General features: G+C 39.4%; 1 protein-coding gene, 1 non-coding gene and 1 pseudogene across 3 annotated transcripts; all 3 read right to left on the bottom strand.

Moving 5' to 3' along the window:
- Positions 1-44,993: 44,993 nt before the first annotated feature.
- On the bottom strand, positions 44,994-134,044 carry Usp12 (ubiquitin specific peptidase 12). 2 transcript variants are annotated; one of them, XM_020176835.2, is made up of 9 exons: positions 133,815-134,044; positions 84,611-84,691; positions 71,036-71,249; positions 62,007-62,236; positions 57,756-57,832; positions 57,557-57,640; positions 49,763-49,960; positions 49,094-49,172; positions 44,994-48,120 (listed from the first exon to the last, which is right to left on the bottom strand). In XM_020176835.2, the coding sequence occupies exons 1-9, from the start codon at positions 133,860-133,862 to the stop codon at positions 48,019-48,021; spliced, it is 1,113 nt and encodes a 370-aa protein (XP_020032424.1). In that variant the 5' UTR covers positions 133,863-134,044; the 3' UTR covers positions 44,994-48,018. The 2 variants fall into 2 exon arrangements, with proteins under 2 accessions (XP_020032424.1, XP_073899749.1); XM_074043648.1 differs by lacking the exon at positions 71,036-71,249 and having other exon boundaries at positions 133,815-133,873.
- Positions 73,303-84,595, bottom strand: LOC141411489 (small ubiquitin-related modifier 3 pseudogene; annotated as a pseudogene).
- Positions 119,080-119,182, bottom strand: LOC141413140 (U6 spliceosomal RNA). Its single transcript, XR_012437961.1, has one exon. It is a non-coding gene; the product is annotated as a U6 spliceosomal RNA (small nuclear RNA).
- Positions 134,045-144,179: the final 10,135 nt, after the last annotated feature.

Genomic DNA, 144,179 nt, shown 5'->3' with positions numbered 1-144,179 from the left:
TTGGGTCGGATAATGGGCCAGCCTTTGTAGCTATGGTAGTGCAGCTGGTAGCTAAGGGCTTAGGAATCACCTGGAAGTTGCATACAGCCTACCACCCTCAAAGTTCAGGAAAAGTGGAACGTATGAATAGGATCCTAAAAGTACAGCTGAGAAAACTACGTCAAGAAACCCATCTGCACTGGAATCAGTTACTACCTATACCATTACTAAGGATCAGGTCAAGTCCCATGAAGAGGACAGGGCTTTTACCCTTTGAAGTCCTTTATGGATGTCCGCACCACACCCCCCCAATCAAGGGTATATGAGGAGAACTCAAAGAGACAGGTGACCTCACCTTGAGACAACAGATGTAGGCTCTCGGGTCAACGCTCTCAAAAATCAATGACTGGGTCCGGGAGAGACTTCCCATTAGCCTGACAACCCACACACACCCTTACAAACCAGGTGATGCCATCTGGGTGAAAGAGTGGAATGTCCACCATTAAAATCCCATTGGAGGGGGTTTGTTATTTTGTCTACCCCCAATGCATTTAAGGTAGCATAAAATCTTCCCAGATCCACCACAGCCAAGTAAAGTCAGCCTCTCTCAAGTGGGAGTGTACCCCTGTCCCAACCTCACTGTGCAAAATCACCCTCCAGAACATCTGCACCATTCCTTAGCAGGACCCTCCAGAATCTCTGGCTACCTCCAGGCAGTAGGACGACAGCCTTGCTTTAGTCACTCCAGAAGCTGACTAATCTACACACAGCAGAAGATTGAGAAATCGCCTGCCTCTCTTAAAGAATGGGTCCTTTCTATATTTTCCTCTTGTTAAACTGAATTAGTTCTCTACTCAGGATCCCCAAACCTCAAACTGTGATTTATGCATACATACTACCCGGCAGGAAATGCTGTCTCTAGGACTTTATTTTTTCATACTTACTACTCCTGTGTAGGCACTGTCATTGGGCCATGCACCCACAACCATACTATCTATTTGGTGTGGTCTCATGGTAATCAGCATATCTGCTTCAACCCCACCTACCCCCACCAGGAATACCGGTTAGATGTTCAAAGCTTTCATAGCACTGGGAATCTCATTAACCAGGTGTTCAAGCCTAATAAGCCAGTGTCAGTGTTCTTTGATGTATGTGTGGCCATAGGCCAAGCTTTATGTGGAGGCCTAGACTGGGAGAGAACCTGTAGACTTAATGACAAGTATATGTGTCAGGAACCCAACCCTATAATGCCAGAATGTAATCTCCACAGGTAGTATTGCTTTTACTGGAGTTGTGTTTCATGGGTTGCCTGGCAAAGGGCAAAAACACTTGGCCCTCCTTCCTAAGAGGACCACTTCGCCTGACTGCACCCCATAAATTTTTCCATACTAAAGCCCTCAGATTGGAAACAGGGATGTGAGATTAGTATTAATGATAGATGGAAGGGGATCTGATCCTGGGACTCTGCTACACCTCAAATTAGTAACCCAACCATAAAGTGTCTTCTTATCAAACTTTTCACTCCTTTTATGAGGAAATGCAGAGTGAGTTTTCTACCTCTATCAAGACCAAAAACCTGTTCCTCTCACTAGCTGAGTCCATAGCCCAGACACTAAATGTCACTTCATGTTATATTTGTGGGGGGAACCAACCTGGGGGGCATGGGAAGTTAAGGATCTATACCCACGGGAGCCCTTCAATGAGACTACCTTCCCTAATCATGGAAAAAGCACATGGCTCCTAAAACTTCTATCATTGGGAATTACTGGACCTCCCTTTCAAAAGGTCAGTTCTCCACCCCCGTGGGGGATTTAACTTGCTTAGGACAATGGCACCACTCAGAAGACCCAATGGTGAGGAATTCCAAACCACATGAAACCCTAGCCTGGTCCACTGGCCAACTTCTCTGATCTCTGGGGCAGCTTGGGATAATCTCACCTCAGACATAGACTGGCAGGAACCCAGGGGGCTATATTGAATCTGTGGGAAACAAGCGTATACAGTGCTACCCAGCAGTTGGTTTGGGTCCTGCATACTGGGCACTATCCAGCCATCCTGTTTCTTGCTCCCCTTTTGCACAAGGGGAGAAGTTGGGAGTTTCCATATATGAGAAAAAAGTAAGTAGAAAAAGACAGGGTGCCTTATGAATCGGCAAGTGGAAAGATAATGGCCTCCTGAGCGAATCATTCAGTACTATGGTCCTGCCAATTGGGCGGAAGATGGGTCCTACATCTTTCACACCCCAATTTATATGCTCAACCACATTATTTGGCTCCAGGTGGTGGTTGAGATTATAACTAATGAAATTACAAGAGCCCTTGACAGACCGACCAAACAGCATACCAAGATATGCAGTGCAACATACCCAAACCACCTAGCCTTGGACTATTTACTTGCCTCTGAGGGAGGTGTATGTGGAGAATCTAAGTAACTGCTGTTTACAAATCAATGATGAAGGAAAGGTCGTAGAAGAAATCACAGACAGAATGAGGAAGATTGGTCATGTCCCTGTCCAGGCTTGGGGAGGATAGAATCCCAATGACCTGTTTGGAGGTTGGTTCTCTGCCTTGGGTGGATTCAAGGCCATGATGGAGTGATAGCTCTTATCTTGGGAACAAGTTTAATATTACCCTGCCTGGTTCCCTTGGTATTGCAGTCTATCAGACCATTATGGAGGCCACTACAGAAAGGAAAACAGCCACCCATGTAACGATGCTATAAAAATACAAACCCCTAAATCAGGATGATGCTCTTTGACCCTAGATGGGTCCAAACATCAAAGGGGGAAATAATGTAGTAGGGAAGAGGACACGGTATGCCAGGAAATTTAAACTTAAAGAAACTGAACCTGAAAACAGTCACGTAGCACTGAGGATGAAGTAGCCAGTAAAATTGCAAGTCACCACATACAGGTTAAACTTTGCTTCTTGCTTCTGCAACCTGCTTGCAAGGGTGTATAAGGCAAGGCCCCTTCGTTCCCAGGGCTCAGCCATTGGATGTGAATCTGCTGAGCCACTGCCAACACAGTAACAAATATGGCTTCCCAAAAAGCCTTGGTGTCCTATTTCCCTGCTGGAATGTCCCACAACACTATTAGCGTCAAGACAGACAAACAGAACAATGAGGCAGACTAGAAAGTCAAGAAATAACGACCGCACATATACACACAAATGATTTTTGACAAAGGTTCCAAGGCAACTTCGTGAAAAATGAGAGTATTCAATAAATGGTGTTGAAAAAATTGGATATCCACATGTAAAAAAATTATTTAATAACTTTGATCCAATCCTCATACTATATGCAAAAATAAATTCAAAATAAACCATAAGCCTAAGTGTAAAGCCTAACACTTACCTTCTGGAAGAAAACATAGGCGGGATTATTTTTATCTTGTGTTAGGCAAAGCTGTCTTAGATAATAACACTGAGAGCACAGCCCATAAAAGGTACAAAAAAGGATAAATTACATTTTGTCAAAATTAAAACTTCTGCTTTTTGAAAAACATTAAGAAAACAAAAGGACAAATCACAGCTTGGGAGAAAATATTTGAAAATAATATATCTGATAAAGAATTTGTATCTAATCACAAAATTTGTTAATAATGAAAACAAACAACATACTTTTTAAAAATGGGCAAAAGATTTGAACACACTCTTCACCAAAGAAGATGCACAGATGGCTAATAAGCATGAGAACGTGCTCAGCACCATGATTCATTAGGAGAAACGCAAATCAAACCACAAATGTCACTATGCATCTGTTAGAATGGCTGAAATTAAGCAAACTTACTACAACAAGTATGGGAAGCATATGGAGTGACTGGAATTCTCATTTGCTGCTGATGGGACAGCACACTTCTATCCCTTTTTTTTTTTTGATGGGGGAGTACTATGGTTTGAACTCAGGGCCTCACACTTGCTAGAGGCACTCTACCACTTGAGCTACTCCACCAACCCTTGGACCATTCTGAAATGGTACAACCACCTTAGCAGTTTCATAAAAAGTTAAACATAAACTTGTCCTATGATTCAACAATTCTACTAGATAGTTAGTTAAGACAAACAAAAGGATATGGCTGACACAGACTTGAATTTGAATGTCCACAGGAACTCTCTTTGTAACAGCTCCAAACTAGAAACAACCAAATGTCCATCAACATATAAACAGAAAATGAAATTGCAGTAACTCCATACACTGGAATACTACTCAGTAATGAAAGGGAATTCACTATTGATACATACAACAACATGGCTGAATATCAAAAGAATTATGTTGAGTGAAAGAAGCTAGATCAAAAAAAGACTACATGTTGTATGATTCCATTCTGTCTTAGGCTGTTGTAATAGAATACCATAGATTAAGTGGATTAAACAGCAGCAATTTATTTCTCACAATTCTAGAGGCTGAGAATTCTAAGATCAGGGTACCAGCATGGTTGGCTTCTGGTAAGCGCTCTGCTCTTGATTGGCAGTTGGCTGGGAACAGAGAGAGAAAGCAAACTTTTCATAAGGGCAAGTGGCCTCCTCCCTTATGACCTAATTACCCTTCATAGGCCCATCTCCTGATGCCATCACACTGGGTAGCATTTTCAACAAATGAATTTGAGGAGACGTAATACATTTATTTAAAATCTATGAAACATAAACTAGCCTATCATGACAGAAAGTAGATTGATGTGACGAGAAAGGAGGGAGAAATGGAGGGACTAAAAAAAGGTTACAGTGAAACATTTGGGGATGAGAGGTATGTTTGTTTTCCCATTGTGGTGATATATCACAGGTATATTATATATGAAGCTATTTAAAATTCTCAGACATGTGCAACCAGAACACGTGAGGTTGATGCAAGGACTTCATGGTGCCTTGTGTCAGGTCAACTCTGTATTAGTGATGCTAAGTTTCAGTAATTGGTAAAGCAGTGACTGCCAGTTGCTTTCCATTGTAAGAATGCATTTTCTGTTTCTGTAATTAGCAATTTATAGGATGAAGCATTGGCACCGAGCAAATATTCCCTCTCCCACCTTCCTTTCACAAAATGGTTTATGGCAAAGATTGGCAAAGTATTTTTGTAAAGTTCTAAATACCAAATAATTCAGGCTTTGAGGACCATATTGCCTCTAGATCAGTCACTCAAATCTGCCATTGCAACACAAATGAAGTCATAGACAGTTGTGTGACTGTGTTCCAGTAAGACCTCACTTACAGACACTGAAATCTGAATTTTAAATAAATTTCACATCATGGAATACTGTTCTCCTTCTGATTTTTTTCAATCATGTAAAAATTTAGTAAGAAAACATTTTAGCTCATGGCTACACAAGATCAGTGGCTGCATTGCGGCCAGATAACTGCAGCTTGTTGACACCTGGATTTTAGAATGCATTTATGATACTTGCCTAAATCACTTATTTCATTGAGGTTTTCAAAATGGTAATTTTCTAATTCAATTATTCTTTCCATGTTCTATATAGTCCATAGTCTTTCCACATAGTGCATGCAGTAGCTGACATTTTTCTATAAAGAGCTGCTTCTTGTCAATTAGGGATGAACTGACTTTCTCCTCAAAAGGCAAGATAAGTGCTTAATTATTTCCCTTTAATCACAATTTTCCAGATGAAAGCAAATTAATATAATTATTATATCCTGTATGGTAAATGGAGTCTCTCTCTCTGCCCACCCCCATCTCTCTATAAAACTATGGACCCAGGATTTATATTTGTTTCCTTTTTTTTTTTTTTTTTGGTTTAAGATAGAGTCTTGCTGGCCTCTATCTTTGGTTTAAGATAGAGTCTTGCTGATCTGATTTAGCAGAATCAGATCCTTCCTGATTCTGCTAAAGATCCTTCTGCCTTTGCCTTCCAAACACTAGAATTGCAGTCACATTACTTCATGCCAGACCGGTTGTTTGCACTTTCTGATGCTTAAAAACATGGCCAGCTGGATACCCGTTTTTGATAGAACCCATTAGTCACTAGTCACTGGAAGCTTCCTTGCTTTTTGGCACACAACATAGTGGGCTCGCCTTATAGTTTCTCCATCCAGATTGGGAAGCAGCCATTTCTCCAAAAGCCCCAAGTTCTTTAGTGAAGAGCAATATTAGAATTAACACAAAATTGCTGATATCCCATCATCTTTGCTGTAGGCAAATGGCAATTTCCCACATGTCAACCTAACATACGAAATAAGATCTGACACTAAGTGTGCTCATTACTACTGAGGTGTCACTGTCTCTGTGTCTTTCACATCAGTATTACCAATTCAAAACCAACTTCTTCACTTTTATACTTGTCTGTCTTCCTCTCTCTCACCTTGAAAATCTTAGCTCCTATTCCATCAAAATTTTACCTATTTTACCCTACAATATACATTAGTTTCAAAATTGCTACACCAACATTACTACAGATTATGAAATGGAATCATTCGGTCCTCCAGTTACTATTATTGTGTAAAAATTCCCCAGTGGCTTTTCTATGTGAAAGCTGAGACACGAAATGTTCAACTTTGCTCATTAATAGCTTATAATGAAGACACATCTGATATCCAAAAAAGCTATCATCTTTTTTTTTTTGATATTGGGGTTTGAACTCAGGGCCTTCACGCTTGCTAGGCAGGTGCTCTACCAATTGAGCCATTCTGCCAGCCCTGTTTTGTGATGGGTATTTTTGAGATAGGGTCTTGCAAACTATTTGCCCGTGGCTGGCTTCTAACAATGATCCTCCTGATTCTGCTTCTCAAGTAGCTAGGACTGCAGGCATGAATCACTGGCTCCTGGCTCAAAGAAGCCATCTTACTGGAGGGGAAGCAGAAGACATGGCAAGTTGACTGTCATCACACTTAATTTTCCTACAATTTTATGAGCTACATATATTTATCTGTAGTTTACACAAGGACAAACTGGGAGAGATTAAGGATCCTTTCACCCAACTCAGACCCTTGCCTGGGTGTTCCAAAGCCAAAGAGCAAATGTTTTACCCCAAACCAGGCAGCCTGCATTCTTATGCTGACCTTAAACCAGCCTCTCTCTGCTGTCACGTTGAACAAGTGGGCAAGAGTGTGACCTGGCCATGCACTGGGCCAGTCACCTCAGAGACTGAGCTGTCACTCCTCAGAGCTTCTGCCTCTCTCTGATGGCCCTGGGGTGCCCAGGCCACTAGTCTGGTAAGCACCAAGATGACCACACCAATGAGTAAACTCACACTGGACTCCCTGTAAGCAAGGGACCCAGAAACCAAGGGAGGAAGGGAGGGAAGTTGAGGGGAGAGGAAGAAGGGAGGGAGGAGAGAGAGAGAAAGAGAAGAAGAAAGAAGAAAAAGGAAGAGGAAGAGGAGGAAGAGGAAGAGGAAGAAGAAGGAGGAGGAAGAGGAGGAGGAGGAGGAGGAGGAGGAGGAGAAGAAGAAGAAGAAGAAGAAGAAGAAGAAGAAGAAGAAGAAGAAGAAGAAGAAGAAGAAGAAGAAGAAGAAGAAGAAGAAGAGGAAGAAGAAGAAGAAGAAGAAGAGGAAGAAGAAGAAGAAGAAGAAGAAGAAGAAGAAGAAGAAAAGAGGAGGAGGAGGAGGAGAAAGAAGGAGGAGGAGGAGGAGAAAGAAGGAGGAGGAGGAGGAGAAGGTAGGAACAAAATAGAATTTTTAAGAGCATGTCCCCAATAATCTACTTCCTCCAAATAGGCCCAACCTCCTAAAGTTTTCATCACCTCCCAATAGCCAATCAGGTTATGAATCTATCAATGGATCAATCCATTCATGAGATCAGAGCCCTCATTATCTGACTACCTCCCAAAGGAACTACCTCTAAAACAATGCTGCATTGGGGACCAAGCCTTCAACACATGAGCCTTTGGGAGACATTTAAGATCCAAACCATGGACGGGGGCTGCAGTTTAGTGGTAGAGCACTTGCCTAACAAGGCCCTGGTTCAATCCCCAGCACCACACACACACGCACACACACATGCACACACAAATAGGTAAGTTTGGTGGTGCACACCTTTAATCCCAACTACATGGGAGGTAGAGGGCCAGTGTGGACAAAGCCGGTAAAACCCTATCTCAGAAACAAAATAAAAACACAAGAAGGCTGAGGGTGTGTGGCTCAAGTGGCAGTGTTTGCAAGAGCTGGGTTCAATCCCCTGAACTTCAAGAAAAAAAATCCAAACCATAACATCTGCTTCCCAGAGCCTGGTGGCTTCTTCGTGGTCAGACTTCCTACTAGGTGGCAGAGCTCCAAGTTTGCAGGTTCCAGCTAATGTGGTAGAAGTGGCACTGCTTTGTTACTCTATTAACCAAAGCTATTTCAAGAAAGTCAAGACAAGACTAACTCAGGGCTGGGATGTGACTCAGTGGTGGGTTCCATCCTCAGCACCACAAAACAAAAGGAACAAGATTTAGGGAGCTCCAGACAAGAACCATCCACCTCAGAGAGAAAACACCATTGAGGAAAGGTGCTGGCATAAGGAAGGCACTGGGGGGGGTCTCTCATGCCCACACACCCCCATCAGAGGCTGAGCCCACGAGGTGGCCTTACTCGCCTCTTCCTTCCCACACTTGAAAATGATTCATTTTAACCTCACCATCCCTGGAAAAGGTAAGAGCTGTTCAGATACCCATTTCACGAGGAACCAAAGGTATAGAAAAGCAAGGTAACTTGCCCAGTGTCCCCAGACTAATAAATTGCTGAGTATATTCTTAAGATATAAAAATAAAACTTTGCTACAAGCTGTGAGGTGGGGGACTGGGCCTAGGAATTAGCTGTGACAGTCAATCTGAGCCCACCAGGCTGCTTCTATCCACCACGCCTGGATGTGTGGCCCGGGGCAAGTCACTTAACTTCTCCAAAATCCATTGCATAATCTGTGAAAGTAACCTCTCCTTCAGGTTGCTGAGAAGATGAAGCGAAACAAACAAAGCTCTTCTCACAGTGCCTGTTCCAGAGCCAATGCCCAGCAAGCAGCAGTTCCCAGTACGATGGTCCTTGTCACCAGGACCCTGTCACAGGGACAGGCTTCAGGGAGGGCCAGCTTTTGCCAGGTGAATTGGATTTCCATCCTGGACTGTGGCTCATTTTGTAAATAATATTTTCCCAGAACCCAGCCAGGCCTGGGTGTTTCTGGGTGACCTGTGGCTGGTTTTTTGCCTTGCCCAGCAAGGTCTAATGGTTGTGACAGAGACTGTGTAGCCCACAGAACCTGAAATATAATGTGGCCCTTTACAGAAAACATCTGCCAACCTTGCAAGCAGAGAGCAGGCAGAACAGCTTCAGCTGTTCAAAGAAGGCCTCATATCCCACATCGGGGAGCCTCTCTGCAAATGATCCCTCCTTGGCCTCCTCCCAACAGATGAGCTCAGGATTCTCCTCCTCACTAAAGTGTTCCAAACACCCCTAAATCACACTGTCCCACTCCCCAAATTCCTGAGGTAACCCTCCCATCCACTTTTCCATCCCACACACCCAGTATCTCGCAATAGTCACAAACCACAGCGAGCAACAGTGACACCATTGTGTGCTCCTCTGCACCTGTACAGCCCTGAAGGCTGAGGTTGGTTTGAGGACGTAGGAGCAGGAATGCTAATTTTGACTGATCCAGGCCATGGTTTTCTGGCACGGTAGTGAACAAGCACAGTGCTAAGAAAAAAGGTGGGGAGCAAAGAGCACTATTCAGAGCAAGTCAGAATGAGAGGATTGAGCGAGGCTAGGACCAGGGCAACAGAAGCTCCGGTGCCAAGGAAGGCTGGGAGGAGAGGCGACGCAAGGGAAAGCGAAGGTGGACCAGTGGGGAAGGAGGTGGCCAGCAGCCAGCACAAGCAGCCCATCCAGAGGCCCGAAGGGATTCACAGAAAAGAAAAGAAGCTATAGTCAGTACTCTCTTGAATAACTGAAGGAAATCTGACATTGTTTCAGAAAGGCATTAGTAAAAGGGTTTGATGCCTTTGAAGTGAATCCAGAACATGCATTTCCCCCCCGCTCAGGAATGAGCTTTTCCGTTCCAGGGTCAGTTGGAAGATGTTTGGTTTAAGATTCATATAGAAGTCAGGCGCCAGTGGCTGAAGCCTGTAATCCTAGGTATTAGGGAGGTAGAGAGATCAGGAGGATCAAGGCCAGCCTGCACAAATAGTTTGCAAGAATATCTCAAAAACACTCAACACAATAAAAGGCTGGAGGAGTGGCTCAAGTGGTAGAGAGCCTGCCTGGGAAGAATGAGGTCCTGAGTTCAAACCTCAGTACTACCAAAAAAAAAAAAAAGATTCATATAGAATTTCTTTGATCTTCCTTCCAAGTGGAATGGGACTCCATCCCAGCATGCGCACTTGCTATGATGATTTGCTTTTGTGCTTTTTCTTCTTATTTAGATTAGCAGCTCCCTGAGATGTGAGAGACTATACCCCAGTTCTCATGGCTTCTCCATGTGAGACTGTATGATAGCAGCTTGACTGATGTCTTAGTCTATTTTCTGTTGCTATAACAAAATACCTGAAGCTGGGAACTTTATAAAGAAAAGAGATTTATTTAACTCACATGTTTAGAGGCTGAAAGTTCAAGATTGGGCCATGAGGGCCTCATGGTGAATGGTATCACAATGTGGGTGTGTACAGAAGACATCACATGGTGAGACAAGAAGCAAGAGCAATTCAGGGGTCAGTCTCACTCTTTTTATAATAACCTGCTGTTGTAGGAACTAGCCACAGTCCCTCGAGAACTATATTAATCCCTTCTGAGAGTGACATCCCAGTGACTTAAGCACCTTCCATTAGGCCAATCATCTCAAAGGTTTCACCACTTCCCAACACCACCATGTTGATGAACAGGCTTCCAATACAGGAACCTTTGGGGACAGACTCAAACCTCATTCACAGCATGGCAATTGTGACAAAGCTGAAGCTCAGAGAGGTATCTTGTGTACACAGATCCTCCAGCTGGGGGCTGAAATGGTCTGCATTTGAACCCAGCTCTGCAGTGATTCTATGACTTGAGCTCAGACCATTCACGTATGCTGCTGTAAAACTATGTTTAATGAAGGTGCTTCATAAACACTGGTGAGGAAATGAATGAATGATGGGTACATGGATGACGGGTGGCACCGATCATTGTAAAGCTCCTTTTTCTCAGTACCAGAAGTCTGTGTGGTCTAGTGGAGGGAATCTAGCCATTGCACGTCACCACCGATGACCCAAATAGACCTGTCAATACACTGTATGAGCCTCAGTTGTTTCATCTGCAAGAAGAGAAATAACACCTACCTCAGGGGTGAAGGTCAGGTGTCACAGTTTAATCAGAAGTGTTCTGTGAACACTGCAAAATTTATACATAGTCATATTAAGTCTCATTACTGTTGTGGATTCGTTCCTTCTTTCTTTCTTTCTTTCTTTTGGTGGACTGGGGCTTGAACTCAAGGGTTCGTGCTCACTTGAGCCACACCTTCAGTCTGTTTTGCTCTGGTTATTTTGGAGATGAGGTCTGGTGAACTATTTGACCTTGAACCACAATCCTCCTAATCTCAGCCTCCCAAGCTAGTATTACAGGCGTGAGCCACTGGTGCCTGTCCTGTTGTGGATTCTTTTCATAACATGGAGTCATTCATTCATTCATTCTTAAGGATCTGTTAGGTTCTCAGCACTGGAAATGCAAGAAAACAGATTTTGCTCTTGAGCTCCCGTTCTGATCAAGAGCCAGGGAAGGAGAAGGCAATTGTAATACAGGTGTTAGATAAGAATGTGTTCTTAAAGTTTAGATTTACAGAAACACTCACATCTCTTCCCACCATGTGGTTCAGCTCTCCCCCCACCTGCTGTAAGGAGGGGGGTTAGCTTGCTCCAATAGCCACAGCCACATTCACACTTGCCAGCAGAAACAAGCCTTGTACTCTGCCCAAGTTGCATGTGTTGGCAGTGGCAACCACACAAATGTTGCTTTCCTAAGTTTACTACTCCTCGTCATTATAATCACCAGTCATGTGTCGTTCAATGATAGAGCTGCATTCTGAAAAGCGCATCGTTATGCCAACACCACAACACACATGGCAGCAGAGTAGTGACATGGTGCGTGACTGTGACAGCCATCTTGGTTTGCACACATCTGTGTGTTACAGTCAGATAAGGATTGTGTGGATATGATAGCATTTTATACTTACCACAACCCCATGAAACACATGTTTCTATTCTACATAGTCAACAGATAAACCGCCTGGCACGGGTGCCTCATGTCTGTAATCTTAGCTTATCAGGAGGCAGAGATCAGGAGGATACTGGCTGGAAGTCAGCTCTGGCAAATAGTTCTCCAGACCCTAGCTTGAAAAATATCTGACACCAAAAATGGCTGGAGAAGTGGCTCAAGTGGTAGAGCGCCTACCTAGCAAGCATGAGGCTCTGAGTTCAAACTCCAGTGTGGCCAAACAACAGCAAAAATAGATAAACCAACATGGACTTGGAAAGATTAGTAAATCACTTGTTCAAACACACAGTTACTAGGTGATAGAGCTGAGTTTTGAACTTGGGTTTGATTCCATGACTGGCAGGTTTAATCACCTCTATATCAATGCCAGACCCAGGCCATTATCAGATAAATAGTCACAAGGACACTCTTATTACTTGCTCCTTTGCCAAAAATGCTCTCCCTTCAATATTTGCATGGTTTCCTCTGGCACCTCTCCTTCTATCTTCCTTGTCCCTTTCCCTGCTTTATCTTTGCTCCCAAACCTTACCCTTACCTGACATCATAGTGTGGTACTGTAACCCCCTCCACGAGACTGCAGAGCCCTTGGGGGCGGTCATTGTTTACTTCACTACTGGGTCTCCAGCCCCTAGAACAGAGTCTGGTCCCTGGAAGATGCTGCAAAGATGCGGGATGACTGAATGACTGGCTCATGGTAATGTGGACTAGCAAAGTTGAAATGGTGTCATGTAGTCTTAAGAAAACCTTACTTGGCTTGCAGGGTTTGCTGTGATTCAAAATGGTCCCAAACTGTAACAATTCATCAAGAATCACACCATTTCAAAGCAAGTGGGACAGGGCAATTATAGCTGTGCTGATGCTGTTATTCAGGGTGGCCCCATTTTTGCCCAAAAACCCTGGGCTCATTACCCTCTGAGCTAGGCTATTCTGGTAACTCAGAAATCCTATGGGCAATTTGGATGACTAGCACACTGTTATTTTATTACTCACTAATATTATAATTTCAAGCATTTTTGGAGCCTATAAAAATGTCATCCAAGTATTCACTATGTGCAGGTGGTACAAACTTTTTCTGGCAATCATTAATTTTGGAGCAGAAGCTAGATGTGACCAACACACTATAAAGAAAACTAAATTAAGCTGGGCATGGTGGTGCATGTCTGTCATCCCACCTACTTGGGAGGTGAAGACAGGATGCTCTGGAGTTTGAGACCAACCCAGGCAAAGTTAGTGAGACACTATCTAAAAAAAGAAACACACGAGTAGGACTGGGGAGATAGCTCAGTGATATAGCACTCGCCTAGCAAGCACAAGACCCTGGGTTCAATCACCACTATGGCAAAAAAAAAAAAAAAAAAGAAAAGAAGGAAGGAAGACAGGAAGAAAGAAAGTGAGAGCCAAACTGTACCTGAGACATCCCCCACCTTGTTAATTTATGGAAGAAAATCCTGCAAAATATTAGAGCTACAGCTGAGAAAATTTAAAGCAACTCCAAGACAAAAATCTATTGCCATGCTACTTTGTCTTTATTTCTGTGGAAAAGCAGGTCTTGAATTATGAGTCAAAAATCACATCTTGCCAGGTGCTGGTGGTTCACGCCTATAATCCTAGCTACTCAGGAGGCAGAGACCAGGAGGATCTCGGTTCGAAGCCAGCCCAGGCAAATAGTTCACGAGACCCTATCTTGAAAATATCCATCACAAAAAGTACTGGTGGAGTGGCTCAAGGTGTAGGCCCTGAGTTCAAACCCCAGTACTACAAAAAGAAAATCACCTCTTGCCTAGAACGTGACCACTTTGTACACAGTTCAGATACTTCCTTTGTGTGCGGCTTCAGACTTTCCCAAAAGAGCCTGGAACCCCACCTGTTGGTCCTGGGTTTGCAGGAGAGGAGAGTCTGCAGAGGGGTTGGAAGGAAGGTTCTGCAGCTGCTCAGCCCATTGGGCAGTTCTCCAACCACCCACAGTCAGTCCCTCAGCTGTGTTTTTGCTCACTGTGATTGTAGCACTCCCATCGGCCACCCACACTAAGCTGAGTGACCTTCACTTCTGCAGTAAATTTCCATCCTATGCAACCGCACCATACCTCAGGCCCAAGCTGACCCATAGGCCGTCTCCTCCTCCCTGTTCTGACTGTCTCTCCTTGACTCATGCTGAACTTTCTCTACCTCTTTAAAATGTAGAACAAACTGTCAACCAATTTGTGTAAGAAACTAACACAAATGCCAAACTCCCCTTACCGCCTGGGGCCTCTGCAGAGGTCTGTGTTGAAGACGCCACATTGGAAACCTTGAGACAGGTCTGTTCTGCATTCCTAGAAGGCCATGGTGGCCAGCCGTCCTGCTGTGAGTCCTGCTGGAGTCTGGGAAGATTCTACCCGCTAGTTGGCTGTCCTTCCAGCAGCTGGCTTGGAGCTCCTCATCTCCTCTCTCTCATCTGTGACCTGGGTCATCATCACAGGCAATGGCAATTCTGGAACTTCAAACTCACTCTCCGAACAGCAGCCAACATACCTGCTATTTGACAAAACTGAGATACTCAGACCCTTCCCCAGTCCATGTTCCTCCCATATTCTTCCTTTACCCTGTAGTCTAGACTCACAGGGCCATTATTTAAACTACTTTCAACCACACAGTCAGCCCCTGTACCCTCCAGCACTGTATCCATGGGTCTGCGTCTAGGGGTTCAGCCAACATTGTAACAAAAATATTCTCAAAAAAATTTTTTTCTGTACTAAACACATACAGACCCTTTTTGCTCACTGTTATCATCTAAACAACACAAATAACAATTTACATAGCATTTGCATTGTATTAGGTGTTATAAGTCGTCTAGAGATGATTTAAACTCTACAGGAGGACGTGTAAGTTATATCCAAAGACCACTCTATTTTAAATAAGGAACTTGAGCACGTGGAGATTTTGGTATTCAAGAGAGGTCCTGGACCTGGTCCTCCATGGATATGGAGGAAGGATGTCCCTAATCTCTGTTCTTCTGAGTCCTCCTTGTAAACACGCCTGCTAAACTTTCGGGATGGAATCAGTTCTCTGTCTTACTCACACACACACACACACACACACACACACACACACACACACTGTCAAAACTATCTGACAATGTCCCCTAGCATGGCTTTGGTGCCACTATATACCTATGACCTCCAGTCATAAGTGGCTCCCTCACTACCTGGCAGTTTTCAATCTTCTTGTGAGTCTTTTGCTACCAACAGCCCCCCACCTTTCCACTCCTTGCCCTAACTCCTTTCCTGAACCTGTCTGAAGCCCCATTCCTTCTTGCCTCTTGCTTCTCCAGCAGTGGCCTGCCACACTCAATGTGCCCACTGCACTCTGGACCCATCTCTTCCTTCCCATCTCCACACACTGTAGTCGGCAGAATAATGGCCCCCACAGATGCCAAGTCCTAATTGCTGGAAACTATAAATGGTACCTTGTTTAGAAAGAAAAAAGTCTTTTCAGGTAAGGACTTTGCAACAGATTACCCTGGGTGATCCAGGTGGGCCCTCGATTCCATCCCAAGCTTCCTTATCAGAGGGAAGTAGAGGGAGGTTTAACACAAAAGAGGAGAAAATGATGGGACCATGGCCGTAAAGACTGGAGTAACACAGCCCCAAGCCAAGGAGCACCTGAAGTCACCAGGGACTGGAAGAGGCAAGGAGCAAATCCTCCTCTAAAAAGTCTTCCGAGGGAACGCAGCCCCATTGACACCTTGATTTCAGACTGTGAGCCTCCAGAACTGTGAGAGAATAAACGTCTGTTGTTTGGGGCTCAACTGTCACAGCAGCCACAGGACACTAACACAGCAACTTCATTCCAGCAACCGTTCCCTCTCTCCTGTCATGTCTTTTCTCTGCCATCTTCTAAATGTGGTCAGATCTCCATTCGCCACCACAAACAATAAAAGCAGTAATGACTTCTAATAGATCACTGCTCTTACTTTTTCTTCTAGCTCCCCAAACTCTTCCCTTCTCAGTACCAAGCTTGCTGGTCATGTGCCCACTTTCCCTGCCTTCACGTCACAGCTGTGCTCCACCTGCCTCTTGATCCTTGTCACTTACAGCCCAGCTCCTCACTCAGCATCCAGGTACCAGTGACCTCTGTGCTGCTGAAGTCAATGGGCACTTTCCATCCTCTTCTATTACTATCTGTCTTGGCAACAAAAGACCAACATTTTAAGCAACTCTAGTCCCATACCTGTGAGTTCTGCAAGGCCAGGAGGTATTTCTCATTCACCTTTGCCCCACATTGGGGTTGTGAGCACCCAGGGTTCACAACCCAGTCATGTGGAAGGAAGGTCAGGGGAGGTTTCTATGGAGGAGGGAGAGCTACCTTCACAGACCTGGCAGCTGGAGAGAATGCAGGGTGTTGGCTCCTTGGCTATGGCTACAGTCAGGAGCTTGGAGGTGCAAGGGCTGGCAGGGATAGTGAGGAAGGAGGGAAGCTCTGACTGTACCAAGCACCTGTGGTATCCCTGCACCTGACCCTGTGATGCAAAGATGAATGGTACATAGGCTCTGCCCAGCAGCAGGGCACAGCCCAGATTATGCACAGAAAGAAGATGGAGGAGGGATTGAAGATACTCCCACATGGGACCAAAAACAGGGACATTGACAGGTGTCCCAAGACTTCCAGGAAAGCAACCCTCTGGGCAAATGACAGTGTACTCTTGATAATTCCTCAGGAGAGCATGAAAGAGAATGGAAAAGATAAAAGAGTCATGAGACCGATGCTGGGGGTGTTAGGAGGAGATTATCAGCCTGCAGCAACATGGGGTTCAGCTCTCAGTGCTACCAGGAGTAGCTGGGGGCTTGTAGGATTCTCTTTTTTCTCTCCCTCTCCCTCTTTCTGCATTTTTACTTAATTTTGCATATTGGCAGAATTCTAGGATTTCCATAGCAACAAAAAGGATCTGGCTTGGTTAGGTGTGAGCCTCCCATGCAAAGGGCCTGACCTTAAGAGATGGACCTTGAGAGGGAGCTGTTTAGAGAGTCATGGGAATTCTAGGGTCCTGCTGTGTGTGGCTTGAGAATCCATTAACTTCAGATATAAGGGTAACTGATTTCAGTGCTACCTAGAATTCATTCACAACGAAGACATGCTAGACATGCTAAGCCATGTAAGAAAGAACTCAGGAGTGATAGGTATGGTCACACATTGCTGTAATTCCAACACTCAGAAGGCAGAGTAGAAACTTCCAGGTCAGCCTGTGCTAAATAGCAAGACCCTGTCCCCAAAACAATCAAACAAAGCAAGAGAGAGAGAAACAGAAAGCAAGAGAGAGAGAAATGAAGGAAGGAAAGAAGGAAGGAAGGGAGGGAGGAAGGGAGGGAGGGAGGAAGGAGGGAGGGAGGAAGAGTCAGATACTTTGTAATCTCAGCTATTCAGGAGGTGACAATCAGGAGGATTGTGGTTCAAGGCCAGCCCGGACCATACCCCATCTCAACTAATAGCTGGGCATGGTGCCGTGTGCCAGTCATCCCAAGCTACACAGGAAGTTGTGATCAAGAGGACTAGGGTTCCAGGCTAGCTCAGGCAAAACAGTTTGTGAGACCCCCATCTCAATGGAAAAAAGCTGGGTGTGGTGGTGAGTGCCTTCTAGCAATGGCAGGAAGCATAAAATAGAAGAATCCTGGTTCATGCTGGCCTAGGCAAAAAGCAAGCCTCTATCTCCAAAATAATCAGAGCAAAAGGGCTGGAGGTATGGCCCAAGTGGAGAGCACCTGCCTCCCCCGCAAAAAACCCTGAGTTCAAACACCAATACAGTCAAAAAGAAGGAAAAAAAAGAAGGAAAAATGTTAGTATTATACAAGCCCCATGAATTATGTCACTCTGACCAGCACTAATAGTCACAGTTTTCAATTCAAGCGTTGAGCTGTGGGCGGTGCCTTGCACATAACGATGTTTAATAGATGCTTTGAGGGACAGGAGAGTATTTCCACACACTAACCATGCTCAGAAAATGTGTGATCTTTGCAGCCAGTGCTTCTTTCTTAAAAAGAAGAATTTGCTGCTGTTGGGCCAGGGTTATGCCACAAGGAGACCATCCCGAAGCCCCCAGCAGTCTATCTGCTCTCCGTCACTTCAACCCCGCCTGTGTTCCCAGGGAACACAGGATCTGTGGAGGAGAAACTAGTTCTATTTCCCAGGGAAAACCACACAGAGAATGAGCAGGAATGTTCCACTTAATTGGCCTATGAACTCTCACAACCTGTTTTTCTGCTCTTCACTGTTTTATAAGCGTCTGTCGAAACTGTCTCCTGCTGTCACCATCAGCAACCCTCAGGCCTGGACATGCTCTCTGACATGTGTGCTGTCTGATTTGTATAGGCCCCTGCAGACTGGTCTCCACTCACCAGAAAACACGAAAACAGGCTGTATGTCAGTCAAGGGGTCTGGAGTTTACAGAGAATAAGGCCTAGGGCTTGACTGTTAACCTGCAAGTCATTTCTAGTGCTAGAAAAGGGGTGTGCAGGTTGATTCTTTCCCAATGATTCTGCCCGTTGAACATCACTGTGACAGGAAGGCCAGTGAGGGAGAGAAAGACGACACAGTGGGCACACTGCAAGGAAGTCCAGATCTGTGAGTGGAGACATGGTTTTGAAATTATGTTTGTAAGCTCAGGAGGGATGTTTACTGCTTTCTTCCCCAAAGATAGTTTACTGAGCACAAGAATTTGTATTGAATACAAGATATTTGAGTCCTAAACACAGAAGGTAGTAGGTTTGGTGGTTTCAGGCCCCATATAAGATTTTTATATGATGATTTAAAAAAGCCAATAATAGTAAGATGGAATTACTGATCTCATAGTAAACAAACTAATTACCTAAAGAGGAACAATGATTCAACAGTGTGGATTTCTCATTTTAAAAAATCACGTAGGAACAAAATGGGACATGTAGTTTTTCAACAGGCTGAAAGAAAAGAACTGTCAAACTAGAATTCTATATTCAGAGAAAATATTCTTCAGTAAGAAGGCAAAATAAAGACATTCTCATATGAAGAAAAATTAAGAGAATTAATTGCCAGAAGACATGCTGGAGAAGAATTGCTAAAGGAAAGGCCGGAAGTAGTGGTTCACTCCTGTAATTCTAGCAACTCAGGAGGCAGAGATTAGAAGACAGACCAGGCTGGCCCAGGAATAAAGTGAGACCCTAGCTCAAAAATAACCAATGCAAAAAGGACTGGTGGCATGACTCAAGTGGTAGCGTGCCCATCTAGCAACCATGAGGCCCTGACTTCAAACCCTAATACTGCCAAAAAACAAATGCTAAAGAAATTGATTAAACAGAAAAGAAATGATACCAGAAAGAAATCTGGGACATTGGGAATGCAGGAAGAACAACAGAAATGGTGTATGTCTGGGTAAACATAAGAGACTATTCCTTTTCAGTTACTTTAACCATGTTTGACATCTGAAAGCCAAAACTGTAACAGTCTTTGAAGGGGTGTTGTTCAATGTATATACATATATTAGAAAAAAGAGTGCGGGGTGTGTGGGAAATAACGCCAATATGGCGGCAAGTTTCCATGTCCCACTAAAGTGGTAAACTGCTGATTTTAAGTACACTTTTAAAGTTAGGTGATGTCTAGATTGTGATACCCAGAGCAAAAAGTAAAAACTGCACAAAGAAATATACTGAAATAATAAAGTGACTAAAAATAATCTGATAAGCTAAAAGAAAGCAGGAAAGGGGAAACAGAAAAGGAAAAACAGGAAAGAAACAGAAAACAAATAATAAAATAGCATGTCTAAATCTAAAAATACCACTAATTACACTTAATATAAGTGGTCCGTCCATCACACCAATTAAAGACTAAGATTGGCAAAATGAATTTTAAATAGCATACTGTCATTTAGGTAAAATAAAAGAATTGAAAGAGATATGTCACATGAACAGGAATCAAAGAAAGCTAAGTGTCCATACTAATATCAGATAAAGTCGACTTCAGAACAAAGGCAATTATCAGAGATAAAGATGGACAGTCTATAATGATAAAAGAGTCCATTAAACAAGAAGACACAACAATCCTGACTGTGTTGCACCTAAAACCAGAGCTTCAAAGTACAAGGAGAAAAAAATGGACAAACTAAGCAGATACAAAAACAAATCCACGAATACAGTTGGCCTGTTTAACACTCCTCTCACTAATAAAATCAGAAAACCAAAAAGGATGCAGATGAAGTACATGATACATTCACCAACTGTGTCCAGCTGGCACTTAGAAAATACTGCATAAAAGAATAGCAGATTAAACACACTTCTGAGTGCACACCAAACATCTGGATAGCCTACGTAAAATCAAAAATTGAAATCATACAAAGCATAAACTATAATGGGATTAAATTATGAATAAATTACAGAAAGAAACAGGATAACCTTCAAACACTTGGAAATTAATTACCACCTTTCTAAATAAAGGGTCAAAAAAGAAGTCTCAAGGGAAATTATAAAAGATTCTTAATTGCACCAGCATAAACATACAGCATATCAAAATTCACAGAATGCAGCTAAAGCAGTGCTAAGAAAGAAATTCATAGCCTTAAGTATGTATATTAGAAAAGAAGAAAGTTCTCAAGTAAATAATCTAAGCTTGACCCTTACGAAACTAGAAAAGGAAGAGCAAAATAAACCAAAGCAAGAAGGAAAAAAAAATACAGTTAAAAAAAATTAAGTAGATTAAAAACAGAAAAACAATGGAGGAAATAAAAATCTAGTTATTTGAAAGTAAAATAAACTTGATAAACTTCTATCAAAGCTGACCAAAAAAAAAAAAAACCAAGAAGACTCAGATTACTTACATCAGGACTGAAAAAAAGAATCTCACTACAGTAGCTAGAAAAGGAAAATTAAGAGAAGGTGGTTGCTGAAAACTGTGGTGTGCACCTGTAGTTCCAGCTATTTAGAAGGCTAAGGCAGGAGGATAGTTTCTGAACCCAAGAGTTTGAGGCCAGCCTAAGCAACATAGCAAGACCTTGCCAGAAAGAAAGAGAGAAAGAGAAGGTGAAAGGGACAAAGCAGTTTGCCAAGGAAGAGTGGCTAGCAGTGACCAAGTGTGCAGTAAGGTAATGAAGACAAGAACAGAGCTGGGCACTGGGTTCAGGTATAAGACAGCTGGCGAGCTCAGAGCAGAGCTGTGGACAGAATGCTGGTTGTAGGTACTGAGGTGGACAAAGAAAACTAAGGCAAACTCCCACCAGTTGTGGAGAAAGGAAACAAAGAGGGGGGCGCTCCATGCAGAAGGTTTTGTCCCTGCTTCTTTCTCATGGCAATACAAGCACAATTAAGTTCTGGCGGGAAAGACCATGGAGGGAAAGGCCAGAGCAGAGAGGCGTCACCTAAACTCTTCCTTCTTCCCTGGTCGAGAAGGGAAGGATAAGAAATGCAAGGAAGGTTGTAGGGACCAGTGGTGGGAGCCCAGGAACCTATTCCACTGACCAATTGCCCTTGTCCTTGTGTCCTGTATGAACCATGAGGCTGCCAGTCCTAACTGGTGCCACTTCAGGAACGGGATCACAGGCGCGGTGGGGAGGGGGTAGGCCTCTCTGTGCCTGTTTCTTCTCTGAAATACGAGACTAGTGAGTATGACTTCAGAGTGCTATTGTGAAATTAATGGAAATACTACACTTAAGATGTTCAGTAAATGTTTGTTCCTGCATCCGGTAATATTAGTAAGTGTATTATTATAGGCCTTTCCTTGTAAGAATCAATTAGGAAGCCTATTCTTTCTCTCTTCCTGGGTTTTCATTTTTGTTTTTTAGAACCACAAAGGGCACATAAAGTCTTTCCCTGTTGCCATGGCCTCGGCCTGGAGAACTCCACAGAGCCTGCCCTTCCCCACAGACTCTCTCTGTCCTCCAGGGCAGCTCTTTCACTGGAGTAGAACGCCAGATTGTGTTGGCTACAGGGGCCAAGGTGGCGAGGGCATTCACCGGTTGAGCAGAGCTGGAGGCATGCTCTGTCCAGTGCCTGACACATGGCATCTCTCCAGTGCAGCCTTAAGGGGCCCCACAGGATAAGCAGGGGTGAGTCAGACTCCTGTGTGTGCTTTGGTGCTCTCTGACAGGCATGAAGATGGAGGCTATGACACAGCAAGCTGTGCCAGTTCCAGTCCAGCCCTGTGATCAAATCCAAACTGCACGCTCTTTCTTCTTCTCTCTGGTCCAGGTAAGGACTTGCATCTCAGTTGAAGGGCTGAGTTCCTGTCCACTTCAAAAAGACAGACCGTGTCCCTCTGAGGTCCACACATCCTGCAGTATGTCTTTTGCAGCACACACCAGCCCCCAGGGAGCCAGCACAGAGGCACAGTCTATGAATCACTTCCCTGTCATAAAGGCCTTCTCGTTTCTAAGATCCTCATCTAGAAGTACTGCCAATATCTACACAATGGTATGGAAACAAACGCCAATGGACTTGGAGACCCAGTCTCTGGGCTTAGAACTTTCCCTAAGTCACATTTCAACAAAACATCTACAAAGACCAAATGCATTCTTGACCTTCAAGAAAAATGTCAGTCTGGAGCAAAGGCCTGTGTCCTGATCCCACCAAACCACAAGAACTTCCTCCCACGGCCCTCCAAAGGACCCCCCAGATCAGTCTTGCTGCTGCTTCTCCATGGGGCATTGTATACCTCTCTCCATGTGCTTTGGGGTATAGAATGGCTTTATAAACTGTCCCTAACCCAGTAGCCCTAGGGGAAGTTCTCCAGCTGTCTGCTCTTGGGGAAATGAAAGGAGAGGGCAGACTGTCTTGAAAAACTCCTTGCCAGTGAGGAGTTCTGGGTCACAACAGGAGAAGATGTGGGGGACTATGCTTTTTTGTTGCAGATTATTTCTGAAAAATTCCATTCTAGAAAGGGCGACCATATGTCTCAGCTTGCCCAAGACAGCCTTGCATACAGTTGCATTCATTTTAACAGCACACCTGTTACTCCCAAAAACAACCTACTTTGGAACTAAAATTACATCATCTCCCGGCTATGCTAGGTCTAGATGGAGGCTGTTAAACCTTTGCTCCTAGCAGGTGGCAATTGGTTGATCCTTGCATTGTCAGTCTAAGTGAAGCCCAGTCAAGAGCTTGTTAGCAGGGATTGGGGATGCAGTTCAGTGGTAGAGCACTAGCCTAGCAAGTGCAAAGTCTTGAATTCAAGCCCCAGTAATGAAATAACCTAACTTCCTTCTGCTAGGCACCAACTTCCAATAGCACCACAGACTGGTGGCAAGGCAACCGTGACGCAAGAAGAAAGATAAAAGAAACCCATAGTAAAACTCCATTCTTAACAATTTTAAAAACAATCAAAGTACCTTTTTTAAGGACATGTACCTAAGTGATCATGTGATGATATTATAAAGAAGAGGAAAAAGGGCTTGGTGTGGTGACACAGCTATTTGGGAGGAAAAATCAGGAGGATCTAGGTTCAAGGCCAGACCCAGGCAAAAAGATCAGACCCTACCTAAAAAATAACTAAAGCAGAAAAGGGACGTGGTTCAAGGGGTACAGCATCTGCTTAGACAGCGTAAGACTCCGAATTCAAACCCCAGTGTACTCCACCAAACCCCCAAAAGAAAAGAGATGGTGGTCTCCCAAGTCAAGAGGACAGGTACATGAAGGGGCAAGGAGACCACCCAGGGCTTCCAAAGTATAAAATCTAGTCTTTTTCATCTAAGCAGTGCTATCCAAGTATTCATTTTAGAATTCTTCATTAAACTCTGCACACACATTTATGCAAGTGGTATTTACTGATAAAAATAATAGGGGGAGGGGAGATAAAGGGGAATGATGGAGGGGATGAATTCAACATGATATATTTGAAATACTGAAAGAACTTTTGTAAATGCTACAATGTGCCCCCAGCACAACAATAAAAAAAAAAGAATACTTATTAAAAAAAAACAATGTTTTCAATTTTTTTGGAAAGCCTGGGGCTAAGTGCCACCTGGGTGGGAACCATCTCCCAGGGAAGCTTGGCCCTTGTTCCCTTTCTCTCTGCCTCCTTCACTCGCCTATTCTTGCCTCTCACCTGCTGGGAAGCCAAGGGAGCCTCAGACCCCTCCAACAGGAGACTCTCCTCCACCCCCAGACAGCCCAGACTTGCCATGTCTCAATCCTCCCTCCCCCCAACCCCTCACTCCATCTTTCCCCTTCCTTCTTCAGCAGCAGGCCCTTCCTAAATAGACAAATTCTCTGTGGGCTTGGAGGGGAGACCACTTGGCATGGTTTTTCTTTTTTATATTTATGGCTGTTTTATTTTATTTGGTTTGAACTCAGGGCCTCATGCTTTCTAGGCAGGTGCTCTACCACTTGAGCCACTCCACCATCCCTCTTGGCCTGTTTTGACTCTGGGCCGTGGGCCTGCTTCCAGCCCAGTAAAGAAGCATTCTCACCATCCACATTGCTTAACTAGGACCCAGCTTGGGCAAGCAGGTAATTGCTTTGACCTTGTCTTGGGAGGACATTCAGGGGAGGGAGGGCTGTGGAAGGCAGAATTCAACTGGTTTCAACCGGTCAACCCTTTTGCTGCTTCTGGTTCCAAAGCACAGTATGGAAGGGTGGAGGCCAAAATGACAGAACACTAAAGCCAGGCCTTTGGGGTCAAATCCCTGTATCATGTTTTTTCCACTCCCCAGTCAGATATATCTGGTGCCCAAAGTGACCTGGACATTTCCTGTCCATGCTGAAGTCGTAGCCAAGTCCCTAGGCTTCTGGGAACCACGTTTTGTCCAGAAAGACTACCAACACCTATGCATAAAATAGACTCCCATAAACAGACATTTCTCAAAAGCTTTTAAACCTCAGAGTCCACCTAAAGCCTGAGAAATGTAAGCTTTGGCTCATCTTCCTGACAGGGAGCTTGGCAGATGCATCCCCAACCATGACTGCCAAAAATGGGCAAGAGCAGCCTGGGCACCTCCTAACCCACCCCTCGCTGGCATCAACTCTTCTGCAACAACAACCCCAACATGGGCTCTGTCCTCTTCCTTACCCTACCCCTTACTAGGGGGAAAAGAAGACAGCAAGGAAATGGCTCCCAAGTTTTCCCAAGTCCAGAAAATGCCTTCCAAGAATGAGGTCAACTGCCTTGTCTTGCAGAAGTAGTCTCCCATACACAGACATTTCTCAAAAGCTCCAACTTCTGGATGGGAGACACAACCTGCCCCCGAAGGCCAGGGTCAGCTGAGCTCCCAACAGTGGTGGCCCTTACTGCCACTCAGCCCTTCCCCAGCCAGCACTAGGAGCTGCATCCATCATCCCACCCAGGGTCCTTCCCAGCTCTTTCATCCTGTTCCTCCAGTTTTTTCATCAAGTTCACGTGGTCTCTGTTTCTTGTCCTCAGGAGCAGCCACCAACCCTGCATCCTGGCTCCAGTCTCTACTTCCCTCACAGCACCTCACTAAGGCTCCTCCAGGATGGCAGAGGCTTCTGGCTGCAATTGCAGTGGCAGTGTCTCCTGCTTTGCTTTCTGATGCTCACTGGCCATTGATCCTAAGACATCTCTGACTTTTCCTTTTGATGTTACCCACCGTATAGTTTGCTAGATACCTAAACAATGAATTTTGCAAAGTCTACTCACAACTCTGTCAAGCGTGGAGGTGGGAGGTAAGATTTGGGTGTCTCAAATCTCCAAGAGCAGGGTTTAGGAGTAGTTATGGGATTAGGAAGCCTAGCGAATTAAGGCACAGGGAAAGATGAGTGGAGGGAGCGCATCAGTGGTCTGCACCTGTGCATCGCTGCTCATGGCTCTTCAGAAGATGGCAGCGTTAGCAAGAGAAGGGTAAAGTCTTCAGCCTTCTGAGGCCAAAATCAGATCGGCAGAGACCAAAGTGAAGGGTCACTTGGTGGTTCCAACAAAAGTGGCTTTCACGTTCCCGAAAAGTAAACAGTCATCATTATAAGCCATAGGTCAGAGGTGGACCAACAAACCTAGCCAGAGACTAATAAAACATAGCTCAGCTGGGAGACCTCCAGAATTAGTGGTTTTTAAAGGCTACTTAGAACAAGTAACTAAGGGGGAAGAAGGGGTTGAGTGTCAAAGAAGTTAAAAGTGAGAAAGTTCACGGAAATGAGACTAAGCCAGCTATGTTTGCTGACTGGTAATTATAAGTTAGGACTCTGTCCTCCCATGAAGTCTCAGAGCCTGAGGTCGTAGCTTTTGAAGGCGATATTGCTGAGAATCACTCTCAGGTCTTCAGATGCTCCTGAGCCACAGAAGACACGTGTTCACAACTTTAAGTCCTTCTTTTGGTAAGCACCCAGTAGATGGTGTGGCGTGAGGGGGAAGGGCGTGGTTTTACTCTTCAGTCCAGGTTGTGATTTTTTTTGCTTCCATTCTAGTCCCCGACAGTCCGTTCTTCAAACAGCAACCAGGTTGACCTTTCAAAATATAAATCAGAGTAACCAGTGTCCTGCTGAAAGCCCCCCTTCCAGGGGTTTTCATTGTTTTAGGATGGGATCCAAAGTCTTCACTGGGGACCCCAAGTCCTTGTTAGCAACCTGATGTTCCCCTCAGCTCTCCCTTTCCCACAGTCTCTTCCTCCTTGTTTAAATGCATCCTGCTGAGGCCTGTCTCAGAGACTTTGCCTCAGTGGTCCCCAAATTCTCTCTCCCCAATCTTGACATGGCTCCTTACTCCCTCCCTGGATTCTTATCTCTATGCTCATGTTTCCTCATTAGAGAAGTCTTCACTCCAGCAGCTTCTGTAAGTACCCAGCCTCCTTCTGTGTACTTGCCCTGAGAGCTGATATACATGCCTGGTGTCATGTATGTCTTCGAAGTATTATATACTTTTTTGTTATGTTCTCCTTCACTAGCATGTAAATTTAAGAGGGCAGAGACTATTGATCTTACTCATTTCTGCTTTCTCACACCCGAAAATGCAGGTGATTTATGATTGTTCCACTTATGATTTTTTTACTTTACCATGATGCAAAAGCTATGTACAGTCAGAATGTTGACTTTGAATTGGATTTTGAATTCAGATTTTGAGTTTGGACCTCTCCTGAACTAGTGATATGTGGTCCAGTCTTCTCTCATGATACTGGGCAGTGGCAGTGACCATAACTCCCAGTCAGCACCAGTCAAGAGGGGGACAAACACCAATGTGCAATGTTGCTAAACTAAGATGCTCCATAGGTTAGATGTATTGAGTGCATTAGTGTGCGTGTGTGTGTCTATGTGTGTTTGAAGTCAGGACCTTGTGCTTACTAGGTAGGCACTCTACCACTTGAATCACAACCCCAGCCCTTAAATGCATATTCACCTTGTGATGTTTTCCATTTATGATTGGTTTATCAGGATGCACCCCCACTGTAAGCCAAGAAGCACCTGTACTGACACCTAGTAGGCCCTCAATAAATTTGTTAAATGAATGAATCAATGATTACAAATATTATATAAATACTTAAACATTTTAACTTGAAACACATACATGATAATTCATTTGACAACACAGGGCAAAGCCTTTCCTTTAAGCGTGATGCTGTCATGATTAAGTACTCCTCTGGCACAGATCATACCTAAAAGTGTCATCCACAATTCCAAATGTTAATTTTTCAAGTATCGTGAAATCTTAAAGACTCTGAAAAGCGATTTTCAATACACAGCCTTTCCATGTTTTCATTATTATCCCTGAATCTCCCCTACACTTAAAGCAAGTTAAGTCAATTTGCCTTTATTGAGTCTTTCCAAATCATTCAACTTAGCTGTCAAGAAACAACTCTTTTTATGCTCATTAGGTTGGCTTACATAATACTCAATTGGTTTACATGGTATGTAATTAAATTGCTTAATTACAATAACATGTACTAGTCTGGCATTAATTGGCTTAGGAACAAACACCCTTCAAACTCAAAGATGGGCTGGTGGGCAGAGAGTCACACACTGTGTCATTGGACTGAGGGGCCAAAGAGACCAGAATACAGAACTTCTTCTGTAGTCAGGAAATCCCCTATACAGCACACAGCCATTCTGATGGAAAACAGGTATAGAACCCAGGGAAGAGAACAAGAAAAGCAAAACTAGGTCGGTGCTATGGTTTGGAAGAGGCTCATGTGTTAAGGGCTTGTACCCCAGTCCATGTGCTACTGGGGGCCACAGGAAACTTTAAGAGGTGGGACCTAATGGGAAGCCTTAGGTCATGGGTGGCATCCTCATAAAGAGTTCTCTCTCTGTCTTTCTCTCTCTCCCTCCCTCTCTTTTTCTTGTATCCATCTATAAGTTAAACAGGCCTCCTCTGCCATGTGCTCCTACCTCAATGTACTGGGCCACCACAGGCCCAAAGCAATGGAGCCAATCAGTCATAGTCTGAAACCACTAAAACTATGAGCTACAGTGAAACTTTCCTCTTTTTAAATTGATTTATCTCAGATATTTGTTACAGTAGCAAAAAGCTAACTGACACAGCTAAATGTAACAAAGATCCATCCAAAGAGAACCTAAGCAAGAAATTTCCCTCTGCCCTTGAGACCAAGGAAATTTCCTCCACAAGAAGGAACTCAAGTAAACATAAGAGCCACATGAATGTCTTTTTTTTTTTTTTTGGTGGTACAGGGTTTGAACTCAGGGCTTCAGTTTACTAGGCAGGCACTCTACCACTTGAGCCACTGCACCAGCCTCAGGTTTCTAAATATAGAATTAGCCTCTATCATTAGTTAGTAAACTAGTTCCTTACTGAGGATGACTGAATGATTGAAAAGTCATTCTCAGTTCTCCTTTGGTCCTTTAAATACTGAATAATTAATCCCTTCAGGTAGTTTTTAAAAATAAGCTTCCACCCAGGGGAAAAACCTCACTTTTAACTCTTGCTTTCCTAACTTGGTAACATTTTATAGGGCCCAGGCATCCCCATCACCATGTTCTTCTGTTCATTCATCAGCTAAGCCCTATCTTGTTCTGTTCTCTGTTGCTACAGCACACTAGCTGAGATCAGGTAACTTATGAAGATTAGAGGTTTATTTACCTCATGGTTCTGGAGGCTGGAAAGCCCAAAAGTATGGTGCCAGCATTTGTTCAGCATCTGGTGAAGGTCTTCTTGCTGGATGGTGGAGGGCTACACATGGTAAGGCAGCAAGCCAGAGAGTTCACTTTTACAATCCATTCACCAGGATTCTGCCATCCTAAATCACCTTTCAAAGGCCCTACCTCCAAATACAATTAATGTGTGATTTTGGAGGTTATTTCCAACACCTAACATTTGGAGGGCACAGCAGATCCTTGATGGAAAACTCTGGCCCCATCTTTAGCACTCATCCCGACAACAGTTCTCTGTCTCTAACTGAGAATTTCTTACTGTCCCTCGGCTGGAGTCCTGACCCTTGCACACACATTGGTCCCTGGGTATTGTATTATCATTATCATACTCCTCTGATACTTGGAAAACCTGGTGACCCCTCTCTGCCAGACTGATTCACCACGCAGCACCTCAGTCCAGATGGACAATCGTGGGAGCCCCTAATAGTCTCCAAAAGTAAAGTCAAGTGTTTATGATCTTGCAGGCATTTTAGCAACACCTTTCAGAACTGAGAAGGTTGAAGGTCAAAGCCAAGATCTTTTCCTTCTGAGTATTCACAGTATGTTGATGACACTGGCTTTTCATTAGCCCCTGGCTAAGGTTCAGACCTCCCCCATTTCCTGACACTCTGGCAAGTCGTCCTGTTGTATATAGACATGGTCTGTGGGACTCACATCACGGGGCCATTTCTAAATGACCTGACAAAGATGGCTGCAGGACTCACATCACAAAACCAAGAGTCAATGGACTTCAAGAGAGAGTCAATCACTCTAACGGGAAAAGGGTCTCTGGACCTGGGAGATGTGGCTGTGACCTGAATGAAGCTATGACATGACATGTGCTGGGCAGAAAGGGGAATAGAGGGCAAGACCCAAAAGCACACGGACAGGGTGGTCTTAGCAACAGGCCATGGATGTGCCAATGTAGGCTCTGGCCAAGGGTAAGAAGCCACCCCCAAGGGTGTCCTGCCTACCTGAAGGGCAAACACACTTTATGCACTATCAAACCAGACACCAGGCAACACACGCCACACCACCTCTTCCTCTGATGTGTCACCCTGTGTGGCTTCCTTTGGAGTTTGCTTACAGGGAGCATATGCTGTTCAGGCCAATGCAAATACTTTTCTGTGTGACAACTACACTTGTCATCATAAATTAACCAGATGACATTCCCTCTCAGCAGGTGGCAGTTTCTTTGAGACACATCACCTTAAGGGCTCTGCTGAGAGGGTTTCTGGACCTGGACCTTTGTAAATCCACAGTGTAAACACCGCTTTAAGGTATAGCAATGTGGGCTGGCCAGTTCTTACTGAGGAGGACCTGGCCCAGTGCTCCTCAGCCCAGCTGCACGTGACTTTCATGCTTAAGAGGCTGTAAACCCATCCCAGATCACTTAAAATCAGAATCTTTAGAGGAGAGGACATAGGAGTGGCTATTTTCAAAAGCTTGTCAGAAGATTCTAAAGAGCAAAAGGAATTGATTACCATTGACTTAATGTGTCTCTCTGTCCAAGATGAAGAAAGAGCAATCTGATTCTGGAACCAATTTGAAGTCTTCTGATCTGTGTCATATCAAGCACTTGCAATGTTAGTTACCATATATCGAGGGAAAATACAGGATTGAGCATTGTTGTGTACTTTTACAAATAGTAATTGAAAACCTAAAAACAACCCTGTAAGGTAGCTGTTGTTATCTCCATTCTTAAAAGTTTGATTTGATTTGATTTTGTTAGAAACAGACCCAGAAAGGTTATGTAACTATTATAATTTGCACAGTTGGTTAGGTACAGAAACCAGTACTAAATTTAGTATCTGATTCCAAAAGTTCAACCTTTTCTCATTAAGCCACAGCCCTTAATGGCTGTAGGAACTACAATTCAAATGCTGGGATTGTTAATAGTTTTTTCCTAATATTTCATCCTTAGGAAATCCAGATTGGAAGGCTGTTCCCCTATGATACCAGGGTATCTGCCTGCATTCAAGAGGCTCAACTCATTTATTGTTGTAATTTAATTTTGGAGAACAGCAAACTAGAGGATAATTTTGAGCTAAATTGCATTTGGGTTCATAATCAAGGAACCAATGTAATTGATTATGTAATAATCCATTCTCTCTGCTGATTTTGATCCTTAGGAACACAATAACTTCCCCCATTCACTCTAATCCTGACTTTGAAGACTGCTTGCAATGCCAGAATCTGACAAGAATCACACATAGAATATTGGGATCAGGTGCACAAAACATGTAAATGAAGACAGTTCCTTTAATTTCAGGACTAACTCCTGGCTCCTGAGGTACAAAGAATCTGTGGCACACCCTAGAAATGCTAGAGAGGAGAGGCTTCCTTCTCTTTACACCCTTAGACTCACCACCCTGTGACTAAGTCATCAGAAGATGGCCCATAAGAACTGAAAGGAATCCAGACACCATGTCTCATGGAACTGACAACGTCACACATTGCTTAGGAAGCTAATATCCTGCGGAAGAAATCAGCCTTCTGCAGTCAAGGCCGAAGTCACCCACAGTATAGGTGCAGTCTTCATAAAAACATGCTCAGACCTTTTGCTCAGCTTTCCAAGTCTATAATGAACTCCCCATTTCTTGCTCTTGGGGAGAACTTGCAGCAAGAGGTGGGAAGTGTTCCAGATGGGGAACAGCAAATCCCTATTCTCACCCTTCTGGTTCTCCTTAAATGCTGCATCCTCAGAGAGGTCATTCTAGCACACGGTCATTCTCTCTTTGTTACTTGCTTCATACAGATCCCAGAAGCTGATAAATTTTGCCCTCATGAGAATATCAATTTCACGAGGGCAGTTGGTCACATTCATTTCTTCAGTACCTGCTATATAGCACAGAATAGGTGCTCAATAAATACTTCTTGAATGAATCAATGAATGAATTACCCCCCTCAGTTTATGTGCCCCTTAATACGACACTTTTTCAAGGAAGTGACATGGTTTTTCTTTAAACCATAATAGAAACCTCACTAGTAATCCTGTTTCCAATGTCTACCGATGTGTGTGTGGTTTCTGTCACTTGTATCTTAAAGACATTTTACTAACTGGAGTGCTATGCTTAAATGTCTTTGATAAGGCCCTGACTTGGAACTTGTTGGCTGGTTATATTGACACCAAAAGATGACAGATACTGCTTCTGACTCTGATGCTTCCCTACCCTGCTAGTCCCACATTCAAGAGTTCATGGTGGCTGGCAAAAGGCAAAGGAGACCCAATGATGACTGTTTCGTCAGAAAAGGCTGTGTGTGTGTGTGTGTGTGTGTGTGTGTGTGTGTGTGTGTGTGTGTTGCTTTCTGTGTGAAAGGCAACACGCCTCTTCCTGCTTCTATTTTCTGTGTCTATAGCAACATCAGACCCAGAGACACTCACCCACAGGGAAATAATGACATATGACTGCAAATCTTCCTTATACGATGTGATCCAAATACCAACATCTGTGACTTGTGGCACTCGAGGGCCTGGAATTCCTTCCCTGGTCTTATGTCTTTCCTCTGTGCCTTATGACCTGCCCCTTAACTTTCTGCAGAAAGTTTTACTAAGTAAATATGGGCATAGGCCCTCTAGATGACAGGTCTCCTCTACTAGGTCATCAGAGAATATGGTACCGACTATGGCAGATTGGTTTTTTTGCAAGTATGGCCAGAGCAGTATCTTCCCCAAGCCACCTGTCCCTCTTGCACTAACCCTGGCCTCCCTCCTACTATGTGATACCAAATATGCCCACTTCTCTTTAATCTGGAGAAGCCTCTGGGGCTGTCTCAACCAGCATTTATAGCAGGCTGATGCCACCTGAGTTTGGAGGGGAGACCATAAGAATGCCAATGTCAAACTTCCACCTTGTTCTCTGGTGATGCTTCTTCTTGGACACCCCAGTTGGCTCACATGGAGACACCCATTGAAGAGGTCTGTGTGAGAGCACAGGTGGAGCTGTCCAGCAAGCAGTTCAGCTAGACCATCCACATGGACCATCAGCTGATCCTCACCCTAGTTGCCAGGTCACTCCCAGCATTCCAGTCTCCTTACCTGGGGTCCTGATATCAGGGAACAGACAAGCTATTCCTACTGTGTCCTGGTCCAGAAAACAGATGAATAAACTTGTTATCAAACATAATTAAATTTTAGTTTGTTAGGCAGCCATATTATGTGGAAAACTGATTTAGATCCAGTCACATTTCCTAATTTCAAGATTCGATCTAGATGTCTTAGGAAATACCATGCTTATTTAGAGTCTGTAAGATTTGGAACAACCAAGTCCATTAAATAAATATCTAGTGTATGGAAAATTCTGTGTGCATTAAAAAGAAATCTAATGATGTGGAATGTGTTTGTGTACTTACTTAACATATTTTCCTTGAGATCTTGCCACGTATCAAAGAAGCAGCACAGCAGCTGTGGAGTGGGGAATCTTCTCGGGGGTGATGGAGGAATGGCTCACTAGCAAGTGGCTGGAACACACAGGATGAATAGAGGGAATCCAAGTAAGAAACCTAACACAAAGTGACTTTTTTACAAAAAGTAGCAAATTAAGGAAATTTGAACAAAAGGAGTTGGGAAGAAATCTTGCCACTACCAAGAGTCAAGAGAGAAGAGGTGCTGGTGCCTGAGTTCCTGCCAAAGTAGGACAGATGTGAGCCATTCCTATGCAAGTGTCACAGGACATGGTAGGTACTTTTATCAGGCCAGATGGCGGGGCATCCGGAAGACCGAGTATAGAAGTATCATACACACATAAGGGAAATTGAGCAAAAGGTTAATTCTGTCTGTCTCTTGGTTGTGTTAATTATGGATTCATTTGTGTCTTCTTTATGTACGTTCTAAATTCTGGTGCAAAGATTCTGTGACCACAGCCAGTGGTTATGTACTAATAAACATAACCCATGCCCTTCTACTCATTTCACTAACTTCACTCGACACATACTCCTTCTGGAAAAAGGCAGCCCTGGATTCCTCAACTTTCTCTTGCCCACTCACATTTCTGACTTCCACTCCCATCCCAAGGTCAACAGTAGCCTCCACATTGTCACAACCGAGGGACATGTGTTTTGGACTTTTTGGCAGCACTGGGATTTGACTCAAGGCTTCATGCTTCCTAGGCAGGCACTCTCACTGCTTGAGCCACTCTGCCAGTCCCCAAAGGACATGTTTTCATCCTCATTCTACTTGACAGCACTGCATGACAGTCGACCACACTCCCTTCTCCCTTGTCTCTGTTGGTATACTGCCTTTTCTGTCTGCTTCTTGAGTTTTTCTCTTACCTCTTCAGTGTTCCCAGGACACCATCAGGGGCCACTATACATCTTACTCTATACATGCTACCTGGGTGGTTTCCTCTAAATGAATGGCTTCAAATAGCAACTATCCACTAATGATTCCCATGCCTATCTCTAGTTCAACGCTCCCCTGAGCTCTTGCTCCAAATATCACATAGCTTGTTGGGTGTCTCCATGTGGTCATATCACAGGTACCTCAAGTTCAACAGGTTTAAAATCAACATCATCCCGAAAGGTGAATTCCTCCTCCTGTGTCCTCTAAGCATTAAGGGCCATTAGCCATCCAGTTAGTGAGTCCACTCTCCTATTTGTTCACTATTGCTCAGGCACATGTGGACAAGATGGATGTGTCGCTTACAGTCTTGAGCTTACAATTTAGGATCTGAAGCAGAGGAGGTGGTGGCTTGCGGGTGGTGGCGTTGGTGGGCTGTGAGCTAGTGGATGAGGAAACAAGCAGTCAGGCTACAGTGGAGAAGTGCTGGGATGGAGGAAGTGGAAGCTGCAGAACCAGTGAGGGGCCATCACCACTTGACCTGGAAGACTTCACATAAGCTCAAATCTGGAGGATGACTATGAGTTGCCAAGGTAAAGAACCCAAGTTGTTGGACTGAGAGCATTCCAGGCAGGAGAACGAACATATGAAAATGCTTCATATAGAGAGAGAAAATGCTCATTATATTCCAAGAACTACATCAGGTACCAGAAGGCTGGACTGTGGAAATGCGTACTTCCGGCAGGGAGGGATGGCAGGAGTGATGTAAAGGGGTGTCCAGGAGTCAAACAGGGCCTTTGTTAAAGAACATGGTGTCACTGAGGTCTTTTAAGCAAGTTTTTGGTTTTGGGTGTTAGTGGGGTTTGAACTCAGGGCCTTGTGCTTGCTAGGTGAGCACTCTACTCACTTGAGCCTTGCTCCCAGTTCCCTCTTGCCCTTTTTGTTTTAGGTTGTTTCAGATAGTCTCACTTTTTGCCCTGGATGGCTGGCCTGGGACTGTAATCCTCCTACCAATGACTCCTGCATAGCTGGGATTACAGGAATGGAACCACCACACCCAGCTTTTTTGTTGACATAAGGTCTCTTCTGGGTTGGTCTTGAACTGCCATCCTCCTGATCTCCACCTCCAAACTAGCTGGGATTAAAGGCTTGAGCCAATGTGCCAAGCCTTTGTCTACTTATTCAACAAATGAGTGCAGTTTAAGAGGAGATTCAAATCCCCATGTGTGGAGTGGGCTTGTGTTGTCTGATTAAAAACAAATGGTGATGGTAGCCTCACCAGGGCGCTGGACTAGAGATATTAAAAAGTAGACAGACACAGGGGAAATTTTAGGAGCTTGTTCTGATAGGACTTGAAGGTACAGGGCTGGGGTGTTTCCAACTTTTGACTTGAAAGCATGTGTGACAAGGTGGCACAAAGGGGTTGGGGCCAGGTGACTGAGGTGTCTGTGCAAAACCTGGTGGAGCTGTTCAAGAGACAAAATTAGACATAAAGCCTGGAACTTGCAGGATCTGGGCTAGAGCCAAAGATTTGGTAGTCACCAGCTTCCAAGTGGAGGATGCTCCCCAGAAGAGTAAACAGAACCCTAAAGAATGGCGACCCAAGAGGAAAAAGTAGACTCTCTCTTCATGCTTTCTTCCACATGGAATGCTTCAACAGATTATGCTTCAGTATCTTGTGTCCCAGTCCCCCCCACCATTTCCAGAGGTGCCAGCCCTGGTCAGGGTCTCTTCTGTCAGTGGGGTCACCACCATCATCTCAGTAGTCTTTCTCTTCTGGCTGGGCTCTTTCCTACACTCTGCTAATCTCATCTTCCCAAAGTACTCTGAGCAAGCAGTCATCTGCTTTCAATCCTTTGAAAGTTCCCTGTGTCCATTCTAGAAAATCCAAAGTGCTCAGCTGATAAAGTCAGCCTTCCCTTCTTGCCTCAGGCTGCAACACTGTTGTTGCAATTCATTACTGATTTGTATGTTTCTGTCACTGAACTGTGCATGTATCTTATTCAACTTTGTGTTTCAGCAAATGGCAAACATCAGACAATGTGTTGAGTCAGTGTCTAATTGCTGTTACTAAGCACTTTCAACTTGCTCTCCGCTTCCTGGGTCTTCATGGTGACATGTCAAGCAGATGCCCACAATGACCTTTTCACAGATGGAACACTAGAGCACAGCAGTTTGCCCAAAGGAGCAGGAGTAGGGCTGGCATGTGCTCTCAATCACATTAGGATTCCTTGAGTAAATCCTTCCTCTGAACCCAACAAGCACCTCACTCCTACCTTATCTTGCCTTTGCTTTAAGATGAACGTTTCTACATAAGCCCCATGAGAACAGAAATTGTTAGTCTGCTCTACATTCATTGCAACAACCGACAGGACTCTTCGCATCCTATGCATTCAATAAAATCTGAGAAATCAGTGTTGGGTCTTACATACGTTTCTACACAACACTGCTTAAATCTGTTTGTGTGAACTGTAGAGATGAGGCAGGTCTGCTGCGTACTCTGCCGGCCTCACAGCCTTCTTACAAGATGGCACTGCTTGTGCCATACCATAAACGAAGGTGGGTTCAGGAGGACTATGCAACTTGCCTGAGGTCACAAGATGAGGAAGGGTTGGCTCGCCGTCTTTTTAACTGTGATACTTAGCTCCAGTTCAGCTGCAGATTGGTGTTGGGTCAGACACCAAGTAGTCTGTGTCACAGCAGCTTGGCATACTGTCATGGAGAACTCCAACAGAATTCCTCCCTTGGAGAGGCTGCAGCAAACTTGACACTAATGCGCCACCACACGCAGGTGACCGAAAGGCTGCTTGAGTTCAGCTTCCTGTTGAGACTGCAGGCTCCTACTAGGCTGCCTTTAATCTCACCAACCTTCTCGTGTGCAAGTTGCCCAGCAATTCCATTTTTTTTCCTTATCCTAAAACTTCTAAAGGGTCCTTAAAATTGTCATCTTTCCATAGGTAGAGGGAAACTTTGTACATAAAGGAAATTTTGTGGTTTACCAGAGCAGATAGAGACAGAGTAAGTTTCCAGCAGAGGTTTTCAAAAGCTACCCAACTGTCCATACTGAGGCTGATGGTTTTACCAATCTGTCCTTAGTGATTAACAGTCTCAAGTCACTGCAGACTTTGTAACAGTCTACAAACCCACAAAACCAAAGAGCAATTAAAGTGCATGCTGACCATTTCAACCCTACCTGCCCTCAAGTTCCAATGAGCAAGCCCCACGGGCGTGCCTTGGTATGTGAGTTGCAATTACTCATATGCCATCATGGCAAGACCTGCAAAACTGCTAGGCAAGGTCAGTTTATTGGATGTTTGCAACCAAACTGTGGCAAATCATTCCACAGCATACTCAAGACCCAACCCCCAAGTCTGGTCTTTCTAGTCTCAGAAAAGCCTTTTCTACCACCTAGTTGCACAGACAGACCTAGAAATCATCCCTGGCACCCTGCTTCCTCAGCTCCAGCTGGCCAGTGCATGGCCAAGTCTTGTCACCCTAAGGTGTCGTCACAGTCACTATGGTCCATCCACGCCCCTCTCCATGCTATCACACAGAGTATCACAAACCTCCCCACCCTGCCCAATTTGGTACAGGATTATAAACCTTACCTCAGTTTGCAACTTTATACCCAGCAAGGAAAGTTAATGCAATTTCACATCAGTTCTAATTAAGTTTAACATGTAGCAAAACAGTATATATAATACGTAGAAATCCAGACACTAAGCTGGAAGTGTGGTTCAAGTGGTAGTGTGCCTGCCTCAAACAAGCATGAAGCCCGGAATACAAACCCCACCTACTACCACCAAGTAAAAACAAACAAACAAAAAAAACCCAAAGAAAAAGAAATCCAGACACTACAACACTTTCTGATCATGATAGGGTTTGGGGGGGGATAGTTAACTATAAAATACATCTTTTCAATAAGTTTAATCAAAGTACAACAGCTGCTGATTTAAGGAATGATACATACATGCGATACTGGGAAAAGAGATCTGTTGCTTACCTGTAGCTGTACTTTCTGAGGCTTCCATGATTATATCTAATAACCTATTCCATTGACAACGCAATTTTGTGAGTCTATTTTCCTCATCATTCGATTGTCAATTTTCCCCCCTAAAAGGTGTGTAAAATTTTGGCAGGTTATGAAAAGCCAATGGCCAGTAAATGTCCAGTCACAAAAACATTTATTTTTACAGCCTAAAATAAAGCACCATTTAGAAAATTACTGTTTTTTTGTGTGTGTGGGACTAGAGTTTGAACTCAGGGCTTCATGCTTACAAAGCAGGCGCTCTACTACTTGAGCCACACCTCCAATCCCTGGAAAATGGTTTCTAAGTGCATGGAAAAGTAACCAGGAAAGTTTCAGTAAACAGGTTAAAAAAAAAACCACTATCATTGTATTTATCATCCCAAAATGTGTGCACTACCTCATTTCTGGGCTTTGCAGTGAATGGAGACGTTGTAACAATAAGGTCAAACATAGTAAAACCAAAATTTTATTTTTCCACAATCTTGTTTGCAAATGACCAAGTGTGCACTTTCAGGAATTTGAGAATATTACAGCTAATCATGCAAGGAAAGTAGGTCACTCTCAGGTACTTTTTAACCTTTCTTTCACCAAGTTGGCCACAAGGCAGAGGCTCAACTTAAAAGAATCTGAATATTCTTTAAAGGAGGGATGGTGAAAAGTGTTTTATTTAGGCAGGGGATTTACCATAGACCATGAATTTCACTGATACCATCTGGCCTGCTGAAGGCAATAAACTCTTCCACTTTGAAATACTTTCCCACCCTCCCCACAATACTGGGATTTGAACTCAGGGCCTACACCTTGAACCACTCTGCCCAGTGCGCCCCCTCCCCCTCTTGATGTTTTTTTTTTTGAGATAGGGTCTCATGAACTATTTGCCCCAGCTGACTTCAAACTGAGTAGTTAAGAATATAGGTGGGAGCCACTGGCACCCAGCCCACTTTGAATCTTGAGACTGGTGTGTTGTGTTCTACTCATTTTTATTTTTTCTAGTCAGAGTCTGGAGATGGGATACTTCCCACACTAATGACCAGTGACAACTTAAATTCTTCCTAAAATCAATATAGCACTCTGTGCTCAACTACTGCAAAGGATAGAGGGTAGCATGATGTAGAAATAAATCTGAATCTTGGAATAGAAAATGTGAGTTCAATTTCCACATTTTCACTTGAACATGAGTTCAGCTCTGCCATTTACCAGTGTAAACACACTGGATATGTTCTCCAGTTAGCTGCCAAATCTAGGAAGAACCTTAAAAAGTTTTCTAGCACAAACTTGTTATGACCCCAACAGCATCGGCTTGACGCTTTGTTTCTTAGTGTCAGTTCCTCTTACTGCTAAACGACCAGAAGCTCTTCCAGGAATGTGGTATGTGACTCTGACCTCTCCTGTGTGAGCCCAATACAACTTCAGAAGCAAAATATCCCCACATGGCAACACTTCCAGTGTTCCAAGTAAAAACAAGAGGCATACCTCCTACCCCAAGCTGCCTTTGACCATTCCTCAAAGTGGTTTGGTTGACAACCCTCCCCTGCCAAACTAACTCTAGATTGGCAGTGAGTTTACAGAACAAGCTGGAGAGCTCCAGATATTTTTGTCCCAGGAAACTTGACCTTGCTGACTAAAATCACCTGGGAATTTTTGAAACCAAGATTCCTCAACACCAGGGAATCAAAAATCTTTGGGGATTTATCTCAGGAACCAGAACACTCTACCATCTATTTTTCTTCATCTAAAGACAGTTCTGTTTATTGAACGCAAGCAAAAGGTGGTAACTTTTCTCCACTAAGTGTCACATCACATTTTAACCATGAGGGAAATTCACTGGCAACAGGTGAGGAGATTTTTAAAAGGAATCAATTATTAAGGTGAATTATAATAAACATGTATGATGTAGAATAGTGTTAAGGTTGTCTTCTCAGGAGCCAGGGCTCCTAAAAGGGATTTATACCTTTTTCTTAAGCGTTTAAAAAAAGGTTAAATCTGAAGAAGACGTAGAGAAATTCTACTACCAAATAGCATCATAAGTTAGTATTCTTAAATTCCCACCATATTTAGTATTCCCAGTCCCTTTGACTATTTTTGATTTCCAGATTACCCATGGGTCCAGCCACCTGGCTGTACCTGTGTGGATATCAACGCCATCATCCCACACCGCATTCTCCCACCTAGCATATAGAGTCATGTATATGTCCATTTATACAGCTGACTTTCCCACCAACCCATGCTCTCTTGACTTCCTCTCAGATGATAACTCTTTAAGGGCAAAGACTATGCCCTCAACTATCTTAATAATGACTCACTAAGCGTATAAATATTAAGTTATTTGGGGAAAAAGTCTTGATATTCTCAAACTCTTCCAAAAAGTTAAAGAGAGGGGGAACATTTCCTAACTCACTTCATGAAGCCAGCATTACTCTGGTATCAAAGCTAGACAAAAGACACACTCTATAACTACACACCAATACCCCCATCAATATTGATAGGAAAATCACAAATACTAGCAACCCAAATTCAGCAGCATAATAAAGACTATATACCTTAGTCAAGTGGGATTTATTCCCAGAATGCAAAAATGGTTCAATATATGGCCATCACTGTAATATAGCACATTCATGTAACCATGGAATAACAACAAAAAGTGATCACCTCAATTGATACAAAGGAGACACTGACAAAATGCAACACCCTTTCTTGTCAAAAACACCCAACAGGGACAGGAGGAAACATCCTCACTATGATAAAGGCCAAATATGAAAACCCGAAGCTGACATAATACTCAGTAGTAAAAGCTTCTCTCCTAAGACAGGAATAAGACAAGGGTGCCAACTTCACCATTATTATTCAGTATAGTACCAGAAGTTCTAGACAGAGCAATTAGGAAAGAAAAATAAAAGGCACCCAAATCAGAAAACAAGAAGAAAAATCATCTGTTTGCAAATGACATGATCTGATCTGCAGAAAATTCTAAAGTTTAAATAACAAAAGAAAAAAAAATCCCACCAAAAGTTATTAGCCCCCAGAATTAAGGGCTAATAAACAAATTCCCCAAAATTTTAGGTTACAAAAATCAGTTAATTACCATGGGCTTAAAAATGATCAAAAAGAAAGAAAGCAAGCAGTCCCACTCATAGTAGGGTCAAAAAATAATACTTAGTAATACTTCTAACCAAGGAGATAAAAGATGTACACTGAAAACTACAAAACACTACTAGAAGAACTTAAAGAAAGCCTAAATATGTGGAAAGACATTCAGTGTTCTTGATTGGAGAACAATATTGTTGGTACTCAACCTCAAGATTCTATGTCTAGAAATTCAATGCAATCCCTATGAAAATCTGTTGCCGGTGGGTGGAGTCTGCGGTCAGAAGACTTCCAAATTCTTTGTGTCCTGTAAGAGTCCATGGTAGGACACATGAGTGCAAATGAAGTTTATTAAAAGTTAGGGAAGGGAAATACAAAAGGGAGCATGGTGGATGCAGGTGGAATCTGCAGGTAGACCAAGTGCTTCTCTTCTCCAGATGCTTTTAAAACTCAAGCTAATCAGTAGGAAGGGAGGAACCAGGTGATGTTCATCCAACAGTCAGTAAGTGAAGAGGGGCATGGGTGGTTCCTCGCCAGGTGAGGGCAGTCCCTGAGCCAGAGCATGGTCAATTTGAAATGCAATATTAAGTTTCTATGAGTTTCGAACTTTCTCTAATTTTAGCCTGCCTTAAATCCAGATGGCAATTTTTGCATAAATAAACGTTAACCTAAAATTCAAATGAAATCTCAAAGGGCCAATATAATCTTGAAAAAGAACAAAGTTGGAAGACTCAGCACTTCCTTATTTCAAAACTTACTACAAAGCTATAATAATCAAAACAATGTAGTACTAGCAAAAGGAAATACAGAACAATGAGATAAAAGTGAAAGCCCAGAAATAAGTCCAAGTATATGTGGCCAGTTTAATTTTAGCAAAGACATCAAGACTATTTGTTCAGTGGGAAAGGACAGTTTTTTTCAACAAGTGGTGCCAGGAAAACTGGGTATCCACATGTAAAAGAACAAAATCATCCCTTACCTTATACTATATATAAAGGCTAACTCAAAATGGACCAATGGCCTAAAAATAAAACTTTCAAGTCCTTAGAAAAAGCATAAGGTAAAATCTTCATGACACTGGATTTGGAGATGATTTCTTGTATGTAACATCAAAAACATAGGCAACAAAAGAAAAACTAGGGCTGGAGACATGGCTCAAATGGTAGAACTTCTGTCTAGCAAAAGGAAGATCCCTAGTTCAAACCCCAGTGTCACACACACAAAAAAAGAAAAGCTAAATTGGACTGCATCAAAACTAAAAAGCTTTTGTACATCAAATGATACTACCTATAAGACAGTGAAAAGACAATCCATGGAATAGGAGAAAATATTTGTGAATTGTATTATCTGATAAAGGGTTAACATCCAGAATTTAAACTCTACAGTTTTATAACACCCAAATTCCTCAATTAAAAGAAGGACTTAGGAGCCTATTCCCATTTCCTGCATGGGGGCAGGAAATGTTTCTCTCTTTTTTCTCATTTCTCCCTACTTTTATCCTGTTATATTACATTTCTTTACTAATAAACTTTACTATCATTTTTACTGCGGAAAAAAAGGACCTGAAGAGCTATTTCTTCAAAGACATAGAATGGTCAACATGCACATGAAAAGATGCCTAACATCGCAACACCACCAGTCATTAGGGAAATGTAAATCAAATCACAATGAGGAATTCACACTTAGTAGGATGGTAAAGTTAATCAAACAAAAAACACAAAATGAGTCATCAAGGAGGCAGAGAAACTGGAAAACCGGTACATAGCTGATAGGAATATAAAATGATGCTATCTCTGTGGAAAGCAGTACTGGTTGCTCCTTAAAAAGTTAAATATAAAATCCCATATGACCCAGTGATTTCTAGGTATAGAAGAACTGAAATCAGGGACTGAAATTGCAACCAAAGCTCACTCATAGCAGTATTAGTCACAGTTGCCAGAAGGTAGAAACAACCCAGGTATTTCATCAAAGGATAGATAAAATATGGTATGGAGAAAATGAAGTATCATTTAAGCTTAAAAAGAAAGGAAATTCAATTAGGGATGAGAAGGCAGGAAGATTACAAGTTCTAGCCTGGGCTTAGTGATGGGGGAGGGAGATGGATCGATTCTAGCACAGCTATAACAAGAACGAACCTTGAAAACATTGTGCTAGGTGAAATAAGCCAGTCACAGGACAAATACCTCATAATAATTCCACCTGTAATGAGTGACTGGGAAAACTATTTGACTTCTGAAAAGCTAAAGATTCTTCTTTTTATCAAATGAAGACATCACTACTTCATAGATAATGCTACTGAGATCAACATCGAAAGAAGTTAATAAAACACCAAGTATAGGGCCACATGGCAAATGATCACTCAAAGTGAATGACAGCAACTCTGGAGATGATGAGTGGAGATAGAGGTGGAAAAACTAACATGGACAGGAAGTGGTAACAAAAGAATTTGAAAAAGATGGTGGTGGGGCAGTCTTGGCTTTTCAACATTTCATGAAAAACTCTTGGATATGTCATTTCACTTACTTCAGTGAGGCTTAGAAAAAGAGAATGCCATCGTAGGTCCTCACCAACATCAGGCTCACTTGCTGTGTTACTCACTTGCTGAGCACTCTTTTCAGAGATCTGAGTAAGCAGTGCTTCCAGAATGGGGCTCTCAAGAGTGAAGTCTCTGAAGCCATGTAAAACAAAGGTCAGGAGAATGAAGGGCGGGCTACAGATAATGGCAACATAAATAACAATTCAAGTTATACTCAAAACTAGAACTTGCCCCTCAAGGGCAGGCTAAGCACAAAGGACACAGATTTTACTGAAATAATCACCACCCTGTGTTAGGGAAGAGAGGCAGTGCAGAGTGACCTTTAAGATATTTACCCTCTAAGACTATGATGAACTTGGAATTTTTCAAAAGACATGCTACTGCTACATAAATACAAGTTTGGATCTGGAATGTCCTCCAAAGACCCCGGTATTGAAGCTTTTTGTGCCAATGAAAGGCGGTAGAACCTACACAAGGTGGGTCCTAGTGGAGGAAGTTGTCACTGGGTACATGGGAACCCAGCTTCTTCTCTTTTTTGGCTCCTGGCTGCCATTTAGTGAGCTGCTTCTCTGCCAAGCACTCTCACCTTGATGTGCTTGCCTTACCACAGGTCCAAAAGCAATGGAGCCAACTGACCATAGACCAAACTGTGAGCCAAAATAAATCTTACTTCTTTTAAGCTGATTATCTCAGGTATTCTGTCATTGCAAGAGAAAGCTAACATAGCAAATAATATGCTAATTAAATGCAGGCACATTGTTTTACACACATGCACTACTGCTCTACAGAAAATCTCTTGGGATAACAAAAGTAGTAACTTGTACAATAGTAACACAATTTCCAAAGTGTGTATTTCTAATTTCCAAATACATTTTAGGCAAAAAAGAAAAAAACACACTTAAAAACACAAGCACAAATAAACCAACTTTAATAGATATTATTTTGTATTTATATAGCGCCTTCTTCAAGAACCTTAAATGCTTTACAGACAATATCTCTAATTAATCCCCACAACAACCCTGTGAGGTAGGTATTACTCCCATTTTACAAGACAGGGAGACTGAAGCACAGAGAGGTTAAGTGACGTGCCCAAGGTCACACGGTTAAGTTCACTGACGAGACAGCACTCAAGCCCCTTAGCCTCCCAGCTCCCAGCCAAATACCTCATGAGAGACTCTTTTATGAAAAGTATTTTTAAAGAAAGTATCAAGAGTAGTATGTTATGAAAATGAGGTCTTTTTAATTGGCATCAAAGAAAGAAAAAACCCTACACTGATGGCTGAGGCCACAAGACCCACACAGTATACTTCCTTCCCTTTTCTAAAGCCTCTTGGCTCCTGTCTTCATCTTCCAAAGGTAACATTTCCAAGACAGAAAAGCCATGTGACTTAGAAGTGGGATTTGACTTAGAATATTTACTTTTAGTTATGATAATTCATAGAAACTTTTATTCCAATATACAAAATATGGGACAACTATCCCAACAAACATGTACATGTTTATACAGCAAGCAGCCCCATTTATGACTGAACCTGCCTCTCACTGCAATCCCAGCCAGCCCCTAAACAGCCTCACAATGCTTCCTAGATGAGTCACTTTTCTTACTGTACCTTATTTTTCTCCCAACCCTAACCTTGTGTGTTTTAAAAGTGTATTGAGATTCTGATAAAATTCAAAATGTTTCACTTAGATCCAGATGCACAAAGAGTAAAAAGTGAATTTTGAACCATCACCCCATAGTCCCTCCCCTGACAAGTCATACTATGAAATACATGTGAATGTGCACAGTGTGCAACTATGTGAACTCAAAAACAATACTAGACCTTGCTCTAATATGAAATTTCATGTGGCTTTTCTGCATATTTAAAAAAAAATGTAAAACCATAATATTTCAATGCTGTACCTTTATGCAAATGACTTCATCTTTCTTACACATTCTATAGCCAAGCTGATATTAAAACTGACTCTGCTTCACATTACCCTTTTTTTCTGTACACGAAGCTGTACAACTATAGCTTGAAATTCCAAGACATTTGGTTTAAGCCCTCAAAATGCAAGCACTTCCACTACTCTGACTTTCCCCACATTCTCTGTTGTGATTCTCTGCAGGGCTGGGAAGATCAGGCAGGCTACCCATGATTTGTACAATACAACTCCAACCCAGGGCAAGGCTCTAGAACTGTTATCTTAAAAATGAATTTGCCAAAATACCACAATTTTGCCCCAGCACATCTGTCTAAGCAGCCCAATTAGCTAGTAACCCTGTTAAAAACCTGCTTACGGGATGAATAGGTGAAGTCATTTCCTGAGCTGAAAGATACAGATAGTAAATGTTACTAATAGCAGCACAAAACCATTCTTTCTTGTTGCTTGTTTTCCACAGTCAACAGTTTTAGTAAAATAACTAGAAAATTAGAGAATTAACAAAAAAATCACTGTGTGAAGAGTTTGGATAATGATATCCAATGCCTGATTGCTACTATTTTTAATATAATTTTCAATAACTTTTTATAAGTTACATTTGGCCACCATCAGACCACTTACTGGTGCATGGGAAAATGTCAGATGCAATACTTTATATATATTATATGTATTACTTCTTAAAACCCCTAACAGAATGAAGTTCTGAACATAAATTTTAATTTCTGAACATTCTTCCCATTGGATTTGTAAAGTCAGAGGGGGGTACAAGTAACTCTGTTTTAGATTACTTGGTCTACTTCATTAAATGTAATCTTCAAAAAGTTTTCAGCTACCATCCAGGCCATTAGGGTTATTATGAATATATTATTTCTTTACAAGGTAAAAAAAAAAAGACATTTGAAAATAACATAATTGAATTTTCCAAGCATGGCTCAACTTGAACATTAGAATATTTAAGAATTATAAAGATTGGTATACCACCACTGCACCAGAATTTCTTTCATCATTCCAACAACTCAAGGTAATTTTTGAATTTTTATTTTATTGAAATTAAAGTTGAATAAAATAACTGACTTACAAAATATTACAAAAGAACAAATATTTAGCCAGAGATATCAGTTCCTCGTGAAAAAGAGTATTTACCTCCTCTTGTAGCAATTTTTCTCATGGTTATCTTAGTGATTTCAGATAGAATTTAAAATTCATCTTAAAAATAGAAACAAACAAAAGGACTACTTAAAACTAGCAAAACTAATGAAAACAAAATGCTAAAATTTGCTGACAGAATCATGGGCACTTCATACAATACTTAGACTCTACCAGTTTTCAGTAAAATAAATAAGGAAAAATTATAATTACAAAGCCAGTCTTTCCCCTTGGGGAAACAAAAAGCCACCTTTGACCAATTGTTTCCGACATATACATATACTGTATATTATTATAAGCTTCTTCAGAGAAGCAAAACATATTTGTCTTCCTGACACTGAATTCTAGTATTTGTTAGTTTTTGACATCAGGAAGGCAACCGCAAGTGTTGGGCCCAAAAGTCCTTCTGGTTTATACTTGAAAAAGACCACTGAATATGCTGCTATGTATGCTGAACACAGGCAATGTATGCAGTGCGTTCAGGGTCATCTCCTTAAATAAACACTCAATCCAGCAGAGATTCCAATTCTTTCTACTGTCCTCCCAAGGAATTCAAATCATTATTGGTGCAATTACTAAAGAGAAAACACGTGCCAGTAACTGGAAGGCTGTTTACAAGAGGAGCTGGTATCTCTGATTTCATTTCCTTGTTGTATGGAACATACAGCATGATACCTGAGCAAATAAATCGACTAGCATGATAGGAAGGGCTCATGAATCCATAGTCTTTGCTCTACTGTGTGCAAAGTGTGCTACTGCCCCCTGAGCTTCCTGCATTTCTCTTTTCATGAAAAATCAGTGCTTGATCCTTCCAAAGTAACCAGAGAAGAAATGAGGCAGAAAGTATCTCTTCATCACAGTTCCCCCTCAGTCCCGAGACTGATAGAAAAGGATGTAACCAGACTCAGAGTTCTTTGAGATATCTGATGTCAACCCGTAGAATTCTTCAATAGCTTGTGCATCTATTTTCTGCAAGGCAAAATTAAACATTAGTACAATATTGAGCTCTGAACACTAGAAAAGACTGACAATAAAGTTTTGGTGAACAGAACTCCCTACACGACTAGTAGGGACATAAATGGTATAGCCACTTTGGAAAAATGTTGAGTGAGCATGTTTCTAAAGCTGAGCATATGACTATCCTTGATCCAGCAATTCTACTTCAAGGTGTAGGTTGAGCCATAAGAAACATACTAATTATCAATCATTTTGGACCTGCAAAAATAGTAAGTTCCAATGGTCCAACCTAATGTAAACCCAAGAAAAGTGAGTATGTCCAACAAAAGACCTGTACGAGGATGAGCAAGGCACTTGTATTCATCATAGTAAAAATACTATCAAAAAGCCAAATTTCTGACTTGCTAATTCAGACAAACAATGAAAAAGAACTATTATTATAGGCAACAAAGGGAATAAATCTCACAATATGCTAGTGGGGGAAAATCCAGACACAAAAGTAATCACTGTATGAATCCATTTATATTCAAGCACAGGCAAAATTTCTAAGTCCAAATAGCAGAGGATGAAGGGCACATGTTGGGGAAGAGCTGAGAGCGTTGACTGAGGAGGAGGAATGAAGGAGCCAGTTGGGATATTGGAAACATCTTGCTCTGGCTGGTGGTTTCAAGTATGTGTATAAGTATGTGTGCCCCATGCAAATAAAATTTCATCAAGTTGTCTAGCATGCTTTCTGTAATTTACTGTATATATGTTACACAGCTCAGTAACTTTTTAAATGATAAAAATTTCTTAGAAATGGTTTTATTGAAAGCTTTCCCTTGATACTCAAGGATGTGTAAAGACTGGTTGGCCACTCATACACTGGGCTTGGATGGACATTAGGGAGTAAAAATTAGGAATTAGATTGCAGTTCAGTCATATATGAATGAGAAACTGTTAAGGGAAAAAAATAATTTCTTAAAGAAATTAAGAAACTACTTACTTCTACGATGTCATCATCAAACAGCAACCAAAAATCATGACTCTTAACTATTGCAATATAATGGCCTCGATTGGGACCACTAAAACAAAAAGACAAAAAAGGTTAATTCTGTATGATGTTTATATTATTTTCATGCCCTAAATTTCATCTTCTATTGAGAAACTGATAGATAAAAATATCCCTTACCTATTCCTCCCCTACCCAAAAGATAACAGCAACCAATTTTAATATCAAATAATTAGTATGAAGCTTCCCAAAAGTAAGGAGAAGGAATGACTAACCTATTTTTAAATTATTAAAAGGAATTCCAGGCTGTCAATGAAGATTGTATATTCCAAATACCAAGTTTTCATTACATGACAGTGTTGTGATCTGGGAAAATTTGAGTTATTTTACAAATTAAGATATATAAGCCAGTTGTGGTGACAAAGGCCTATAATCCTAGCAATTCAAGAGGCCAAGGAAGAAGGATCATGAGGTCAAGGTCAGCCTGGGCTACAGAGTGAGTTCCAGGACAGTCTAAACTACATGGCGAGAGCCCGTCTCAAAAACCCAAAAGAAAATATATTCAGAAAAAAAAGCCTATAAAAGCTCTCCATCTGAATCACTAGTGAACATCCTGAATGTGCTCTGCTCTATTCACTGTTACGTCCCCAGAGCCACAGTTACCTTCCACAGTGAACCACAACAGCAACAAGATCATACATTCTGTCAGGATTGGTTGCATCTCCCGAAGTGTTAAAGAGACGAAGTTCTAAAGGAAAAACTACCCGGTAAGAAAGTTTTGTATATCGATGAAGTTGATCCATGTATTTAAATCTCTTCAAGTGTAGAGCTAGAATCATGGGCAGTTTCTTAACTTTCATCCTATTGAAAATAAGATGAAAATAAAATTTATGAAAGGCATCTGTCATGTCATTAAAAGAATTACCGAACTTTATGACAGTCCATTAAGAGATAATTAATGGTCAGTTCTAATAGCCACCACTGCCCAGTTTTGCACAGTTCAATCAATTAATCTTATATTGGCAAAGCAACATTCTGACCATTTTAAGATCAACCACCCCACCCCAACCTATCATCACCAAGCCACATAATTTGAAACACCACTCAATGTGGCTCCAAAACAGAAGGAATGGCACCAGTTCTTTGCCAAGAAACCTGTTTCTTGAACACAGATCTCTTCCTCATAATAAAACCAAACACGTGATACCCAAGAATAGTGGGAGAAAAACGGGTCCAATCCAGAATCTAATTCCTTTGGAAATGCGTGTGGATTGAAATCCATTTGTTCTATCTGTATAATGAGGAACAGATTAACAACGGGAGACTTAACCAAGAAAAGTATTAAAGACCATTCAGCTAAGGGTTTTTGCCAGAGGAAAGAAATATTATGAATGACAACTAGAAAGGTAACAAAATAATCTGGAAATTTAAGAGTTTGGTTTTTAACTGTGTAATACAGACTACCCTTCATATTCTAATACTCTCTTTTAAGCTACTTCTTCCAGAGACTGCCTCATACTTCTACTACAGTCTGTTCTTTTAAAGGCCAAACTCAAGCATTATACCCTCTGGCACAAATGACTACTCTCTTCAATCCTCCCTCAGTACTTTTCAGGTTCACTTTATGTGTCAAGACTCCATGTGTTAAAAAAAACATTACGAGATTATGAGTCTTTCTCTCCTTCTAGGAGCTGAACTCTTGATACGCAGAAACCATTTTCTTTGTTTTTATTTCTCTACTGTTTAACAACATGCCTGGTATATGACAGATACTTGCCAAATGTTGCAGAACTGAATTTGATATGGGTTCAATGGAGCAAAAGACTTTCCATAATTAAAAAAGAAATTTACTAAGCCATCTTATATAATGAAGGGAAAAGCATCATTTTATAGCACTGTATTACATCTCATTCATTCTACTAATCTTAAACGTAGTAGGCAGCATATAACTCCTAAAATATTCAATTAACCTTGACTTTGAAAAACATTAACCAAAAACAAAATACCTAGTCATTCTTTGGAAGCAATCTGGCAATATGAATTAAGAGCCTTTATAAACTCTGTCTTAGTAATTCCATTTCTTTAATACAAATTAAATACATCTCAAACACAGCACTCACAAGAAAAATCTGCTTCTAGTTACTATAAACTGTGAAAAATCCTAACTATTCCAACAACAGGAAATGTTGAAATAAGTTATGAGCCAAACCTTAAATAATATTGGTGAAAGCTTCTAATTAACATGAGAAAAAACTTTAAGTAAAAAAAAATCCTGATACAAAATTTGGATACCACAATCCATTGTATCTGTGACTAAAACTGACAGTTGCTAAAACAGAACATTTATAAAAAAACAAAGTATCCCATGAAAAATTCCAAGGGAGTACAGAACTTCTCACCATAAAATGAATGTGAATCATAAAATGAGATGGCAGTCAAGACTAGGAAGAGGAGAGGGAACGACATGGCCTGAGAGCTATCACATCAAGTAGAAGCGGAGCTAGGTAAACAAGCTATACTGCAAGCACGCATGTAAATACCACATATGCACTCTGTGTAACTACCATAGGTTAATGAAAAATAAAAACTAAAAAAGAGCAGACAGGTGGTTGGGGGGATCTAAATGAAAAAAAAGAAAGAAGTCTAAATGATAATATTAAATATGCCTGATCAGGCAATATATGAAGACGAAGAATACTATTTTGTAAAATTCCCCCAGAGGAAAACCAACTAATACAAAGAAATTAAACACCTATGGGGATAAACATGAGATTTCAAAAATATTTGTGAAGCCATATTTTAAAGATGATGAGAAACTAGTTTTCAAAATTTCCCTCATATTAAAAACTGCTTGGATGAGTCTATAAAATTACACATAAAAAAGGAGAAATTCATTATTCTGCATCAGCAAAAAAAACCCAAACAAACAAACAAACAAACAGCTATTACCTGCTCGAAAGACCAATTCTACCAATACACCAAAGAATTCATAGGATTTTGATTTTTCTTCCATTCAAAACTGTGTGGAGAGAAGTTACAAGAGGGCGCTCCTGAGGGCTGTCACTCTTTAAAAAGCTGTCTCAAAATGCAATGTTTTTGAGAACTGTGAGTGTAGCTCAGTGGGAGAGCACGAGACTAGCATGCACCAGGCCCTTGGTTCCATACTCAATGCCAAAAAAACACCCATTTTCTTCTTCTTTTAAATTATTTATACTTTGAATTAAACAGATTTTTTTAATCTTCTGCAACCTGACTTATAAATCAACTTTGTATTTGAATTTGTTACTATTTCAAAAACAGCATTCATCCATCACATAATCAATCATTTAAAATTTGGATGATTTTTATGAAATTACACATTTTCTTGCCTTTACATTTTTAAAATGTTGTGTCCTTCCTTTTGTACTCTAACAGGTGGTGTTTATCTTTCTTGATAATATTAAGACTATAAAAAAAAGCAGAAAGACAGGATAAGATACACCATGTAAATAACGACTAAAAAGTATATTTCTAGTCAATATTGTATATCTAATGTTAGACTAGAAACCAGATTTCAAGACAAGGAACATTACCAGAGATAAAAGGGGGTATTTCATAAAAGTGAAGGACAAAACAGTCTTTAAAAACACACGATTCTAATCCCAAAGCCTCCAAATTTCACAAAATTAACCAATAAATAAACCAATAATCAGAGCTGGACCAGTAGGCTGCTCAAAAATCAGCAAAGATAGGGAAGATATAAATCGCTTAATTGTGGACTTAACTGACACTTCTGTATAACGCTATCCCAAACTGCAGAGCATACTTCTTTTCAAGTACAATTAGGACATTCACTAGGTATGAATTGAGACTAAACAGTAAGTCTCAATGAATTTCAAAAGACTGAGATCAGTATGCCCTCTAATAAAAACAGGAAAAATTTAGATAATCCCCCAAATCTGACAATTAAACAATCTAAATAATAAAAAGGACAAAAAGAAAAATCACAAGAGAAATGATAATATAACCTCCTCTCTATTGTAGGCTGTGTTCCCCCCATAGCAGACCCAGAGACAAAGACATATGCCTGTGATTTATTATGGTGGTGCTTTGTGGGGTAGGGGAGACACACAGGAAGGGAGGAAGGTAGTAAGGGTTCAGTTTCAGGCAGGATCCCAGAGAGGGTAGCTTCAGCCTTGCCTGACAGAGAAGCCCAAGAAGTGTTAATTCACTCCAGATTTCTCTTGACTGTGGCAAGGTACCTTGATTTTTACATCCTCTTCAGCACCTGCCAGCCATTTGATCAAGGTCTCTAAAAGCTAAAAGAAATTCTCAGAAACTCCCAAAGAGGAATCATTAGAAGAGCAAGTATTAGCAGGGAAAGCACTTCAAAGGATAGGGGAGGAAGCAGAAGGGGTAACTGAAACAATATGCACTGTACACTACCCAGAACAACACCTGCCACCAGTTGATGGCACAAAGGAATTAAATGAGATGAAAGGAAGGCCTAGGATGCCACTGGTATCTGATTTGGGGATATTTTTTTCCCAAGAATGGCCAGAAAACATTTTTAAAGTAAAATTTTCCATTTTTATAAACTGTGTGAGCCAAGCAAAGAGGTCAATAGATGGAATTTGACCCAGAGCACACTAATTTTCATGCTCTGCCACAGATGAATAGAACATCCCAGCCATAAGTGCATAAGAACCAATTAACATTCTGTTAGAGAAGTCTTAACCACACAGAAAAGCTTAATAATTATAAAGACATACAATTCCAAAGACTGAGTCCCATGGTTTTTTGAACTGTAACATCCACTGTCACATATTTACAATGAGCTTGCTAGGACTGTGTAAGGAAAACATGAAGGTGTCAAAGTGGAATGTAAATAATTAGAGAACAGAACCTAATCTCCAACATGAATCAGAAATGAAGGACAGGACATAGGTATGAATGAGGTCCATGGAAGATCCCATGAGGTATCTGGAGATCCAAGCAGAAGTCTGTTGAAAGGGAAGGGTCTCACCAACTGGAAATACATGTCACACTTGGATGCTGACTATAAGACAAATACTTATTGGTGACAAGATTTTGACATGAAACCACACAGGTTACCACCATCAGGACTTGGCTCCAGGGAATAAAATGTGGATCTAGTTATGAAAATGGAGCAAAAGAAGGATCTCAGTACACTGTGATGAGAGCTGGATCTTGGTGAGAAATACATAATTTATGTATAGTTGTCTTTCCAGGAACTTACGTTATGATTTGCCTAACAGAAATACTCTCCAAAGGGCCTAAAAATAAATGGAGCACATGTATATTTGCATACAAGTGTTCATCAAAGCACTGTTTCTAACAGTGAAAAAAATCTAAGTTGCTAGATTTAAAAGATAGAGGTCTATTCAAAAATATTAAATATTACCTCTTAAGGATAATATAAAAGCATATTTTTCCTGACATGGCCCCAACTTATTAAGTGAAAATGCTATAAAACTATATATAAGGTTTGACAGTACAGAACGTACATATATATGCACTTATAAAATCTAGCATATAAAAATGTTAGTTTTATAGTGATTCATACACCTATATTTCCTAATTTCTTTATAAAATATTTTCGTATAATAAAAGATTTCATATTAAATAATGTATTAAAAATCTCAAGGATGGCTTCAAAATAAACAGTTCAACTTCATAGACAATCCTGAATTACTCACATACGATTACTTATCCAACCATTATTAGACGTGAAGGGCAGCTTATGTTCACAGATGGGCCTTGTTCTGTGCAATCAATAAAGTTTGCAAGTTGTATTCCTCTTAGATACATTTAGTTCTTGACTATCTTTTTTAATAGTCTTAGATATTTTCTATGACATGTGTAGGATAAATCTAATCCATTAGTCCCCAGGTCTCTGACCAAACTTACGTGAGGTACTCCTCATCACCTGCACTAAGGGAAGGGACCAATGAGTCATCTGTTTTGACTTACCTAACAAAAACACCTCTCCCTGTTCCCAAGCAATACATTTGTCTATGTACAAAACAAAAATATAATCATTTAAAATCCAAGCTCAGGTTGGGGGTGTGGCTCAGTGGAACAGCATTTGCCTAGCATACTCAAGGTCCTGCGTGTGATCCCTAGCACTGTCCCTCCTCCCCCCAAAAAAGAGTCTCAGTTCTTCGCTTTCCCTTTATGTTTAATTCAGTTGGACCAGTATAGATGGAGTCAAATAAGACAGATACCTGTATAAGCAGGAGAGGAAGGAAACCCAAGCATACTGAGGGTAGGGAGAGGGAGGGGGAGGAGAGAGAACACAAGAACAATAAGTAAATACAGTAAAGATAATTAAGAGCTACTTTTTACTGCCACAGAAGGGAATTACAAACATTAAAAAGGAGACACTGGAATGAAACCTATGATGTTGGTTGTAACTAGAGATCTCACTGTGAATTTATGCATTTTAATATAGATAGATCTTGGGATAAGAAAAGCGAGTACAGATTTAGATATATACTATGTATATTCATAGATCCTCTAGCTCTGTTCACTAAGAGGGTTCAGGAATAGTGATATCTCAGAACAATGAGCACACCAACTATATAATGTCCTAGTTTCTAAACATCATTTTCCTCTAAAAGGAACCAGAGTTCCTTGGAGAAACGGTTGGTTCCAGGTTAGGGGCAAGGAAAGTACAAAATGAGTCTAGAATACCTAGTGCCAGAAAGTAAAGAAGTGTTTTAAGTGTTTTAAGAATGATGTGGCCTATCAAAAAGACACAGGAGCTAGCCTGAAGGGGCTCCCAACTAGCCAGTCGCTGACCTGGGGATAACTGGAGCATGAAAATATAAATGGTAGTGGATTATAACTCACTGAACTAAACAGAAATCTTTTGAGTCCACACTGTAATTTTAAAAATGAACTAGAAGTTTACTGAAGATATTTACAATCTCAAAATACCTCTACCCCAAATACTTGTAAATTATAATAGGGAAAGTAGCTTAAGAGTAGCAAACTCTGGGAAGCATCACCTTAATCAAGTGTTCAACAACAGCAGCATAGGAGGGAGTTGAGCAAAGAAGAGTTAACAAGGCCTCAGACTATACTTGGAAAGGCTTGCTTCCAAATATGCCTTGAGTGGGCACTTGGGAACTTGGATTTGAGTATTCCCACTATTCCTTAAATGACAAAGAAACCTCCTTGTGCTCAAACTGTTTGAACAATATGATGTTATGCTAACCAGAACATGCTGTTTTCTTTCTGGAAGTCTGGAATTTGGTGCTAGGCTAGGCAGAGGGTGTCTATGTGATTGGCTCAAAATAAAAATCTTGGGCACTGAGTCTGAAAACAGCTCCTCATGATGTCACTATGCTAGAGAAATTAAGTGTCCTGTGTGGTGCCACTGGAACAGTGACTCTTAGAAGCTTGCCTGGTTTTGCCCTTTACTGACTATGCTCTGTGTCCTTTCCCTGTGATAAACTTAGCTTTGAGCATGACTACATGCTGAGTACTATCCCCACTAGGAATCACCAAACATGGGGACTCCCAAACATGTAAGATACATCACAATAGTGTGCTGTTTAATAGGATACCACAAGGGAGCACAGCATCACTTCTGTAAGACTCCTCCCCAAGATGTACACACTGAGTGTAGTCATAAGAAAACATGAGACAAACTCAAAGAAAGGACATTCTACAGCAAAATTAATGTGTTATTTTTACCTAATTATGATCAGGAAAGTCAAGACTAGAGACATGAATACTAGTATAATGTGTGATTTCTGGCCTGGGCCCTGCTCCTACAAAGGAATTAATGGAGCATTTTCTAATATCAGAATCAGATCTGAGGTAACAGTAGCATGTCACTGTCATTTTCCTTATCTGAATGGATACAGGCATACAGGAAAATTTCCTTGATGGCAAGAAACATCTACTAACATGTCCAGAATTGGTATAGACAAAGAAGCATTCCTGGTATCATGCATGCTATTTTTCTCTGAGTTTGAGATTGAAAACAAAAAATAAAGTGGTGATCATGATAAAGATGGTTCCAGTTCTTGACACAAAAATCAGTCTTTGTAACATGGCACAGTAGGAGGATGTACAATAACATCCTACATAGGAACAACAGAAATTGGGATGGAGGATATACTTTCTCTCTCACCCCTTCTCACTAAGGAAAACAAAAAAGTCTGTAAACAACTGGGAAAAACTTCAAAGTCAAATACTTTGCACTGGTTTATAATTATTACACAATCACTAACTGTACTAAGTCACCTGAGGGTATAGATATTTTATAAAAGCAGTGAATAGAGTATCATTTAGCTAGTAATCCTTAATTAGCCTTAACTGCTAATGATAAAATTAAGAATTCTTGATCAGTATAAATTTTCACAGATCACTTTCAGCTAGAAAAGTCCATCTCCAACCCATGGCCAAAGAAATCACTAAAAACTTCAAAAGGCTCTAACTTACCGTTTGTGTGCTTCCTGCTTGCTGCGACACTCTTCACAGTAATATTTATATTCACTGCATAGAGTTTCTGTGTTGCTAAAACCCCTGTGTGACAATCAAAATAAATTTATTTTATATATACCAGAAAAGCATATATTCATTTAAAAGTATTCGGAACCAAAAATAATCATTAAATTTTAAGATAAGTCATTTTACATACCTTAAGCAGTGAGTAATTGATGTGTTTTGTTCCACATCAACAGAAAGATCTAAAAAATCTTCATCTTTGCTGCTTATCTGTAAAAACAGGGAATGATTTTTTATTTCTTCAAAATATTAGGAAACCACAAGTTTCCAATTGACACAATTAAATGCATTCTATCAGTAGCATGTAAATAATTCTTCCTCAAATTCAAAAAACAATTACTTGATTTGAATTACTCAAAAGGACACTGAATAAATGTCCACATTTCATGTGTAAGTAAAACACCAAAGTAAACATATGACTGATTGCCTCACCTATAAAGGACAGTATGATGTGAAAATTTATTACTTTCCAAAATCTCAGTGTTATTTAAAAGAACGAAAGAATTTGCACCATACACACTGACTTTTAAAAAATGTAGGCCAAGACTGAATGAGAATGCTTGACAAAGGACGTGATATCTATATTTATTTTTCTAAACACATAAGAAAATAATTTAGGACTAGTCATGGTGGCTCACGCCTATAATCCTTGCTCCTCAGGAGGCGGAGATCAGGAGGATCAGCCCAGATTAACAATGGCTGGGCTACAATGGTGGGCCTGGGTATAAAGCCTGGGTATTAAACTAACCAATGCAAAAAGGGCTGGCTTCGTGGCTCAAGTGGTAGAGTACCTGTCCAGCAAGCTCAAGGACCAGAGTTCAACCCTCCCAGTACTGCCAAAAAGAAAAATAATTTAGCCCAAAATGCTAAATTAAACATTCTTCATTTATGACCTACCTTTGTTTCTCCCAAAGTATCAAACACAAAGTTTTAAGAGTAAATCACCTTATAAAAAATTATTTGCTTATTTGAATTCCAATAGGAGAGAACTATTCCCAACATCAGCGTGTGATAGGAGACATGAATAAAGAGGGGTGGTGTATATACTATATTTTATAGAAAGCTTAAGAGAGTTTCAAGAGTGATTTTGACTCTGCTTAATTTCTACATTAAACTAACCTTAGAACAAAACCCTCACATAATATGCCATTCTACTGAACAAGACAAGGTAGAATAATACTACAAAATAACTGACCTGGGTCTCAAACATTGCAATGAAAAAGAAGAGGAAAGACAATTCAGGAATAGCATAGAGAATTTGATGTGTTTAAGGAAAAATAATTAGCCGAAGTTAGTAGGAAATTTGATAGATTGACAGGGGACAGTACAGCAGAGGTGGCTAAAGCAAGATCAGACAGTAGTTTATGTGTAGGTTAAGCAGAAGAAAAGAATAAATGGCCTGGTATAGGTGAGCTGTGGGAGCACGTACCAATAATCCCAGTTCTTGGGGGGCAGGTGCAAGAGGATTATAAATTCAAGGCAGTCTGGGCTACATAAAAACCTTGTCTTACAAAGATAAAAATAAATAGCTGGGTATTTCTCAAGATGAGGTTCTCAGCTACTGCTTCAGGGGTCTCCATTTTAAATATTTACCTTGAGGATAATATAAAAACCCTGACAAGGCTATCTGGGTTATCTGGTTGTACCTGAGTTACTATGCTTGTATTTGTACTTGTGTTGTATCAGGTGATCACCGAGTGGAACACTATTTCTCTTTTAAAAGAGGGTGTAAACATGCCTACTTGGTGTTGGGCTAATGTCCTCTTCATGTCATGTCATACCTGCATCAGGAGATGCGGGTCCAAAACTAATGGAAGACCTCCAGGCTGGAGACCTGGACTCGGACTCATCAGTACATGTGATAACAGAAATGGAACACGATCCTCCTGATGCAGAATGAGGAGCAACACACAATGAAACCTCAGGGAACACCCATATTTAAAGACTAAATGGAAAAAGGAAAAGCAAGGAATGAGACTGAGAAGGAATATTCATACAACAGAGAACACCAGAACAGAGGATTATAAGAATCAACTTCCTCTCACTAAGACACGAACAACTGCATTAGTAAAATACATGCTATAGCTTCTCCAGGAAGCCTCCTCCTGACTTTCCAAGCACTCCTTTTCCCACCTGGGCTAGGTCTGTCATTCTGATTTGAGTAGCATATTGAGCTCACTTCTACAGGAACATGCTGTGTGAAGACATTTTGTTGCTGTTCTTCACTGCCCTATGAGCATGTTGAGGTCAGATTTCCATCTTAATCATCTACCACCATCCACTCATCTTCTTCTCAGCATAACTGGTTCTTAACTATCTTGAGAAGCCCAGAATTTCATCCCTCTAGTTTAGTACCATGTCAAGAGACATGGTACTATGACCACTTACTGAATCTGCATGATGATCACTTAGATTCTGAGGAAATAGTCTCAAATCATGCTTAATTCTTGGAAAATTATCTACAAATACATACTGCAGTTCACAGATGGACTTAGTAAAGAATAAACAGAAAGAGTAATATCACTATCCATCCCTTAATAAGTTCAAGTACTCTGAACAAGGACGGCTCATACCAGTTTCTCCTTCAAAAAAGTTACATCTCTATGCGCTCTTATCCACAGGTTAGAAAACACACTTCAAAGGCCTTGGCAGAGCATCCAAGAGGGTCTCAAAGTTTACCTTACCAATCTCATCTACTGCATTTCTCAATGTGTTAAGCAAATTCAACTATTTTGTTACATTGAAAAAGGTTAACATATACATATTCTGACATTTTCTAACAAATTTAATTCCATTATAATAAACACCAAGAAACTGACAAATCCCCTGGTTTCACCTATTATTCCAATAGAATTAGTTGGAATTCAGTTATAACATTTTCCTTATATGCTAAAAACTCTTGTTAAAATAATAATTGGAGGGCTGCTGGAGTGGCAAGTGGTACAGCACCTGCCTAGCAAGCATGAGGACATGAGTTCAAACCCCAATACTCCTAAATATATGTAATACACACACACACACACACAATTGGAGTTGATTTATTTGAATAAAGACAGGTTCAACCCAATTTCTGACATCAAACATTGTTAAGAAGAGACATTACTCCAATAACTGGTGGTTGTGACAATGAAAAGAAGCTCACATCAAAGATGTCCTTACTCTAATTCCAAAACATCTTCACAGACTATTTAACACACATTCAATGCATTCAAGCACTCAGTTGTAGCTCTTTCATTTGACCTGAATGAGGTTTACCACTAAGATTTTATTTAGGGACAGGAATTTTATTTACCAATACTGTGTCCTTCATTAACTAAAATCAGTTATTGACAGTGAACATTAATTGGATGATAGATGCTTTGATTTAAAAAGATCTGATATTTCATTCCACAGTAAGAAACTGAATAAAAAGGAAGACTGAAAGAGTGCTAGGTTATCTGATCCTAGGCATAACTTTGCAAAAACTTCATTTTTACAAAGTGTTCTTAAGTATACATAAAATACTCTTATCCCAACAGACACTACATACAAATGTAGGAAAAGGAAAAACAAATTAATATATAATCATGTGCCACATTACATCTTAGTCAACCACAGGCCACATATAGGATGGTGGTCTTGTAAGGTTATAATGGAACTCACAAGTTCCTATCATATAGTGACATCACAGTCATCTTATTGTCATAGCACAATGCTATGTATTTGTGGTGATGCTGGTGTCAACAAATCTATGTCCAGTCCTATAAAAGTATAGCACACAAATTATGTATAGTACATAATGTTTAGAAAACAATAAAGTTAGTGTTTTATGTATGCAACGTACTACATACTTTTGTTACTATTTAATGTATTCCTTCTACAGGAAAAGTTTACTATGTAAGTATATGGTGTTCCACTGGCAAGGGCTCACGCACCTAGTGTTTACCACATGGCTTGACTGCATCCAGAGGCCACAGTGAGTGATAGACCTAGACTATCTAGGTATGTCTAAGTGCATTCTAGAATATTCCACAATGGCAAAATCATTCAACAACACTTTTCTCAGAATATATCCTCATCCTTAGACACGTATGACTGCACCTAACTTGTAAGATTCCTATGAGCTTACCTAAGACACAATTCCTACAACATGATTTGATGCATTCTGAACTGAAACAAAATCAGAGAGTTCAAACAGCAGGAAGTATCTTTATTTCAGCAAAAGTATTCACTGTCAATAAGCAGCAGTGCATAAAAATATAGATAGACTTCTTTCAATTGAAAAGTACATCTATAACATTTATGCTGTATCTAACATTTTTAATTTTCAAGTTCATCTCCCATACTCTTAACCTCAAAGAACAACTTTTAACTTTTTCTATACAAGATTTTACAATATACTTACGGTTTCACAAGTAAGACATCTGGTTTCATTTGTTAATGTTCCCTGAAAAATCTCATGAACCCACGTTGGGTCTGGTGTGCTGTTGTTATTTTCACTATCAATATTACCATTAGGTAAGCGACCATTTTGTTTTTCTTGCTTTCTCTCTTCTTGTAAAATATCAGCAATTGTATTTAATAGGTAATTTAAGAATTCATGAGCATCTTGTTGCATGTAGTTGTCAAAAAGCTCTAAAAATGAAGAAATGTTAGAATTATTTCAGAATAGTATCATAAAAACAAATTTGCAAAATGTGTATGTAGTTTTTTATTACAATGAAAAATACAAATGCTTATTATTATTTATAATATATAAGAAATAGGTAACTTTCATATCTAAAACTAATGACTAAATTGGAGGAAATAAAGTTAAGATGAATGAAAATATTCTTTAAAAACACAACACAAACTGATCCACAAGAAAAAGGTAAAAACCTAGCCCCACAAACTTGCACAATAGATATTGGGAAGACAAGAAGTAAATTATTTTTATCATCTCATTGAATATTTATTCCACAAATATTTCAACACAGCAAGCTTCAAAGCAGAAGCTGGACAACAACTTGCCAAGGCCAATCCAACTGCTTACCCACCACAATTTACTAAAAGTAAACTACAGGGACACGTTCCAGAGTCTACTCCTCCAGATAACTCGGCCATGTAGTCAAGTCAGGTTCTGATGTGGCATTAGGAATTATCACCTAAACCATGTAATCTCTAAAAGTCCACTCTAACTGTGAGATTTTAAAACCCCATGAATGTTTCCTGCAGTCATACAAATGAGGAGATATATTAGGAAAGCAGTGGCAGTGCTAACATCAAGCACTAGCTGGGCTTGGCCTAACACAACCCTGTCACAGAACTGTAAGGAATTCAGAGACAGTATCACATTTGATCTTCTTAACAATGAGGAAGTAGGATCAAGAAGCATAAAGGCATACTGCCAGGAAAAGCAGAGCCCAAAAATCATACCAGGCAGCAAGGCTCCACCAGGCAGTTACACAAAGTAATGTCTAGTATGAGCACACTAGCTAAAAAAGTACACTATACATTAACATTTAATGAGCTGCAAGGAGAAAATTACCCATCTAGGAATTTCATTTTTAGATTCTCAATACACAAAAAAAGACTACGATTCCCCTCTTTTAAAATGGAAGCATACCAAAAAAAGGTAGGGGGATTTAGGTTAAAGTCTTAAGACAAAAGGAATGAAAACTTACAGGTTAGATGAGGTACAGGTGGACTGTACTAAGTTCTATGTGTTAGAAATCATTTCAAGAGTTAAAAAAAACAGTAACAGTGAAACCTGAAAATTATTAATATCTTCAATAATTCAAAAGAAAATATCTTCTAAAAAAAGAACACCAAAGTGGGAAAAGGACTTGAAATCAATCACTTATAGAAAAAAACTTTCAAAACACTAAAAAACAAGAGAAAAACGTTCAACCCTACAGTAGTTGGAAGGTTTTAACTGTTTATAAAATGAGGATACCATTTTTTTGCAAATTTATCATAAAATTGAAAACAAGTGGGCATTAAGGAAAGTACATTCAAAATCAATAAATAATGATTTTTAATGTTGGTGTCCAGAAGACCTTTAAAAAATACCAATTTAAGGTGCAGGTGCTAGGGCAAAACCAGTGTTTGGTTCTACCTCTAAATTAATGTATGTCACAGGCAATTTACTTAACTTCCTGAGCCACAGGTCCTCATCTGAAACGGCCCAATACATGCTTGACATGGTCTCTGAGAAGATTAAAAGTCCTCAGAACACAGAATTGTAAGCTTGAAGATTATAAGCACGTGCATCGTTGTTATTAAACAAAATACAAAACCTCTAAAGGAAAGACTGAGTACATAAAAATTAAGAACCCGTATATGGCAAAGACAAGTAGCAAACGAGGAGTCTGTAGCCGAAAGTTAATATCCTTAGTGTGTAGAGGCTTAATACCAAAATTTTTTCTTAAAAAAAAAGGCTTTTACAAAGCTGAGAAAAGAAATCCAATCAAAAATAACAGGTGATTCAAAGTGGAAATACAAATATCTAAATAATACATAATGAGTAATTGGGAAAAAAATTTAAACAATGTTAAAAAATCATTTTGCCATCACTTTGACAAAATAAAAAAATTACTTAGTGTCCAGTGTTGGTTTGATTGTGGAGAAATGAGCACTTTCCACCACCACTGCCAGGGATGTGAACCAGCATGACATGTTTTGAAGAGCAATTTTGGTAAAGTAGTTCTCCACAGCAATGCCAGGCAAACATGTGCATGTACAGAAACAAGAGTCTGGATATGGCTGCTCATTTATAACAGCAAAACTCTGAAAACGTCTTAAATGTTTACCAACAGTTTATTTAAGTTATGGAACACTGGACAACAGTTAAAAGGGAAGTAGCTCCATGTGACCTAATATAGCAAAATTTCTAAGATATTAAGTGAAGCAAAGATGCTAAACTTGTGTAATGGATCCCATTTATAAAAAATAATCATCAAAGTTCCACAAAACATAACTGTAGCCTTCTACTTGTACATATTTATTTAAATGCACAGAGAACAGTTTACTAAGTCACAGCTATTTCTGAGAAAGAGAATTAGGGATTAGGGAGAAGGTATAGCACCCAGAGGAACTTCTTGTCTGTCTGAACAGTTTTTTTCTTCAAGAACATATGCATGTATTATTTGCACATTTAACAATAAAGTGGAGCCCACTTCCCTGATCTGCATCACTGTCTGTTGCACAACCTTCACATCATTATTTCCCAAGCCCTTCTGATCTTTAAAAAACCATTCCTGCATATCTCATTCAAGTCAGCTCCCTTTACTGAGACCATTAACAAAAGTTTTTTTCCTTTAACTTCATGCTGTAAATACACAAGTTTGATTCGTATACCCTGAAAATTCTATGAATTTTCCCTGACATCTGCATTTTGTATGATAAAATTCAAACCAATTCTTTCAGGTTCATTAAATATTTTCACAAATATGGACCTCAAATCAATACAAAAATAATCAATTGGCGACACACCCTGCTGTTTAGCCTAAGAGATTTCATTAGCCTCAAACTCCCTCTGTTATGTTTAAAAACACTAAAATTTCCAAGTTCTATAGTTACTGCATTACCCTATGTGGATTTAACATCTAAGTGATCTTTAACTTGATAAGCGGTGTGTTCACTGGCTTTTGCAAAGAGGCACAGTAGATCCAAAGTACTGTCTCTCCCACAGCTTCCCCCAACCCTGTGATGCTGCCCGCAACTCTGCAAACCCTCTTGGTGGTCCATTCCACCTCTGAAGCCTGGCTAAGTCACACTTAAAACCTCAGATGGGTCTACCATGGAAAGATCTAGACCAAAGTTGAGATAATGTAAGTCAATTATCTTTAATCTCTCAATGCTATAATGCTTCATCCCAAAAAATAATAAATATTTCACCTTCAACCCAAATTTCCTATCCCCTACTGCTCTCATTTACATGTTTTCTTCTTTATCCTTGGGATGTTCTTCATTCCCAGTCCTTTTTGCTTCTTCTTCTTCTTCTTCTTCTAGGAACTGCATCGCTTCAACCCTTGACATGTTCTAGCTCTCTGCTGCTATTTCTCAATCATTTTCTTCACTTGTGTATCAAAATCTGCCATCAGTCAAAAAGTACACAAGACTTAGCCATTCTGTGACCCATGACTCTCCTCTCTCTGAGTCCATCTGGCATTCTACCTCCCCCTCGCCCACACACACTGATAGCCTAAATTATGGACCATCCCAACTTCTACACTAACCTGACAACTAAGTGTGTAGACAGCTTCCTTAGGTTTACCTGATCCCTTAAAAATCAAGCACTTTCACCTCTCACTACTAACATAAAGAATGAAAGGTTCTTAAAGCAACTGAGGCCAATAGGAGAAGGGGACCAGGAACTAGAGAAAAGGTTAGATCAAAAAGAATTAACCTAGAAGGTAACACCCACACACAGGAAATCAATGTGAGTCAACTCCCTGTATAGCTATCCTTATCTCAACCAGCAAAACCCCTTGTTCCTTCCTATTATTGCTTATACTCTCTCTACAACAAAATTAGAAATAAGGGCAAAATAGTTTCTGCTGGGTATTGGGGGGGGAGGGGGGGAGAGGGAGGGGGGAGTGGGTGGTAAGGGAGGGGGTGGGGGCAGGGGGGAGAAATGAACCAAGCCTTGTATGCACATATGAATAATAAAAGAAAAATGAAAAAAAAAAAAAGAATGAAAGGTTCATTAGAATAGGTTTAAAAAAATTAGAAATGGCCAGCTAGGGTGGCACTCACCTGCAAGTATAATTCCAGCACTCTGAAAGGTAAGGCAAGAGGACTGGCCACCCTGGCCTATAAAGCAAGACCCTACCTCAAAAATAAATAAATAAATACCTTAAATTTTTAAAAAAGGGAAAAAAATGAATTGGAAAAGTCACAGAGGCACCTAAAGAAAAGGATAAAGGGGAGAACTAGTACTGCAGGCCTAGTTAAGAATTGGAGATAAACTGAGAGCCAGTGGCTCACAACTGTAATCCTAGCTGCTCAGGAGGCAGAGATCAGGAGGATCATAGTTTGAAGCCAGCACAGGCAAACAGTCCTTGACACCTGATCTCAAAAAAACCCTTCACAAGGGCTGACAAAGAGGCTCAAGTGGTAAACCCAACTGCCTAGCAAATAAGAGGTCCTGAGTTCAAATGCCAGTACCACCAAAAAAAAAAAAAAAAAAAAAGAGTTGGGAGATGATTGATTTACTGGTGGAAAGCAGCATGATGACTCAATGCTAAAATTTAAAATAGACTTAATTTTTCCTTGTTAAAAAGTTATTTTAGCATATATGTACATTTTTTGAAATAACTGTTTTGTAAAGCAAAAATGTGTAGATGTTTTTTAAGATTATAGTATCTTTTGGGGGGGTGTTCTTTTATACCCCCCAAAAGATAACAATGACTTTAGATTCACAGAAATACCTCAGCTGATTTGAATCTGAAAATGAGATGCAGACTATCCTCTAAACTTCAGCTGAAGTATTACTAAAGTAATTTACAGTCCATTTTCTGCAAATATAATATACTCAACATGCTGCAATCTTGCGGTGCCTGAAAGCAGACAAGTATACTTTTGAAAATATCTACCAAGATCACATAAATATTATAAGATCATCAATGGGGTGACTTCAGGACAATTCTGTGAACTGCATTAAAATGAATTCTTAGAACACTGGTTTTCTTATGGTTGGCTTTCTTACTCTGCTGAGTAGCACAATGGGAAAGATGGACTTCAAAATTGCTTTGATAAATTAAGCAAGTTCACTCATTCATTCAAGAAACACTTAGTAAGCACCTATTATGTGCCAGAAACTAGATTATGTGCAGGGAATACAATGGTTAGCAAAAACAAACGGGTTCCCTCCATCATGGAATTGACAGTCTAGTGGGAAAGACAGACAATTTCATTATTAAATAAATGTATGATAATCAACTATTATAGTCCTGATACAGCTATAACACTAATGTAAAGAATGAAAATTAGGTCACTGATTAAAAGTGGTTATGTTTCCTTCATAATTCACGAATAGCTTTCATAAAACGAAATGCCTCGTATGCTCTTTTGGGGAAAGAAAACCGACTGAAACAAACCTGAAAAATTATTTACTCAAATCTACTTAATAGGTGTTATTTGTGAACAGCTAATATTTTGTGTGTCATTTTGTATCTGTCCACAGCACTTGAAACACTGCTCTATATATTCAGGTTCCTTAAGAACTAGGACCCTTTTTAATGTCATCCACTGCTATATCCCTAGCACAGTACTTGCCAGATACTAGATATGCTTGACATTTTTTGAATGAATGAACAAAGCATAGATGCTGAAACAGCTAAGATGATATGAGAAAAGTAAATGTCCAAAACAATTTAACTATATATATTGCCAAGATTTAGTGAGTGGGAATGCACATCTGAAGATGCCAGTTGATGGCATTTGTGCTCACCCTAAATGACCCTAAATTGTTCAGCTGACAGTCAATTCTAGCTAACACAATTAGATCACCAACCTGTGTTTTATTTCTTCCAAAATAATACCAAAGATTCTATGGGGAGTAGCATGAAACAGGTAAGCTTGATTCATACATAAAGTACTACAGCAGCCTCTAGCTGGTCTCCCTGCCTTGGTTCTCATGCATGCCTGCCTGGCCCATCCAGAAGATGAATGCAAGTCAAGACCTATCACCCACCTGCTTGGAACCCTGTGATGGTTTCCCCTGGTTTTTAAAGCCCAATCTCTGGGCTCCTGCCTTTCTCTAGCTTTGATCTCATTTTACTCCACTTTCACCAGGCTAACTTTCTGGCCATCCTTCAAGTACACAGTGCAACTGCACTTTCTTTCTGCTTGTCACATTGTTACCTTAGATCTTCAAGTGGTTTATTTCTCATTTCAACTCTAATGTCACCTTATCAGAGAACTTCCCCAACCATCTACATCTGCACTGGTCACTCCCTTCTCCAATTCCTGGCCCTGTTTCTTTTCTCTTCCTAGTAATGACACACTGTATTACGTAGCTGTTGATTATCTATCTTCCCCACTACATTTACAGGTTCCTAAAAGTGTATTTCTATATCCCCAGTGCTTAGACAGTGTCTGGCACACAACAGGAAAACTGATATATAATACTCAATGCAAGTAATCAGCTAGGGTCTATTCTATCAGTGCTGTCACTCACATACTACACGTAGGAACACGGTGCAACAGTTCTTTTATGGTACGGTTTAGGTAATGTAGGTTAAAAATTTTAAAACAAAAACTCGTTAATGAATAGAAATTAAAATTGGTTCTTTCCACAGTCTATCAAAGAGATTATTAACATTAGTGCCAGTGGCATTATGATTAAAACAAAATGCAGCTAATATCATTTGCTGAGAATTAAACATGAAGTTTTTAACACAATATGAAGGAAACTGATTGAGAAAGAATCATCCAACAATGAGAGTCAGTGGAAACACTGAAGTGAAAAATATAGTTTCTAGAAATTTAAAACAAAATAGCAGAAGGAAATACATGCAATGGACAATATATTAAATATTCTTTGATTTGTATGAATGTCTTTAAAAATTCAAGGAAAAATTTAAAAGCCCAAAGTACATTAATATATTTTAAAACATATTTACAAATGCCAGTAATATCAAAAGCAAAAATATTTTCTCTATTAAATATTAAAACCAAAACTTATGAGAAGGCTGGCTTACAATAAATATTCATTCTGGAATCAGTCTCATTCAAAGAATTACTTAAGAGTCTATTGTGCTATCAATTTACTTTGCCTAAATATAAGAAACTTGAGAAATTGTTGAACTATTAAAAAAAAAAAAACACTATAAAAATATCCCAGGTTTTGACAAACAAACATAAAAAACTACACAGAATTTTCAAAGCATGGTAACTTAAGGATATAGCTCCGTGGTATAGCGCTTGTCTAGTTCTGAGTTCCTTTCCCAGCACCACAATCAAAACAAAAAAACAAAACAATTTGTAAAACCACAGTTACTTGAACTGTGTTCAGCATTTCGCAATCTACCTTTAAATAAATTTTAAAAAGCACTGTACATTTAAAGATCACATATAATCAATTAAAAATTAAGGCCAATAAAAATGTACTATTAAAAGAAATAGAGAATGTTTTGTGAGTTACATACTTCTGTTGGTGAACATTTCTAAAATACGAAGTCTCTAAGGAAAGGTGGCATGTTCAATAATTATACCCAAAAATTTTCTACCAGGGTAAAACCTTTAAGGGTCATATCAAAACAGACAAAAAGACTAAGATTTGAATAACTCATTCCACTTTCTAAAAGGTTGGATTTGGCTTTCTTAAACACAGAAGATACTACACAGAGAAAGAGCTGTAATCTGACAAAGCAAATTTTACCTCTCACTGTGGTGAATGGGGAAAATGAACACATCTTTAATATGTTTATCAGATTCAAGAATAGCCATGCAATTTCAAGGTCATCTTACATTTCAGGGAAGAAGGTATGATCCAGACTTATCTTAATTCATATGATAATGAACAACGTAACTGATTACTTTTACAGCAGGATTACAAATTAGTGTAAAGATTTAAAGACTTCTCATATATACCTCTGTGGGCATCTTTCTATTTGAGAGGTAATAAATCAAACTAAAAATGCAATCCAATTTTATTTCTATAGTGATTATGTGAAACAAAACTGATTCCACATGTTATCTAAATTCCCTTTGAATTTCTGAGGCATCATACCATAGTGATAGAACACTGGGCTTAGGTAGCAGGGAGGCTGAACACCAGCTCTGCCACTTACTAACTCTGACATTGGATAAATCACTTCTCATCTCTGAGTCTCGGGTATCTCATGGAAAGTAAGGCAATAATGTCTAACTTATAGACCTGTTGAAAACTTAAGTAGAGCTTAAAAGAGAAAGAGAAGCAGAGCTTAGTAACTATTGTAAGAAAGGAGTGGGATTAAGATTTATCTGCCCTAAACCAGACTGGCTCAATTCTTATCTCCTTCCTTCCCATGGAGTATGACTGTGCATAAGTTTTTAGTTTCTGTACTTTGGTGGGAGGAGGTTGTTTTGTTTCTTCATGGCAAAAGTGGGAGAAATAATGCAATGTCTAAGATTAGTGAAAGGATCAAACGAGTTAACAGATGAAAGCATTATGAAACCAATAAATCACAGTTCTATAATAAAAAACTACATTCTTGGTAGAAAAGCCACACAGGCAAAAAAGAGGTATTACTGTTTTTCATTGCCTGGCATACAGAGTATCCTCTCTGCTCAACACACTTGCAACACTAATTACACCTTATGTTGCTTATCTCCTACGCTGATCTGGCACCTCCTGAATGCAGGTGCATCGCCCCCTGCGCGTCAGGCACAGCACTCACAAGGGCAGCACATGCTGCAGCTAAGCCTCCTATGACGTAAGCAACGCACTGCAAGGGGAGGAGTTACCATTTTCTTTCCGCAGTCTCGCGATGAACTTCTTAGGGGGTATCACTCCAACCTTCTTCTTCTGGGTAGCTATGCTGTGGAAGAGATCTGCTAAGCACGTAAGGAGGTTCTCCTTCTTCCTAGGCTGACTCTTGTATGCTAGAACTTTTTCCCGAAACGGACGACAAAAATAAAGTGCTTGAAGAACTGAATTGCAGTAGCAGGTATTCCCAAACTAGAATGGGGGGAAAAAAAGGAGTTTTGTTAAATTTGGGGCAATACACTTCAAGAGAAAGTCTGTGTATAGTTAAGATGACAGAAAGAAGAGAGGGAGTTTGTGATCCATATAAATTAAAAAATATGTGTAAGCACAGAAACAATTATTCTGCAAATTACATGTATCTTAATAAATCTTAACACCACATGTATGTTCTAGGCATCAGTTTCAGGTTAAAACAGAAGAAAAATTCACTCAAACTCCGACTTTATATGAAAACTGAACTATACAATATAAGAACTATACAACAGCTGAGTGTGGTAGTACACACTTATAATCCCAGCATTCAGGAGTCTGAGGCAGGATCAAGAGTTCCAGGTCAGCCTGGGCTACATAGCAAGTCCCTGTTACAAAAAAAAAAAAAAAAAACCCAAACTACACAGCTATGAAAAGATTAGTTAAGGCATAGGACTCTGCATAACTTTATTTTAAAATTCCTATTTTTATTATCATATTAGTTGTATACTAAGTGTTTTATATATTATACATTTAAAAAATATAACTCACAGAAATTTTTTTTAAAAAACACAAAAGTCAGGACCAGGTGTAATGGTTTACACCTGTAATCCTGGCCAATCCTGCCTACTCAGGTGGATACTGGGAGGATCAGAGTTCAACACCAACCTGGGTAAAAAGTTAAAAGAACCCCATCTCAACTAACAAGTCACGTGTGGGCTGCTTAGGTAGGAAAATCTTGATCTGAAGCTGGCCCTGGGCAAAAGCAAGACCCCTACCTGAAAAATAAACTAGAGCAAGCAAAGGTCTGGGGATAGTTCAAAAGGTAATGCATTTGTCTTGCAAATGTACAGCCATGAGTTCAAATCCCAATATTGTCCAAAAAAAGAAAAAACCCACAAAAATAAAATTTTTTAAAATCAGATTCTTAGGTGCATCAAAAACAAGCAAAAAAATTAAATTTAATGTTAGTCACCATTGGAAATATAACAACCTTGAAATGTTGAACTGTCAGGCTGCATAGCATCAGAGTCTAATCCTGAGTGACTGATCCATTTCTTAGTGGTCATGTGACTGTGTCATTACATTTTACTGAACTTCCATTTCTTCCTTTTCAAAAATAGGAATGGGAGATAGTCCTACCTTATAGAGCAAACACATGGTTTTGATAATGATTACCTTTCTTTTCCCTTCCATTAATAGACACTGGCTCCAAAGCCAGCAAACGATATATTCAAAAGTGAATCAATGAGCATTTGGGAACACTATGGAACTATAAAAAAAGGAGCATGGATAATTCTCATATTCTTTTCTGGGTGAGATCACATATATATTAAGTTAAAGGCTAGGTAATGGGTTGGGGTGTAGCTCAGTGCCAGGCTGCTTACTTAGCATTCTCAAGACCTGTGCTCCATCCTCAGTACTAGGAAGGGGGGTAAAAAAAAAGGCAGGTACAGAAAAACATTTAAGTATGGGTGATATTAAATATATGTTCACAGACCATTTGCTCAGTTTAAAAAATACTCAGAAGGATAAATTATAAGCTAATAAAATGTTTATAAGGAAACAGAAAAGAGTAGAAGGATAAAAATTAACTCCTGTGAATGTATAGTTATAAAAAGTTTTATTTTATACTATTTAAAAAAAAAAGATAAATCAAATCAAAAAAGAAAGAAAAAAAAATTGGCAATACTGAGATTTGAACTCAGGGAAGTTACTAGTAGAAACACATAGTGAAAAGAACTAGAACTCTGGGTAAATTTTTTTTCTTTTTAAATTCCCAGTTATTATAATGTTGGTTGTATAATAAGTATTATAATGATTTTTTTCAATGATTTTTAAAACAAAATGTTTCAATGTCAAAAGACATTGAAAATGTTTTTCAATGACTTTTAAAACAAAATGTTTTTGTTTCCTTTTAAAACAAAATATACCTAGTGAGATATAATCTAAGAATAAAAAGAACTGTAAAAAACTTGATAATGCTATTTTGTAACTATTATAGATATATATTATAGGCTAAAGTAAACAAGGATTTATGTTAATATTCCTAACAACCAAAACTTTTCATTTCATTTTTTGATGAAAATTAGAAAAGTAATAGGCTCTATAAATTTAAATTGGAAATAGTAATATAAATTCCTGATTTCCCTAACTCTAAGTGTATGTGTATGTTTTTGGCTATTTGTGCATACGTGTATGCAGAGGCATGCATCTGTGTCTTCACACTGTTCAATGGCCAAGCATGGTAGCATGAACTTCCCCTGCATCTAGATTGTTCCACAAAAGGAACTAGGTGAGCCTGTTAAGTTCTAGCTACTCAGGAGGCAGAGATCAGGAGCATCACGGTTTAAGGCTAGCCCAGGAAAAAGGCAAGACCCTATCTCAAAAGTACCCAACACAAAAACGGCTGGCAGAGTGGCACAAGTGACAGAGCACCTGCCTAGCAAGCATGAGGCCCTGAGTACCATAAGGGAAAAAAAAATTTTTTTAAAGCAGCCCAGGATTAGCCTGGGATATCTTTTTGTGTAGATAGATAAGTCATCTTTCTGTTTTGTTTGTTTGTAGTTTTTAAGAGTCAACTTTCATTCAAAAGAACTATCACAATGGATCCAGGAATTTTAAATTACATTTAAAAAAGAAACCTCCATTAGAGGTTGCAAACATGTAAAAAGGGAACATCAATGTTTTACCTTGACTTTCTTGTAAGAACCATAATTTCCAGACACTAAATAATTACAGAAGGAAATTCTGGTTTATAGGATATTTCAGCAAATAAAATCAGAAGAAATTATTGTAAATAAAGGAGTAGAAAATAATTGACAATGGATTATAAAAATGTTAGGTTAAGTTTGATGGTGAACTCTAGAGACCTTAACCACCAAAACATTTCAGTATCACTGAAAATGAACATGGAGTATTTTATCTTGTGATAAACCTCATCTCCTTTTGAAGTATTCTTGCCTTTAAAAAATAAAAACCACTAAAGTTTAATCAAATCTCTAAATTTAACTACTACTAGTTTTCAAAAGCTATAGGAAAAGAGGAACAAATTAAACAATACCACAAGGAAGGATTAAGCCAAATTTGAAATATGAGTTTCTAAGACAAATGACTTGGTCTTTGCACAAATCCATGATATGAAACAGAAAACAGAGCTGAGAAGGACTCAGAACCTATCACACTGAAATTGCAACTGTAACATATGGAGGTTACTAGGATCCTGATCTGAAAAGCTGAACCATAAGCAGTCACCTGAAGAAAAGAGAAGACATTAGAATATAGACTAGAATAGTATTAGATGACATTAAGAAGCTATTCATTTTTTTAGGTGTGAGAATGAGATAGTCATATTTTTAAAATGTCCTTGTCCACTGGAGATGCAAGTTAAAATTCATAACCTAAATGACTGGGAGAGGGGGGAGTGACTGGAAGAGAATGAAAAAATAACAAAATATTGGTAAGTGTTAAAGCTAGATTGTGGAGTCATGGGGATTTGTTTTACTTGTCTCTCTGGTTTTAAAAAAGAGAGATGTCAATCTTTGAAGTAAATTGTTATCAGCATGTCTCAAATTCATAGCAAATATAGGATCGACCTAGTATAGACTCAGAGTTACCACAGAAACTAAGCACAGTTAATAATCCTAGGGAAAAGCTTAGAAACCCTGCTACATTCAGTGTCCTCACTGAATCTGTTTCTTTTTCTTTCATAGATGATGATCAAACAAATGAGATCCCTCTGCGCCACGAAGATACACAGTGCTATTAGAACCTTATGTGAAAACAGGAGCTTCTAACTTGTCTGAAGAAACTTAGATGAAAAGCATGTGGGACCATTGAGGACATGTGACTTTTCACATTCACAGAGGTTTCAGAGACACCGTGGAGGCTTTCCCAGACAAAGGCTAAAAAAGTATGACTTCCTCATCTCAGTGAGCATAGGTACAACTATGGATGTACTTCAAAGTCTACCAAGGGGTCAAGTACACCAACAGAATATACAATGTTGCTGAGACTAATTTACCAATTATCCAGTATCAATTCATCTGAAAAATATTAGCATTTGCACCACAATTTAAGGACTCCTGACCAAAAAGTTCTGGTTCTGTCAATTAAAAAGATAAAAATATTCATAAATTGAACATATTTATTAAAGAAAAAGCAACAGGGGATTCTAACAACTTCTACAGAGTGGATAGAGAAAAACAAAAGACCCTCTCATAGTTATATTAGAAAATACCATGAGGGTCTACCTGTGAAGATACAAGAAGTAAATAAATGCTGAAGTTAGGCTTGCACTTCTGTCAACACAATCGGCTCTTCACAGAATGTAAAGCAATAGGTAGCATTACAATGAACTCTGAGGCCTGCTGTTATGGTCTTCTAGTTACTTTAATCAATCCTACTAAAGAAAAATTAATGGATAAAACACTTTCTTCAGAATCAGCTGCTAACTTTCAATCTTAATAATTTTGAAACTTTCCCTTTAACTGTCTTGATCTTCAATATTAATTTCAATTCAAGTCCCTAAAACCTAACCATTTATCTTTCAAATGTGTAGTGCTCATGTCAAAGGTCTAGGATTCTTTCCTCTACTCTTGTTTCTAAATAAGACATCACTTTTTAAACCTGCCTTTGTTATCTCAGCTAGACTGAAGATCAACAAAATGATCGAGTTTAAAATAGGGGAATAACTTTAAAAAATTGCCATTCTTCTCAAGGCCTAAGCAGGCTTAGCACTGCCACCAACTACAGCACTAGCCCCTTGCCCACTGCTTTTTCAACTTAGCGACAACAGTGACCCATCCTTGCTTTCAAATGGCCTTCTCTAATGCCCTTTCTCCAAGTCTTCAAAAATACCCCACCACAGATATTTTTGCTATCTCTACCAGTAAGTTATGAGCTCACCTCCCTAATATATACATAATTTGTAATTTATTTACATGTTACTATATATATTTATATTAAATATATATATGTAAAATAGAGAAGAATATAATTAAGGTAAAAGGATATTCAAATTTTTTGTCTTACTACCAAAACTTTTTTATTTCCACTAAAAAAGTTAGAGAGATGAGAGTGAGATGCTGTATTGGAAACTGTGTTCTAGATGTGAAAAGAGTGGTTTGATTAATAAAGCTTAAGCTATTATTCTTAAATAAAAAATAAACATTAGAAATTCTAACATTTTCTTCTCATACCCAATGGATCATCTTACACACTTCAAGTGGCTTTAACCATCATTATGTCAACAGTATTACCTTTTAAAAATGTTGCAGAAGGACCACTTAAGCACAACTCTTTTCACTGACCGCAATGTGGAAGTAGGTGCTCTCTTCTCCTAAGAAAATGCCCTCTTCTACCAACCAGTTGAGGCTTAAACACTACATCTCCACATTCCCCAATGTGCCACCCTCAATCTGCCCAAGTGCACCAAATGTGAATAGCGAATTCAGAAGGCGTCTTTCCATACCCTCCTGGATACTAGATCTTCACTTGACACTGTTACTTCATTGCCCCATGCTTCCTTGGGACAGTGGACTTTTCTTCTCCATGCAAAATCTCTTAGGTAACTGATGGCAGCCCTTTCATAGATCCTTCAAGAGGATAGGACACTCAATCCAATCTGGTCTATGCACCTAAGCTCAATATGAGTACACTGTTAAATATATTGTGAACCTCAAGTGGGCTATGGCCATCCAGTGGAAAGAACTGGATGAGAATGAAATCAATGCAAAAAAAAAAAAAAGAGAGAACCAGAAGACCTTCCCTAGTCAACTTTATTGTCCGCAAATGGAAAGTCATTTTATTCATCTCTCTCCTTCATAATGGACCCTGCTCCAACTAATGACTATGAACAATTCTAGCTAAATAAGAAGGTCTAGGGAGGTAATCATAATTTTATAATAAAGATCTGGAGGGGGGAGAATTCATTTCACAGGATTCTCACAAGTGGACTTACTAAGCCCAACCTACTTGTGTTGGCAACTACCCATATTAGAAAACTAATAAAAGAACTGTACAACTTAGCAATTTTAAAAAAGTACTTAAAAATGTATAGATTGTGTAAAAAGTAGGAAAGGGATGCCACTAATTTAAATCACTCTACTATGAAGTCTACTAAAATACAGTCATGTATCACTTAATGAAGACACATTCTGAGAAGTGAACTGTTAGGCACCTTCATCATTATGCAAATATCACAGACTGTACACACATGAACCTAGCTGGTGTAGGTCAATCACTCAACCTAGCCTCTTGATAATACTCAAGACACAATAAGCAAAAGATGTATGAGGCTGCTGCTGGCAGAACACAGCCTACTTACTGTAAGTAGGAGCACACTATGATTAAAATTACAGCATAGCATAGTAAACACATAAGCCAGTAAGTCATTTATTATCAAGTATCATATTCTATATAAGCTATACATGCTATACCTCTTATTCCACTGGCAGTACAGTAGGTTTGTTTACAATAGTGTCCCCATGAACAGGTGACAATGTACTGTGAGACACAATAGTAGAGATTTCACTAGGCAACAGGAATTTTTTGGTTCTATTATAATCTTCTGAAACCACCTTCATAAATGTCATTATGCAATACATGTCTGTAAGTACTAACCAGTTACAAAATAAAAGGAAAAGAGGCAATCTGACTCATCAAGTTAATACAACGTTCTCATAGAATTTAGAGGGCTATGCAAACAGCTAGCATGTAAGTAGGATATTTTACAGCAAAACAAAACAAAACAAAACAAAAAAGCTTCTTACGAATCTTTTGCCTATCCAAAGGTCCTTAAGCCACACTATTGTTTCTCTTCTCTGACCTCCAATATCAGGAAAATTAATGTATCCATAGGAGATAAACCATTAGAAAATACACAATCCCTATATTATACATATTATAGTGACTCATATAAGAATTATCACTATCAAGAGTTAACTGCCATAGCCAGCTGTGATGGTACACACCTGCAATCCCAGCTACTAGGAGGTGGAGACAGGAGGATCCCAAGCCCAAGGCCAGCCCAAAGGGAGCAATGAAACACTGACATAAAAACAAAATTAAAGCTGGGTGCTGGTGGCTAAAATCAGGAGGATTGTGATTTGAGGCCAGTCAAGAAAAAAAGTTAGCGAGACCCCATCTCAGCCAATAGCTGGACACAGAGGTATGCACGTATCATCCCAGCAACTGCAGAAAGCTTAAAATAGGAAGACCACAATCCAGGCCGGCCTGGCAAAAAGACAAACTCTGCCTCCAAAATAACCAGAGCAAAAGAGCTGGAGGTGTGGAAGCAGTAGAGTGCCTAGCAACTGTGAAGCCCTTAGTTCAAACCCCAGTACCAACCAAAAATAAATTTTAAAAACACTAATAAAAAGGAGCAGTGGGCATGAATCCAGCAGCTTGTTTAGCAAGCACAAAGACTCTGGGAGTTCAATCCCTAGGAAAAGGAAAGGAAAGGGAAAGGGAAAGAGAAAAAAAAGAAAGAAATTAACTGCCATAAAAGCTATTGTATGTGAAAATATTCTTCCAAGATAAAAATATATGCAATTAAAAGTAACAGAAAACAGGTTGTGATTAACAATGCTGAGAGCAATCACTGTTTGATTTTTCCGCTAGGTTAAACTGTGATTACTTCCCTTCTCTTCATAAAAAGCAAAACTGTCAACCCTTCCCAAAGACAAGTGCTTTTGAGTGGCTGTATCACTCACTGGTAGAAAAAGGGATCTAATCAGGCAGGTTTGATAGCAACTCTTTCCATACATACTTAAAAAAAAAAAAAAGACGTTTAAACAAGATGCTTGACTTGAAGGGAAAAACTGTCTACGATACTTTTTGTTTTTTTAAAGAGTAATTTGCCCCTTCTTAAAGACAGATTGCCTTACATGTAACAGGTACAAAAAAAAGTTGTGAAATTGTTCTTGGTTTTACAATGACAAATGAAAACATTAAAATTCTCTAATCAAACAAGGTGTGCATGGATTTTTATGTTGGTTTTTTGTTAAAACACTGACAGCAAAATAACTCAGTGGAATATGAAGATAAAAGTTGGACGAACATACCACTAATGGAGACAGGGATATTTTAACAGACTCAGTATTGTTCCCCATCCTTCTCCCTTTGTTATTTATCAAAAATACCATTTGGCCATTTAGTAAAATAAAAAATAAAATTAAAAAAATAACAGCAATATGCTTGGCACATGCACCAGTTATGTTGTACCATAAAGGAATGTGGAAAAGAGAAAATGAAAGAGCAGAGAAAACTACACTGTGGTAGTCAGGATGCGGTGGAACTAAATTGCAGTTTTCTAGTTGAGAATGTATTCTCATTCTATTAGAACAACAGAGTTCTGGAGTAAACGGGCAGGTTCACTTTTTAGCAGACACCTCCTGACTGCTGCTGGAACATATCAATTGCATCTCCCAGCTGTGCAGGTACGTCTGCTTCACTGACTGGTTGCCCATCAAATCAGAATCTGATCTGCCTCACTGACAAAACCTGTCATTCAAAATGCATTTTCATTAGTTTACTAAGTTTGCATGCCTCTTAATTTTAAACTGCAGCACAGAAACATCCTGCCCTGCCACTTCAAATTATTATGATTGTTGTTCTCAGTTGACTCCTCTGTGGGCTTTTCTTTGGTCATAGAGGACGCCAGATTCTCCTCAGCTGCCACTTCACAAAAGAGGTACCAGGTCCACACCAAAGCAGCATCACAGCATGTACATAATTTTTGTAAAAGCAATTATGCCTACAAATGTATACTTAGCTACTGACAGACTGATGGAAAGAAATATGTATGTTCTTCATTTTAATAAAATCTAGTCGTCAGGAAAACACAGTTTCTTAAAACAGCTACATGCCAGGACTGTTCACAATGCTAATTATTTAGCAGGTAAGTACAGAGATAGAAAATAAAACACTTAAAATGTTGACCTCTGAATTAACTAAGCTGCTCTCTCCACCAAACAAAGGTTTGACCTTGACATCTAAGGGACACCTGTAAGTGCTGTGGTAACTAGGAAAAATAAATAAATAGGGGGCAGGTAAGAAGAGAGAAAGAGAAAAGTGGTGATGACTTAGGAGCTGAAAAATAAGACATAAGAAAAAAGTGAAAGACACAGAACACAATTGCAAAAAAGCCTGAAAGTATAAATCACAGGCAAAGTTAATCACACTACTACTTCTGCCACATCTCCTCTGACCACTGATTTATTTCTGAGTATCACTCCAGATGTTCATCCAACTTTAATAATTGGATCCATGGCTACCTTAGAGATCTCAGATTTTTGTATAATAATGAGGCATAAGACCAGAAGCTGTATTTTCAATCACCAAATGAATCTCTCCAAGAGGAAAAAACAAAGCTTTCCACGATGATGTCTTAGTACCATTATTCCCTCCAGCTTCTCTTGATTTTCTGTTACGTGGTTCCGGGGGAAGCATCATTACTACATTTTGAATTTACACTGATCCATGGGAAGTCATGGAAATGATGCTTTCTTAGAAACCTTTCTTTTACACAACTGACATGAGTATCACTGAGTCAGTCATACTGAGATAATATTAAATTAAAAACGACATAAGAGAAAAAAATTATACAGCCTTGGAATTCATTTCATACAATTTTTACATAAGATGTTATTCTGCTTGTTCTGAGGCTATATGCAAAAACCCTGGACCCAAAAGAAAGAAACATTTATATGGGTGAAAAAGGTAAACAGACTTCAATATATAAAATACTCTGTTCTGAAGAAAATGGATTCTTCTGGGACACTATTTTGGTTCATTTTCTGCTGCTGTAACAAGAAATATATTTAGCTCTCAGTCTAGAGGCTGTGAAGTGTAGGAGCATGTTGTCAGCATCTGGTGAGGGCCTTCTTACTGTATCATCCCATGCCAAATGCTGAGGGCAAGCAAGTAAATGAAGTCATGAAGAGCCCTCACGAATGGATTCACACCCTTACTGCGGGAATGGATTCCTGATATCCCAGTAAAATGGTAGTCTGACCCCATGCCTCTTCTGCCTCATGCACTTACTTGCCCTCAGCACTACTACATGGCAATTAAATTTCAATGTGAATTTGTGAAGATTTTCTCCAATTCAAGACACGTATTAGCTTTGGAGTTGGAACCTAATAAAGGTGGTAATAGGGAAATAATGAGATTAGAGAAACTGAGTTTTGCCATTCCCAGAAGTTAAGTAAGGTTTTGACCACTAGATAATTCTGTAAGCATTATATTTGTAAGTATGAACATTGTAAATATTGGAAATAAAAGGAAGACGTCTTGATAAATAAGAGAATTTAAAATGTATTAAATATATTCACTTAACTCTACTCCTTGGGAAACACCATTAAGATGACAGTAAAGGAATAGAATAGATAAAAACTCCCAGCCAGCATGATAGTTAGCACCTATAATCCCAGCTATTTGGGAGGTTGAAATAGGAGGATCGGAGTTGGGGGCCAGTCTGGGGGAAAAAAAAAGCATTAAACTCTATCTGAAAAATGACAAAGAAAAAAAAAAAAGGACTAGGGCATGGCTCAAGTGGTACAACACTTACCTAGCAAGTACAAGGCCCTGAATTCAAAACCCTAGTACTACAAAAACAAAAAACACCTCAAAAGACAAAAGAACATGATAAAAAGAACAGACTAAAGAAGTCAGCAAACTTAAAAGATAGAGGGCCTATGGGAGAAAAAAAATGAAGCTCAAGTGCACAGATGGGACAGAGAAGCACAAAAACAAACAAACAAAGCCAAATTCATGCCTGAAGGCTCAAAAACTGAAAGAGGAGAAGGGTGCCTGAAAACAATGAATCTGCTTCCACTTCCATTTAAGCCTTCTTTCTCCATACAGACACCTGCAGGCCCAGGCTCCACCTGGCCCAGGCCAACCAATATGGCCTCTGGGTTCTAGGACCCTCAGTGCTACACAGAGGACAGCAAACAGGCACTAGACAGAAAACAGAACTAAATAAAACCATGAATTAAGCAGAGAATTGGCAGAGACTGGAGGAATCCTTGGGGGAGAGGGAAATAAGTTCAAGAATGGTGAGGGATGACAACCCCAGAAAATGCCCACTGAAATGAGAAGTGGGTGGGGAGCTCAGGAACTTTTTTCTTTTAAAAAGTCTGTTTCCCAAGGAGTCACCCTAGAGCAAAGTCCAAAGGTGACCAGCCCTGCCTGTAACATAAAAAGCCTCCAATGAGCTTCAGTTCCCAATAAGAAAAACAGAATTTTTAAAAAGGGAATCTCAGACACAATCTAGTAACCATAAGAAACTCTCAGTAATGATATCCCAAGAAAAATAACAGAAGATAGTGCTTCCATGAAATACTGAAAAACAGAAGCCAAGCATGGGGATACATGCCTCAGACAACAGAGAATACCTGCTGGGTAGGACTCAGTGGAAACTGGTAGTGATGTCTTTTTCTTTTTTTTTTTTTCAGTTCTGTTGAGTATTTGGGGAAGAATAAATGAAAACTAAGGACATGGAAAAATAAGGGATTAATTCCATGCAAACAAAATTATACCAAAGGGAAGAAAATCCAGTCATAGTGTAAATCAGGTAAACTGGAACAGTATTTGTAATAGTTATAATAATGAAAACACTGATTAAACTAAAACACTGATCTATGCACATCAGAAAAGAGTGACGTTAGGAAGGGCAGTGGTCGAGGAAAAGAACTAAATTTCCTATGCACCAGAATGAAAGTCAATAGATTATAAACGGCAGTATATTTAGACTGTAATGAAATTTTTTTAAAAAGCTACAGGAGAGCAGATGCCATGCCTTATGCCTATAATCCTAACTATTGGATAGGCAGAGATTAAGAGGATCGCAGTTTGAGGTCAGTACAGGCAAAAAAGTTAGCATAATCCTATCTTAACCAATAGCTGGGTGTGGTAGCATACACCTTTCATCTCAGCTACGCATGAAGCATAAATAGGAGGTTCACCATCCAGGCCAGCCTGGGCAAAAAGTGAGACCCCATCCCAAAAATAACTAAAGCAAAAATGGCTGGGGGCATAGCTCAAATGGTACAATACCTGACTAGCAAGCATGAGGCCCTAAGTTTAAAGCCCAGTGCCACCCAAAAGAAGGAAAAACCCAAAGAAGTTTGTAAGAAGCCTGTTCTGGGGCAGGACAAAGGATTGCTGATTCTTCTTACAAGCTCTGTACACAATGCACACACAGGGATGATTCCCAAAGCAAAGAAACACAAATCATTTTGACTGCTTTTCCCGTGAGATAGCCATTTTATACATTCTTTTTCTTTAAAACAGTGCTTAGGGTTGAACCCAGGGCCTTTTGCATGTGAGGCAAGTGCTCTGTCACTGAGCTATAGCTCCAGCCCTCATCCCATACCTTTTAGTTAAATGTTAGTATGTAATGAGGCACCAATTTATTCAATAAAACCTGTATGACCTGTTTTTGTTTTTATCATCTAGCTATCTCTCTACATATATGTGGATATACACACATATATATCCATACCTGGGTTCAATCCCCAGGACCATAAAACAGACAAAAACAAAAACCACTCTCTGTGCATCCACCTAACAGTCTGCACAACTATAAACTACTGTGACAATTCCTAACAGACTTATGTTATTCTCCAATAATTCATAACAGGTAACATTTAAAGTTAAAAGTACTAAGGCTCTTCCAAAGTTTTAATAATGCATAATTACTAGACTACCTCCACAAGGAGAGAGATGTATTTTCCTCATATTTTGTACTTTTCTATCTATAGTACTGGTACAAATGCCAGATGGAGGCATCTATACAGCTACATTTATATTTGTACATGTACACTACTTCTAGCCAAGTAATTCTCAAAGAATCAAGAAAGCACCTGGTCTAGGCTATACATGAAATTTTTTTCTTTCTTTTCTGTCACTTTGGAGGGCTTTCATTAGCATACCTTACTAGTATAAGGGGTTTCATTGTGATAATTCCATAGATGTATAGTGTACTCTGAACAAGTTTACCTGACTATTAGTTCCCTTAAGCCTCGTTCCTCCTTCCCCTCATTTTTCAAACATTTGGTAGATTTCATTATGCTATTTATAAATAAAATTTATACATGAAATTTTGGTTATGAGAAATTTTTTATCAAAAAAAAGGAAAAATGAGACTGACAAGTTAGAAACTATTCTGAGACTCTTAAGGCTTTTATTTCCCTTCCATTTAAGATCATTTTAAAACTCCAAATCAAGTCTTTTGGGTGCTGGATGCTAACGATACAAAGGAACAATTTTTCCTTAATAAATTATGAAATGCATTCATCATTTCTCCAACTGCTTCCAAATGTGATTCTGAAAGCTGAGCAACAATGGATACTTACGTTGACCAATCCAAAATAGTGCTCATTGACTGGAAACTGTTCTGGACCAATCTCTTTCTCTAATGCCGAGGCATTGGCGCCCTGCGAAATGAAAATCACAAATCTTATTTATAGTGTTTTCATGACCTTATCACAATCATATGGGCATTACAGCAGCACCCTTTAAAAAGACTAAGCTCTATCACACTAACAACACTGCTTAAAGAAAATAAAGGATGAAGCAATAAAGGAAATGCAAATTAAAACCACGCTAAGATTCCACCTCACCCCTGTTAGAATAGCCATCATCAGCAACACCACCAACAGGTGTTGGTGAGGATGCGGGGAAAAAGGAACCCTCTTACACTGTTGGTGGGAATGTAAACTAGTACAACCACTCTGGAAAAAAGTTTGGAGGCTACTTAAAAAGCTAAACATTTATCTACCATTTGATCCAGCAATACCACTCTTGGGGATATACCCAAAAGACTGTGACACAGGTGACTCCAGAGGCACCTGCACACCCATGTTTATTGCGGCACTGTTCACAATAGCCAAGTTATGGAAACAGCCAAGATGCCCCACTACTGACGACTGGATTAAGAAAATGTGGTATCTATACACAATGGAATTTTATGCAGCCATGAAGAAGAACGAAATGTTATCATTCGCTGGTAAATGGATGGAATTGGAGAACATCATTCTGAGTGAGGTTAGCCTGGCCCAAAAGACCAAAAATCGTATGTTCTCCCTCATATGTGGACATCAGATCAAGGGCAAACACAGCAATGGAATTGGACTTTGAGCACATGATAAAAGCAAGAGCACACAAGGGAGGGGTGAGGATAGGTAAGACACCTAAAAAATTAGCTAGCGTTTGTTGCCCTTAACGCAGAGAAACTAAAGCAGATACCTTAAAAGCAACTGAGGCCAATAGGAAAAGGGGACCAGGAACTAGAGAAAAGGCTAGATCAAAAAGAATTAACCTAGAAGGTAACACCCACGCACAGGAAATCGATGTGAGTCAATGCCCTGTATAGCTATCCTTATCTCAACCAGCAAAAACCCTTGTTCCTTCCTATTATTGCTTATACTCTCTCTACAACAAAATTAGAAATAAGGGCAAAATAGTTTCTGCTGGGTATTGAGGGGGTGGGGGAGAGGGAGGGGGCGGAGTGGGTGGTAAGGGAGGGGTGGGGGCAGGAGGGAGAAATGACCCAAGCCTTGTATGCACATATGAATACTAAATTAATAAATAAATAAATAAAAATAAAGGATGATACTGAAGAGTAATGCCTATTGAAAAGTTCCATTTCATGGAACTTTCTCATGAAAGCAAAGCCGACTCAAGGAAAAACATTTCTAACACATTAGGAATGTATTAAGAATGAATGAAAGCTCATGTTGAATTATGTACTCTAATAGAAGCAGACTCTAATGGCAACCATCTCATAAGCTGAAACTTTCTGAAATGAAATAGGTGTATACGCATTAAAATTCACATACATACTGAAGATGGCAAGAATATTCACCATAGTACCATTTGTGACTACAACTGCAAGATGTGACTGTATATTACTACATCGGAGTCAAAACAGATGAACTAGATTTACATGTAAGATACATGTATAAATCTCAAAAAAAATAAAATGAAAAAATTACAACAGGACAGTACGATATACTTATATTACAAATAGCACGTGAAAAGTAGACCAAAAGGGTATACATTAAATATATTTGATTAGGTGTTAGAAGAGGGTTACAACACACAACTGAGGGAAAAGGAGGAAAAACTAAATGAAGTACAACAAAAGATGGCCTTGCACAGATTACAATGTGTCATGGTGTTGGAACTGTGACCAACTCAATTCTGTGCACCTGAAGTCCCTGAAGAACCTGGGAAAGGGAGAAAAGGAAATGATGGCCCTGAGTACCAGTGTAGGCTGGGTGATCACACAAATGCCACTGGATGAGCTCTCAATGTAGTCTGAAAGGGCAATGAAAGCAATTAACTCTAGATAAATGTTTATCTTGAAAACTCCCAAGAACACATGGAACCAGATATATATAACTGATATATCACTCAAAAACATCCGAATGACACTTTGAAGGGTTACCTAGAGACAACACACACAATCGCCTCCTCGACCACACGGGGTGTATAGTTAACAACACATCGGTGCTCAGAAATCCCACACTTGTGGCTTCCTTACTGAGCCCCCTCCTGAACCCGAGATACCCAGAGCCTGCTGTTAGACTCAACTTCCTGATCAGTCAGGAGTGAAACTGAGTACTGATTAAAGATACACAGGGAGTCGGTTGTCAAGTTCCACCAAAATAGAACACTGCCTCTATCCTTCAGCCAACTGGTACTTGTTTAGTTAGATGGGCTACTATATTTTAATTTAGGAATTACTCTTAGGCTTTACATAAAATCCTGCTATAATCACTAGCTACTGGATTATAATTTATTTTTAACTTTGGATATTAGCTCATATTTTATAATCCCAAATTTAATTATCACAAGCAACTTCAAAATGCAGTAATCAAAACTAGTGGACCATTCCAAGTTCTACCTCAAACCCCTGCCAACTCAAGGGCCTTATTGCAAAATTTCCTCACATATGTAAAAATAATGGATAAATTCAGATTTTTAGCACCTGTTGTAAAAGATCAAACTGATAACTGACTTATAACTGACTTATTCCCATGAGTATAACCCTGTTCCACAAAAACAAGAAAATGTACCTTTAAGCACCTCTCTATGCAGAACAACAAAACACCAGCATCCCACCTTAGGAAAGCACTTCTGACCTTTAAGATGAACTAACAAGAATATATATGAACATGTATCTACCCAGCAAGCCGTAACAAGCCACAGCCCCCAACACTCCTGTAGCCTAACCACCCAGCGTTCCATTGTCTCCATATATCCGATGCTTACTTAGAAAGCCCTTCCCCACTCCTTTAACCTCAGTTTTGACTATGGGTCATGTATTAGCATCTCTGTGATTCAGTTCCCCAACTTTAAAAGGAAAATGTCAGCAACTACTTTATAGGGTGACTACATATTAATCAAGTTTTTCTTTTTTTTTTTTTTTTTTGGCCGGGGGAAGGAAAGTACTGGAGTTTGAACTCAGAACCTTGTTAGGCAGATGTTCTATCACTTCAAACATACCCAGAATTTTTTACTTTAGTTATTTTTCAGATAGGGTCTCTCTTTTTGCACAAGGTTTATGTAGATCAACATCCTTCTACTACCTATGTGTTCCCTGTATCTGGGATTACAATGTGCACCACCATGTCCAGTTTATGAGTTGAGATGGGGTCTTGCTAACTTTTTGCCATGGCAAAACCTCAGAGGTTTGAACCTCAAACTTCTGGATCTCCATTCTAAGTAGCTAGAATTATAGATATGCACCACCACCCAAGTTTTAACTTTTATACAACAGCTTGCAGTGCCTGACATATAAGCAATGTCCCACAAATGTTGTTTCTCTTTTCTTCAATCACAAAGACACCAAACTACTTGTAACCAGTCATGGTAACAAATTGTTGGGTCTGGAGGCCTAAGGCAGATGAGTGAGTATCTGCATCCCCCATGGAGAGCAGTATCATTCCTGCATCCCAAGGAGATGGAGGCCTGCATTCCTTCACCCTAAAGGAGAGATACAGAGTCTGATAGACCTGCCACAGGGCTGATGAGCAAAATGCTCTCAAGATTGATTCCCCTCCCAGCATAAAGGTGCAACTAAACCAGTTCACCTGAGAAAGCCCTCGAATCCATGGCCAATGTGAAAACCCGACCTAACCCAGAGTCAGAAAGTCCATAAAAACCCCAGCTTTCACCTGAGCAGCGCGCTACCAGCTTCTGGGCTCCACTGCAGTTCTCTAGCTGTAGCCTTTCCTTTCTCTCTAATAAATCCTACTTTATATACCAGCTTTGGTTCATCAATCAGCAGCCTCACAAGCCAGTACTCTGGCCTGTGAAGGCGAGGACCCTCGACACCCGCACGTAACAAAATTTGATCTGCTTTATACAAAAACTAAAAGATGACAGAAGGAAACAAAAATCGGGGGGGGGGGGGGGCGGTGATGAGGAAACAGCTGGATTTATAAGGCAAGTGCCCTGGGGTATCATCACCAGTCTTCCCCAAATCCTAGCAACAAAATAGACCTTAGGCCAATTTAGAAGCCTGGGAAACAGAAACCAAGTTTGCTGGAGTACAGGGACCTGCAGATCTCCCTCTTCTAACCTTTCTGGACTTAATTCAGCTTCCAAAAAAAAAAGATCAGAATCTTCTGTGGTTTTCAAAGCTCCTAGGTCCAAGTTTATATGCTAGGTTTTAAGTAAGTCTATACATAAATTAAGATTTTCACAGCTAAAACTATTCAGAAAATTAAAATACTGGCAAATTTCTAAAGTTCCTTCTAACTCAAATGTTCTATATCCAACAAAATGTATCAATGCCATGGGACACTCTAATTGTCAAAAAATTCCAGGCCATCAATATACAACAAGAAACAATTCTACAGCTTGAGGAATTATAGTTATGGAGTAAATATAGTAGATCAAAATGGAAGGGTATGTGTGGGCACAAAGAATTTCCTTTATTATTGTGCTAAACTAAGGTATAGCACAGTAAATATACCTCATACTGGCAATGATGCTATCTGTACAGCAGATTCTGCAAATGCAAAAGGAGAATTTCCATGGCATGAGTTCAAGATTTTCTCTCAGAAATTATCTGATTATGAAACTGGAGTTTTGGAATGAAGGCCCAAACTCCTGGGATTCCACATGCCAGGTCCAGCCACCCACCCCTATACACCAAATAAAGAGGCATGGTGAAGGCAAAGAAAGGAGATTACACACCTCAGGACATGCCGTGGGAAGAGGCAGAATAGCACTCAGACCATCTTCAGGCATCTTTGGGGTACAGACATGACTTACAGGTTTAAATAGACAAAAGAACTGGGGTGGGGGCAAAAGGTATACATAGTTAAACAGTCTTAGTCACCAGTGTATTCTGGCTGACCATTATCTCAGTCCAAGGGTTCAGAGAAGGGTTCCAGAGATATTATCACTGTCATCACTTGAGGGGAACAATCTGGTTCCCATAAGATGATTACTCCCGCTCCAGGGTGCAGTCTCATCATTACAGGTAATTGTCCTCATTTGGAGAGGTGGCCTGACCTCCAAGTGTCTGTTCTTCTTTAGGAGAAGTTTTAGTTCCTTGTTAGGAAGATGTTATCAGTTATGTCCTTTCTGGAATCCAAGGTGATCGCAAAGTGCAGAGAGAATATCTCAGAGCAAAGGACAATAGGTACAAAATGGAGATACAGATGCCAAGTTTTTCTTCTGCATTGTTACTTTTTGGGCCCAAGTTAGGAACCCTTAGTTTAAGTACCTCTTAGAATTACACATTCCAATCTCTAGACTATCTGAACAGGCAAAAGATTAAAGTAAGTAATTTGGTTTCTGCTGCAGGGTTTTGCTTTTTGGGGGAAAGGGGCTTGGTTATTTTGGTTTGAGTTTGATTTTTTGAGATATGGTTTTAATACGTAGACCAGGCTGGCCTCAAACTCAAACTTGCAATCTCCTGCCTCAGCCTTTCAAACACTGAAATTATAGGCCTGCACTATCATGCTTGGCTTGATGAGTGGTTTTTAAAAGTGTTTTCAACTCTGCTATATATGTAATTGGTAGAAAGCAACTATCAAATTTTTACTATATGATTTTTAGCATCTTAAGAGAGTTCTCAAACGTGGATCTTCTCCAAGAATTTTGTTGAAGTCTGACAAATTATATCATGTCAAATAATGGCACAAGGCGATTTAAACTGAACGTAGGAATAGACATCCAATAGTAAATGAACAATTTTCCATGCCCATACCTAAAATATGACCTTACCAAAATTAACAATGGCTTGTAGACTCTGCGCTTCTTCCCTGGGACAGAGAGGTAAAGATGGTGGTTAAGCAGAATGAATAATCTCTGCTCTGGACCTTTCACAGGCATGAGGATTCCTGTTTTGTCTAAAAGCATGATAAATACAGAAGATGACTTCATAAAAATTACTTTTGTAACAGGAAAAAGACTATCTTACACTTAGTACCTAATACTATAGAACTGATGATGAAAAAGCAATTAGATAATCAAGACCGTTGGGTGGGGGTTGGGGAGGGGCGGAAGAAGTTGAAAGTTAATTTTAAGTGAGCCAGTGAGAGAAGGAAATCTTACGAAACCAAAACCAGGCTGGAGAGTGTGGCTCAAATGACAAAGCGCCTGCCTAACCAGCACGATGTCCTGAGTTTAAACCCCAGAACCACCAAAAACAAACAAACAAATAAAAAAACCTTAAGAAACCAAAGTGTTGGGGAACCATGAGTTGAGCAATCAGCAAAAAGATTTCACACAGTATCTTTCAACCCCAGTGAGTTATCATATTTCTTTTAACAGCTGAATGGAGTGGAGTACAGGAAATAGATGCTAAAAATTGGGGCCCATCTAAGACCAGGAGGACAATAGGGATCCCAGAACAAAGCTGAGATCCTAAGAGGATTACATCTTCAGAATAAAAAGGAACAAAAAACAACCCAGTGCCACAGGAAATAGCAAAGAAACTTGCCTGACTTGTTCTCGGTGCTGGGGGGAGGTTAAGGAGGAAGAAATAAATCTCTTCCAACAATTCACAGCCACAAGTTGGCCCGCATGAAAAGTCTGTGACCCAAATTTGCACACTCTATGTGAGTTAAAAACAACAACAAAATATAAAAAACCTCCCGCAGAGAATGTAATTCAAAGAGATTCTAAATTAACAGCGTCCTTTTCTACTCCACAAATGGCAGAATTACACATACCCTTTGGAAGAAGATAAATTCAATCTACCTGCAGACGATCCCTACAAATAAAACTCCAAGACTTTCAGTTCAGGAGCAAAAATTACAAAAACAGAGGAAATGGAAGCACCACAAATAAGAACCAGCAGCAATACAGACAGTAGAATCAGAATCTTAAAAGACAATGAATATCAGAAGTACCCAATACAACATACTAAAAAATGTTTAATATGTGCTAATAACAGAGACCCTAAAGTCTAAGCAGATTTTAAAAGAACCACATTAAACTTCTAAATAGAATTAAACAAGGTTAATACTATGTATAATTTTAGCCAATATTCCTGTCAATATAATGTTACTGAAACTAAGATTTCATCAAAAATGAAAGTGTTTTATGAAAAAGATCCCATGAGAGAACTGATCCATTATAGAACTGCTATAGAGACCATGGTATCCTAAGATTAGCACTGAACTAGCAAAGGTATGGACTTGAGTCTGGCTGTGGCCGGGACACTAGGAAGTGAACCTCTGGACCTTGGTTTCCTCTCACGTAAAACCTCTATGTCTATAGTACTTTTCCTTCCATCCCTACATTTCCATCAACATGTTACCCATCAGCTCATCCTGCCTCATTGAAACTTTAATGATAAAATGTTGGAAAGTCTATTAGAGGTAAACATTAACACAACTCTGAATAAAGGTTAGAATACAGTACCACAGCCTCAGACATAGTCATCAGAGCAAGTACTATATGTAACTCCTTCAATCTACCTAGTTATGTATACTTGAAAAGATGAGGACTTGTTCTTATCACACCAAGAAATCACCTTCCAAGTGAAAGAATAACAAGCAGATACCACTGGCCTATTATTTCAATAATATAAAAGTAACAATATATTAAATGTAATTCTTTGTAAATTTGCATGTTAAATGTTGCTGGTAAACCAAAGATACCATTCGCAACTGGGAAAAAAAGAAAATCTGGGAAATGGCTGTCCTCTGTTTCATTTTTACAAAGTCAACTATGGAAAACAAACTGACTACCCTTCATTCTGCCACCATGAGAAAGATACAAATTATACAAAAGCAAACTGATAACCAGGAATGTTTTCAGGAAAATAACTTACTTTGGAAATTTCCTGCTCTACACATCCATATCATCTTGTTTAAAAAATGTCTATGAGGACATATTGTTTTGAAAAGTTAATTATGTTCAATGTATACTGCTTATGAAAGTAGGTAATACTCTTTAGCAAGAAATAAAAACTGATAAAAATGTGAAATAATGCATATCTCCTATCTGGAAAATATACCTTTCAGTATACTCCATTTTATACAAGTTTGGTAGACTATTAATTCCTGCTGCTGTCGGTGTTTAAAATAAAATGGGAAAATTCAATACATTTTTTTCATTTTCATGTTTCAAATCATATTTTAGAGTTCAGAGTTTATCATTCTAAGTTAAATGTTTTTTAAAGGTCAGTTGAATAATAAGTTCAGGTCAGAGCACAAAGGAGAACTGCCAAATCAGGCAGTAAAAAACTTCAGGGAGGTGAGAAAAGCAAGTGACCTTGGTAAACTAAGAAACCTTCTGTGAGGGGGGTAAGCTCCACAAAGAAGTGAATGTAGGCAGTAAAGTGATGACTCCAAAGTACAAAAGATGATTCAATAAACAAATTTGCATCTTTTTAAAGCAGAAAAAGGTGAAGAATCAAAAAGAAGGCTCAGACAGCTCTCATACCTATTCTAAAAAATACCCTGTGCCCTGCAACTAAATCAAAGGCAACAAAAATATTTACGACAAATCATATTTATGCCATAAATTCTAAGGCACCACAAAAACAGCATCTGCCCAGGAGAACATGTGAAACTTAGTAAGAGTAGTTACCTTCTATCAGCCTGTGCTAACAGTTGTTGAGTATGAGTTTCAAACTATACACCCATTAGTGGTGTGGTAAGATCTATGTAATGAATCGCAAATACCATTTTTTCTTTTTCTTTTTTGGTGGAACTCAAGTTTAAACTCAGGGTCTCATGCTTGCAAAGCAGGTGCTCTACCACTTGACCCACACCTCTAGCCCTCATTTTCTTTTTCAGTAAAACAGAATGGGTCAGAGTACAACTTCCTAATAGTAAACAATGGCTTATGAAACTTGTGTATCAGTACAATGATACACAATTATTGTACTAACAGGTATGTGCTGGGTCTTACTGTTGGCAATAATGGCGCCGATGGGTTTCAGTTCTTACTGCACCCTTAAGCTTCTGTTTTCCAGGGTCACGGTCCTGCCTCAAGTCTAGCTTGAATTCTCCTTCTGCCCCAACCTCCAATCAGCATGAACCATAAGATCCTAACCAATCAGATCATGCTGAGTCTCACTGAGGGGTATTTAAGCACCTGCGTCTGCCTGCCTCTCTCTCTCTTTCTCTCTCTCTCTCCCTCTCCCTCCCCCCCTCCCCCTCCCCCCCTCCCTCTCCCTCTCCCACCCGGCAATAGAGAATCTCTTGGCCAGATCACTCCTCTCCACGTGGTCACTTTAGGGCCTACATTTCCAAATTACTATTTCCCATTGTAGGTTGAAATAAAAAAAAAAGGGTTGCCAAAATTTCAATATCATAACCCAATTAGGATTGCGTACGTACGAAATAGCAACTAATTTTTCATGACAACACATAGTAAATCATTTAAAAATAAACTGCAGCAGGGAGGAGAAATGACCCAAGCATTGTATGCACATATGAATAAACAATAAAAATTAAAAATAAATAAATAAAACTGCAGGGCTACACAGGCATGGTTCAAGTGATAGAGCGCCCTACTGAGCAAGTATAAGGTCCTAATATCAGAACACCCCCCCACACCAAAAAAAAAAAAAAAAAAAGTTTAGCCAGGCACAGTAACTAATGGCTACTCCCAGCTACTCAGAAGGTGAAGACAGGAGGGATGGCAATTCCAGGGCAGCCCAGGCAGAAAGTTAAGCAAGATCCCTATCCCCCCACAACACCCCTCAACAAAATAGTGGTGCACTCCCGTCATACAGCTATCAGAGAGGTATAAGGTATAGTAAGTAGGAAGATCACAGTCTAGGCTAATTTCAGGCAAAAATGCAAGTCCCTACCTGAAAAATAACTAAAGCAAAAGAATCTGATTCAAGTGGTAGAACACCTCTTGCTTGGTAAGGAAGAGGTCCTGAGTTCAAACCCCAGTACCACTCCAAAAAAAACTTTTCTGAAAGATATATAGAGAAAAGAGTCAAAACTACCATACGTACTGCAGTATATCAGGTCAGGAATAACAGTGAGTGTGAAGATTTGGGGAAATCTTCATAGATGGAACTAAGAGAGCCAGGCCTTGACTTTTTCTTCAGGTATTTTCATTATAGCTTTCACACTGGTGAAATGAAAGCCCCAAAGTACAACTAGAACATGCTCACACATTCCAAGGCAGGCTTGGCAATGGACTGAATGATTGCTTGCCCATAAGGAGGCTGCATTTCTGACCTACATCTCACTGGAACCACGACCATCACCTGCAATAAGCCACTCCGCCTCAGTTTTCTCATCAGCAAGATAAGGGAGACCAAATTTATGAGATCCACTGCAAATCTACAATGCTGCTACAATTCTAAATTAGTTACCAACAATATATAATCACAAGTTTAAATTTCTAACATTATTACATTCCTTTGAACTCCAAATTACTAACCCACAAAACACAGCAAACAACACTCTTATCAAAGCCTGCTTCTCTGGGCTGGAGGTGTGGCTCAAGTGGAAGAGTGCCTGCTTTGCAAGCCCCAAGCCCTGAGTTCAAACCCCAGTCCTAGCAAAGGAAAAATAAAAAGTTCCTCTAAGGGAGGGTGCAGGGGAAGAGGGTAGTAATGACCCAATCATTGTATGCACATATGAATAAAGGAAATAAAAAAATAATTTAAAATAAGTAAATAAATAAATAAATTTTAAAACCCTGTTTCTCTGAAAAAATGCGTATGACAAGTTTAAAACCATCTGTGCCTGGCACAGTAGGCACTAAACAAACACTCTGCCTCCTCTTCCTCCCGTTAAATGAACCCCTTGAGAAAGTGAAATTCACCAAGTCTCAGTCCAATTTCAGTGAGTGGGAGTATCTGGAGCCTCCACACTAATGTACTATCGTTCTAAGAGTCCTGCCCTAGCCCTTCTATAGTGGCCTCTTCTGGTTTTAACTGCGCTAAAGTACACTGTGCTCCACTAAAAGTAAAAAAGATTCTCCAGACTTACAACTAGCATCACAGAAGATATCATACAGAATTGCTAAAGCTGCCTTACAATGAGAAATCATTCAAAGAAAAGCCAGCCTTGGTAAAATATAGTATAGAATGATATGACACAATACCAGTGATACAAAACCAAGTAGGGACAAGCATGGTGGCTCAAATCTATAATCCTAGCTATTTGGGATGCAAAGATAGGGAGAATCAAGGTTTGAGGACAGATGGGGCAAAAAGTTCACAAGGTCCCATCTCAATCAATGGCTGAGCTCAGTGGTGTGCACCTGTCACCCCAGCTACTCAGAAAGCACCAATAGGACGATCAAGGTTCAGGCCAGCCCAGGCATAAAGCAACACCCTATGTTAAAAATAACCAACAGAAAAAGGGCTGGCAAAGAAGATCAAGTGGTACTGTGGCTGCCTACCAAGCATGAATACTCAAGGTGAGGCCCTGAGTCTGACCCCCAGTACTGTAAACAACCACCACCACAACAAAAAACCATGGAGTAGGAATAAGATTATTAAAGTTGCCGTCACCAAAACTAACACATCTTGCTCTCTCTCAGAGAAATAATACATTGTACAGACAATTATCAAGTGTTAATAATCACAATACTGAAGAGTTTTTGCCTCTGTTACTATCACAGGTTTTCTGAAAGCCACTTGTTTTAAGTTTTAAGGATGAAAGAGAAACCATGTAACTTTTATTTTCTGGTGGTGCGCATGCAACATGTTTATGCATACATCCCACTCTCCTATCTACTCTCATACCACCCACAAAAGCTCCACCCCAATAGGGAAGACCTCTAGCAAGTTTTCAAGAACAGATTTCTTCTCAGAGGAAATCAGAAGCAGCTTATTTTCTCCTTCAACTACCACCGCAGAAGCACATATATAATATATTAAACATGTAAATTCTTCATCTAGTCAATTCAGAAAATCCAATTCTATGACTAATCACTAGTCAAATGATTGAAAATTTAAACTGACTCAGAAGACTCCACATATGTAATCCATTTTCATCTAATAGTAATGCTACTACAATTATAAACATACAAACATACCATGTAAGAAAGAAGTAAATGTGAATCATTATTGTAATTTAGTAATAAAATACCAAAAACAAAAACAATAGGCATATTATTTTAATCTCCCAAAAGTTCAAATAGACAATGTTCCTGTAAGACATGTGTTAAAGGTACAACCTTCTAATTATTTGGTTCAGCATTTTCAAAGAAAAGTCTGGTTATTATAACTCATGGTTCAATGGGTTACTTAAGAGAATACAGACAATAAAAGAAGACTGGGATTCACATTACATCTTTTAACTCAATGAAGGAATGGGAATGTGAGAACACTGACTGGGTGCCCTACCCCCTCAACAACCATGTCTAGGTCAGGCTTTCATGTCTCTCTTAACAGTAACATTGAAAACAAATCCTCCCCTATGACAAAATTTAACATGACATACTGAACAAGTGTGTAAAATGAAATTTTTACAAATCCTACTCTTCTGAAAAATCAGTACTAAAATTTTTTTCCAAAAAAATTCATGGAATACACCTGTGGATAGTTAAACATTTAAAACATAACTATATCTGAACTCTATTATTGGTACTTTACATAGGGCAAACAGGCCACATCTTGCTTTTGTTCTTTATGGTTTGTCTTGTTTTGCTTTTGTAGTGCTGGGGATCAAACCCAGGTCCTTATACATGCTAGGCAAGTGCAGTATCACTGTACTACACCTCCAGAGATGAACAAATTACAAGAAAATATGTCAACATTTTAAGCTCTTTCTATTCTATTCTCTATTTCACCAAACAATGTTTCTGCTCTATAAAAAGGATCCTGGATGCTGCTGCCAGACATACCCTCCCAACACCTGGCTTGGGATAGATGACTTGAGTGGTGATGCTCAATCAGAAAACCAGTGCACCACACTTTTCCCCTTATAAAAACACAAATACGTGTACTTTTCCCAACTCCTATGTTATAGTATAATGAAGTACTTGTAAAGTACCTAGCACTGCCAAGAAGAAAATCACTATATAAATACAAGGTATTATTAGTAAAGTGAAACCAAAGCTGGCAATGGTGAATTACTTGCTGGCTCAGATTACAGTAACGAAATTCATACTCCAGATTCCAGAGGCTAAGTCCAGCTCACCCTAAAAGTAAAATTATTATCACATTTAAAGATTGTTTTGTCAAATACTCAGAATATTCCATAAGTTTCAAATACAATAATGCACTCCCAATGTAAAGAACTGTGTCAGAAGAAGTACTTAATATAACAATAAAAAAGTTACTTCTGGCTCTTTCTGTGTCTCACTGAGACAACAGGCATATTACACTAAAGAGCCATCGTTGTTGGTTCTCTTTTCTAGATCTCAGTTCCCTTGACCTATATATGCTTACCTCTTACCATTTTTCCAGCTATAAACCTGAAAGAACTGAAACCAACTTTTAAGTTCTAAAGAAAGAAAGGTAATTTTGAGCAATCACACTGTCAACATCCTAGAAAATGAAAGCACCACTCTAAAGGTATGAGTCATTTTTGGAAGAGTGCTAGGGAAATTCTTCAAGGGGCTTCTCAAATTAACAGTTTCAGTCCTCACGAAGAACAACTGCGAAGACAAAACCACTGTTTCAGCAAGTGGGAAACAGAAAGGAACTGGCTGAAATTGGCATCAAGTATAGTAACATCCAAAACATAATCAAGGGTGCAGTGACATCATGGAAAAGTGCAGAACAGGAAGCTCCAAGGGTTGGTCTCTCCCACAAAACCATTAAGATTAAAAAAAAAATCCATTAGAATCAACTATTCTGAACTTTGGAACCTAAACACATAAAAGTGGTTGAAGAAGGGAGAGGTAACAGCAGATGTGCAAACCAGCTGCTCCTCAACCTCCCCACACCAACACCATACACACACAGACACAGGGGTTGGTACTGCCTTGCCCTGTAAAATCTGGGTTTTGCATTTTGCTTAGCCAGGCAGTGGTCAGGGAAAACAGCACAGATGCTTGCCTTTGCTAAGTTTGCACTATCTTGTGCTGCAACTTCTTTCTTGGATTTTTCTCTCTTCCAAACATTTAAGTAAGTATCTGTCAGGTCACAAGCTGACCAGAAATAATGGCACAGAAACTTCTGTGTCCACACAAAACAAGGAATACAAACTTTTTATACAAACAGGTAACTGCAACCCTCAAAAGCAATCACTGAGGAGCATAGAGTCCAACTCCCACACTCACCACTGAGCCAGCTACTCCAAAGAATGGCACTGATTAATTACCACATGCTGATCACAAATCCAAGCATCCACCACTCTCAAGAGAGCAGGATCAGCTGTTAGGCTTTAATTCTGTAACTTCCCAACTCACTGCTGCTGTCTCCCTAATTCCATCTACTAAAAGTTCTCAAAACTACCTGGTCCATTGATACACTAATTATCTTTGAGCTCTGTTGTAGTTTACAACTCAAAACACCATCCTCATCACACAGAACACATTTAACTGCCCTGGGGTTCCTTTATACTATATTTCCTATAAAATAAGGGTTTTTATTTTAACAAAATATTACTTCAAAGTAGTCTATTCTTCCCAGAATATAAATATTGTCTAAATCATATAAAAACCTTTATTAAAAAACACCTATAAACTACAATAATGGAAGGAATTATGTGATGCTATACCAATCTCATCAGAAAACTCAGCCCACAGCAAAGCTGGTTTCATCTAGTGTACATTCTAAGTAGGCAAGAAGTCACAAAAAATAAAGATGAACAAAATGCTACTGAAGATACTTATGAATGATTTCAAAAAAATTTTTAAAAACATTTAAAATTTATTTTGCTTTAAGTCAAATCTGTGTAATGAAAATTTATAAATTCAGCAAACACCCATAAAATGTCACCTACATCCTAAACATTTATAGCAATAACACAGCTAACTGCCAAATAAGAGACAAAGACAATAAAACTGCATTAGCACAGAAAGACATTCTTTCTCGGAATAATCACAAATAAGATCTTTACAATACAAGGCAAGGATTACACCCTAATTAAGTGAATTTCCTACCAACAGCTATTTTATGGTGGGCAAAATTAAAGTGCTCCTTCTGACACCCAACTCCTATTATTCACCTTTGTATACTCCTCTCCCCAAGAATGTGGGCTTGACCTGTACCTTGCTTCTAACCAATAAACACAACAAAGGTTGTGTGATCTTCCTTATGGGATTATGTGACAATACACAAAACTCTGTATGGCTGGCAGACATGCTCTTTGATGTATTGCAGGCAACTTCTAAGAGCAAAATCCCAGGGTCTTCACTCAGTCTTACAACTCCAAGAAAATATTCTGGAATATCCTAAACAAGCTAGGGAAGCAGATCCACTGCCAGTTGAGACTGCAGATGAGAACTGAACCCTGGCCAACACAACTCTGCAGTCTTGCAGAGGTCATAATTACCCACACAAACCATTACATAATAAATGTGACTTAGCTCAGGCCACTAAATTTGTAATGATGTTAATAAAACATAGAAAAATAATACAATTATCCATTTACCTATAAAAATTTCATATTTTCAGCTTGAAAGCTCCACATTAGCTATTTCTGCCTAGTGTTTGTCTCTGTAGTTACATTACTACTACTTACTTTGAGTTTAAAGACATATTAACTCTAGAGCTGGAGGAAATGACAGAGAAATCCATGGTACCCAGTCTGCCTGAGACAGCTGGCACCTACCATCATGGCATAATTACAGCGTGGCTTTTCACTCCCTAAGTGCCCCAGTAGATGGTAGGTCAGATGACCACTTAGTCTTCACGTCCTGTGTGTCTGCCATTGTCTCCTCGGCAACATTATCCAATTATTTTCAGTTTGTTCCTACTGCATCCACTCCATACCTCTAATCATCTCAGTAACATTTGCCATAGATTATGATTTCTTTGGGCAATACGTTGAGCACACATATCAAGATATGATATGTAGGATGCAGGTACACTTAATAAGCTTTCTTACCTTGTCTGAAAATTGATTAATTCTATAATGTTGACAAACCTTAGATTCCTGCAATTATGGTAATTTCCTACAACTTATGCTGCCAACTTCTGCAAAATTATTTCTATAAAGTTACTCTTATCAATTTATAACACTTTACATTTCTTTAGAAAGACAGATCTCTCCTACAGCAATTCCATACATGCAAGTCCCATCCTAAGTTCTTTCATGGAACAGGAATACAAATAAATAAATGCAGATCAAATCATACACAAGTATTAACACGTACTTGCTTAGCCTGATTCACATATTCATTTTAAAAACATTTTCTTACGTGTCTGCTAGCCGATATGCTAATGAATCATGATTTACCTTACAGGAAAAAAATAAATAAAGCAATGAAACTTAAGTTCCATCTTTGTTGTTAACAATTAATAAACAGATAATAGTGAAAAGACATTCTAATATTCTTGTCTCTCAAAAAGGACAAAATTACCTAAAATACAGTAAAACACAAATTAAAATGTATTCCTACCTGGCAGGTACCAATGAGTCACACTTGTAATCCTAGCTTCTCAGGAGAAGAGATCAGAAGGATCACATTTCAGGCCAGCCCAGGCAAAGAGTTCTTGAGACCCTATCTCAAAAATTCCCAACACAAAAAGGGCTAGTGGAGTGGCTCAAGTTGTGGAGCAACTGCGTAGAAAGCATAAGGCCCTGAGTTCAAACCCCAGTACCATAAAAAAAAAATGTGTTCCCTACCTCCAAAATAATTACTAGTGTAATTTACATAGAAAAATCACAATATGTGAGATGAGGATTCCATCCTCAACAACACACACAAATATATAAACATATAGATCTCAATATGCAACTTCAAAAGTTGTTTTCAAAGTTATTTTGTGTTTCTCACATAATGGAATTTTAATCTTGAAAACAGTTTCTTTACCACCCATATTATGCTTTGAGTAGGGCATAAAAGTGGAAAAATGCCTTGAGAGCTAACACCTGTGTTAACGATTAAAGGGAAGGGGGAGGCTTCAGAAGTACTCTCTCTCTATAGTTGTGTTTGGGCTTTTAAGGGCTTTACGGGGTCTCTGAGTTGGTGATTCCAGGTGGCCTCGCTTGTTTAAATATAATGCATTAGTCTTGTCCCTGTTCTTTATGGGCTGTATTGTTTACAAACTTCTTTTTGTATTGAGAGAAAAACAGCCAGAGCATCTCTGACAGAAGGTTCTGCACCAGACAAAAGGATGTGAAACATTAGTTTGAGGGACCCACTTCTTGAAAAGGAAATCTTGAGCTACCTTTTTTCCCCTTCCCTATTTCCCATTTTTGAACCGAATATTCTGTCCTAAAAACTTGACTCCTTATCATATTCTACATAGCAAGACCCAGTCTAAAAAAACCAACTAACAAAAAAAAAAAAAAAAAATCTGAAGAAGCTTGGAGCCCCTTCCCCCTTGTTCCTAACCTCCTGAGTCAAGACTATTTCTTGATGTGATTCTTCCCAAACATGACATTGCTGTTTGGATGGATCTAACCTACTTAATCTGTAATCCTAAAGTAAGAGGGGGGCGGTGGGGAGGTTCCATGTAGAAACTGGTATCAGGAGGTCAGAAAAGGGACTATGAATGTATACTCAAGTCACTCAGGGACTTTTATGCAGGTGCAAGAAATTTATGTTAAAATGGACCCAAGATTGTTTGACTTGGATGGACGAATGTTAACTCCACGTTTGCTGGCAGAAACCAAAGCTTTGTGAGAAATCTTGAATGTATATGGACAGAGGGAGGGAGGGAGGGAGGGAGGGAGGGAGGTTAGGAAAGTGTGTACTTGTCTGTCCTTTCCCTGATCCTTTCTCCTCATTCCTGAACTGCAGGAGACTAAATCCTCCAGGCCTTTGTTGATCCCATCACTGGGGTGTTTATTTCATCCTTGATTTTGTTGTACTCAAGTCTTTACTTTCCCATGTTCTAATCACTTTGTTACACATACTGACTCTTCCCTTCCTTTCTCCTTTCCCTGGGAAACTACAATAAATAAGTAAAGACTTACTGGTACTCAAAGAAGAAATACTGACAATGTTTTGTTCCTTCATAACAGAGCTGGGCACACAGGTGTACTCAGTCTGAAAGCTCATTAAGGCTTATGCTCATGTGAAATCTTCATTTTCAAATCAATACAGTTATGAAAACACATAGAAAAATCAAAAGTTCTAAAATATGAAATCTTAAATCTACATCAATGGGATCATTAATCAAGCATTTCTTATGCTTATGTCTAAGCATAATATTCATTTATAATAAAATAACTACCATTTATGAAGATCTACAAAGGACTAAGGGCTAATTTCACAATTTCATCTTCAAAACAGCAGATATTATTCTAATTTTATAAACAGTAAAATCGGAGTCTTCTCTACAGATTAGCACTTTAAATCCTAAGAGTTTTTATTTATTCTACACTTTCTTCATATGCAAATTAAGTAATATCTAAAGATATCCAAAAGATTTTAACCTGAAATACCAATCTGTCAAATTTCAAAATGTTCATTTGCTCTAATAAGATCATTAATTGGGCTGAAAATGCAGCTGCGGGCTTGATCCCCAATAGACAGATGGAGGGATGGGGAAAGACAGAGAGACAGAATTATTCATAATTATTTCCAAATCAGCTGACAGTGACTATTTAGTCAAAACCACGAACTAAAAAGTATTACTGAGTTTCAGATATGTCACACAAGACCATCTCTAGCTATTCCAAATAAAAAGATTCAAAGGGGGGGGGTAGACTAACATTAATCTGATTTCAAACTATCAAGATAAACTCACTTTTTAAAACAATTCCTTGCTATGTCTACTAAAAGAGTCTAAAATCCAAGACGTCCCAGTAGGAATGAGCACATCTCAGTTTCTAAGTACCATTCTTTACCAAGTCATATTTGCATTTCAAGGCTGGGGAAAGGAAAGCACATGATGAATATACAATATCTTATACCAAGAAGTCAGGAAGTGCTCAATGATAAAAACATGAAAAAGGGGCAGAGGAACCAACTTGAAGTCTACTGACCAAGTTAGGGACAATTTGAGCATCAAAAATAATAATAATGGATATAATCTAATGAACGAAATAAAAGTCCATGCTCTTTACCTACTTTAAGTAAAATACCAACTAAAACATATAGACAGTCCTAAAACTAGCAAGTGAAATTTGATGAGGAATAGTTTACTTACTTAGTCTTTATCTCCTCCCAAATTAATTGCAAGGCAAAACAGTAGTAACTTGACAGTGGAAAACCTTGATGGACAAGTATTACAGCATTTAAAAAAAAAAAAGCATGACCTGAATCTAATCATGAAACATCAGCCAAACCCAAACTGAGGAAAGGTCTGCAAAATAACTAGCTTGTACTCCTCAAAATGCCAAGGTCAACAAAGGCTGAGATGGTTACTAAAAAGGCACTAAAAATACATGACAAATATACTGCATGATAAATCTTCATTTGATGGTAGACATTAGGATGACTGACTAAATTTAGTAATGGATTGTGGATTAAATGACAGTATTGATTTCTTAGAATTACATTTTTATTATGAAAGAGTCCTTGTTCTTAGGACATCTGCACTGAGGAATTTTACAATACTTTTTTTTTTTTTAATGTACTGGGGATCAAACCTAGGGTAAAGTGGCATATTTCTCCAACTTACCCTCAAATGGTTCAGAACTGAGTATGCATACACAACTACACACACACCCCCCCCCCACACACACCCCTCAGTGGATTCAGGGACAGCTTATCTGGAAATTTCTTGTACCGTCCTTGCAACTTTTCTTAAAATTAAAATCTATATTAACAAAATCACAGTAGCACCTTGGAGGAAGTCCATTAACAATACTTAAGTATTAGTCTTAAAACAGAGAACTATGGCTTAACACCAATTAATGAGACATCTTCTTTACAGAAGAATTTCTGCCAAAAAAGATGGACGAAATAACAGAATTAGAAATATACCATTTACCAGGACCTAATTAAATAACTAAAATTGACCTCCCTTATTATCAGTGAGTGCACTGTGGAAGAAAACGCTGGCAAACGCTTGTTACACTTGACATCTAGTGAAGACACAATGGTTTCCACTTTAATGAGGTTATCAAACGCAGCATCACATAGTGATACAATTGCCGTCATGTTCCACAGTATGAAGTATACAAGATCACTTAAGAAGTATTCTTTCTGAAAAGCGTTTATCCTCAGTCTAATTAAGTCTTTAGACCCAATTTCTATGTCACAGGAAATACAAAGAGTAAGAGAAGCAAAGTAAGATACCACAAGGAAACAATCAGACAAATCCAGATAGGGTCTTTCTATGAAACCACCAGTACATTCATTCAAAAAGTCAGTGTGTATAAAAAAAAAAGAACTCAAGAGACTGCTCAAGATTTTAACAACCAAAAGAAAAGCATGAATCTTGATTCTAGAATACAAAGAGAAAGTGCTCAGTCCCCAGAGGGGAGAAATCTCTGGCATCAATTGATACTGCCACCCTACTGCCTGGAGCACTTCCCTGTCTTTCCCTTCCCCCTAAACACCCTAAATTTTTACTAGGGATTTTTACCTTCGGTAGGAAGGTAACCTGTACACAAATCAAGAGAGATATATGGATGTCCGTAAGGCTTCTTGTGTTGCTACAGGAAATATATAGTGTGTGATTATGAGTATGTGGTAGGCATGAAAATACAGGGTCCCTACTGAGAAATAAAGAGCAGAAGGGAACTAAAGGGACACTTGACATGCACTTTTATTTATTCCTGCCAATAATACTTAAAGCAGTATTTTTCAACAAGCAATTGAGGATGCAACTCTGGATCCAGACCTAGGGATTCAAATACTAGTGCTACCAGCTTGATTACTGTATGACCTTAGGAAAACTATTTGTGCCTGTTTTAAGTTATTTGTGCAAACCTCGTAAGACTGTTGTGGGAATTAAATGGGTTAATAGTTGTAATGGGCTTAGAACAATGTCAAGTACTGCCCCATTGTTAGCAGATACTATTTTTGGTCCATTTAATAGGTATAATAATATAAACTTAGAAAAGGTCAAGATGATATGCTCACAGTTACAACTAACAAATAGCAGAAGAGAACCAAATTCTGTCAAGCAGATCCTCACTTTTCACTGCATTTCCCTCCTTTCTAAAGGGTAGGGTCTCTTCAAATAACTACCAAGTACAAAATATCTCCCAGTGAGTTTCATTCTTGAAGAAAGACAGGTGGCAAAAAACATCAAATTCTGGGCCCAGTTTTTTTCCTTATGCTAAGGGTAGCCCCTAAGAATTAATTTTTTCCACAAAGCTGAAGTAACAATAAGTGACAAAATGCACCTGGTATATCACACTAAAAAATTTAACTGCAACACTTTCTATGGAAAATGAATAAGCTATAAACAACTGGCTTAAAAACAGAGGGGGAAGGGGAAAAGGAAGGGGAAAGGGAGGGGAAAGGAGGGGAGGAGAGGGAAAGGATCCAGTCTATTAGTTGAAGACTCCCTGCATAACCATTTTTTTCCATTTGTTACTCCAGTTTGGTAGGTTCTCAGAAGGAAAGACAAATTAATAGTAACTCAAACAGAAACTAGCTCTACATAACTTCAATCTAAATTACTATGCTGAAGGAATTCATTTAGAATCTGCTAACCACTGCGAAATACCATCTCAGATTTAGTTCCCCTGTAATACTTGTCACTTGTAAGGGCTGACTGTCTGAAGGTTCTTTTTAACAACAAAACTGTAATTTTGTAACACTGAATTTTTGTTATCAATAGAGAAAATGAGAAATAAAAATAAAACAGCAAAAAGTGACTGATTTTGAGAGTACTCACATTTGTAATTAATTAAAATTACACTATCAAAAAAACAGTATAATCTTAACACTATCACAAGATAGTATAAAAAGAACATTTAATGATCCAAATTCTGTTCTAAAAATCCTGTTTGTCAAGCCTGGAAAAGATCAAGAGAACATACACAGAAGCAGTTCCAAGTAATTGCTTATATATGGGTTTTATATATATAGGTGACTTTCAGTTTCTTCTTTGTACATTTCTACCCATCCTAAGTACTATTCCCTTTATAATAATAAAACAAAACTTTTCAAAAGTACACATGTAACTAGAAGAAAGTGTTGCATAAGGTAAAAAGCTAGAGGAAAGACAGGGAGGGGAATGAACAGTTAACAGAGAGAGAATCAAGTAACAGTTAACTACATCCCTTCCAGAAAATATCAGCCATTATAAGGTTAATACAAAATTGAGTTCCACTGCTATAGAGCTCCAATGCAGGCTTATAAGTGGGCTCAGAGATATTTAAACTATTTAGTTTTAAAGCTATCTAAATGAGCCAGCCATTACCTCTCCTTGAATAAGTAAAATTCCTTAGTTCTTTACCTTGTTTCTAAGGAGTTAAGATGACAGTGTTTCTTTAACCCATCTGTTGTTATAGGCTGAATTGTGCTTCCCCCACCAAAAAGAAAATACAATGAAGTGCTAACTCCCAATACCTCACAAAGTAACATTATTTAGAAATATAATCTATAGAAATGATAAATTAAAATGAAGCCAATAGGGTGGACCCTAACCCAATACAACTGATCTCCTTATAAAAAGGGGGAGGGGGGGATTTGAACACAAACACACAAAGGAAGACAACTGAAAACATAGGCAAAAGAGAACCATCTATTAGCCAAGCAATGCCTGAGGCTCCACAAAGCTGGGAGAGAAGCTAGGTCCTTCTCTACCATCTTCATAGGGAGCATGGTCCTGATCTTATTTTAAGACAATAAATTCGTTACTGTAAGTCATCCAGTTTATGATACCTCTTCAAGAAGCCCTAGGAAACCAACACCCCATCATATAAACTCAGTGCAGCCTGACACCCTAACAGCCACTATCTTTTTAAAGAGCTAGTACTGTTTACTTTATATGTGAGATAAATATATCATCCAAAAGCACAACATAGAACTCAGGGAAAGAATTCATATCACCATTTCATTTTAGTTTGTTTCCAATTTTAATACCAATGTCTTCCATGTAAATGTAATATTTAACTGTAAAATTCTGAACAAATCTTATCATTATGACTTTCCAAGTTATATTGTAACTGAAATGTCAAAGTAATACATTCAACTGAGAAGTATAGACATGACAAAATTTAAGTGTATGTCTTAAACATAAAAGACCAACAGACACATGATAATGAAAATGTTAAAAGTCAAAGACAAGGAGAAAAGTTCCATCCACCCACCCCACAATTCACTCCTTCTTCCTCCGTGCTGGAGGTCAAACCCAGGGCTTCTTTCATACTATGCATCACCCTACCACTGAGCTATACCCACAGCATAGGAGAAAAACAATATATTACTTACAGAGGAACTCCTTAAGACTAGTGGCTGAATACTCAGCAGAAATCAAGGTAGAAGTCAGAAGCCAACATGATATGCAAAGCACTTCAGGAAAAAAAAACCTGTCAATCAAGAATCCTAAATCTGGCAACACTTTCCATCTAAATGTGAAATACTTTCCCAGACCCAAAATAGGAAGGATAGAAAAGGGAAGGGAGGGAGGGAGAGAAATATTTGACACATCTTACAAGCTAGAAACTTATTTAAGCTAGAAACATGTAACCCCAGACAATGATTCAAATCTGCATGAAAGAACATCTGTAACAGCAATTGTTTTAATTTTAAAGACCACTACAAATTTGTATTTTCACATTTCTTCCATTCACTGATTTAAAAACCAAAGGCATACAATTATATACATGTAGAAAATGTATTGTTGGGCCCACAACGTATACAAATGCAGTATGTAAGTACAGGTTGACCAACCCTAACCCAAATATCCAAAACACCTACTCCTAAATCCAAAAAATCTTGAGCACAAGCATGACACAACAGGTAGAATATTCAGTACCTGACCCTAGTGTACTGGGTCAACAGTCAAAATATAAGCACAATGAAAATATTATGTAACATTAATTTCAGACAATGTACATGATATGTACATAAAATATAAATAAATTATGTATCTAGACTTGAGTCCCATCCCCAAGAAATTTCATTATGTTTATGCAAATATTCTACAAAATCAAAAGGAATTCAAAATCCAAAACCTTTCTGTTCCCAAGAATTCCAAATAAGAACTACTTAACTATAATATATTTATCAATTGTAGCACAAAAGAGATGTAACGTAAAGGGCTAAGGAAATAGAGACAGTAAAGTACTAATTATAACAATGTATTGCTAAATTTAACGTTAATTGATGTAATAAGTATAATAATGATGCCATAGAAAAGAAGAAAGGAAAATACCTCTATGGGAAATGTTCCTGTATATCACGAGAATTAAATTAGTGTAAATCTAAATGAAGTAGACTGAGGTAAGTTAAGATGCTTGTACACAGTAAACTATTAAAGCAACTCCTAGAACACAACCTTAAAAAACTTTAAAAAAAGAAGAGGAAAGTCAGGCATAGTGGCACTGTAATCCTAGCACTCCGAAGACTGAAGCAAGAAGATAGTAAATTTGAGACCAGTCTGAACTATATAGTGAGAGCATGTATCCAAAAAATTTTTTTTTAAATTTTAAGAGTGGAAAAAAAATCAATAATGCAATTAGAATGTGGTATTAGAAAACAAACACTTAAATATAAAACATTAACAAGGAGAATAAACAAGAGACACATAGAAAGCAAAATGTAAAATGTCAATGAATTAAACAGTCTAATCTAAGGCAGAAATTGTCCAGGCTGGATAAAAACCATAACCTTGGGTCAGGCACAGTCACTCATGCCTGCTTTCCCAGCTACTAGGAAGGCTAGAGCAGAGGAGAATCACTTGCACCCAGGAGTTCCAGGACAACCTAGGCAATAAAGTAAGACCCTGCTCAAAAAAAAAAAAAAAAAAAAAAAATCTCAACACCAGGCAATGGTGCTCATGTCCGTAATCCTAGCTATTCAGGAGGCAGAGATCAGGAGGATCATGGTTCAAGGCTAGGAAAACAGGTCAAGAAACCCTATCTCAAAAAAAAAAAAAAAAAGGCTGGCAGGGTGCCTCAAGTGGTGAGCACCTGCCTAGCAAGCATGAGGCCCTGAGTTAAAACTCCAGTACTGAAAAAAAAAAAAAAAAGCGCTGGGGCCATGGCTCAAGAAGAATGCCTGCCTAGCAAGTGGAGGCTATGGTCTAACCCCAGTACCAGGAAAAAAACAAAAAAACAAAACAAAACAAAAAAACTCAAAGTACAGTGTAGTGTGTTGCTTGTTTAACAATAGACATTCTTTTTTTCCTACAGTATACTAAAATATATTTTCATAAAAATACTAATTATGGACCAGTAATGCATTTAAACTAAACACAATACTTCAAAATATTCTGCACAAAGAACTTCTTTCCAGTAGTAAAGTGTCTGCCTACAAGTGCCAGGAAGAAAGAACTTGTCAGTTACACCTGGTTAATTCTTAAAACTACCAATGTCACCCTTTACATTGCTGATCCTGTTGCATTTTCTTATATTTTCCTCCAATGAACCTAGAGCAGGGAGGACACTGAAACATAGGCACTGATTCCCTCTGGAAGGGCAAATAAAATGTTTCATTATGCTCATCATTCTTTGGATTCTCATTTTTGCAATTTGTATGATGCAAGACCTGTACTTTGCTTGTTCTAACTGCCTTCTGCTACTTAAGACCCTTTCAGTTTTCTCCAACATAGCCTCTGTAGTGTTGTCCAACCAGTTGGCTTTTTCTGTGATTCTTTGCTACAGTTTCCTGTTTTCTTCATTGCTTTCCTCTTGGCCAGAGAGCCTGTTCATCTGGGCTCTCCCATCTTCCATTGCTGGGCTTCTTTATCCAGCTGGATGACTAATGTTAGCAGTTCCTTAAAAGTTGGGTCTTCAATAAGTGTAACTTAGCCAGGCGCCAGTGGCTCAAGCCTGTAATCCTAGCTACTCAGGAGGCGGCAATCAGAAGGATCATGGTTCAAAGCCACCCTGAGCAAATGATTCAAGAAACCCTATCTTGAAAATACTCAACACACACACACAATGGCTGGCAGAGTGGCTCAAGTGGTACAGTACCTCCCTAGCAAGCACTGAGGCCCTGAGTTCAAATCCCATACCAACAATAATAGTAAGCATAACTTATAAACATTTCCAATCAGTATTTCTTTAAGCTTTCTTGTAAACTTCAGATCTTGTCTACAAAAGTACTCTTTCTGAATGCTACTCAAAAACATTATTCTCAAAAAGACAATGGTTTCTTGAGCATTTGTTTTAAAAGCTGTATTAAGAGGTTGAAAAAAGAATGCGTAACTCAGCAAAGGACTACTACAATTAATTCCCAGCACTACAAACATTAGATTCTGCAAGATCACTGCTAAAACTATTTGGTGTAGTATACCAATTTATACACCTAATAGTTAGATCCAGAAATTCAATTTTTGGTTCTTTGATACTAAATAAAAATGTATATGATACATGAAGTTTGAAACTTTAAAAAAAAATTTGATAAAAAGATAGCAAACTATTCACTGAAGTCAACTGTATAATTAAGAATCAAACTATGAGTGTACAAATCAGATGGTAGCAAGCAAAATGTCACCTATGATCCACAATCCTTTTACATTTTAAATTTTCCAAATGTTCTCAGAAAGAATTGCCAGACTTATCCTCCAGTTTAAAAAAAAAAAAAAACACAGCTGGATAATCCACTTATCACAAATGAACTCCCCACTTGAGTTCAATCAATGGCTATATTACCTTCTGGATGGTAAGACCCTCAATTCATAAGCATTCCCTCTTCTCATGAACAGTACCAACAAGAAAGGATGGTGTGTTACTTTTTATTGACTCTTGGTGCTTTCATAGTAACTCAAAAGCCTGACTTCAACTTTAGAATAAAAAAAATTTATTCTGAACAGTAAATGTATGTTCAGATAAGCAGGTATTAACAATTTCCAACATGATCCCAGGAATAATTTGCCATCCCTGAACCATGCTGCAGAAAAACATTTCCCACAGTCTTTGCTGGATTTATTCCTATTCCATCACTCAACTGCTGCTGCTGCAGAAACTAAGTTCTTCTGCTGCAAGCTTTAAGACTGACGTGAAAGGTGTACTTTCAGGAACACACAATACTTTGTACAGTAGTCACAGCCCAACCTCATGCCTCGACATAGTGGAGAAAACTGGGACAGGCACCCTACAATGACATGACAGAGCAGCCCCATTTCTCCTGATAGTGAAGAAGCATCTGAGCCCCACCAAAAATGGGTATACATTCTAAAAAAAAAAAAAGCATTATTAGACAGTCTCCTTGTTGGGCAAATATCATAGTGTGTATTTTACATAAAGACAATGTCACTAGGCAATATAATCTTACGAGACTATCAATATGGCCCAGCACTGAAGTATCATTATGCAGCACATGACTATATATGTTGCCTATGGGAGACACTTTAGGTTTGAAGACAGATAAATAGTTGTTCCTTAGGTATCTGGTTCTAGAAACACCCTCCCATATCACAATCTGGGATGATGTCCAAGTTCCTTATAAAAAATGATATAAGGAACATCCTCCTGTATACTTAAAATCACCTCTAGATGATTTACAATTCCTTATAAACTGTTAAGGCTACACAAATCGTTATTATAATGTTTTGGGAATAACAATAAGAAAATTCTGTACTTATTCAGTACACAGAAAACTTTTTTCACATATTTTCAATCTGCAGTTAGTTGAATCTACTGATATGCAACCCAGGGATACAGTGAGCCAACTGTAGATTTAAAGTGAAAGGACAGAAGAAGAAATGTCAAGCAGACAGTAACTATAGTATAGATGGAGTCACCAGACCAAAAGAAAATTTTTTTTTAATTTTTTATTTTTGAGACAGAGATCTCACTTGTCACTCAGGCTGGCCTCAAAGTCACAACCCTCCTACCTCAGTTTCCTGAGTGCTGGAATTAGAGGAATGTACCCACCATGCCCAGCTATAAAATATATTTTTAATAAAAAAATGTTAATAAGGTTAGGGGGTATACTCAGTGGTTAGAGCACTTGCTTAGCATGCATGAAGCCCTGGGTTCAATCTCCAGCACCACCCAAAATAAAACTGTTACTGTAGATAAAGACATTTGATAATTATAAAAGAATCAATCTCTGAGGAAGATGTAACAATTATAAATATATGCACCTAATAAGCAAGCCCCAAATACATGAAGAAAAAACTGACAGAACTTTAACAGATCTGAATAAACAGATAATTCAACAATAATAATGGCAGACTTCAATACACTGTGTTCAATAATGGATAGAATTAGACAGATGATCAGACTTGAACAACACTCTAAGCCAACTAACTATACACAAGTTTTGTCTACAGAACACTCAACAACAGAATATGTATTCTTTTCAAGTGCACATGGAGATAATTATCTCCAGGGTAGATAATATGCTAGGCCATAAAATAAACCTCAACAAATTTAAAAGGAAAATCAAAAGCAGGTATGGTGGTGCCACCAGTTATAATCTCAACACTTGGGAGACTGAGGCAGGAGGACTGAGCTCAAAGCCAGTCTGGGCTACATAGGAAAACCCTGTCTCAAAAAAACCAAGAAGACTGAAATCAAACTCTCCAACTATAATAAAATTAGAAATCAATTAGTAGGAAAAAATTTGAGAAATTCAAAAACACATGGACGTTAACAACACTTTTCTAAATAAAAAACAGGTCAAAGAAGAAACCAAAAGAGAAATCAGAAACTACTTGAGATGAACGAGAATGAAGACACAGCATATTACACGTTATGGATGCAGCTAAAGCAGCACTTACAGAAAAATTAATAGCTATATACCTATATTAGGAAACAAAAAAAGATCTCAAATCAATAAACTAAGCTTCTACTTTAATATTTTAAAAGATAACTAAATCAACAAACCTTTAGTGAGACTGACCAAGAAACAAAAGGGACATAACCCACTTACTAGAATAGAAAGTAAGGACATTATTACTGGCCTAACAGAAACAAAAAGGTTGCAAAAAAAAATAAGCAACTGCATGACAACAAATTTGATAACCTAGATGAAAAGCACAAATTTCTACAAACACACGAACTACCAAAACTGACTCAAGAAACAGACAATGGAGACAGGAGGGTTAAGAGAGGGTAGTTGGAAGGGTGAAGTTGGTCAAGACATGATATATGTACGTAAGGGAAATGTTACAGTGAAACCCATTAATATGGGTTTTTTAAATTTTAAAAAATTATGGACCAAAAAAACCAGATAATCTGACTAGACTCATAATAGACTCATAATCTGATTTAATCAATTACATCCTACGTAAAGGCCAGACCACATGGCTTCACTGGTGAATTCTACTACACACTTAAAGAATTAATATCAATTTCTTCAAAAATGCTTCCCAGAAAAACAGAAGACTCATTTTTTAAAACATTTTTATTATGAGTTATTCAGGGAATTTTGTTGTGACATTTCCATATACACACTTATTACACCCCAATTTGGCTCACCTTTTCCATTGTTCTCCCTTCTACCCCATTCCCCTTCTCAAAGTGACTTCAACAGGTTTCAATGTTCCATACGCATACACATATAGAAAGTACCTCAATCACATTTACTCTTACCCTCTTCATTTATCTTCCTCCTCGCCTTAACATGACCTGTTTTACATTCCTGTCCTTCATTGTTTAAGTGTCTGTTCACTGTTCAGTGGGGATTTTTGCACTGGTATTTTACCTGTAAATATATTACGCTTAAACCAGTAGGAGACTCACGACACTGTAAGAAAACTAGAAACCAGCATCTCAAGAATGTACATGACAAATCTTCAACAAAGTACTAGCAAACTGTCCCAGTTACATGTAATAAAGAATTATACACCTTTACCAATTAGAATTTACCCTAGCGATGCAAGGTTAGTTTAACTTCTAAAAATTAATTAATGTAATACAGCATATCAACTGAATAAGAAACCTAAAATCAAGTGATCATCTCAACAGACACAAAAAGTGACAAAATCTAAACCTTTCATCATAAAAACACTCAACAAAACCAAAATACAAGTCCTCAATGTGATTAAAAAAAAAAAACTAAAAACTCAATAGCTAGTATCACAGTAAGTGATGAAAAACTGAATGCTGTTCCCCCTAAAATCAGGAACAAGATAGGGAATTCATTCTCCTTACTTCCATTCAGCGTTATACGGGAGGTTTTAGCCAGAGCAACTGCGCAAGAAAAAAAAAGGAAGGTGCCCAGATTTAAAAGGAAGAAGTAAACCTTAAACCTATCTCAATCCACATATAACATGATCTTATATATGAAAACCCTGAAGAATCCACTAAAAATTGTTAGAACTAAATAAACGATTTCAGCAAGGAGGTACTGAAAGATAATTGTTAAAATGACAAAACTCCACATACTGATCAACAGATTCAATATGATCCCTTATCAAAATCCCAGCTTGCTTTTCAGAAACTGATAAGCTGATTCTAAATCCATAGAGAATTGTCAGAGACCTAGAATAGTTAAAACAATCTTGAAAAGGACAATGTCCGAGGACTCATACTTCCTGATTTCAAAAATTACTACAAAGCAGTGATTACCAAGGGAGGTTGGTACTGGAAAGTTAGACATACAGATCAATGAAATAGATCTGAGTTTCCAGAAAAAGACCCATGTATCTATGGTCAGCTGATTTTTAGCAAAAGTGCCAAGTCTATTCAATAAGGAAAGAATAGTCTTTCCAACCACTAGTGCTGGAACAACTGACAGCCACAGACAAGAGAATGAAGTTGCACCTTTACCTGACACCACATACAAAAAACCTGTGTGTAAGAGCAAAAACTATAAAACTCTTAAAACAGCATTTGGTAAAAGACTGAGAGTTTAGCAAACCAAAAGTATGAGCAACAAAAGAAAAAAATTTGATAACATATACTTCATCAAAATTTAAACTTCTCATGTTTAAACAGCATGTACTATCAAGAAAAGACAACTCACAGAATGTGAGAGTATTTGCAAATCACAGATCCGAGAAGGGACTTAAATTTAGAATACAAAGAACTCTTAGAGATGCCCAAGGATTTAAATAGATTTTTTTCCATGTAAAATACACAGATTATTTTTCCATGAACATGGAAAAGTGTCCAGTATCATTAATCATCAGGGAAATGCCAATCAAAATAACAATAAGATACTCAATAGGATGGCTAGAATCAAAAGTCTGATAACAAGTGCTAATAAAGGTGTGGAGAAACTGGAACGTTCATATGAAGTTACAAAGACATAAACTGGTGCAGCCTTTTTGGAAAACACTCTGGCAGATCCTCAAATGATTACCTTGTGACTCAGCACTTCTACTCCTAAGTACATAGCCAAAAATATATATATATATATGTCCATGCCAACGTTTGTATCCTTGATGTTCATAGCAGCATTACTCACAATAGCCAAAGGCAGAAACAACCCAAATGCCCATCAATGGATAAACACATAAACAAAATGATGTATAAATACAACAGAATATTTGTCCATTAAAAGTGACAAAGTACTGGTACATGTTATAACATAGATGACCTTGAAAACAATGTGCTCAGTGAAAGCAACTAGTCACAACATTTACATAGGGAAATACACAGACATAAAGTTAAGAGTAGGAAATATCATTTGAGAGGAAGAAAATGTCCTAAAATTACACAACCATCAAACCACTAAATGTACATGTTAAAAGGGCAAATTGCATGGCATGAATTATAGCTCAAGAAAGCTGTTTTAAGAAAGAAGATCTATGTCAACTTTGTGATTCTTCAATGATTTTTTTATTCTCAACATTTAAGCTTATAGTATTCAAAGTCAAATTCACTTTTAGTCTTCAATATAGGTTTAAAGTTGTTTACATAAAAGGACATATAAACACATGCATACAATTACATATAAAGAAGAGTTTCAAAAAGCAAGTTTGGTAAAAGCTAGCAACAATGTCTCCAAATATGTAAATGAAGAGTGGATCCCTCACTTCTGTAACAGTAAACAGTGTGCTACACAGTTCATGAATTGATACTTTAGTGAAAGATTTTGCTATTAAAATTCCAACCTTTCCCATTCCTCAGACCACCCTATAGAGCCCTGCTACCCCACTTTTCAGGTATTGTTCTCTGTTGAATGTGAATTTAAGTCTCATCTCCGCAACAGGACCTTATCTGCCTTAAGAACAAGTGCCACTCTTGTACCTACACTCTTGTATCCAGCACATCCCACACACAAATATTTCCTGCTTTTTTTTTTCCTTCTCTAACATGTCATTTCTTTTCTCAGCCTCTCCTGCTCTGTTGGTTCTCCTCCAAACTCACAAGCAAAAAAGGGAAAAATAAAATCCCTAAATATCCAGGGTTTTTGTCTCATTCTACTTCTCGTAAGTTTACTGAGATTTCAAATGTAACTATGGCAATTCTTTAACAACTTACAAAAACCTCTTGATATTTAGCAATCCTCAAATTAAGTTTCTTCTGATCTTACCCTTTAACTATTAAAATCTATCTCATATCCCACAGGAATTTCAATAGCTTCCATTTTACACAAGGTATCATCTCAGGTGCTCTTTCTTCCCCCTTCTTCCTTAGGAGGCACAAACTGCTTTAAAATTAAGTCTTGAAGATCACAGAATATGTTTTAAAAAAAACCCACCCATCATTTGAATTATTATAAACATAAAGGGTTGACTGTATCTTCAAATGCTGAAATATAGTCTACATATTCTCTGTTGAGCAGGACTATACAGTCCATACAGTATAGCTGTAACCCATTTTACTCATTTTCATAACCTCACATCCTACAAAGCCTGTACTTACTTATTTATAGAAGTTGTAGCAGTACTAGTAGTATGTTTTCCCGAATGCTCCACTACATTTCATCTTTTCTTTTCTCCTGCTGTGACTTGGGAGTGTGCCTATAGTTCTTAAAGTAAAAGTTCTCATTTTGCTATTCCTATCACTAGAGCAGACAATAACCACCTCGTAACATTTACTTAGTTCTAAAGGTGCATGTTTACAAATCCATTCAACTTCCTTCTAGAACTTTTATCACAGTCCAAAATTCATTACAGGCAGAAAATGAGTCAATTTTCCATATCCAATATGATGCTGGCTTGTTAAAAGAGTGTATACACACTGTGCTGGTAGGAAAATGACAGCCCTCCAAAATGTCCATGCTGTAATCCCCAGCACCTGTAAATACGCTACATTACATGGCAAGGGGGAATTAAGGTTGCTCAAATCAAATGGCCTTGATTTAAAGAGATTATCCTGGATCATCCAGATGAACCCTCCATAGTTACAAGGGTCCTGTAAGTGTAAGAAGGAGGCAGGAAGAGTCAGTATCAGAGGAATGTGAGAGTAACCAGCCACTGCTCACTTGAAGATTCTGGAAGGCCAGAATTCAGGGAATAAAGGCAGTCTATAGAAGTGGAAAAGGCAAAGAAAATTCTCCCCTAGGTCATCCAGAAAGGAACACAGTCTTGCCAACACCTTGGTCTGGGTTTTAGCTCAAGACCCAGAACTACTTCAGGAACTCCAAGACTGCAGAATATATTGTTGTAAGCAACTAAAGTACTCATTTGTTACAACCTCCACTGGAAAGTAATACACAGATAAACAATACAAATGGCAATAAATGCACTTTAATATCATTAATATCTAAAAAGTAAAGTGCAGCTGGTTAGTGTATCTAATTTTTTAATTTTATGTTTAAGAATTTGAAGTTGCTTTTTTAAAGCAACAGAAACTTAGGACCTCAAAATGTTTGTTTTATTAAAAAACAGAAGTGAAAGAAAAGCTACTTTGTAAAGTATTAGTGTAAAGGGGTTTTTTGGTAGCTTTTTTTTTTTTTTTGGTAGTCTGGGTTTTGAACTCAGGGCCTTGTGCTTGCTAGGCAGGAACTCTAACACTTGAACCATACCCCCAGCCCTTTTTGCTTTTGTTATTTTGGGGGAATAGGGTCTCACTTTACGCCTGGGTCTGCCTGGATCTTAATCCTCCTATTTATGCTTCCCACATACTTGGGATGACAGATGCACACCACCACACCCAGCTATTAGTTGAGATAGCTGAACTTTTTGCCCTAGCTGGCCTTGCACCATGATCCTTCAGATACTTTACCTAGGATTACAGGCATGAACCATCAAGCCTAGCAAGTTTTATTAATTATAGTTCAGAGGCAATAATTTTCATTAGATCTCATGTACTCATTCACTTACAATATCACAAAGTTGTACTTAAGTATAGAAAAAGTTCAACTTTTTATAATTTCACATTAGTTTATTCATATGGAGTACTTCACAAATTTGCATGCCATCCTTGCACAGAGGCCACATTAATCTTCTATGTATCATTCCAATTTTAGCATATGTGCTGCTGAAGCAAGCATGGTTGAACTTTATTTTTATGCTTCAGCCTACTCTTTTGGGAATGAAACTATGAAAATATTCTGCAATTGTAAAGTTGTTATCTATATAGCTTCAAATATAATAAATCTACATTATCTTTAAATGTTTTCCTATTTCTAAAAAAAAAAATAAAAACTTAACAAAAGCAGCTAAAACTCTATTCTGTACCACTAATGAAATGCTGGATCTAGACAACAACTATCAAGAGTTGCTAAAGGCCTCTAGGTACCACTAGAAAAGTCTTGCTGACAATTCAAGAGCCAACTGTCACCTGTTACAGACACAAAATAGTGTGCCATAACAAGACGTGATAGAAAGTACATATCAGCTGTTTTCACCACTACTCCTCCCTCTTCCATTCCCCCACTCCAAAAAAAAAAATCATTTAGGAATGTGAGTCAAGCCTCTAGATCTACTAGTTTCCAGAAAACACACATTAACCATCACTAAGGGAATTCAATCAACAAAGTGCAGAAAATGGGAAAAGCCAGAGAATAACCAGATTTCAACAGATAAAACTGCAGTAGTGAAAAAAAAAGGGGAGGGGGGAGTATTCCTATGTAATGGATAACAGCAAGTCATTCATGCCTGTAATCCTAGCTACCTGGGAGGCAAGAGATCAGGATAATCACAGTTCAAAGTCAGCCCAAGCAAATAGTTCAAGAGACCCTATCTTGAAAATATCCAACACAAAATGGATTGGCAGAATGGCTCAAGTGGTAGAACACCTGCCTAGCAGCTGTGAAGCCTGAAATTAAAACCCCATTCCACCAAAAGAAAAAGAGATAGCAACCAAATGCAATTGATGGGCCCAACTTATATAAAGCCACTTTAGACAACAATTTTAACAATGATTAGAAATTTGAAGGTATTAAGAAGTGTGTGTGTGTGTGTGTGTGTGTAAGAGTGAGACAGAGAGAGAGAAATGGGGGGGGCGAGGGTGAATGATACTGTGGTTTTAGTTAGGAGGAAGAAGTTTTTATACCTATAGTAGTAGCAGTTAAGTGCCAATGGCAAAATAACTAGACTGAATAAAGAGAGTTCAGGCAAGCTGGGTGCCAGTGGTTCATGTCTATACTAGCTACTCAGGAGGCACAGATCAGGAGGATCACGGTTCAAAGTCAGCCCAGGCAAATAGTTCAAGAGAACCCATCTCAAAAACATCACAAGTAGGGACTGGTAGAGTGGCTCAAGGTGTAGGCCCCAAGTTCAAACCCCAGAACCGCAAAAAAAAAAAAAAGAGAGAGAGAGAGAGAGAGAGAGAGTTCAGGCAGAAAGAATCCCAAACTCAAATCACTAGTCTGAAACAATTTATTTTTTCCATGTGTCCATTTCCAAATCTGGAAAATGGGCCAATTTCACAGATTTTTCATTGGAAAAAAAATGAATAATAAAATGCTCTACAACGTAAATATCAATACTGGGGTAAGGTTTCTTTATTTGGTACTTCTAGCCTCCAGAACTGTGAGACAATAAAGTTCTGTTACTTTCAGCTACACCAGATAAGAGTGATGCAGTGTGAGACAGGCACTGCCACCCCCAGACAGTGACAAGGCTGGACCAGGAGCTGCAGGTGGGCCCAGCAGAATAAGAAGCATGGCAAATGAGTGATGAAAGCAGCTTTGAAACTGCAGAACTGGGAGTCATAGGAAAAAAGAAAGGATCAAGGAGAGTCATCCACTTTGTTAGTGGCAAAACAATGAAAGAATACAGCACAGATGAAGCTGATGGCCTAGAAGAAAGATGTTCTGCCTACTGTTGATCCTACAAAACTTATTTGAAGCCTCTACTTATGGTTTTACATGGTTCAGGCTGCTACATCAACCCTCTTAATATGTGACTTCTATATGTGCATCTGCTTTGGGCACCAGCACCCCAAAACACCAATATAAAAGGATGAATGGTACTAGATGAAGGGGCGGAAAAAAAGAATACAATGTCTGAAGAAGCAGAAAGACACACCAATAAAATAAGCTGCAGATGACGCCATTATTTAGACAGACAAACCAGAAACAGTAGTATCCAACTTCATTTGTGAATTTTAATTTGGAGGACTACCAATTATGGAAAGCAAAATCCAGTCTCTGTTCCAACAAAGAATGAAATGGCTATCAAACTTCAAACCCTAAGGTTTTTAATACTAGGAACTTTTCACATTTTCTAGTCAGTGCAACTTAAAACAATTATTTATATTTTAAATTGTTAAGTTACCTGGAAAGGGAAAATGTTTCTTCATTCTTAGGCTCTATATAGGAAAAATCAGATCTGAAGTTTGGATATCTGTACTCTGTGTCTAGTTTGTCCCCACCCTCACCCACCCCTGTTGCACTGCTAGGGATCACACACTCAGAGCTTCACAGATGCTAAGTAGGCTCTCTATCATTGAGCTGCATCATCAGCCCAATGCTTTGATTTCAAAATACCTTTTTGAAAAAGTTGATGGCATTCTAGAGCCCTAATCAATTAAGAAGAATCTAATTATCAAGCGTGACTCCTTTGTCCAGTAACATGTAGAAAGTCTTGTTAATATCAATATCAAAAATGCATCCAAGGGTCAGGTGTGATGAGGTATGCCTGAAATCCCAAGGTACTCAGGAGTGAAGGCAGTTCACTCCTGCCTTCCAAAGCTGGCCAGGCAAAAAAGTTATTGACTCTATCTGAAAAATGACTAAAGCAAAAAGGGCTGGGGTATGGTTCAAGTGACACAGCACTTGCCTAGCAAGCATGAGGCTCTGAGTTCAAACCCCAGTACTGCCCCCCCAAAAAATGGCACTCAAATATCCTCTTTATTAACCCATTCTAGATTTATCATCTACAAATTTATCTAAACTCAAGCCCTTCTACACTTTCTTTTTTTACTGCGTAAGATTCTAATCTGTGAAGAACCTAGCAACAGCACCACAACCAGCCACCCAATAAATATTAGATCCCCACATGAGTTCCCTGGGAAAGCTATAACTTACAGAAACCACATTCATCTTTACAAAGTCTGCTAAGATAACATAAATTATCATTAACAAAAACCACCACAGTGGAGCCAAGCTATAAGCAGTGAAGTGGTATAATAACTACAACCCAGTCCCCAAGGTAAAGAAAAGACAGTAGCTATTAAAGCAACAAACATCTAAATGTGTAACAAACAAAAGAGAGCCTTTAAGGACATAAAACCTGTTGACAGCAAAAGCCACAGAGTTCTTGAAAGAAGCAACAACCTGATCAAAAACAATTCCTTACAGAGACAATTTTGTCACTTATACTTCAACAAATGGGAGGGGGAGGGCAATGAAAAAATAATAAAGCAAGCTGGGTATGGTGGCACACACCTGTAATGGAGGCTGAGGCAGGAGGACAATGTTCAAGGCCAGCCTAGGCTATAAAGCATGACCCTATCTAAAAGAAAAAAAAAAGGGGAGGGGGGAGGAGAGAGAGAAAAGATAGAAAAGTAGTAATACTAACCTGGGTGTGGTGGTCCACTCCTATATCTTTGCACTTAGATGTGGAAGCAGGGAGAACAGGGGTTCAAGACCAGCCTGAGCTACAAAGTGAGACCCTTTCTCAAAAAAAGAAAAACATAATAATAAAACAAACTACATGGAGACCAAAAAAGGTGACAGATTATACTTGCATATTTTCAGTTAAAAAAGGCAATCTATGTCTTTAAACAAGACAATGATACCAATCTACAACCAGGGCTAAGATGTCTACAGAGAAAAACAACCAGAGGCTGAAAGCTGATTGCTAAGTCAAGACATCTGTTGTAATCAGTCACAAGAACAACCAGCAGGTCTTTGTTCGGCCGGGTCCCCTGTGGGGGAGATGGAAGCCTACTTTAATTTATAAAATGTAATAAAAACAAACTAGTAAACTGAAAAAAGTGAACCCTTTTTAAAGAAACACATGCCTCTAAGGATGACAAAAATGATCTACAAAACCTGCCTGGCAGAATGAAAGGACCATTTTTGTTTTTGGTCAATTATGTCTAGCTTTGAACCCCTGACATTTCAAAAGTATTCCAAATTTTGTTCACCTTTACATAAATAACCCTTATTACATCAGTCAGAGAAAACCATCAGTGTGTTACACCATTAAATCTCAAACAATGAAGAGTGCAACCAGGATTCCTATTCCTGAACAGTTCCTAGAAGAACCAAAGCTTCTTCCTTCAAGGTCAATAACTCTAAAACTTGAACAATAATATGTCCTGTTTCACAGAAAGAATGCCCTTCCTTTATTTTAAGAAACATCTTCCTCACACAAACGTCAAGTATCAGCTGCTCCCTCCAAGGTGCTATCTTAATCACTCTTCATAGCAACACACTGATAAAGCAAACTAAAAAATTAATGCAACATCAGCAAGAAAAACTGTAGGAAAATATTCTAGAAACAAAAGACAAAAGCCTAGCTACTCAGAAGGCTGAGATAGGGATGCTGGCAGTTAGAGTCCAGCCTAAGTAAAAAGTTCACATGACCCTCATCTCAACCAATAGCTGGGCGAGCCTGTCAACCCAGCTGGGAGGGAGAGGAATCCAAAGTAGGAAGATTCCAGTTCAGGCCAGCCCAGATGAAAAATCAAGACCCTATCTCAAAAATACCCAGAGCAAAAATGACTAGAGAGGGTGGTCAAGTGGTAGAGGACCTGCCTAGCAAATGAGAAGCCTTGAGTTCAAACCCCAGTACTACCAAAAAAAAAAAGACAGTAACTTCTTCAAAGTTATAATGGCTAGATATTTAGACAAAGATAATCACATATAAAGCAGAGTAAGTGTTCATCTACAAAATCTCAAATTATTCTTACAACTATATTTTCCATTCCAAAGAACACAAGGCTTTTATTTTATTCTTGCCTCTAGGTCTTACTTTACTGCTTACTTGCACCCAGATAGGATAGTTCTAATTTCAAAGAATTACAGAAGTTCACTTCTCAGAGCTCCCTGAAAAACCCAGGTGGACCAATGCTGTAGACATGAATACAATTTACTCCTGTAATCTCAGATGTTTAAAAAATGTTACTAGAAGGGAACTACAGGAAGTATGCTGACAGGAGAGGTTAACTACTCCAGCATAGGCACAAACAGTCTGCCAAAGAACTAGGTATGAGCCCGTGACCCAAGACCACAGATAAAGAGAGGAAAAAAAGAAAAAAAAGCACTAACTCTAAGAACCATAAATTCCTAACACAGTAAAATGATTTTTATGAGTAATCTAAAATGTTGCTTCATTACCTGAGCATCCTAAGACCAGGATGATTAAAATACTCATTTCATCCTTTGAAATGATTATACTTGGTCAAAGGTAACTTGCAAGCTCTGTTGTAATTCCTACCCTCTATGGTACTTTAATGGGCCTCCTTTCCTTCCCTCCCTTGTAAGGACAAGAGGTCCTACCAATAATGATAATATAAGATATATACAGTACACATTATATATACTTAATACTCTCACGTATCATCTCACCCGATCTAACAGAAAAATTATTCCATTTCATGCTGAAACCTACCAAATAATTAGTGAAGAAAGTAAGTACACCCTCCTCATCCCCCCAACCCCCAGCGCTAAGGCATTAGGGATTTTTGTTTAAAAACAAACAATTGTGTCTCAACCATCAAAGCTGCAACATTCTGGCCTGTAAAAACAATAGTGGACTGGAGTCAAGAAAAGTAGACTTCATCACTAGTCCATGTGAGGGTGATGTTAAGCTTGCTTTTCCATTTTGTAAAAGTGGAGTTAACTGAATGGATCTTCAAGATGACAGATAAAAGAATGAGAGGGAAGGAGGGAGGGATTGAGAGAGGGAGAGAAGCATGGCAGCTATTTTCAAATATCTCCAAAAGAAATCTATATATTGTTAGTTTTCTTAGGCGTGATAACAGTACTGTTGTTACATAGAATGTCCTTTTCTTTTAGGTAGATTACTTATTAAACAGTATGTTATTTTTATCTACTGTGATAGTTCCTTTAATGTAAATTTAATCCATTTAGATTTATTATGATTAATGAACTAAAGCTTCTTTCTTTTTTTGAGACAGGCTCTCACTATGTAGCCCTATCTAGCCTGGAACTCTTGATCCTCCTGCTTCAGAGGCTTGCCAGTGATGGGATTATAGCTGTGCACCACCACACCTAACTCTAAAGCTTATTTCTTCCATCTTATTTTGGTTTTCTGTTTTCTTTTTCTTTGCATCTTGTTTCTCCTATTTTCTTGCCCTCTAAGTTTGAAAAGCTGGTTTGGAGCCAAGTAAATTCATTTCTTGTAAGGGAGTGTATTTATACTTAATTTTTAACATGTAGATATAATTTAAAGTTTTCCAGTTGTTGTTTTGGCTCCTAAACACAAACAAGACCTTTAGCAAGTTTTATCTACATATATACAGTCCTCCTTCTAGCATACCCAATTTGTTATTATTGTCACTTTATCTTTTAAAAACAATACAATTAAACGTTTAACAATCAAGGTAATTAAATTTGCTAACATATTCTTATCACATCAAGTCTTTTTTTGGAGGGGTGACGTTATTGTTTGGGTTGGTTTTATTTTTGTTTTTGTTTTATATTGGTTTTTTGAAATAGGGTCTCATTATATAGCCCAGGCTAGCCTTGAACTCTCCATCCTCCTGCTTCAGCCTCCCTGGTGCTGGTATTGCAGGTACAACCCACTACACCAGACTTCCACTGTTTCTTATATATTCCTACAACTTTCCTCTGGACTTACATTTCCTCAGACTGAATACATACTGTAATGATCACTGTAATGAAAGTTAGTGAATACTTTTAGATATGTCCCCTTCCTTCTTTTCTGCTTCATTTCATAAGACTCTTCCATGCCAAACTATGGGAAGAACTGGAAAGTAACACATTATCCCATGATTAGATACCTTTGCTCACTTCTGATTTCCCATGCCTTCCTGACCACAAAGTAAATGACCATTCTTGGCAAGGTTCAACTCTCCTTACGAAGCTCTTTCCTAAAGCACTCTTCTCTCTGCCAGACAGAAATGGCCACTTTCTTTCATGTACACTTAACATTATCCATGTTTAAAAGAAAGTCACCTCTCTACATTCATTTGTCTTATATATCTATTCTCCTCTGTAACATCTTAAGCACAGTTGATTCCCAACCTTTTTCTCTCAGAATACACACAAAAAATAGTGTCTGTAGAGCCCACAAAACTACATAAACAAGTCTGCTCTCATCTGGATGGGAAAAAGAGGGTCCTTGATCAATCCAAATACCTCCTGTTTATCCAGGGACCAAAAATATTACTGTCTCTGAACAACTGTGACCCATTGATGACACACTAAATGATAAGCTACAGAAGACCAAAGAGTATCATAGTCACCTTTGTATTCTCAGAACCTATGTACATCCTGACATAATGGAAGTCTTCGTTAGTACTTCATTAAATTAAATATTGGGAAAAAAGCACTCTTTATACTCAGTTCAAACCCCAATACCACACCCCCCCAAAAAAAATTAACTGTCAAATAAAACACACTAAAATAGAATCAAAGGCAACAATATTCTAACTCCACAAAAAAGACGCTACAACAAAAACCAGTATTTACAAGTAGGAAATGCATGGATGATCTCTGTACTTATGAAGCATTTTAATATGAACATCTGTCAGTTCTCAGAGAAACAATCATCCACTTCTCAAGTAGGAAATAAATTGCATTGGTGAACAGATTTAGACATATGGATCACTACAGATGGAAACTCTATTAAGCAAGCTTATACATCAGTTCTTTAGATGTGACACACTTTAGAAAAAGCTAAGTCTGATGAACAACAGAAAAGCATAAATTAGTGAACAGAAGATTAAGGAGTCATAACACCTCATACAATCATGTTCGATATTTATTATCTTACAATCTATCACAAGAGGTTTTTCCCTTTTTTAGACAAGGTCTTGTTAAGTAGCCAAGCTGGTCTCTCATTCAAACTCCTGCCTCAGCCTCCCAAGTGCTACAGCTACAGGTCAGGGACACCACACGTGACAACTAGAATCTATCTTTCACGAAGTATTTTGTGAGAACAAACCCCTAATAGTTTTTCTTCCAAAACAAATTATTTACATCAGTCACCACTCCCACTCTTTTAATACAAATTCTGTGCATAAGATATTAAATGGTCAAATCTTATTTTCTATAATATTTGAGTTGCTGACTGAGTTTTCAATTCAACAGACTTCGAACTCTTCATAATAATCTAGCACTAATTAGACTTTTCTTCCAACGCCTTTAAGTAATACATATTTAAATAACTCTCTTCCAGTCCAAGGCATAGGGAAGAAGCAGATTTTAGATAAGGTATCTAAGAGCAGGGTAAGTGTATTATAAACCAACAAAACATGTTACTCCAGCAAAGGACAGGGCATAAGGATATTAAATGTAGTAACATGGCCTCAGTAAACATACAGGGAAATCTGAAGTGAGATAAGGCCTGAAACTGGCTTAAATACACACACCTTGTTCTAATAGTGACAAAATGCTGGTGTTTTGTTTTGTTTTGTTTTGTTTTTTAAGTATAAAACAATACAGTAAGGACTGGGGTTAACGCTCAGTGGCAGAGTGTGCTTAGCTTGAGCACACCACTGGGTTCAATTCCCAGCACCATGAAAAATAAAAATAAGATTCTTCTCCTAAAAGTAATATTCCCAAATTATCTACACTTCTAAAACATATTTGAAATGCCATAAATTACACCAGATATTTTTGCTCCCACACAAAAGGAACAAATTCTCTTTCTACAAACTATTCAAAACAAAGAAAAAGATCACCACATGCTTTAGTATTTTATGCGTACACACGTATATATGTGTATTTGAGGGAAGCATACCAAAGCCACGCCTCCCAGCCCAATGTTATAATTCAATCCACTGATTTTCAAAACAAATTAGTACTTTCTCAGAGGCATATGCCACAAATAAACTGTTTCTTATGATGAAAATGAAGTAGCATAATTGTAGCTCATAAAACAAGTTTCAAAATCTGGTGCTCAAGTGGAAGAGTACCTGCCTAGCAAGTGTGAGGTCTTGACTTCAAACCCCAGGACCTCAAGAAAAAAAAAATCATTCTGACTACTATTTGTTGAGATTAGTTAGTGCCAATGAGTACCTGTTATCCCACAGAAGGAAACAAACTAATTCAGAAGGCCAAGGGCTAGGTACTAGTCTACAACTCTATCGATTACAGATAAGAAAACTGGCACGAAGTACCTTGTCCCAAGTCATGCTCATAGTTAGGGAAGTAAATACGTAATCCAAAAAAGAAACCAATTCAAATCCTTTTTTTCCTTCCTAAGTGGTACTGACAAAAAAAAAAATAGGTGGGGCATGGTAGTGAACACCTATAATCCTAGCACTCAGGAGGCTGAGGAGAATCTCAAATTTAAGGTCAGCCTTGGCTAAATAACCATACACTGTCTCAAAAAAACAGAACGGGGTGGGAGTGCAGAGCTAGGCTGAGGTTAGAGCTCAGTGGTAGAATGCTTGCCTAGCAATGCACAAGGGCCTGGTTAAATCCTCAGCACATACACACACAAAACAGCTACAGGGATTAGTCTGTTACTGACTAAAATGGTGGTATCTGTAACTTTCCATAAACCTGTGACATTAAATTAGGAAACTAGGCATAATGCGTATTTAACTACATCTACTCTACTCAACGCTCTTTGTATTATCTAAAACATGATTAGTTTCCAAAATAAAGACATGTCAATAATCATTTGTAAACTCTCAAAGGATGAGTTCTAAATTTCAGATATAAAGGGAACTAAAAGATTTATCAAAAATTGTGTAGTTCAATCCGTGTAGTTTACGATGAAGAAAAACTCAAGGTTTTAAGAGACTTTCCCACACATACACATCTAAATGTCAAAATGTGGACTAGAATTTACCTTCTGGTCCATCTTACTCCATGCTGTAGGATACATTTTTTTAAAAAATAGTGTTAAGTTTCTGGAGTCTCATATAGATTATTCAGATCTGAAAAAATTAAGGTTTCTGCAAAGGAATTATACAAAGTATAAAAATACTTAATCTTCCTGAGATATTAAAAATGGCAGGAGAGCTAGCATAAATATAGTTTAATTATGATTAGTAACTAAAAGGATGGAGACTAGATTTTTAGAAGCTTGGTCAAAAGCTTAGAACCAAACAAGACAAGATATACTGTGATAAAGTATAGCTGACCTAGCCAACATGGGTCATGCTAGGGTAGATAATTAACCTACTTTGGATCTATTATAAAAAGATTAGCTAGAGATGGAAGAAGAAAGCCAAAAGGTAAGCAAAAACACATGATATAACAATCATAATATTTATGCACACTCTACCTAATTGCATAGTATTTGATACTACCATTTCTTCAGCATATTGAAATTTCAGATACCAACAGTCTTACCTTTATTTGTGATAACTAAATGCCTGAGATTAGAATAAACTCCGTATTTATATAGAAAATTTCATTTCTACTATTTAACTCTCCCTCTAATAATCATAAACACATAGTCAACCATCTAGTAACCTGTCACTGTGACTTACTGAGTTAATAAGCCTGCCACATCATCATTTTAAAGCATTAAACTCCCCATCTGTTTAACCTGAAATGGAGCAAATTTTAAAATGAACGTGACAGTCATTTATTGAAAAAACAATGTGAAACTGTTACCAGGGAGTAAGCTCAATCAAGTTTTTTTAATCAAAGAAAATATTCTGGGAAGTGAAGTAAGTGATTTTCTTTCTGCTTTCTTAAGAATTCCTAGATTTTCTGTAACAACAATGTATTTTTTTGTTTTGTTTTGTTTTGTTTGAGGTACTGGTGTTTGAACTCAGGGCCTCATTTTTAGTGTCCAAAATTTATCTTAGCCATATCCAAAAGACCAGCAGGCTTAAATGAAACTTTTTCAATACAATTTCTAAAAGTTCCCTCTCCACTAAGGCTCAACATGTTTTAAACCAATTATTTAAATGATAGAAGACTCCTTATTTTTGAAGGTTTTTTCCTTCTTAAATTAACATTTACAATTAACATTTACAGTAAAAGCAGCACAAGATAAATAAGTAAAACAATGGCAATTCACACTTGAATGTTCCTATCACAGAAGCATTTCTTTACTAATATTGATAAAAGCGAATTAAATATTTCATTCAAAGAGTAACACCCAATTTCTCGAGAAGAAACAAAGAATTTTATTACTTAATATAATCCTCTTACTGCAAGAGGGCACTATGAGCCCCTCCCTCCAATAAAGCCTGGGCTTGTTGATTTCCCTCTGTGCTCTCTTTTTCTGATCACACACATTCCTAGAAATAGCCAGTCAGCTTTGCCCATGACTGCGTCAAGTCGTTTAGTTTACATGTAAGAGTGCTGAGCTAGGTACAGGCTTTTTCAGAAGTACAATCTGCCAGACTTATTTAGTGGCCCTGGCCTGATTAACACCATGTTCTAATGATCCATCTTACCCCCTTCTGAGTGAGGGTGGGCAAGCAGCCAAGCCAGTGCCACCCCATGATTTAATTCCTCACCTCTGCAATGACTTCTCCTGTATTCAATCCCCCTCCCTCAAGATGTCCTTCCCAACCAGGACTCCAACAAACCAAACAGGAAGAGACAATAATAAGCAGAGTCAGAGCTAACATTTATGAAACTCACAGTAAGCATTACCTGTCTCCACAAAACAGCCAGTATGGCGCACCAGGATTAGCCACCAAATGTTGCTCCAAGACCTTTGCCTCAATCTCACAACAAAGTCTCTCTACATGTATTCTGCCACTTTTCCCATTATTTCACATATTGTTAAGTATAGTATTAAACACCTGGTTGCTACTCTATGCCAGGTCCTAAAATCTGAAACTATTTCAAAGGCAAAACAAACACCAAATAAAACCGAAAATGTACTATTTCATGAACAAATAAAAGGCATTTCTAGAGGTGATTTACAAATTTAGTCACTGCAATAAGTGACATAAGTCACTGTTTGAGTGAGGCTAAGTTAAGAGAAACTTTAGTAATTTTCACATGTAAGCAGAATAGTGATCTAAAATAAGATATATCTGAAGAGATTTATTTTTAACAATTACTTTGCCCAATTAAGGCACTGCAGATTTGCCCTGTACCTTATTTTGAAAAATGAATACATTATGTAAACTCTGGTATTTATAGAATAAAATTTCAACTCATCCTTAATGCTTTCACAGCTGCTGACTCTCCAAGATCTCTTTTAAGTCCAGTCTCTCTTGTTACCACTATTCCCCACACTCACCCAACCTCACCCCTCTTCACCAAACTCATTTTTCAACTGAGTAAAGAGAAATGGAAGGCTTTGGGAAACTATACATTGTATACAAAAGGTGGAGCTCCTGATCAAACTGCAGAAACAAATGATAGTCCTTCACTTTAAAGTCCTCACAATCTAATAAAAGATAAAATTTAGAGCATGGTAACTGTAAGATCACAAAAATCCTGTGAAATAGCATTGAAATTGAAATTGAAACCTCGACTACTCAAAAAAGGCAACATGCTTTCCCTTACTCATAAGCCCGATGGACAGTGTTACAGTTATTCAGGAGAGATGAACTCACTCAAGATACAGGTACAAACTCACTGGACAAGAGCAGAGAAAGTGTTCCAAGCCTAGCAAAACAGTACTTACAAAGGCACCTATGTTAAGTAACTTTGCTTTTCTTGATTTTCAGTTTTGTAATTCTCAGAAGAGAGACAGCAGTCTTCTTTACTGAAGACTGCAAATTACATCTGGAGATTTTGCACTATTCTGGGAGTACATTAGAATTTATTCCAATCTGAATACAGACACACCCAATTTTAATAGTACCTTTGGAACAATCTCATTTGGCCAGGCACAGACTTTTGTTTTTGCCAAGACACAAACCATCACATGCAATTAATGTACCTGAGTAGAAGCCCTAGAAAGAGCTTGAGTCGGCCATCCTTGAGATCAGAATCCCACTTAAGAGTATGACCTTGGTGCTTCATTGTTCTGATTATAGCATACTGCATTAATATGCTTGTTTGAATACTGTTTGTCTCCTTTAACTAGAATGTAAACACCATGAAAGCAGCGACTGCCTTGATCACTATTGTATCTTCAACATTCAGCACAGTGTCTGGTAGTTAGTGAGTGTTAACTGCATACTTGATATATTTGAGTGAATCAAAGTAAAGAGCATCACACCACTCCCAAAGCCCTAGACTTTGACAATGAACTATGACCCCACAAGATGTGCAAGCTCAGCAATCTGGCAAAATTATCACTGTAAAAGGCTTAATTATCCCATTTGCTTTGAACTCAAATATCTAAAAATAATTAGCCCAAACAATCCTCAGAAATCATTTTAAAATATCAACAGTACCAAATACCTTTACACCAGCGCTTTCCTAAAATGTAAATTGCAAAGGAACAATTATCCACGTGAAGAAATGGATTCTTCAATGATTCATTCTCTAATGTGACTTCAATACTGGAGATTCTAAGCCCACCTGATTTCAGCCACTTTTATTTATACTGTTCCACAACATGCAATGGAGATTCAGCTTTTAAAGGATCTTTTCCAGTCTCATTCACTACTCCTTGAAGAAAAATATATAAAATGTACAACTCTTAGATGGAGGACTGCTTGGGGATCTTCTCCATGAAACCAGGTATATAAAAAACGAAAAAAGATTTCAGAAGTCTTTGATAACCTAACACCAGGCCCACGTTACAAAAAGTAACTTTTTTTAAGTGATTAGTCATAAATTACAATCGCTACATATAAACTAATGAAAGGAATTTGTCATATAATGTGGAAAACTGCGGTACTTCTGGCCAAGCATAAAAACAAGTTTTAAACCCACCCACGTTCTACCTAATTCGGGACTTTCAAGGGGCGTGAGGACTGTTCCCTTAAAGTCTGTTTAAAAGCCCTAAATGAAACAACACCATAGTCCCTGCAGATACACTTCAAGTCCCACACAGATGCGTCTGGTAGATTAAAGTAAACAAATGACAGGAAAAGCCAATGCTGCTTCTCAAGATTAACGTGGATTCCCAGTGACAAGACTGCCACCTGGACACAGGTTGGAAACGGGGGGGGGGGGGCAGCTCAGTCCTCTGAGTAGGAAAATGGAGAAAATTCAGCAACACACTTAAAAGTTTCCACCTCCACACGCACCCTTCCCCCAGCGCGGGTCCGGGGGCTCCGCCTAGCCAGGGGCGCGGGGAGGAAATCGGCACTTGACTTCCGTCCTCTCTCGGACAGGAGACCCTGCCTTCGTGCCGGCCGACCCCCGCCCCGCGGGGGACACCTCTCTGCGGGGGACACCCCCCCCAGCCAGGCGCGCGGCTAGACGGAAGTGGAGTGGACGCTACCGCGTCCCTTCCCGCGCCCCCGGCCCAGGGAGGCTAGGGCAGGCCGGCCCCAGAGGCCGTCGCCCACCCCCGCCACGTCCCGCGCCGGCGCCCCTCACGGCCGCGCCGCCCATCCCCCGCGCAGGGCCGCTAACCCCCGCACTCCGGCCGCGCCGTCCAACCGCCCCCGCAAGGCGGGCACCCACCGCCGGCCGCCCGCCCGAGGGTCCCGGCCACCCCCGCCGCCCTCCCGCTACACCTACCATGGTACAGATGGAGGCGAATTTGGAGACTGTCATTAGGATTTCCATCCGCCCAGCGCCATCTTCCACCCAATCACGGCGGCAGCGGGCGAGGGAGGAGGGGAGCCGGGCCGCCCGCACGCACCGTAGCCCGCGGGCGGACCCCGAGCCGCCGCGAACCCACGCTCCGAGCCTGCTGAGCCGCCGCTGCCGTCGTCGCCACCGCCACCGCCGCCGCCGGCGCTCCAGCACTCCCGGCCTCGAGCCCCCGCCCCGCCTGCCGGCCGCCCGCCCGCCCCCGGCTCCGCCCCAGCGCAGGGCGCAGCCGCTGCCTCCGGGCCCGCGCCTGCCCGCGAAGCCGCTCGCCGTACACCCCGCCCAGCGCGCTGGGGAAGCGGGCTCTGCCGCGGCCCTAATGCCCGGCCTGGCTGGCGGCTGCGCGACCCGCGGTCCCGCCCACCCCGACACCGCCTCCCCGCCCTGGAGCGCAAGCCCAAGATTCGCGCCCCGCCCCCCGCGCCGTCGAGGGGCGGGGCAAGGGCGGGCGCCGTCGGGGGCGGAGCGGGGCGAGGGCGGGCGCCACTTTCCGCCTGCGGCTGGGTCCTGGCGCCTGCGCACCGCAGATGCCTAGCTGCCGGAGGGCGCGGGGTGAGGTGCGGGAGCCGGGGCGACCTGGGTAAATCCTACGGGATACTGACTTCGCGGGCTCACGGGTGAGGGGACAGCTAGACCCCTTGATAATCTGGATTCTGGGTGGTGTGGGATAATTCGCGTCTACGTCCCAAGCACTTGGTTTCTTTTTTACATAATTTGGGTGAACACTTGGGTCAAAACCCCTAACTTAGAACTCAACTAATTAAATGAAAACGAAGCATCAAAGAACAAAGTATATTTGTTTAACATACTTTTAAAAAGTATTTAAGAGAAACGTAAGAAATGGGGGGAGGGGAGCAAGTCCTGCTTTCCCGCAAGCCCGTTGGCCAAGCTTTAGAATGTGTAGCCGCGTAATAGATACTATTATGATAATGGCGGTGATGTCACAGAGACGAGAAGTAAACCCGGCAAGCGAGGGAAATGCCCGGTGAGAAGCGCATAAGCAGTGCTAGTGTGGGTGGATGATTCCCATCTCCTTACTTTTACAAAATTCAACATCGCGCCCGGCAGCTCAGCTTTGCTTTTTGCCGCTTGAGAACGTAGTTCAAGTGAATGGAAGAACTTCATAAATTATATATTAGAAAGCCTGCGATTTTATTTTTGATTGGCGAACCCCATGTTAGTGGAGCTGAGGGCCTGAATTCAGACAAGGCTCTAAAGTCAGGTGTGCCTCACCTCAGAAGGCTCAAAGCATTCAAGCAAAATTTAGGGGGAAAACACATTTCTGGTACATGGCTGCTGTTTCCCCAGTAATTCCATTACAAGCTCGCCTGGGGAGAAAATACCCAGTGAATACAGCGAAGTCTTGTGGTGTTCTCCAGACACCTCTCCCTTGCCACTGGACACACCAAACCAGTGGCCAGGACTCTGGTTTTCTTTTTTTCTTTTATTTTCATTGCTCATTGTGGCATTTACAAATGTTCTTACAATGTATCAACTATACTTGAATTCACCCCTTCCATCATTCTCCTTTATCTCCCTCTCCCCATTTTTGGAATAAGTATCATTTTTCCATTTACATGTGTACACAGTATTTGCACCACATTCACCCTCTCGTGCCCTTTCCCCACCTCCTCCCCGGAATCTGGTTTTCACCAGCAGGCACTCAGGTCTGTGAAGTTTTTTTTTGCTTGTCTCCCTAGTCTCCACAAAGCTGAGAGCTTCAAATGGGTGAAGTCCACATTTTAAATGTCAGGGTGAGTAAATACAGCGTTCAGCCTACTTCAGAGTTAATGAACCCATGTCATGTGTCAGGCACCTAATTAGTCCTTTAGATAAATTTTCTGACTGTAACCGGTACAGTGACCTTAGAGATCCATCATCGTATGCTTGTTTTATATACAAGGGAGAATGGCATTCATTATCACACTGCCCAGCCAGTGCAGGACTGGGATCCACGCCTACACGCTCAGACTTTAAAACCCATGCTGTCTCCCCTTCTCCACCCTGCCTCTTGACAGCTGAATGAATCAGCCTTCTTGTTTGAATTGATTAATAATCATCCAGCTGTGCTGCAGTAAATGTCAGACAAAAGAGTGATGCTCTTTATTGGTTTGGATCAAATCAGTGACTTACTTTCCAAGGTTGACTTCTAGTCCACATGAAGCTAAGCCATCTGTATGATGGACATAGATCTGATAAAGGACAGGCAGGATGGCCTATAATCCATAAGTCTAAAATTTTGTCGTTATTTAATCTTTTAGATTAAAAGAGAAACAGGAGGAGAGGGTGAGGTGTAGTTCAGTAGTAGAGCAATAGTTAGCATGTAAGAGACCTTGGGTTCAATCCCCAGCACACAAGTCTCAGAACTTACCAAAAAGAAGGGCAAAAGCTTAACTCTGTTATACTCTACTTAAAACTAATATGTGGGTTCGTTCATTTAAAAATACCTAGCTGATCATCTATCTACTGATGAATAGGAGAAACCTATGCTTTAGGAAGGACAGTCCATTGAGGTAGACACTTTTATGGAAAATGAGCTGAAAGGATTGAGAACCAAGATATGTCAGTGCCGAGGAGGGTAAGACTGGCTCTGCCTGCAGGAGGGACAAGCTGAGGCCACTTTGCCATCTGGAAGCACAGGATGCATACTTGTCTCCAAGCCGAGGGAAAGCTGCATGCTGAACTCCAGTGGGACGCAGTGTGGGAAGTCTGTAGCTGTAGCACAGGACAGGTTGCAGGGAGCTTGTGTACATGTGTATAGAATATCAAGAGGACAAGCCAATCCCCAGTGACATCAGCAAAGGTTACAGTCTCTGGAATCTCTACTGTTTTATATCCACCTGTAACTAGTGGAAGTGTTTGCCCATCTTAAAACCTGCCCCTTGATTTGGAATCCCATCTTGCAATTCATTGAGATTAAACATGGCAGAGAATTTCAAGGAGACATCAAAGCAACAGGTCCATCAATGGAGAAAAAACCTTGTCTTCTCTAGAACACAGATGTAAACCAGAATACTTTGTGTACTTACCTCTTCGTCATTCAAGGTCTGCTTAAGCGGAAGAACTAGATGCTGGTGAAGATAACGATCATCTCGCTATTTAGTGCAAGTTCCAAAAGTGGCTGAGCTTAAATTGAGAAGCTGATACTTTTTCAAGTGATTTCACTTCACTAGCCACTTCTTTTATGGAAAGAGGGAGGGAGAGAAAAATGTTGGGGGAGGACAGGTGTAGAACACTTGTAACAACCTTGGGTATAAACATGATTCTTCTAGTTGCTCAATTATTCTGCAATTCACATCTGAAATCCAATTTATTTAATCACATATTTGCTGAGTAATTCTGATACATGAAAACTTTGTGGGAGACACTTAAGCAAGAAAAGTCCTGCCTTCAAAAATTTACCATCTATAGCAGGTGCCTAGCTACTTAGGAGTCAGAGATCAGGAGGACTGCCATTCGAAGACAGTCCAGGCAAATGGTATTCGAGACCCTACCTTGAAACTACCCAACAGAAAAAAGTGTTGATGGGATAGCTCAAGTGGTAGAGCACCTCCCTAGCAAGTCTGAGGCCCTGAGTTTGAACGCAGTACTTCCAAAAAAAAAAAAAAATGCCATCTACTCGAAGAGAGATGACATGTACACAAACAATGTTAAGGGGTAGCATGCCACCTTAGGGGTTTCCTGAGAGGTTCAAGCTGTCCTCACTTGAGAGAGATTAAATTAGACAAATGCCAATTGTATGGCTTTCAGTGTTGTAAGTGTCCAAGAAGACTTTTTTTTTAGGTCATCAAAAATGCAGCTGCATACTATAGTGTCTGCTACTTTCTCTTTTTTCTCCTTCTCTTCCTCCTTTCTCTTCTCCACCTTTTCCTCCTCCTCTCTGCTTCTCCTTCCCACCCCTCTCCATTCTCCCACCCTCATCTCATACCCCTCTCCTCTCATCCGTTTGTTCCTCAAACATCAACGCACTCCGGGGCACTCTCCCTTGTCAGCATGGTGTGCATGCGTTCAGTGTAAGACCCACGTGTCACCTCCAGGGAGGCCTGGCCTGATGCCTGGTCCTGTCCTCTAGCATAAACTCATGAGAACTGGAAGCTTGTCCATTTGTATGGCTCTGTCCCCAGCTCCTGGGAAAGGATAGTTAAGAACTAAATAAATATAGTGAGATGAAATTGATAAACACCTGCAATTCCAGAGCAAATAAAAATAAAGTAATTCTGGGCTGGGGTTGTAGCTCAGCAGTAGAACCTGACTAGCATGTGCACGACCCTGCGTTTGACCCCCAGCACCACACAAAAAGTAATTCTGATACGTAGTGGTGTCTTATCTTCCCTAGCCAGCACAATGAATGCGAAGACTTCTCAGGCACTCACACATATCCCTCCTGCTTCTCTGATGCTCCTGGAGTTTGCCATTTTCTCTTCAGCATTTGTTCAGCTCTAAACAAGAAAGGTCATGACTGGAGGGAGGGAAGCACAAGAAAATACAAAATTCCCTGGACTCCAGAAAGCCTGGAGCACCTGCGCCTAACTTCCCCAATCCTAACTCTGATTTTCTTTGTCTGTGGGTTTTTTTTTAATCTGTGGAGAGGAATCTTCCTTCATCCCTCCCTCTCCTTACTACTGCTTCTCAAATTGTTCAGAGATTTTTCTATGTGCTTCAGCACAGTTTAACCATATGTTTGGAATTTGTGTTGTAAAAGTTCGACTCTGACTTGTGACTTTACTGTCACTTTCGTGTCCAGATTTGCATGGCAGCACCCATAGACCTCCTGGCCACCTGACCTTTATCAGTCTACCCAGGGCCCCTTATGAGGTCCAGTGAGCCACCCTGGGAGTTTCCTAAAATGCTCAAGCTGTATCCCCAGCTGTAAAAACAGTCATGGCTTGTACTTCTTCTTTTTTTGTTTTATAATCCTCTATTAAAAAGTGAAGCTTATCAGTATTAAACAAAAGCAAAAATTCCACAATATATTTAGCATAAAGAAACCCCTATCAGATAGCAAGAAACCAAGTGGTGATTTCCTGGAATCCAGGAAATGAGAGTGAGTGAGCTGGGTGACAAGATGGAAAAGAAAATTTTCACTGTATACTTTTATATAGTTTTTGAATTTTGAACCATGCAAATGTACAACTAATTCAAAAATTAAACAAATTGAATACTTTTTAAACCTAGAAGACATTAATGTGACAATACTTTTAAAATCACTAGGGCACAAATTATCATTTTTTTCCATTTCCTATTTTTGAGACACAGCCTCACTATGTAGTCCAGGCTGGCCTCAAACTTGCAATCCTTCTGCCTCACCTTCTCCAAGTGCTGGAATCACAGTAGTGTAATAACGTACCTAATTTTAAATGTAACCTGTGAGCCTAAATCTGATTCCTCTCTGCCTAAATTGAATCTGCACATTAACTCTGACATTTCTTCCTTAGGACTTTCTAAGGGCTCCTCTTCAGAGGCTCTTCATAGGCTCTGCCTCGCCTAGTAAAGAAAGACGAGAGTCATTTTACACATGAATTGAAGGGCAAGTTTTTGCCTCCTTCAAAAGGGCTAGCCATTGGTTATTTTTCCTATTCTGCCAAAAGGAAGAAGTTATGGGGGAAGTGAGAGGTAAGGAGGGAAGTGAACCCAGAAGTTTCTCTCTGTTCTCATGTTTCTACTGTGCTAAACAGAAAAGAGGTTTGATGATCACCAGTCCATCTCATGGTCACCATCACAGGGTCACATGATCACATGTACCTCTTGACCATAGAGCAGTCCTGTGGCTGCCTTTTCCCTAGCAGAGGAAGAGACTTGTCCTCCTAAGCACCTCTTAACCTAACCTTTCATGGGTTTGGTTTGGTTTTTTAAGAAATTTGCTTTAGGGCTGGCAGAATGGCTCAAGTGATAGAGCGCATAGCAAGCATGAAGTCCCGAGTTCAAAACCCCAGTGCTGCCAAAAAAAAAATTGCTTTAGCCTTTCCCAGTTCCCTCTGGTCAATTCTGCTAGGTGTGTTGTGCACTGAAATTTAATCTTTTATTTAAAAAAAATATTAACAGTTATACACAGGAGTAGATATATCTTTTGTCACAAACCTTGAGGAAACACAAGTGATTGATTATGCCAGATTTTTCTTATTAGACCTCCACAACACAAGCTCAGGGCTGCTTCTCCAGCCCCCAGCTGCAGATGGCATGCAATGTCCCCACAGCCATTTCAACAACATTCAAGATAACATGTAAGATAATAGGTTTCATTTTATACCTAGAATTTGAATGGTTATAAGTTTAATTGCTAATGATGATTATCTCTGGAGAATGCAATTACAGAGGCTTTTCCTTTTTTCTTTGCGTAGTTCATTGTTAACATTTCATACTAAAATGTGTTACTTTTACAGCAAAAAGTAATAACATAAAATGTTTAAAGGTTACAGTGTGTGTTAAATTTTCCTAACTATGACATAATACCTGAGATAATCAACTTATAAGTAGGAAAGGTTTATTTTGGCTTATGGTCTCAGATATTTTAATATGTGGTCACTTGGCTTTGTTGCTTTGGGCCTGTGGTGGCATAGTGCCACATGTCAGGAGATGGTGGGCAGGAGGCCTGTTCACTTCAGGGAAGCAAATAGAAACAGGAAGGGGTCAGGATCCCAAGACCCCCTGTTAAGGCACTCTTAGTGACCAAACTTCTTTCCTCTAAGCCCCACTTCCTGAAGGTTCTGCCACCTCCCAATAGTACCACAGATTGGGGACCAAGACTTCAACACGTGCCTTTGGGGGACATTCACAATCGAAACTATGGCACAGCCCTAACACTTTTTGTATCTTTTTCCATTGATAGAATTGCCATTGATGTGATTAGGACTGGAAAGTACAGAAGCTTCTAGGACCCTGTCTTTTTTGCTTAGGCTGTGCATCATTTGGAGACATAACCAGGCCTCTGGAAATCGTGGGACAACTCTGGGAGGTCCCTTCATAACATTTCTTTGGGCCACTCTGAAAAAGGATGAAATAAGGTCTAAATTAAGTGTCTGTTTGAGGCTCTGTCCCTGGTTCTCCCACTTACCATCACTACTGCCCAACTTAAAGACTTCAACATATAGCATATGAAAAGTATTGTAAAAACTCCCACATAAATTTCTTTTTTTTTTTTTGCAGACTGGGGCTTGACCTCAGGGCCTACACCTTGAGCCACTCCGCCAGCCTTTTTCTTGTGTATGATGGGTTTTTTCAAAATAGGGCCTCGCAAACTCTTTGCCTAAGCTGGCTTCCAACCAAGATCCTCCTGATCCCTGCCTCCTGAGTAGCTAGGATTACAGGCGTGAGCCACAGGTGCCCAGCTCTCACATAAATTTCTTTGCTGGTGTGTATACCCACATCCTTAGAGAGAGGCCAGTGCACACAGGACTTCACAGAGCAGGTAATGGGGTCCAGAGTCAGGTCCTGGGTCAGTAGCCCTGAAACCCATTTTTCCATCGAAGAGCACATTTGGTGTAAGGAGACAAACTTTAATAAAATGTCACAAGGACCACCTAGGATGGCTACACCAACAATAACAATAACAAAAACAAAATAATATAATAAGCCTTGTAAGTTGCTGGTGAGAATATAAAATGACTCAGCCACTGTGAAAACTATATGGTGCCCCCACCCCCAAAGTAAACGTAAAATTACCACATGATCCAGCAATTCTACTTCCGGGTATAAATCCAAAAGGAGTAAATGTAGGTGTGTTGGTCAACATTCCATTGCTGTGACAAAATGCCTGAGAAAAATAAACTTAATGGGGAAAGATTTATTTTGCCTCAAAGTTTCAGAGGTTTTAGTCTACAGTCACTTGTTTCTGGGCCTGTGGTGAGGCAATACATCATGATGGAAAGGTATATTGAAGGAAAGCTGTTACCTCATGACAGCTGAGAAGCAGAGAGAGTGGGGAAGGGGACAAGTGGGAAAATGTACCATTCAAATGCAAGCCCTGCCCCATGGCCTACTTCCTCCAGCAAGGTCCCACTCCTGATGGTCTATTTAGCTATATATTCATCAATGGAATAATCCATTGGTGATCCAATCACCTTTCAAGGCCCCACCTCTGAACATCACTGCACTGGGAATCAAGACTTGAATACGAGTCTTCTAGGGGGAATTTCATATCCAAATCATCATATTAGGGAATGGAACAGATATTTGTATACCCATGTTCACAGTGGCATTATTCACAGTAGTCAAAAGGTGGAAGCAACCCACGTGTGCATGGATGGATGAGTGAATAAACAAAATGTATTCTATCCACCCAATGGACTGTTATTCAGCCTTAAAAAGGAATGAATTTCTGATATATGCTATAGCATAGATGAACCTAGAGAACTTTATGGTAAGTGAAATAAACTAGACATAATAAGACTAATATTGGTCTGATGGAGTTGCTCAAGCAGCAAGAGTGCCTGCCTAGCAAGCATGAGGCCTTGCTTTCAAAACCCCAGTATTGCCAAAAAAAAAAAATAATAATACTATTATTATATGGTTCCACTTACATGAAATAGTTATAATAGTCAAATTTATAGAGATAGAAAATAAATACACATTACCAAAGGCCAAGGGGAAGGGAGAAGGGGGTTATTGTTTAATGGGTACAGAGTTTCTATTAGGAGTGATGCAAAAGGTTGAGGAGTAAATAATGGTGACAGTTGTAGAACATTGTGGATATATTTTAAACTACTCAATTGTACACTTACAAATTATTAAAATGATAAATATTATGTATATTTTACCACAAAAAAATCAGAAAAATTTTAAAGAAACTTCACAAGGGATTTATAGACAAAACAGAGTGCCAATTTGTTAAATTTATACCAAGTTTGTTCCTTGTCTGTGCTCCCGAAGTACCTATCGGTTCCACTTAGACTTGCTTATAGACCCACCTCTTCTTCCCCTACCACTCTCTCCTCTACTTTAGGGGCCATGTCTTATTGAGTCTTCCATGTATTTGTCCAGGGACCCCCCCCACCCAATCGCCACCCTACCACATTCCAGATCACAAAGATGCAAACACATAGGCATGTCCGTGAATTAGCATAAATCCAAGCTTCAGATGCTGCTTCCCTGACCATGTGCTCCCATACTTCTTCATGAATTTCCCTGCTCCCCAGAGGAAAAGACTCCCTCTTTTCCATCAGTGCTGACCCTTTGGATTTAGTGACTCAGTTTTTGACCTGACCCCTTGCCTCCTGCAAGACTCAACTTCCCACATCTGTGCCCTGTCAGCTCTCAGAAGCAGCCAAACAACAGATCGTTCTCTACTTGTCACTGTCTTGAGGAAGGGGAGCAGAAGCCACCAGTCACCCAAGCTGGAAATTTCAGCAGCATCATTTCTTCCTTTCCTGCCCAACCTCCTCTCCCATTGCAGCCTTGTCAATTCCACCTGGCATATGTTTTTCCTTCTTAAACCCCACCCTCATCCTGATAGAGGTCAGGGACCCATTCCCCCCTCCATGGCCCAGTGACCAGCTTCCTGCCTCGTTTCTCCCCTCTAGTCTATGTCCTTTCTCTACTTGCCTGCAGAACTACTGTCACAGATGAAAATCTGGCCATGGTGCTCCCCTCCTGAGAAGCCTCCACAAGTTTGCCTGAGAACCAAAGTGAAGCTCTTTGCCAGCCAGAATGGCTCTCTACCCATCTCTTCAGCACCACCTGCCAACCCTCCTCCTGCACCTGTCCCTCATTCCAACACTCTGAAGTTCTTGCCTTCCTGTGTGCTTCTGCCACCCTCCACATCTGCCCACATTCCTTCTGCAAGAGTGACCATGTTACCTGTTAAAACAGTCTGCTTATACCTGTTCGTGTAATTATTATTATTGTTGTCATTTTGTGGTACTGGGGCTTGAACTCAGGGCCTCATGCTTGCTAGGCAGGCACTCTACCACTTGAGCCACTCCACCAGCCCTGTTCCTGTGTTGGGTATTTTTGAGACAGGGTCTCGAGAACACTTGTTGGGGGCTGGCTTTGAAACACATTCCTCCTAACCTCTGCCTCCTGAGTAGCTATGATTACAGGCACCTGGCCTGCATAATTATTGATGGCTGTCCTTTCTCCAGAGTGTCCTGGTTTGGGCAAGAAGTTATGTGGTCAGACTGCACTTGCTCTCGTTCTTTACCTGCAAATCTCTGCTCATCCTCCGAGAATCCGCCCCAATGTCAGAAGTCCTGGGAGGCTTTGACATGTCCTGTAGGGAAAATTGGCTGTATCTCTGTGTTCCCTCAGCCTTTTATGTATAAGTTCTTGCCAGTGTGTACCAGGGTGTACCTTGTT

The sequence above is a fragment of the Castor canadensis genome, chromosome 10 (genome assembly GCF_047511655.1).
Source record: "Castor canadensis chromosome 10, mCasCan1.hap1v2, whole genome shotgun sequence".
In the NCBI taxonomy this organism is placed as follows: domain Eukaryota; kingdom Metazoa; phylum Chordata; class Mammalia; order Rodentia; family Castoridae; genus Castor; species Castor canadensis.
This window is presented reverse-complemented; position numbering and strand designations above follow the sequence as displayed.

What these genes read in the sequence shown, in the direction of transcription:
- Usp12 (XM_020176835.2), bottom strand. Translation starts at nt 133,862, where the DNA reads ATGGAAATCCTAATGACAGTCTCCAAATTCGCCTCCATCTGTACCATG. An exon ending in ACTATTTTGGATTGGTCAAC is followed by an intron (nt 71,250 to 84,610) that starts GTAAGTATCCAT and finishes CCCCCATTCTAG; the next exon opens with TTTGGGAATACCTGCTACTG. An exon ending in GATGTCTTACTTGTGAAACC is followed by an intron (nt 57,833 to 62,006) that starts GTAAGTATATTG and finishes CTGTTTTTACAG; the next exon opens with ATAAGCAGCAAAGATGAAGA.